General features: G+C 41.5%; 5 protein-coding genes across 5 annotated transcripts; 3 read left to right on the top strand and 2 right to left on the bottom strand.

The window, feature by feature from the left end:
* Nucleotides 1–11,568: 11,568 nt before the first annotated feature.
* casp8ap2 (caspase 8 associated protein 2) lies at nucleotides 11,569–26,650 on the bottom strand. Its single transcript, XM_061092123.1, has 10 exons — nucleotides 26,343–26,650; nucleotides 24,665–24,738; nucleotides 24,399–24,479; nucleotides 24,159–24,259; nucleotides 23,740–23,814; nucleotides 23,338–23,453; nucleotides 20,436–22,831; nucleotides 13,520–16,307; nucleotides 12,687–12,786; nucleotides 11,569–12,572 (listed from the first exon to the last, which is right to left on the bottom strand). The coding sequence occupies exons 2-10, from the start codon at nucleotides 24,696–24,698 to the stop codon at nucleotides 12,510–12,512; spliced, it is 5,754 nt and encodes a 1,917-aa protein (XP_060948106.1). The 5' UTR covers nucleotides 24,699–24,738; nucleotides 26,343–26,650; the 3' UTR covers nucleotides 11,569–12,509.
* Nucleotides 26,651–26,793: 143 nt separating this feature from the next.
* mdn1 (midasin AAA ATPase 1) lies at nucleotides 26,794–81,821 on the top strand. The gene is made up of 102 exons (XM_061091155.1): nucleotides 26,794–27,046; nucleotides 27,300–27,526; nucleotides 28,644–28,868; nucleotides 29,488–29,595; nucleotides 29,898–30,090; nucleotides 30,167–30,376; nucleotides 31,396–31,527; nucleotides 31,705–31,808; nucleotides 32,032–32,146; nucleotides 32,349–32,533; nucleotides 34,166–34,247; nucleotides 34,393–34,488; nucleotides 34,637–34,749; nucleotides 37,031–37,179; nucleotides 37,316–37,376; nucleotides 37,529–37,740; nucleotides 37,832–37,935; nucleotides 38,513–38,657; nucleotides 39,009–39,105; nucleotides 39,241–39,354; nucleotides 40,360–40,507; nucleotides 40,671–40,778; nucleotides 41,746–41,897; nucleotides 43,312–43,490; nucleotides 44,814–45,022; nucleotides 45,134–45,280; nucleotides 45,490–45,631; nucleotides 45,721–45,855; nucleotides 46,465–46,603; nucleotides 46,771–46,903; nucleotides 47,577–47,707; nucleotides 48,056–48,194; nucleotides 48,445–48,559; nucleotides 48,672–48,932; nucleotides 49,024–49,221; nucleotides 49,676–49,884; nucleotides 49,985–50,107; nucleotides 50,242–50,439; nucleotides 50,923–51,030; nucleotides 51,145–51,333; nucleotides 51,736–51,825; nucleotides 51,923–52,186; nucleotides 52,266–52,530; nucleotides 52,630–52,789; nucleotides 53,123–53,239; nucleotides 53,323–53,531; nucleotides 53,610–53,758; nucleotides 54,097–54,296; nucleotides 54,856–55,079; nucleotides 55,320–55,433; nucleotides 55,887–56,016; nucleotides 56,341–56,447; nucleotides 56,625–56,758; nucleotides 56,903–57,069; nucleotides 57,311–57,431; nucleotides 57,545–57,758; nucleotides 58,286–58,526; nucleotides 58,622–58,745; nucleotides 58,845–59,003; nucleotides 59,128–59,342; nucleotides 59,422–59,809; nucleotides 60,142–60,254; nucleotides 60,617–61,286; nucleotides 61,483–61,644; nucleotides 62,234–62,519; nucleotides 62,607–62,845; nucleotides 63,355–63,450; nucleotides 63,681–63,775; nucleotides 63,894–64,018; nucleotides 64,159–64,311; nucleotides 65,196–65,305; nucleotides 65,449–65,522; nucleotides 66,454–66,637; nucleotides 66,763–66,907; nucleotides 67,755–67,901; nucleotides 68,000–68,126; nucleotides 69,005–69,110; nucleotides 69,210–69,325; nucleotides 69,548–69,955; nucleotides 70,036–70,262; nucleotides 70,355–70,504; nucleotides 71,006–71,208; nucleotides 71,493–71,654; nucleotides 71,780–71,917; nucleotides 72,402–72,537; nucleotides 73,068–73,243; nucleotides 73,420–73,551; nucleotides 73,665–73,806; nucleotides 74,219–74,526; nucleotides 74,614–74,766; nucleotides 75,974–76,075; nucleotides 76,167–76,365; nucleotides 76,455–76,622; nucleotides 76,747–76,907; nucleotides 77,057–77,146; nucleotides 77,813–77,928; nucleotides 78,338–78,512; nucleotides 78,752–78,825; nucleotides 78,952–79,066; nucleotides 79,461–79,527; nucleotides 80,497–80,639; nucleotides 80,725–81,821. The coding sequence occupies exons 1-102, from the start codon at nucleotides 26,951–26,953 to the stop codon at nucleotides 80,908–80,910; spliced, it is 16,602 nt and encodes a 5,533-aa protein (XP_060947138.1). The 5' UTR covers nucleotides 26,794–26,950; the 3' UTR covers nucleotides 80,911–81,821.
* A 1,067-nt stretch (nucleotides 81,822–82,888) lies between these two features.
* Nucleotides 82,889–85,517, top strand: LOC133024128 (zinc-binding protein A33-like). The gene is made up of 3 exons (XM_061091099.1): nucleotides 82,889–82,956; nucleotides 83,044–84,404; nucleotides 85,494–85,517. Exons 2-3 carry the CDS (start codon nucleotides 83,061–83,063, stop codon nucleotides 85,515–85,517), a joined length of 1,368 nt encoding a protein of 455 aa, XP_060947082.1. The 5' UTR covers nucleotides 82,889–82,956; nucleotides 83,044–83,060.
* A 1,233-nt stretch (nucleotides 85,518–86,750) lies between these two features.
* lyrm2 (LYR motif containing 2) lies at nucleotides 86,751–89,493 on the top strand. Its single transcript, XM_061091922.1, has 3 exons — nucleotides 86,751–86,808; nucleotides 88,501–88,641; nucleotides 89,160–89,493. Exons 1-3 carry the CDS (start codon nucleotides 86,764–86,766, stop codon nucleotides 89,244–89,246), a joined length of 273 nt encoding a protein of 90 aa, XP_060947905.1. The 5' UTR covers nucleotides 86,751–86,763; the 3' UTR covers nucleotides 89,247–89,493.
* ankrd6b (ankyrin repeat domain 6b) lies at nucleotides 89,489–111,168 on the bottom strand. The gene is made up of 15 exons (XM_061091921.1): nucleotides 110,961–111,168; nucleotides 104,544–104,642; nucleotides 102,768–102,866; nucleotides 101,984–102,082; nucleotides 101,077–101,175; nucleotides 100,477–100,575; nucleotides 100,045–100,143; nucleotides 99,347–99,424; nucleotides 97,977–98,078; nucleotides 97,593–97,706; nucleotides 97,264–97,434; nucleotides 96,091–96,243; nucleotides 94,060–94,173; nucleotides 92,684–92,981; nucleotides 89,489–91,822 (listed from the first exon to the last, which is right to left on the bottom strand). Exons 1-15 carry the CDS (start codon nucleotides 111,084–111,086, stop codon nucleotides 91,233–91,235), a joined length of 2,340 nt encoding a protein of 779 aa, XP_060947904.1. The 5' UTR covers nucleotides 111,087–111,168; the 3' UTR covers nucleotides 89,489–91,232.
* Between the last annotated feature and the right edge of the window lie 20,191 nt (nucleotides 111,169–131,359).

The raw sequence follows: 131,359 nt of genomic DNA, 5'->3' as shown, positions 1-131,359 counted from the left end.
TTTCAACCTCATGGCTTAAGTTAATACATGCAGATATGTTTTCCCCAGTTTAGTGTGGGAGAGATCAACTGGTTTCATTTTGATCTGAACTCCACCCACCATCTCTGGGATGAACAGGAAGGCTATCATCATGCCAGGACTTGACCTCATTAATGCTTTTGTGGAGGAACTGGAGCAAATCAAGGTTAGGGCTGGATCAGGTGAGCCCTGAACCATCCTCTACTTATGTTGCTATAGGCCTACACTGCAGGGGGAGCGCCCATCATGCACTGAGCACCTCTCTCTCTCTCTCTCTCTCTCTCTCTCTCTCTCTCTCTCTCTCTCTCTCTCTCTCTCTCTCTCTCTCTCTCTCTTCAAAAGCTATACTTAAACACAAGTAGAGGCAGAGAGGGTGCACAGAGCTTACAATTGTTGGAAATAATATGCATAATATGAATATTGCACAGTTCCTGCTCAGACAGGTCTTCTGATAGAGGACTGACTGACCCGATTCTATGGAATCATTGCACTTAAATTTCTCTGTGGGGCATAAAAAAAAATATTTATAAACACCAAGGAGGTTATGTTTCCATCCTTGTCTGCTTGTTTGTTTGTTTGTTTAAAAGCAAGATTATACAAAAACAACTGGATGGATTTCAATGAAACTTAATGGAAGGATGTTGTAAACATTTTGGTGTAGATCCAGGTCAAGGGCGGATGAGGGAATTTTTCACTTTCTTTAACGTAGCGCTTTTTACCGGTTTCCCCATTTTACAGTTAATGATAAATCCGGCAAAGGTGTGTGAAACTTGGTGCAGCTTGTTTGAGTTCAGAGAGACTGTTGGGCCTAAGTGGAGGGATGAGTTCGACTGAGTGACATTCTAGTTCTCTGTTGATCAACTCAAGTAGCTTTTTTTTGAATAACAACATTTCCTTTATGCTGGATATCTGTGCCACAAATGATTCAGTCTAGTAAGGGTATTTTGCAACCAAAGATCTGTTCAACGTGGGCTTAACCTGTGTGGGCTTGACCTGTTTGGTGGGTACTTGTTTTCAAAAAGTGTAAAACAGGATCAATTTAACAAGCTTATGTAGCCGGTACAGCTACAATTTTTATTTAATTTAATAAATTTAATAAATATAATAAAGTTACTGCGACTTGTTCTTCTGCATTGATTGAGCCTCTTGGCGATGGTCTGTCCCTCCCTGAGTGTGTGCTAATCTCCCCAGCAATGGTCACTGTGACTAAGGTTCATTGTACCTGACACTGGTAAAGGTAGATGAGACAGATGTCCTTTTACATTCCAGCCACCCCTCTGACTATGACGAAGTTAGGGCCCACATATGTCAATCGTTGGACAGCCAGGTTATACGGAAAAACTGTAGCCCCTATGCCTCTCCTATTGTCTTGGTGAGGAAGAAAGATGAGAGCCTAAGAATCTATGCGGACCACAGATTGTTGTACTGCAAAACAAGTAAGGATGCCTTTCCTACCAAGGACCAAGGAGTCCTTGTACCCCCTGTCAGGAGCCTAGTAATTCTCCACCATTGATTTGGCGAGTGATTACCATCAGGGCCCAGTCACCGAGGAGAACAACATGAAAACAGCTTTTTTCATAGGATGCCGTTTGGCTTATGCAATGCTCCCAGTACATTGTTTGACCAACACTGCTGTTCCCTGCTGCTCTACCTTGATGACGTTGTGTGTTTTCCTCCACAGTGGATGAACACCTCAGTTGCCTGGACCTTATTCTGGGCCACTTCCAGAGGGAGGGATTAAAAGCTAAGCTTGAAAAGTGCCATTTCTTCCAACAACAGGTACAATACTTGGGAGATGTAGTTTCTGCAGCAGGTGTCTCTACAGTAGCCATCCCTGCTCGCCCCGGGACTCATGTGCCATAGACTATAGAAATAGTTTTTGGTGAATGTAAAGGAAATTGCCCAACAGGCAATCTCAGTTGTTCCAGAGCGATCGACTGATGACCTGATTGCCCTTCAAGGAGCTGACTCAGCCATTAGTGCTGTCCTTTTTTTTCCTATGGACCATTTGCTAGACTCCAGACTGAATGACATTTTGGCCATGGATTTCTTACTGTTAGAGTCTGCTAGAAACTACAGGTCATTCCCCCTTCTTGTTGATGTTTGGCCGCGAACCTCAGCTGCCTATAGATTTCCTGCTAGGTCGCGTGGAAGAACCAACTACAGATGTAGTCTGTATCTGGGTCCGGGAGTGTCAGCAAAGACTGCAGGTGGAAGTGGAAAATACCTGGGAAAGAATGAGGCAGGCTGCAGCCTAGCAGAAGGAGATTCCAGACCCTAAGGTTCAGAAGGAGCTGTTACAAGCAGGATAATTGTCTACCTTCGGGATAACTGCCACAACGCAAGGAATAAAATCCAGGATGTCTAACCACCTGAAGTTTTCCATGTAGTAAATCCGCCCGAGCAAGGAGGTGCAGTGTATGCTATTGCCTCACAACATAGGCTGTCCATCGTTTCATGCTTAAACCTGTATGTGTTCCTGGTGGTTATCCTGTCCCTGTATCTAGGCATGATCCAGCTATGACAAGCCCTGACACAGAGGAGCGTGATCTGTGGGTGGCAGTCGGACATGCGACTGGAGCAAACAAACCCCAGTCTGTCAGAATACAAACCCCACCTGAAGACGAACTGGTGCTCCACTCTGCAGTGCCTTTGGCAGCTTTGCCCAAAGCTTCTACTGGTGCCAGTTCCTGCCCAGCCCCCTGTCCAGAGGTGGTAAGAAGATCTACCCGTGAGACAGCCGGTAAACACTCACCATTTGCCAGGGACAGTTAGGAGTGGAGCAAATGGGGCTACAAATTCCCAGATATTTTGTTATAGTTGATCCGCCCTAGCTCTTTCAGACCTTGGGCTTAGTAAATTGTCGGGCCGCAAATTTAAGAACCCTTCGGAAGAATGCAACCAGTAGTGAAATGTCTCTCCAGGGCTACTGTAGGGATGGGTAGGCCTTAGCAGCACTTACTTACTGGTTTCTTATTTGTTTGGTTCCCTATAAGCCATGAGTTTTTGCATGCAGTCCCTTTTCGTCTGCCCCCTGGTGCAACATGTTGAGACAGCTGCGTGCAATGCTATAATCAGGAGAGAGGCTGAAGGCCACTGCTGTTTTGTTTAGTTCAAGTTTTGTATATATATGGATTTTTTACAATTTTAAGTTTTAAATATCATGTGTAAATTGTCAGTTGCTGAATATATGGGGAATTCCTAGTCTCATTCCGTCTTTTACTGTGATGTGTTATTATAGATGATCTGTGGGCCTTTAGTTGGTTTGGGTCAGTATTAAAGGGTCGGTACACTATACAACTTTAATGAAGTAAGAGCAAAATGCTATTTTTTGACACATTGCGCATTGTCATGTGAGTATGATGTCTCCATTATTTATTCTGGTGTGAAACACCGTAAGCATTACAGAAAAGTATAATACAATGATCTAATGTATACAACACATATCGGAATGAATTGCAGAAGTCAAAATTGCAATTCCAGATTGCCTTCAGGTGGTCAAAGGTAAAGTAAAGTATAAACATTTGTGTGGAAAAGATAAATGTATTTTGATCAAAATGCATCCAAATGCACAATCAGCTTAGTGTACTGCAGTAGACAAACAAAGTAAGTGTACTGCAAACACACACACATGAAGAGTGTGTTGGTAATTTCGTCAGTGAGTAATTATACGCAATTGCTATGCTGTAGCAACAGTTATGCTTAAGTGTAATATATAATAATATGACAGTGATATCCTGCCTCCACAATGATAACTTTGATACTGTGTGTACTAAATACAGTTTTAAATCCTTGCATGCAATTAATTGTTATTACTTTTTCTGGTCTGGTTTGACTTTCGATGAAATTTTTCTCTTTTTCATCCTGTCAGACTCATTTTCTAAGAATCTCTTTCTGAACAAGATCCTTGAGGTTCTGCTGAAGAAGAGGCTTATACTTTGGAACAGGCTCTTCTTCTTCCTGACGTCAGGTGACCCATCAGGCCCCATCGTCTCCACAGGCAGATAACGACTGATGGCATCTTCAACTTGATTGACAGCTTCAGCACCCTCAGCTCCAGAAGCTGCTGCTCCTTCGGGCAGATTTGTGCTGCCTTTATAGGCGCGAAGAGGAGTTGTAGACACGACCTGAACTTCCTCCTCCGCCTCATCATCAGCTGTTTCCTCCTGAGAGTTGTCTATCTTTGTCAGCAGGATTTCTCCAGGTGAGGCAGGCATGTTAGTGATGCCCTTACAGCAGAGAGGAGAGACTAGGACTTCGGAATTATCCTTTGAGTCGCCGATCTTGCAGACGATCATCTTATTAAATGCGCCAGACACACTGAGAGAAACAAGAAAAAGAAAAATCAATCAGTAAATAAACGTGTAAATTCATCCAATCATAAATCTGTCAAACTGATGCTGCTGATAGCAACACACAGTCACTCACTACGAGCTGGTGTCTGGCTCCTCCTTAATGTGTCTCATGGTCACAAACGGGTGCTGCAGAGCCTCAGCAGCAGTGATCCTCAGATCAGGGTCCATCTGCAGAAGAAGCTTCAGCAGGTTGACAAAGGCTCTCTGATCGATCATCTCAATGGGCTCCTGGATCTCTGGGTAAATCTGGATTTGAAACAAAGATTATCTGCTTCCTGTCTCTCAGCAACAGAACTCGGGGGGCATCCGCTAACAAGAAGGTCGGCGGTTTGATCCCCCTTCGTCAGTGTGTGAGTGATGTGTGATAGAGAAAGTACTGCACCTACGTGTCTGAGTGTGTGTGAAAGTAGATAGAGACCATTTACCATTTTTATGAAAAGGACCACTTACTGTTTCAAGATCATCCAGGGAACTGACAGTCCGCCACATCTTTTTAGGCTCAATCCCAGTTTGCTGCCAGAATGCCAATGGGCTCTGCAAGAACAGACTATATCAGATACTTCCTCCTAAAGATGTCAACCATTTAAAATGTTTTTTAATTAGGAGAGTAAAGTATATCAACAGCCCTGGTAAGCAAATAAATGCTAAAAATACCTTCAGCGACCATTTAGAGTTTTCCCAGGGCAGGTTCTCCTTGAAAAACCTACGGGTGTATTTGCCTGCTTTGAGGAGGTGGTCATCTGGTTTGCCCAGGACATTGACCATGCTCCTCATCTGGAGAAAAAATATAAAGACCCAATCGTTTTCACCCCTTGGCCCTACCCCTTAGGCCTTCCCCTTCATTTTGCGCACTCATGTGAAGGGCTAGGCTGTCCCAATACCTGTTGGGACGGAGGGGTAAAGCTAAGGGGTAAAGCTTTATAGCACTCGAAACAGAGATCTTTCAGCCCTTTACTTCGAACCTAGGTGTTCCCAGAATGCCTTGCAAATCAACAAATGTAGTATTTTCGCCATTTATAACGATTTAAAAATGACAATGATTGTTATATCTTAGTTTAATATCATGTCAATGTATTATGTAAAAAAATGTCAAACTACCGTGAAAACAATTGGGAGCGCACTAGCGTGATAACCCCGTGTTTTCACATAATTTCATGTCGCACCCGCTCCTCTTTGAAGACACACTATGCATTACAGACCAAAAAATGGAAAACTGGTGTGCTTTTGATTCATAAGTGGAATATTGCAGAGCACTCAAGTTTTTCAATTTCCAATGTCATTGATTCTGTCATGATTCTGCAAACATACACACACACATACAGTATTTCCTGTTTCATGTTATATGTCACTTCCTGTTTAACTTTGACACTCACGCTTGTCTTTGTTTTTTTTAGGTTACTTCACTCCTGCCCTTGTGTGTCTCACTGATTACCTTCCCTTCCCTAATGTGTTATACCTGCATCTAGTGAATCCTGCTTCAGTAAGTATAAATGGTCCACTGATGATAAAACGGCATTTTGAAGGGCTGTCCCAATTTGTAGGGGAAGATTTAAACCACGTCCTCTTGTTAGTCCGTTTAAAAGGGTAAGATAACCCTCGAAAACAAGGGATAGGGGTAGGGGTAGGGCCGAGGGGTGAAATGGGATTTGGTCAAAGAATCACCTACATCCTACAGCAAGACCCTGGTTGGGTTTGGACATTTGTCTGGTGCAATGTGTCAGAAGCTGTGCAGTCCAATCTAGATATATCACATTACTCACCATCTGATACTGGCAGTATATACTAAACAGGTGCCTCCTGAGGTACAATAATGACATAAGACACCCAAGACCCCACAGGTCAATTGCTCCGGAGATGGGGAGACCCAGGGAGACTTCAGGTGCCCTGTTTGTAGAGGACAAGACCGAGAAGAGCGCTTAAGGACATTGTCAGATTCAACATGTTTTTTAAAAACTGGCTCAACAATGATTTACAGCCGAAACACTGAACTGCAAACATGTCAAAAGATGAGCTCCCCAGATTTAACCCACCTGTAACCCATAGGCTGCATCACCATGCCATGTCTCACTTCAGAGGTCATTAACGACAAGCCGAAGTCGATGAGTTTGATCCGGAATGGCTCGTTCTGGTGGTTAACCAGCATCACATTATCTGGCTTCAAGTCGCAGTGGATGACCCCGAGTCCCCTCAGGGCTTCTAAAGTCGTCAGCAGCTGCAGGGCCAGAGGAAGAAATGTAGATTAAACATAATGAGTAAACTACTAATACTTATATATTATACACTCTTTGTGTGCGTTTACCTGGTGCAAAATCGGCCGTATCTCACTGACAGACAGTGGCGTTTTCCGTCCGTGACTGAGAAGCTGGTCCAGATTCCTGTCTAGCTTTTCAAACACCAGACAGGTTTGTCCTCTCTCCTGGAAGTTTTCATAGAAGTGCACCACGTTGGTTTTGACTGGGTCCAGAACACTCAGGACTTCCATCATGTAGATCTGTGAGAAGAAACATTAATAAGGGAGAGCACGGAATTAGCAGTTAATTTATTCAACGAGACAAAATGTAACAAAAACCTTGAACTGGCACTAAAACATTAACCTCTCTTTGCGTGATTTCTGTTGTGTCACTTTTGAAAATCTTGACGGCAACATCCTGCTTTGTGCACAAGTTCACGCCCTTGGCAACTTTGCAAAAGTTTCCTTTGCCAATAATTTCCAGGATCATGTAGTAACTCTTCCTGCTAAACAGCAGGTCGCCACTTTGGACCCCTGTCTTTCTTGGTTCTGTGAGAAAGGAGGAGAATGTGTGAATGTCACAACATGTGAGTCAATGGGTTTCATTCAGTCAATACATGATACAAACATGTAGCTGAAGCATCAATTACGTTAATCTAGAGAAATCTTTGGTTTCTGTTCTACGACCATGAAGACGAGTAACTGAATATTGCCTCACGACCATTTCAATGACTGATATTCTGAGAGATTAGAAATAGTGACATCCTCTGAACAAGAGAAAAATGTCATCGAAAGTCAAATCAGACTTCAGTTTTCAGGTTCTTCACTCAAGTAGCAAATCCATATTTTTCATGAGCAAAAAAAAAAAGTAATAACAATTCATTGCAAGCAAGCATTTGAAACTGTATTTAGTACACACAGTATCAAAGTTATCATTGTTGAGGCAGGATATCACTGTCATATTATTATATATTACACTTAAGCATTACTGTTGCTAAAGAATAGCAATTGAGGACATTAACTCACTTACGAAATTACCAACTCGTCTTCATGTGTGTGTGTTTGTAGCACACTTACGTTGTTTATCTGCTGCCGTACACTCAGCTGATTGTGCTTTTCGATGCATTTTGTTTGAAACACATTTATCTTTTCCACACAAATGTCTGCACTAAATCATCTTCAGAAATATATGTTGTTCGCAGGTGAAGTGTGTTCAGCTGAGGTCATGTGAAAAATGAACTGCTACAATTCTGTCATCCAACAAAGATCAAAGTCACTCCAACATACTATACCTTTTATCTGTAACTCGTCCCTTTAATGTTCTTTTTTGGAACTTAGTCTTTATTTGATTTTCTCTCAAAGATCTTTCAACATCAAATATGTTCCAATTTAGATTGAGAAGAGCTCAAATATGTATTAAACACACACACACACACATTTATTTTGTTGTTAATGTTTTTGTTAAAGTTTAATTCCCCCTCTTGTCTTGTGCTGTGTCATGTACGTCTTCATATTTGTCAACTAAACTGCATTACTCTGCTATTAATATTTACTTTTAAAAAGCATTAACATGTGTTTGTTTTATTTTTGCTGTTTAACATGAGGTTTGCCTTTGTTACAATAGTTTTGACATACTTTTAAACAGTTCTTTATGTGAAAGGATTTGTGTGTAGCGGTAAAGGTATTCAGAGAGGTTTATTAGTTAAGTCTTGAAGCTATTTTATTCACTGTTGCACAGGTGATACAGCATTCCGGTATCCACGTAACCCCCACATCCTCAGACTGGCTCCCTTATATACAGGTGGCTGTCAATTAGTTCAGCCGGCACATACCATCTCCAAGAACCCCACACATAATCCTGGGTATAAATATACAATAAACTCTCCTGGAAATATAAAAAAGGTATTCGTGCCCCCAGGGAAGTATTTTGCCCGTACACCCTGGGAGAGAGGACAGCAGACAGAGGTAAGTTAACAGCTGACAATACATCTTCATTTTCCAGTACTTTATTATGAGTCTCCTATACTTAGCAATTAACCATTTCACCACATTGAATACAAAATCAATGTGCGCTCTGTTTTTTACAGGCGAGCGACGCGTTACCACAACCATTGTCTCCTGCTGCAACCTGCTGTGTCCTCAGAACCCATGACGCGCAGCACGCAACCATCAAAAAAACTCTTCTAATAATTTACTGTGTGTTTTAAGTATGCATATCAAGAGAAATGTTTTAATGAAGGTAAACAATTAAAGTATTGAGTAGCGTCGAGCCTGTCGTTACATTTCCTCCTCCCCTCTCCCAAGAGTACAGTACCTCAATCTTCATGTACACGGGAGAGAGAGTCTGCCACCAGATTGTCTTTCCCTGCTCGATACTGAACTGTGAAGTAATAGGGTTTCAGGGACAGGTACCACCCTGTGATGTGTATGTTGGAGTCCTTCATCCGGTTCAGCCACTGCAAAACACGATGATCTGTCTCCAGGACGAAGTGACGTCCCAGCAAGTAGTACCTCAGTGACTAAATGGCCCACTTCATGGCCAGGCACCACTTCTTCACTGTAGAGTACCTTGTCTCCCGGTCCAGGAGCTTGTGACTCAGGGACAGCAGTGGATGCCTGTTTGCCGGTGCACTGCCCAGATGCCGACCCCAGACGCATTTGTCTGCAGTGTGAACGGTTGAGAAAAGTCAGGAGTGTGGAGCACAGACTCACTTCTGATGGCACCTTTGAGATCCTTGAAGGCTCTGTCACCCTCTTCCGTCCATAACACCTTGTGTGGGACACAAACTTCCGCAGCATTTTCTTGAGAGTCTGATTAAACCTCTTGACCAGTCCGTCCGTCTAGAGGTGGTATGGGGTGGTCTTAATACCCTTAACCCCTAACAACTGACAAACAATAGCAGTTTGGATAGGAAGTTTGTGCCACAGTCTGTAAGGATTTCCCTAGGTATGCATACCCATGAAAACAATTGAAAAAGACAGTTTGCAACCTGTCTAGCTTTAACAGATCTGAGGGGAAAGGGTGGCATAATCACAAATTAAAAGTGTCATCCAGACGCCCCCCCTTGGAATTACATGACAAGGTCAATGACATAAGATTCTGACAATATTCATTTTAAGGATATAAATCTGTCATAAATTAGACCTAACGTTTTTTTGTTTAGTTCTCCCACTTTATCAAACATGATTGATAATGTGGGACATCATGCTTTGTGTAATCTGGGACAGTTATTTAAATTCTCTACATGAGGGAAATATACATATAGTGACTCCCACATAGCTGCAGTTGTCAGACAGGAGTTAATGGTAAATAGTCTGTCCCTGTCTATTTTAAGATGCGATACACCTTTAATAGAATGTTTTTTATTGAATTAATTATATAGATTCTTTATTGAGGTTAGGGGTTCTCCTTATAAAAAATATGACTTACATGTTAATATGAATTAATGACATTTCTATAAACAATATACATTTTCTTATTCATTCTCCTAGTAATTTATTTCATAATGTTTTGTTAAAATTGGTAATATCGAGCTTGGCATGCACAGTTCAAGGTGATTAGGACTTTTTTTAAGGACTAATACAAGTGTCCCACATTACAAAGTGAGCTGTCCCAGATGAGCAACATTTTCTTTTTTGGCAAAAAGAACAGTAAAAGCTGTGTCATGTCTCCTCTGAGTATGACATCTCCGTTATTTATTCTGGTGTGGTTAGAAAACATCATAAGGATTGCAGAAAGGTATAATGTGTCCATATAATGTATAAAACGGATATCGGAATAAGTTTGCAGAAGTCCAAATTGCAAGAAATGTCAGAGATTACCCGGATTCAAGAAGATAATACCCTCTATGGTTTAACTACAAAGCATACACTGTAAAGCAATGTGAACTTGAAACTAAAAGAAAATTCCCCATAAGTTTGGCAAGATAATGTTAAAATATATAGGAAAGCCTCATTTAATGACAGAACTTCCTATTGCTCAACGCTAATAGAGGAAAAATAAAAACAATCCAAGGTTTCCTCTCTGTAGCCAAATAGTTATACGTATAAATCAATGTTTTTCATATAATGACTTCACAAGCTTCTTAAATAATAAAATTCTGGGAGAAAGAACAAAATCATCAACTCCTGCCCACAACCAGTATCTTTTATCTAAAATGCAAGAACCTTCAAAAACACTTTCAAAAAGAATCAGATACATATTCAGACTGTTTTCCTCCCATTGTCATTTCTCTCCTCTCTCTGAGTCTGATCACAAACCAACTATGGTCCTGCTCAAAACCATTTCATTATCCTTTTATAATCAGTAATATCATCATAGAATTACTACAGCTATTATTAGAGCCTGGTTCTGATCAAGGTTTCTTTCCCTTAAAAGGATGTTTTCCTCTCCTCTTTCTCCGGTCTCTCCTCTATACAGTCTCAACCTTCCCTTTAACTACTAAATACATTTAAATGATCCGTTTTATTCTCTTGTAATTTTATTGTATTGTACATTCTACTCTACCATTTAGTATAGCTGTGATACAGGTTACTTTTCAGATAAGAAATGCACGTAAAACACCATTGTTAGCAGTAAAAGTGTTCAATATTATACACAAAAGAAAATTGTGTTTTATGGCAGATGAGTCCATTAATTTTGGTTCTGTAAGTATATTTTGGTGACAATATTCCTGTCATAAGGAATTTTGATTTTACTCACTTATCAATAACTTACACAGCATGGCACATGAACAACACTGAGTAGTGTATTTAGTCAGACATTGAAAAGTGAGATAAAGATATATAAATAAATGGCACAATAATTACTGTTTGCTTCAGTCAATTGCTGGACTTTGTGGCCCACTTGATGAATATTTGTGTCATAGTGAATGCAATTTATACGCAACAGTGTCTTCTATTTCTAGTGAAACTTTTACATCTTTTATTTCCTCAATTAAAAAAAAACAATGAATGAAACAAGAACAGCATAAATAAATACAACTTTAATTTCAGTAAAGAATTATGTACAATATTCACAATATTGCATTCCATGCTGTTCATAGTAAATGGGATCAGTCAATCGAAATAGCAAGCAGGCCCACAGATAAAAGTTGTACTTCGTATTAACAGAGATAAACTTACATCATTGGGCATATAATCATTTTAATAACCTTGAAAGATGTTAAGCAGCACCACAACACACGGCACACCCCCTCCCCTCAAATACTTCAAATAAAAAAAACACATTCAAGATATCACACACAGAATTCTGTCTCATAGGTCAAGTGAGTCATCAAATATGAAAAGATAGTTTTTGCTGTTTTGAGAAACATGTAAGTTTGGAACTAGACGTAAAACTGGCTTGAGAAGTTTTGCAAAATATAGCATCTGCAAAGACCGAGGTAGCAAAGATGAACAGATGCTGTGCTGAGGACAGAGTCACATCAGTCTGAGGACCAGCAAATATCCAGAAACCAATACTGAAGAAGTCATTGTAGTGTGCAATAATAAAAAACAAAAGAACATCAAGAACAACAACACTGATGTTGATTGTTTTGTCCTTCATATGAATCTATCTTGTCGGTTGAGCTGAAAAAGTAATAATTTGTGAATTTGTCAAATATTGACCCTCTTCAAAAGGTACAATTCAGTATCCAGAGCAAAACAAGTTCACACACAGTGACTGGATTTTAAACCTATCACGGAGGAATTTCTATATTTCTGTTGAGCCGATGGTCGGAGTACGATTGCCATCAAATCCTCTTGTAGACAATGTGGATCTCCATGTGACCGCAGACCATGTAATGACTCCGCTAGACCTGCGTTCACATCTTCCAGCACTGTGTCCTGTGAACAGCAGCCTATATGCCTGCACTGGTGCTACAGGATGTGTTTGGATTGTATTAGCACAGCAGGGTGAGTAGTCAGGGGTCCATCTTCTCATGCCTCTTAAAAAGCTTCATGAGCTGATTAAACCTGTGAGCGATCTGAGAAGAGGAAAAAAGAACACAGGGTCACTGGATGTTCCTTCAGAGAGCCTGCAGTCTTAATGTATGATTCATGAAAATAACCTAAAAAACTAAAGGAACATAATAACTCACCTGTCCTGATGGCTTGCTGAGTCTTTCTGACAGGGCAGAGAAAGTGTCACGTGAAGCCCCTTTTGTCTTCAGCTCAATCAGAATCGCTCGATCTTCATCTCTGCAAGAAGCAAAACAATGAGACCTACATTAAATAGATGCAAAGCTCACCACATCCAAAATTAACACAAAAGTACAGGAACGCCTTAATTTAGCAAGCCTCAACGACCTCTATCCCATTCTGTCAAGTCACCCCCTAACATGTTGTTTAGCTTATTGTTTACATGTACACACTATACCTCTCCCAAAATGTACAAAGTTACCCAATTTTGAAAAAGGTTGACAGCAGAATATAGAAAATTGGCTGATGTATGTTTTCGAAAAAACATAACAACTTTCAACTATAAAAAATAAAGATTATAAAAATACAAAATAAAGTACGAGAACATAGTCTTAGAAGGATAGGAAGTGAGTGAATTTTAAACTACTCATTTAATTTAACGATTAGTCATTAGACAATAATGCAAAATGACTTCTTCATGGCTCACAGATGCACATTTAGCACCAAAGGCAGAACAACCATTATTTTGTACTAACTATTAATTAAAGAAAAAGCACAGGGCAGACCTTATAATCTTGTCATGACTGAAATAATCAGATTATTTACTTAAAGTAAAAACAAATCCAATTCTATCAAAACCTTGTAAAAGTGCTTTCATTGCCTCTGTGTACATCAGTGATTCAAGTGTTTTGACACTTTGGAGGAGATTTTATGCGCAAAATCAAAAGCTATTAGAAAAAATGTGGAGACTTGTTTAAGATGTATTAAAGTTCATTCAGAATCAGCTACAGACCTTGTCCATGCTATCACCACCTCGCCTTTCTTCCTCACAACATTCTTTGCTGACAGGCTGTTGGGGGACAAACTCATCGGGGAGGATATGGACTCATTGTCGTCTTTAGGCACCATCGTCTCTGTAATCTCCACCTCCTTCCTTCTGGGCCGCTTTGATTTTAATTGATCTTTGTGCTTTTTCCGTTTTCTGCCTCTTTCCCCATCTTTCTCTGGTGTCTTCTCTGGGACATTGTCAGACTCGGATGCCTCCGTTGCATTTCTCTCTGAGTCAGAAACGTGTGCTGGTGACACTTTGCTCGTTTGAAAACTACCAGTGGGGTGATGTGGTTGATCAGACATCGTACTTTTAGAGGGACTGATCATTTTTTCGGAGTCACTCAAAAGAGCTTTTGACGGACTTCTTTGAATTTGCATGTCTTCTACTCTGAGGTGCGTTTGACTCTTTGTGGCGACACCTTTTCCAGGGGCTGCCTGGCCAACCTGCACAGAGCTTTGAGCCCCACTGTGTAAACCGTTGTCTGAAGGAATGGTCATGGGATCATTTTTCTCTGGCAGTGGCTGTGACTCCTCAGAAAAACTAAAACGTGCGTTACTCTGGTGAGTTGACGCCTCTTCTTTGTTGTGGGAGGGATCTTTATTTAGTGTCTGGCTTTCATCTCGAGTGACACAGCCCTCTGAGCCTGTGGCAGCCCGGCAAATCCCAGAGCTTTCAACAAAGTTAGACAGTCTGTTCTCAGATGGCACCACATGTGACGCAGGACTTCCCTTCTGCAACTTGTCCCAAAAAAACGATTTTGTTTGACTTTCTTCACCTGCTAGGTCTCCTTCTCTATGCTGGTGATCTTCTTCTGTCAGTGTGTGACTTAAGCTTTCGTCGGCAGTGAGCGTGACGTCTGCATGTGACGCGGCCGTCTGGCGGATCTTCAGGATGAAGTGATCGTTGGACCTCTCCATCACTAACGCTTGCATGGGCATGTCAGGCTTGAACAAGAAAGATGAGGCGTGTGCCGATGAGGCCACGCTGCTGCCGGAGCCACAGCTGGAGTTGTCTGTGTCGAGGGTGAGGTGAATGTCCTGCTCCGTGGCGTCCTCGCCGTCCAGCAGGGCGTCCTCGCTGATGTGCGCGCTGATGACGCTTTCTGGAGTGGACATGGAGCGCATGCTTGAGGGCTGTAGGAAGCTGAGAGTGCTGTCAGACTTGAGGGGTGACGGTATGGTGAGCGAGACAGCCAGATCTTCAGTCAGTAGGGAATAGGACCTTTGAGAAGACAAGCTGGAGTGCAGCATTGATCTACTCTCCGTTGGCAGCTCTAACAAGCAGCTCTCGTCAAATAAAGCTGGATTCAGGGGGATCTGCTCTTTCGACTGGGGAGAAGACATCCTGCGAGGTGAAATGCTGGACCAGGTAGCGATGAGTTTGGAGGGGGTGTTATATTTGGACGGGCTAAGCAGTTTAGACGGAGAGTCAAACTTATTTGGCGTGGTGATGCTGATGAACCTCTCTCCATCCTTCCTCGGGGTACAGAGGGACCATGCGGTGCTGTCTCCTGTGATGTTGCTGTTTTCGAGCAAGTCCGATCCTTGGAGAAGACATTTGAAGATTTCTCCCATTTGAGAGTCTCTCACCAGGTTGAACGTTAAACTGGAGGCCTGCTGTTCCGTGAGCAGTTCAAAGTCGGTCTTGTCGAGCAGAGAGCCACTTTGAGAGACAACCAAAGAGGCCATGCTATTTTTCTCTGGAGTTTGAGGAAAAGTTTTACGAGGAGGGAAGTCAGCTACTGATTGTGTATTTGTCCGATGTGGGACACTACTGCAGTCTTTTTCCTCGTGCGTGATTCTGATGTCTTTGCCTCTGCTTCCAAGCCCTGTTTTGTAAGGCACTACAGTACAAGGCTTGATTTGAACCATGCTGGCTGGAGCTGACTGTGCTTCCTTCTGTTGAAAGTGAGGCTTCTTTAAAGACGGCTGTGCGGCTACTTTCTCGTTCCCAGCGGGCTTCTTCTTCTCAGCCGGAGTTCTTGCTTGTTTGCAAAGACAGCGCAGCGCCGCATGAATGTCCATGAACAAGCAGTCAACTTGGGAATCAACAAAGTCCCACAGCTTCTGCTTCAGGTCGACTGCTTGCTGTTCAAAGATCCGTTTCACAATGCCATTATTTGCCAATTTGCTAAACACGGGCACAATCAGATTCTTCAGCTTGGATTTCAGCTCGACTGCCTGACTGCATATCTCACCAAAATGAGCACCGTCCACAAACTCTAAAAAAGATTCCTGATAATTGTCCATTATGCCATTGAAGCTCTTCCTGGGAAAGGTTTTATGAAACTTCATGTACTTTTTTCGGATCTCACTGCGAACCAACCTGAATGTCTCCATTATTTCCTCCATTTTGGAAAAGGAAGCTTTGGATGCTGCAGGGCAAACCGTTTTAAAACGACTCTTTGGACTGCGTGTGGAACTACCTGGTTCTTCACTGGTTTCTTTTGAGCCAACAGACATTTCCTCAGTTATCCTCTTCAGCACAGACTTGGGACTTGGTTTATTTCTGACAGGTCGTACCAACTTCGCCTTCTTGTTTGCAGGAAGTGGGGAACCGGCAGCCGCCTCATCGCTCTCACTTAAAATCTCCCCATCCTCAAGTTCAGTTTCAGAGAGACTTGAAGGCATCTCAGACACCTTGTCCACCACGTTGTGGATGTCATGCTTCGCAGGAGAACCAGGATATTTGTTCTCTTTGTTTACATCCAACTTCTTTGAGTTGACATCAACGGGTGCGATGGAGAAATCTGCACAGGAAGATGGGAGAAAACAAACTGTAATCAACATTTGTGGTAGTTACGAATTAGCAGGTCATAATGTATCATAGCATTAAAAGGTCGGTATCTTGTAAAATATCTACATTTCTGTCTATTCGGATCATAACTCACAAATTAGAGAGGTAAAATAAAACATGATTAACAGTCGCTGCTATTTGAGATGACCGATCTATGAGTACAGTAGTAATTTTGTAATATGTAATTTGCATTCCTTATATTGTATCATTGGCATACACTTATGTCTGCTGCATAAAAAAAATTACATTGACATTTATATGTCATTGATGCTCAAGCACACACAATGCACACTCTCTGGTGTAATTAGGCATCATCTAGCAGTTAACCTTTCCCACAGTTTCATAAACGTACGTTAAAATTGGTGAGGGCGGTGTTAACAAACTGTGGCAGCAAATTCACTTGGACCTATGACGTTTCCCGGCATGGATACGTCATTCAAAAAAAATCAATAGTGATCGACAAGAGTATTGAAATAACCTGATCACATAATGACCTGAGGGGAGATGCTGCATTTTTGTTTGGAGCAGCGCTTTCATTTAAAAATGAACCTCATTCACGATTTCTAGCTAAAAGGCATAGTTCACAGAAAGGTGGATATGAATGTCGGGGCTTGTGGAAGCCACATGAGCAGTGTGGAGGCATGTTGTGTTTTTTCTGTTGTTCTATAACTTCTGAAGAAGAGGTCAATTTGGCTTCAACAATGTTTACCCAGTGAGAGTCCTAAAGTGTTTTATGGACTCAAACACTTCACCTAACCCTTCATCAGCATTCCAGTCTTAAAAAGGTAAATAAAATATTAAATATATATAATTAACAGCTATGCCTCACACCCCTCACTATGATCTACTGCTTTCCCTGTCTGAGAAATAATGAGTGGGAAGATGTTAGCCCTTGACGATATACTGTAAAGTTAACAGTAGGACCCAATATATAAAAAGAAGCATGCCAACTCTGATGTATTCAGATTTAGGTTATGTGGGTTGGGTTAATTTCTATTAAAACATATTATAGTTTAGCTTTCACTCTTTCAAACTGGATACGTGTCTATATGAGCGACCACCCTAATACAGACAGGCACCAGGTTTCAAAATTATTAGAAACAACACTCAAACATCAGAAAGTGTCTTGTTTCTTTCTGTGAACAATCTAATTCATTTATCTGATGAAATATTTCCATTTGCACTGATGAAAGTCATGTCGTGAACCATAATGGCTGTGGTTTCTGTTATTATTCAATCTTGTGACTTATTTTCTGAAACAGCACAATGGTCACATCCATAGTTTTATGTCTCCGAGTATCAAACATTGATCACAACATGTGATCACATGTGATCACAACATAAATGTCTCTTTCTCTTTGAACAACAAGCTTTCAGACTTTAGGTTTTGTTCAAGCTGGTTTCATGGTGAAAACATTCCTCCTAGCCTTTAGAGAAAAGAGGGACCCAGAAGAAAACACGCCAACAATTCAAGAAAATAAAAGGTATCCGAGTACTCTACAGTGTTGCATGGCTACATCACTTTACAACTAGGGCTGGGCAAGTAAACTCGTTTTAATCGAGTTAACTCAAGTGATGAGTTAACTCGATTAATTATTTTATCTCGCATTAACTCAGGTTTGATTATTTATTGTTTTATTGTGAAAGTCAGGCTTTTATTTTGTGAAAGTCTGTTGCTGACTGCTGCAGAACAGGAAAAAAGAAAATAATTGGCGGTTAAACAATCGAGTTAACTCATCACTTGAGTTAACTCGATTAAACGAGTTAACTTGCCCAGCCCTATTAACAACAGAGTAATGGGGCTACTTAAAGGGAAGAATTCTGAGATTTCTAGTATTAAGTCATAATATCACTTATTAATACTACAAATTTTTTATTTTAATCAATGTGATTGAAAACTGTGGCGAGCCTGAGACTTCTCTTAGCTGCTTATTCCTTAATTTTCATAATTAGGGCCCGAGCACCGAATGGTGAGAGGCCCTATTGAAATTGTAAGGATTTTTATTATTATTTTTATTTCCCTTTCGGGGGCTTTTTGAGGGTCTAGACATGCTCAAAAAGTTATGAGACTTGGCAGGAAATTCGAGGTCTGCGGATATTTTAGTATTCTGGAGTAATTTGAAATGGGCGTGGCAAATGGGCTCAACAGCGCCCCCTGGAACCAGCCCCTAGGTTTCCACATAACCGATTTTCACCAAAATCGGGCAAGAGGTGTTTCGTGACAAGTCATGAAAAAAAGTCTCAAGGGGCATTATGAAAAACACAACAGGAAGCCCGCCATTTTGGATTTAGTGGCCATTTTGGCCATTTTGGCCATTTTTGCTTTGACGTACTTGTCCCAGGGCTTTCATCAAATCAAATTTAAATTTAGATGAGTGATATCACAACAAGATGGAGATAAAAAATGATTTAGGGATTGATTTTTCGTCTCACCGTGTGACCGTGGCGTCAAAGTTTGATTAAACGCCATCAAAACACGAGCTTCTGTATCTCGCACATACATGATCCAATCAAATCCAAACTACACACATAAGACAAGAGTCCCGGCCTGATGACATCTGCACTGAAATCATGACTTAATATCACAGCGCCCCCTGGTGGCAACAGGAAATGTCTTTTTTTTTGCATGTCTTACACTTGGATGTATTTCTCCTCATCCACTGACCTCAACCATGTCAAACTCTATCTAATGGGTCTCAAGACATTGATAATGAAGATATAAGATTACTGTGACTTTTCGTCAAACACAGTATTAATGGCGTGGCATCAAAGTTCATCAGCTCGCCGTGAAACACGAAATTGCTGTAACTTCCGTGTTCATGGTTCCATCTCACTCAAACTACATGTGTGTGTTAACATCCCCCCCCTGAAGATATTCATATGGTTTTAAGAAATGGGCGTGGCAAAAAAACTGACTAGCGCCCCCTAAAGGGCAGCCCCGGCACTACGATTGGCCGACATGTACAAAAATCTATCGGGACATGTGTCTTTTCATAACAAACAAATAAGTCTCTTGGATTGATATGTTAGATCAAACAGGAAGCCCGCCATTTTGGATTTGGTGGCCATTTTGGCCATTTTCCACATTTTTACTATGACATACTTGTCCCAGGTCTTTCATCAGATCAACTTAAAATTCAAATGAGTGTCATCACAACAAGATGGACATAAAAAATGATTTAGGGATTGTTTTTTCGTCACACCGTGTGACCGTGGTGTGGCGTCAAAGTTCATCAACTCGCCGTGAAACACGAAATTGCTGTAACTTCAGTGTTCATGGTTCTATCTCACTCAAACTACATGTGTGTATCAACAGCCCCCCCCCCCTGAAGATATTCATATGGTTTTAAGGCTGTGTGACCGTGGCGTAGAAGTTTGATTAAACGCCATCAAAACACGTGATTCTGTATCTCGGACATATATTGTCCAATCAAGTCCAAACTAGACATGTAAGACTAGAGTCCCGGCCTGATGACATCTACACAGAAATCATGACTTTAAATCACAGCGCCCCCTGGTGGCTACAGGAATGAAGCGTTTATTGTCCAATTGAGTCCAAACTAGACATGTAAGACTAGAGTCCCAGCCTGATGACATCTACACAGAAATCATGACTTTAAATCACAGCGCCCCCTGGTGGCTACAGGAAGTGAAGCTTTTATCCTTGCCACAGAGAGGAAAACGCATCCAACGTGGAGACGTGCGCTTGGTCATCGACCGCTCTCTCCCCCAACTGCAACAGGCTTCAACGTGCAGGTGCTCGGGCCCGCAAGTGCTACAACGTAGCCCTAGTATTATGATTTGTCATTGAATTACGACTTTGTTATGAGCTCTATTTTGGCATCTTAAGGTAATACAAGTTTGATCAGACATCAAGATTATGACTGGACAACAATTGCCAAAGGAGGACCAACATTAAAATACGAGCACGGACAATTGATTTGTCTGCTTAAGACATTATAATGAACACACTGTATAGTTGTGATCACATGACAACAGGCCTGAAAGCCCCTAACAGACACTATAATCTCCTGCATGAATGTAAAATTCAACTTTGGCTTCATTATCAGGCTGACATTACCTTTTTGGAGGCTCTTGACATGACCAGGCTTGCCATGAACATGGATGTGACTTCTCTTGGTGATCCGGATGGGGCTCCTCAGAGGGCTTATGGCATCAGGGATTCTCTTCAGATTGCTGAGTGTGCGCATCATGGAGTCCTCGTCGTGAAGCAGTGGCACTGAACTGGAAGGCTTGACATTATTCTCTCGACTCTTTGCAGGACCGAAGCTCTTTCTTGGTGTGGAGGCGAGGCCACTGGAGTTTCCTGGCTGGACCGTCTCCTCTGTCGTGCTGCTGACTTTGTACACTGCGATACAGCCGGTGGAGGAGCTCGGCTCAGGGACGATAGTATTGCTATCGTTAGCCTCTTCGTTTGTCTGGGTTAGAACTAAAATAGCCTCGGGTAAACTCAGCCCTTCTTGTGGAACTGAGTCCAGGCTTATTGTACTGGATACAGCATCTGTGTCTTTAGGACCATTTTCCAAATGACTGGGATCTTTCTTGTTAATGGAAGTGACTGAAGCAGAAGGATGGAGTCCTTGCTGACAGACCGGTGTCAAAGCAGGGGCAGGAATCTTTTGACGTCTGGGACTGTCAGGAACATCTTCAGCCACAATGGGTTCCTTTGAGGTTGAAGCCATGGGAGCTTCTTCAACTGAATCCACAGGGATGATTTTCTCTACTGTCCTTGACTCAAGAACATCAGGCTCAGACACAGTTTCCTCAGTTGTATTTCCAGGGTTTACTTTTAGTGGGGAATTGCTTGTGTGTTGTTTGGAGACACTTCCTTGTGTGTCACTGATATTGTCTGTCACCTCCACTGGTTTAGATTTATCCACCCGTCTGTCTGAGGTCAGACTGTTTGAGATGTTTCTCTCTGTTTCCTTCAGAGAACTACTCTCTAGTGATTTTGGTGTAAGATGCACACTCTGCTGACTCTCTGCAGTATTTAGCGGTTGGCTGAATGCCGAGGTAGTTTGGACTGTAATTTCTTCAAGCAGTTTTCCAGCTGCAGCTTCACTGAGACACTTGTTCTTTTCCAGGACATCTTCTGCATCATCACACCTCTTGTGTGTCTTTTCAGAGCTTGATTCTTTGGGGATAACTGATGACTGCTCTGCCACATTTTCTGGTTTAGAGATTAATTCACTGCACTCTGCTTCGTCTATGACACACATGTCTTCAACACAAAACTGTAAATTCTCATCATCTGCCTTGTTTTCAGCCACCTTGTCCACTGTTGTGGGGACGTCCTGGCCGGCATCGAAGGACAACACTGGCTTCTTAATCGGTGAAAGGGTTAGATTCAATGTTTCCATGAAACACAGTTTCCTGTTTGGACTATTTTCTTTCACAGAACTGTTATCTGGGATACGTGGTTCTTCAGATGCTTTTTCTGAGGCATTGTGTGTCTTTTCCTGACTTTCCTTAGTGACCTCTTTACCTTTGTCTGATTGGTTTAATCTCTGTTTCTTTCTGCTCATCTCTGAAAGCTTGTTCTTTTTATGCTTTCTGCTGTCATCCTCTTCATGTCGTCTTTCTTCCTTCTTCTGATGATCCTTCAGGGGTCGCTCTCCCTCCCTCTCCTTGGGGGAATCACTGTGGCGCTCTGTGTGTTGATTCAAAGAGGATTTTGTTCGCTCCTTGGAATTTGAACTGTCACGTCCATCATCACGCTTTATTTTTCTCTGATCTCGGCTGTAGCCTTCTTTGGAACTGCGAGCTGCACTTTGCTCACAGTCCGACAGGGCCACTTTGGTTTTGTCTTTTCTCCTTTCCTGACATCTCCCTTTGGTGTCATCGTAGGGGGATGCATGGCGTATAATCTCTGCTGGGGGGCTTTTACTCCGGTCTGATCTGTGGTGTCCCTCAACATTTAAGATGTTCCTGCTTTTACATGACCTGGAGTCGTGCTTCCGTCCTGTCTCTTTGTCTGCTTTATGAGACCTGTTTTTCTCCGAGGCATGACAGTCCTTGTTGGAATGTGAATCACTTTTAGGTCGCCTGTCTGTTGATTCAGATTTATGACTGTGATATTTTTCCTCTCTCGATTTAGACTTGTGTTTGTCTGAATCACTGTGCTGGCCTGATGAGCTGATGCAGGACTTGCTGACAGAGTGCCCAGGATGTTTGTCGGGTATTTCACTTCCTCTTGAAGAACTTTTAGAACGACTACGGGAAGATGCTTTCGAAGCTTGTGTCTCTCTGCAGGAGCCAATGGGCTGATTGGCTGAACTTTCTGTCCCTGCAGAGTGAGGAGGAATCTTTGAAGGCTGGTTCTCTCTGGGAGGTGAAGTCGGCAGACGTGGAGGAGGTGGTGGAGGACCGGATGGAGGCACAGGAGTGGACAGTGGGCGAGGAGGAGGAGGGGGCCTACTGCTGTGAGGCGGATAGTGATGACGACCTTTCTCCGACCTGAAGGAAACAAAGTTTTAACAACTGATTAATGTTTGAACTAGGGCTGGGCAAGTTAACTCGTTTCAATCGAGTTAACTCAAGTGATGAGTTAACTCGATTCATTATTTTATCTCGCATTAACTCAGGTTTGATTATTTATTGTTTTATTGTGAAAGTCAGGCTTTTATTTTGTGAAAGTCTGTTGCTGACTGCTGCAGAACAGGAAAAAAGAAAATAATTGGCGGATAAACAATCGAGTTAACTCATCACTTGAGTTAACTCGATTAAAACGAGATAACTTGCCCAGCCCTAGTTTGAACAGATATCAAATCAGTAGAGAACGCTACAGATCACAGTGGTAAGGACGCTACTTGGCCTAAATGACATTCCAACATGGATTTGTCAGATTAACTCACAACGGGGTGTCTTTTGCAATGACATCAACTAACAGCCTAACACGTTATTGTAAAACAGACCATAAGGTTATGAGTCACTAGCTCACACACATATACTTTTAAACGTACCGTTGATTCAATCTCTGAATCTCTGTGTCTTTACGTGTCACCTCCTGTCTCGCTGTTTGTAGAAGTGCACAGATGTTCTTTTTGAGACGGAAGTTCTCAGTGTTCAACCCCGTGTTCTGATTAAAGAGAAAATGAGAGAGAGAGAGAAGCTTAGTGTTTATTTCACAATTGTAATAAATTCTGTAATTCAACATTATAAAGCGATTTGAATGTAGATACAATACTTTTATAGATTATCAACACTAAATTAAATCTTCTCTTTTAAGGGTTATGACATATTTTACATTTCAGCATTAGACACATTTTAGAGTTAGAAAATCTTCTGTATGAAGCTTGATTATATCGGGGGGGGGAATAATGCCACTGTTTCATCAGCAAACAAAATACAGAAAATAAACAAACCTGCACTTCCATCTGCTCCAGTCTCATGCGTAGCTCTTTGATTTGGGTTTGAGCTGCTTGGAATCTGGACGCCAGCTGCAAACACACAAAAAGAAGAGAGTGTGAGATGTTTGTTCAGCTACTGATGGCAGCCACTGCATTTTAACACAGCAGAATTATTTCAGTAAAGTAATTGTTTATTAATCCCCTTTCACCACCTCTGCTTAACTATTTGCTACAGGGTTACCGGCTTAAACCTGGCAGAAATCCAAGTTCACCTATTTACATCACAGTGATCACTGCTTTGCACTACAGAGCCAAGCAGAAATCAAAACACCAACCACAATCACATATTTATCTTCAGCCTCTCACTCAGTACAAAATGGACACTATGACAAGTAAGAAGAGAGAAAGGAATGGTGGGGCACAATGTAACTTACATCTGTGTGCAGTGTCTCTCTACTCTGCTGCTCCTCTGTGACTAGTTCTTCATATAGATCCATAGAATCCTTCAGCTGAGATGCATTTGGAGTTGGGTTATCTGTAATAAGCCAAAATAAGACAAGAAATAAAAAAAATCATCAGTCATGGAATTTGTGCTAGTCTGGTTCTGTCTATCTGTGTTAATATTGTATTGTAAGACCAAAGTGAAACTACAGTAATTCATAAAGGACTCTTACCTGCATTGCTGTGAAGACCAACATCCAGGTCATCGTAGATATCCACAGAATCTTCATTAACATTCACAACAGGCACCAACACTGTGGGAATAATACATGTTTTACATATGAATGCATTTGATTAGTTAGGTTCATAGACTGCATTTTTGTGCCTGAGAACTGGAATGAAACCACTTTTCATCTAGACAATATACTATATTGTACAATAGCTATATTACAAGCCTAATGGAATAATAGATATAATGGAATAATAGATGTGTACTTACGACCAGAAACATCGTAAGTGTTGACGTTCTCCATTGTGCCAAATGTCTCCGTGGCTCAGTTTCTTTAAGAATACCTGATAACAATACAAAAGGAAAAATCAATAACTATTCCCAGTCTACAAATATCATTCGGAACAAACATAAGGAAGCAAACTTGAGATGTTGCCACTGGAAATGATGTTCAAACTGTTGACAAATTATAACATACTAATAAACACCTACAAATCCAGTCCTTATTCATTCCTACCACTTCATTAAACTAAGTTCTTAACCAATGCTAACAATGACTGCAGAGCAAACCGCAGTTTGATAGATCTAGTCATATGATGTAATGCAAATTATACTGGTTGCATTATGGGAAATGTAGGATTAAGTGTTTCTAGCATTTTGGGTGCTGCTAATTTAATCCTTACGAGTCATCCAACTGTGTGTAGTGCAACAGCATTCATTGTCACTGGAGTAGTCTGTTCAGTCTTGTTTAAGTCGTATTTCCAGTTCACCACACTGACAAGTAGCATACTGAGAACTATGTCTTTATGAAAATCTTACATTAATGTAACAATGTAATTTGATTTGTCAGCTGCTTTATTAAAGGTTCAGTGTGTAGAATTTAGTGACATCTATTGTCGAAGTTTCATGTTGCAGCTGAATACCCCTCACCTCACCATCCCCTTCCAAACATGACAGAGAACCTGTTGCAGCCATCAGTTGTCATAAAAACTCAAAGCGTGTTTAGTTTGTCCTATTTGTGCAACTGTAAAAACATGGTGGCCTCATGGTGTAATTATTAAGTATTTAAATATAAAGGGGGCCATTCTAAGGCAAATAATTTGTACAATTTAGATGATTTCAAACTAGTGAACAAATGCCTGGGATTATTTTATATTCAATTTCGGCTAATAGTTCCATATCCACTTAATCTTACTCACTGGACCTTTAGGGTTCACCTCTACACTATAAATGCTATTATCAGTAGTGGGCAAAGAGAAGCTAACGGTGGTGTTGTTAGCATCTACAGCCCTATTGTTCACTACTGTCAGAACAAAGAAGGAAGGCATCGTTGAACAATGCGTTTCAACAGCAGGCCTGGACAGAGAAACACAGAGAGCTGCTACATTTAGTGTCTGAATGGTCATTCCCTCACTCTGAACCCACAGGTTTAATGCGATGTTTAACACCTTCAGCTCAGGCTCGGGCTAACATTAACATCACTATGGCTGCGACAGCCCTGTCTTGCACTCTTCAACCTCACAAGACCACTGGAGCTCTCCTGAAATTAGCACTTAAATCAGGTGTTAAAACTCAAAGATGGAGGACAACCCAGTGTTACAAAAGTTTCACTACAATAAAACTCCCCTGGACGTAGAAACACAACTCTTTATCAAGCCACTAGGATTTAAGAGGAATGATATATCGAAAACTGCCTTAATAACATTATTCTGAGGATGTTGTAATTTAGCTTTAGCATTACACAGTATTTTACTGATACTAAACAACAAGTTGCTGTGTGCTGCTTATTTATTTTCACCTATGACTGAAGGTGACTGTTACTGGAGCAAAGTGTTGTGTAGCTCATTGTGTAAGCTGAAGAAACTGTGAATCCTCCACAAACACATTACACGTCTGTATAAAAAGAGGGTAGCCTAACAACAAGCTAAGTATGAATTGGTTGACTTACTTGTTTGTGCGTATTGTTGTGTGTCCTCCCGTTGTTGACACCCGTAATGTCGCGCCAAGACTTTTTAGTACACAGGAAGTAACGACATTTTCCCGCGGTCTGTCACTGCTCGGGGTGGATTCTCGCAGCTGCTCGATTCCACAGAAATTCAAAAGAAACCTAAAAGTCAACCCCTGAATGAGATCGGGAATAGCGGGATTATGCCGCCTCACACTCTTAAACGACCCCCCGACACAATCGGGAGCATTAAGGGTCGGATGAGGAGGTTTAAACCTGGCGAAAGTTGTTTTTTTCTCGCAGAGAGAGTCGAGCTGTGCCGGCGCTGCTGTCTGCATACGTCATCCCCGCGCGACGTCCGGGGGTGAGAGGGGAGGGGAGGTTGAGCAGCCAAGCCGACCCGGAAGCATTTGTGTCCCAGTCACATGTGGACAGGATTTTAACACCAGTAACGGGAACGTGCTTGTGTGTGCGTGTGTTGTGATACAACCCCAGACGCACACGCGCGTGATGAACCTCACATTTGGTTGTATTTACACCAGACCTGCTGATCGGACGCGCGCACCTGTTTCCTGCTGTAGACCGCAGCTCCACATGCGACAAATGAGAGGATGGAGAATCTAGAATTGAGCCTGTCATCACTGGGCACCATATCCAGACATGTTGACAAAAGTCACAACGAACTCAGCAAGTATCTGTCAAAGCAGGTAAGACGTGTTGCCTCCTGGTTTGTGTGGAGTCAGAATTGTGTGTTTACAGTTTGTTTTAACACCCAGACTTAAAAAACGTGGCATGTGGTAGCCTTCACCTCACATGTCAGTAGTCACTGTACTGATCATATTGTTTCAAATCCGTGTTGTGTGGTTAAATCTGTAAATATCTGTGACGAAATATTGGTTCATGGTAATAAATCAATATTTGACTGGGGGATCTTGCTCATGTCACATTCTCTCCCCTCAGATATGGAGCCAGCAGGACAGACAATGTATTCTGGAATGCTTGGCTCAGCTTCTGCTGGAGAAGGATTACACCTTGCTGATAGCACGACACCTGCGGCCGCTGATCCTGGACCTGCTGGAGCGGAACGCAGAGAGGGTCAGAGGCGGTGGCCGGATCAACCATGACCTCCACGAGCGCCTGTGCGTGGCCCTCAGCAAACTCCTCAGCGTCAGTCCTGATGCACAGGCGTAAGTGGACCCTCTTCTACCTTTTCCTTTCACCCTCCAGTAAACAAAATATACATAACTATATATCTGACCAGATCATCATACCCGGGATATCTTTTTACGATCTGGCTTCACTGAGCCTAACTTTGGGCGTCAGAGATAATCTTCGCCAGGGAGCTGGTTATCAACTGTCTCAATTAACTCTGGGTTTTCCTATCTGACTATGGAAACGACACAGCCCCTTATTACAAGCAACATCATCAGAACATTACATTAATTGGCATTTAGCTGACGCTTTAATCCGAAGCGACTTCAAATTAGTGCATTCAACATCTATGAGGGGCCCAGCAGGGGTTCAGCATTTTGCCCACGGACACTTTGGCATGCAAATTGGGAAAACTGGGGATATAGCTGCCGACCTTCTAGTTGGATGTCTGGTTATTATCTGTCGATCCAATATCTATACAACTTTTCCTTTGAGGGTCACAGGCGGGTGGTGGTAAATGCTGAAATTGCAGGTAAATTTGGTTGAATCTACAGTTAAATCAGCAAGTGAAAATGTAAACAATATGAGTACATAACAATTTATTAGAATAGAAGATCAATTCTAGATATACGCTCTAGTCATGAAGGCCAGGCTATGGATATACATAGAAACACAATGGAAGTCTGGAAAGGCAAAACAGTTCTGATCTATAAAAGTATATATGGATTTTTATTATTTGTCACAGTATAAGCTCTTTTGTCCCTGCCAGGTTCCTGTAGGAATGGTGACTCTGGTTTCCCAGTGATCTTATTTGTCAGTAGTTAGACTTTTGATTTATTTATATCAAACTCAACCTGCATGGACCAGGCTAGAGGTACAGCATAAGTTACCATGGAATTTACCCTGTAAGATTTGAATCACTGTTATAATTAAAAACCTGAAGCTAACTTGCTAAAAACAAATGTTGCTTCACGGTACAGGCCTTTGCTTGAACACAAAATGAACGTAAATATTTAAGGTAGAGCAGGTCGACTTCTAACCAGGTCACTGGTATGACCCCCGGCTCCTAAATGCTCCTGTCCCCATTCTGAAGTCAACCCAGAATTGTCAGTCATTGTCATTGTAACAAATATTTTTCTTCTTCTCTGTAAGGTTTGCTGCAAAGTACTTCAACAGTGCCCCTCCAGTGTTTCAAAGGCTCTTCTTCACCAGCGAAGAGTCATCAGCTGTCCACTATGGCCCCAGGAGGATGAAGATGCGTGACCTCATGGGTGCCACTCTACGTTTCCTTCAGAGTGATTGTGCCAAGTTTCGAATGCTCTGGGACTGGAGTCCCTGTGTCTCCCAGCTGCTCACCAGCGACGTCATGGTCCGAGGGTATGTAGGGCCTTACAGTGAAAATCTTATAGGATAAGAGTTCTTTTGGTGTCTTTGTAGTGTCAATTTCAGATTTCCACACCATGATTATTGCCAAAAGAATTCAGGATAATATTAATGTGATATGTTTAAAACGTATTTAAAAAAAATCATCTTTGCTGTTGTTTATTGTGTGTTTGTCTCTTTTTGGCAAATTGATTGCACTTAAAATACTACAAAATATTACAAAATACTTAAACCTAGTATTTTTAGTGTGAAACAGATAGTTAATGTGTCACAATAGTAAGAAACAGTAATGATGGAAGAAGCACTTGATAATTGACATATTATTTCCCCTATTACCATGATCTTCCATCCATTAGCTCCACCCCTTATCCTTTGAGGCATGACATGGACAAATCATACATCTGGTTTGGAGTTTGTTTACTTCACGGAATTGCAACGTCCATATATTTAGTGGCTCATTTGCTGCCAGTATTGCAGTGAAATTGTCTTGGTGTGTCACATTTAGCTGTTAGTACAATTTCAATATTGTCTTACTTCTGTGTTACATGTTTAGCTTCATGTTTATTCCACCAACAAGTTCAACACTATATTTTTCCATTGTTTCCTCCAACAGATACACTGCCCATTGTTTAGCACAGGTCTCTCACATGACTGATAATCAGAAAACCATCTTTCTGAGAAAGGTCCTGGCTAACGAGGAGATCCTGCACATGAAAATTAAGTATGTACATTTGTTCTTGTTGTTATTCATTATTTAATTAAGGGATGAGTATTATAGAAGATGTTAATTTTGAATGCCACATATTTAATTTTAGTCATAAATTATTAGTTTTACACACATATTCCTTCTGTTGAATGATTGAATAAAATGAGTTTATAAATTTGAAAAGAGTTTGGAATTTAAACATTTTCATCTTTCAGCACCATCAGGTATTGTTGCCATGTACCCAGCTGTTATGAGAAAACTTACTCTGGAATGATGCTTTTTAAACTGCATGTCTGGACTTTTCGTTTATTTTTCAGAGCGCTGGAAGAAACTCAGCAGCAGGAGGTAGAAAAGGCGCTGGTGTTAGCCAATCAGGGCTCTGTAATGTGGCGCCAGGAGAAGGCTAATAAGTTTACCAGGGGCCAGGTGGTATCCGAGGACCTTTCCCAGAATGTGGTAGCAGTCTGTGGTGTCGTACTACCAAGGATAGTTCCTAGACAGGCCGAAAAGGTATGTAACTCTAACATAGAAGGTTTGCTGCTCTTTAAGAGAAGGAAAATATGCTAATGTTAGCCTGTGTTCATAGGTTCACCAGAAGGATCTGGTGCTGGTGGACTCGACCTGCCGTAACCTGAGAAGACTGGCATTGGCTGTAGCTTCCCAGAAGCCTGTGCTCCTCGAGGGTCCTATTGGATGCAGTAAAACTGCTTTGGTAGAGTTTATGGCTGAAATCACAGGACATACGAAATCTACAGAGATTCTCAAAGTCCAACTTGGGGATCAAACTGACAGTAAGGTGAGGATTAATGGAATCAGTCCAAACTTAAAAGCGACAATCCACCGGTTTCACACATTAAAATGATCTCATGTATTTACTGGTCAGAACTCTGTGGAGTTTTCCACAGTTTGAGGCTACATCCACACTACTACTAGTTTTTTTTGTAGATTTTATCAACTTTGCTATGGATATGCCGGGCGTCCAGACTGCTTTAAAGTTTTAGAGCTGAAACGATGAAGTAGACACTCCCCACAGCTTGGGGATTGGGTCTTTTTGGTCTTGACTTCGTTTTTGCTGATTAGTTGTTTTCGCGTATTTCCAAAAGAAAACAACTGTCATTAGCCGAGGCTACCAGTTTGGAACACAACATGGATAATCAATTACAACCGTTACTGACCTTGTTGTCTTTACTAACAGTTATTGTGCAGATAAATTCAGCATTTTACGATGATCCAGCTGTTTACATGCGATGAAGATGAGCTATTATTCAAGCAATTCCTATGTACACTAGCATGCTCTCTTGTTGCCACCGGCAAGTGCAAACCCAGTATACATGAGAAGTCATGTGATGTACGTTTTCAGGCGTGTAAGTATGGATGTGGATTGAAACTGATAAGGTGCTAAATGCTGATCGTTTTAGTTTGAAATTTAAATGGTATGGGTGTAGCCTGAAAAGTCACTGTGATGTTCTCAGTGTCATCTTAGCTCGGCCTTGAAGCATACCATTTTTAATGTCTACAGTTAACAGGAGATGAGAAGTTTGAAAGTGGAAGGCATTTAGGAGGCAGTCATGGTCTAATTGGATACTATTGAGTTGCATAGTGGGAATAGTGTGATCAAGCTCTCTATACTAGAAACTAAAGGTCAGGATATTACAGCCTATGCTGCTTTGATTTTCACAATTTTTTCATTCTTCCAATGTGAGTCACTCACCTCTATATAAGCGCAGTACTAAATAGTTGATTTGCCCCTTGAACGTTTAATGGAGATAAGGTGAAAGGCGGAAACTTTGCAAACGTGTTATGTTTGTGTCACAGATGCTGCTTGGGATGTACCGTTGTACCGATATTCCTGGGAAGTTTGTGTGGCAGCCAGGAACACTGACACAAGCTGTATCTAAAGGCCAATGGATCCTCTTGGAAGACATAGACCATGCACCTCTGGATGTGGTGAGTTAAAAGTTGTCGAGAACTGCATAGAATTCCACTGTCGTTTAAAATTTTTCAAATGCTAGTTCTGTATACCTCAAACTGAGTAGGTTTTTATTTAATTTAACAGATTTGTTGTACAAACCCTACTATAACACACCCTCAATCTAAAACTGGACCAAAATGTCAATTTTTCAGATATCTGTGCTGTTGCCTTTAATGGAGAATAAAAAGCTGATGATTCCAGGACGGGAGGATTGCATCGAGGTTGCACCTGGATTTCAGTTCTTTGCAACAAGAAGGTAAGAATATCATCCTTCTAAATCTACAGTATGTATGGACAAGCAGCTCGGCTGTCCTAGTATTACACTTGAGTGTTTACATGCACTGTTGTGATGTGATGCTTATTAGCTGAGACTGACACGATATATGAGCATGATTGGGACACTATGTTGTGAAAAATGACAGTAGAGACATTTTTCTTATCTAAGAAATTAACAACCAAGTTATTCTTGTGACCTGCAGGACGTACTACAGTGGAGGCAGCTGGCACAAGCCTCAGAACTCTCACGCAGCGCTGCTGGACAAGTACTGGACCAAGCTGCAAATGGGCAACATGACACGTGAAGAGCTGAAGAAGGTTAGTGTTTCTGGCTTTGGTATTGTATTCCAGACTGTTTATGGTCAGTTTGTTTTAAGTTGTCACCTTAATCATATTTAATTTTTCAGGAGTATCCCCATTCATTTGTAAAATATCACCGCAAAAAATGTATTTTTCTGTCTCATGTTGCTGCTTTTACTGCTGGATCTATTCTAAGTTCACCCCGTGTCTCTGCATGCAGGTGGTCATCAGCAGATTTCCCAGGCTGACCGTGGTGGCAGACCGTCTCCTGGATATCTACTGCCAGCTGACTGGGGAGCGACACTCTGACCCGGACTCAAGCAGCCTCCAAACCTCTGACAACTCCCAGCAGCAAAACTCTGAGAACAAAAGCCCACCGCTGGAGGGGAGAGCCCTGTCACTGAGGTCAGGCCCAGCACACCACTCTGTCTACTCTCTTTAAGTGTGTGTGGTAGTTCAAAATATAGATTTGACACAGTAAAGCAATTTCTTTGGAGCATTGCATTGACTTGAGAAGAAAAATATTGCGGTGTCTGAATTTACAAGACACATCTTTGCAATCAAGAATGAAGGATATATTTTAGATTTTATATCCTCTTTGCACATGCATCAACACCGTGTCTGTCCAGCAGAAGCCTCACAATTTAACTTTTTATCCAGTTTAAAGCCACATTTTCATGATTTACTTTTTAAATCTCTGTTTTAACTAGATGAATGATTTAAGTTGTCGACCTTCAGAATCATAGGAACAAGCGGAGATCACCTCGCAGCCCCTCCGGTTGTCTTGTGTCCTGTGAACAGTATCTGATTGGTTGGCAGCTGGATATTAAGTTAACAACAGACCTGTTTGAATTGCTGAGCATATCTCAGAAGTTGGGGTGGTCTAGGGTGTAAGTGGGACACCCAACTTTTTAAAATACTGTCATTATTGACAAGAAACTATTAGAAAATGTGTATTTACAAAGCTGTGAAAACCCCTCAGCTTAATTCCACATAGCTGTAATTAAAATTGAAACTATTTCGGTTGTATAACTGAATTGAATCACATTGCAGAGTGAAGTAATAAAATGAACATGTAAGCTCATACCACCCTGAGCGACCATGCAGAAACATGATGATTGGATGAATCTCAATGCTGTGACCCCCGCCTGTGATCATCAGGGCAAACATACAGAGCTTCAGCCCCCTTGGTCTTCCATCCATCAGATCTCCCCCACCCCCAACCCCAGTCAAAACTACCAGCCGACTTTAATTAGCTTTCCACTAGCTGCTGCTGCGCTCGATAGATTATTGATTGGACTGCCCTCTGGACGATGGGCTGAAACGGCCGATTCTCCAGGTCACACCGGGCAAAGTTTATTAGGTAACAGATTTATAAACACCTCCTCACTCTAAAAGAGACCACTCAGCGTATCCGGTGCTTTTTTCCACCTGTTGACATTGATGTCCACAGATGGTGTATTGATGAGCATTTGTCCATAAGTCAGTGTATCTGTAGTTTCCACGCTCCACAGGCCTTTCCTGGATCAGTGTAATTGATTGTATAGCTTGGATTGTGATGCTCATGTGTGCTGGTTGAGGTCACGTGGTTCAGGTTACAGATACATTTACATGAGGTTCACATTAATACTTATTTTTGTTTTACAATATAAGCCTGTACTGTAGCCTATAATAATATTACCATTTTAATAAAACAACTAATGATGCAGAACTATTTATTTAAAAAACCCAAGTGTGTTTTCATCATGTTGGAGAGCTACTGCCTGTGTGAAAGAAGTTGTTGGAAGGTCTCAGATGTTGAAGTCTTGTGTCTAACTCCTGCTCGCAGAACCTTGTTTCATTAGTCTGCACTCATTGTCTTTTTCTCTTCCAAACCATCACAGACAAAATGTGAAACCTGAATAACTTGAATGATGAGTTAATTATGGGATTCTAAATGACTTCTCTTTCGCTCCGCTACTCATTCATTACCCAGATATTACATACTGTCTCTTGTAGTCATCAAACATTTAGAAAAATGTTATGTTCATTCCACAGGGACTTACTGAAATGGTGCGAGCGGATCAGTGTCAACTTTGACGGTACCTCCTCTGCCACATCACATCATGTCTTCCAAGAGGTTAGTGGATTTACCTATAAGAGGACAAATACATGGATACATATCTTTCTCACTCAACCTTTTGAAAACAGTATTGAGTGATATTTGGTTTAGCTCAGTCATATTGTTCTGAAATGCCCACTCTCATGGTATTTCTCCCTCTCAGGCTCTTGACTGCTTCACAGCCATGTTGTCTCACCCTGAAAGTCGACTGCGAATGGCTGAGATCATCGGAATCAAGCTCAACATCTCCAAAGAAAAGGTTTTTATTTTGACCAGTATTAGTGTGCTCCCTTTAAAAAATGTCAGCCCCTCTTTTTTAATTGACAAAAATTGCTGTAATCAATGTTTTCTGTCAAAAGTTCTATGATAATCAACATTTCATACAAAATGGCTTCTGTTTGTTTCAGGCCCAGCACTTTTGCCAGATGTACCAGCCTGGCATCTCTGTGACTGAGCTGGACGTGTGTGTGGGCAGAGTCACTCTGAGTCGAAAGCAGACTGAAGCGGTGCAGCTGAACGTGTAAGTGGGACATCCTGCACCGCCTGCCCCCTTTGACCTCTGTTTACACCATATATTCAGCGGCTAGTTGCTGTGCCAACATTCGCCCGCTGACAGGGACCAAGCAGACCCCCTGCTGCTAAATTGAATAAACATTGAATTGATTTAAAACCACATTATGGTAAACAAAGCCCTCTAATGGTTCGACCATCAGGATATGCCCAAATATTAACATTGATTCTTCCCCGAATCAAATACGAATGGGTGTCAAACTTTAGGCTGGACACAAAGTAGGTGTTAATTATGTTCTGCAGTGCAATAACTGAGACCAATGTGTGCAGCACGTCACGTCATTGAGTAATCTGAGGGTATTCCATTTGGCTGTAACCCAATTCTGCAATAGAAATGGTGCTTACTTGATTCTTCTTTTTTTAAAACTGTACAGGTAATTCAAATAAACAATAAATTATAAAAGTACTGAAATTGTTTTATAAATTAGATTTAGTTTTAAAGATGTCATCACATTTTGCTCTCTAAACACATATTGATTCAAAAAATGTCTAAATATAGAAACATAAATACAATTTTTCTCTGCCACTCATTTCCCCTCCACTCTGTGCATTAACAACATGTGTTGCACAGCAAGTTACACAACCAAGTGACGTCTTACGAGCTTATATTGTGAAGAGGCAGAACACAGCGGCCTTGGGTGTCTGCTGCAAAAAGAATCAATATTCTAACTGTTACGATCTTAGATAAGTTTAAACAGGATCAGCTTTTAACTGGCCTGTTTTAATAACTATTTTGGTTTTGCTTTGACCATCTGCTATAGTGATGCAGGGTTTCCCCCAGTGCTGTATAGGCCTGGCGAGCCGCCAGGCCTTACTCCCCCCCCCGCCAGGCTAAGCGTCGCATGTTTTTTTTATTTAAAAAAAAAAAAATAATCTGTCACTCGCGCACATCAACAACACTTCACTTCCTCATTGAGCCCCGATCACAGACATGGCCCCGATCCCCATGCAACCATCCTATTGGTCCAAACAGTCACATTTACCACCCAGACGCCTTCACTGACCCTCGGACAACAGAATGCTCCTTTAACACAGTGTTTTACTGAACATACGTCGCCTTCACTGATCCTCAGACATCAGAACGCTCCTTCAACACAGTGTTTTACTGAACATACGTCGCCTTCACTGATCCTCGGACATCAGAACGCTCCTTCAACACAGTGTTTTACTGAACATACGTCGCCTTCACTGATCCTCAGACATCAGAACGCTCCTTCAACACAGTGTTTTACTGAACATAAGTCAAAACCGAACATAAACATAAACCTAGTCCGTTACACGATTAGGCTGCAGCTATTTGGTTTTATTTATTTAAAAATAGGGTACTTCTTATTTCATACATTTTCCACAAATATGAGGAGGACTCAAATAGCCCTACAAAGTTCTGTGTTTAATTTATTTCAAAGTAGGCCGACACTTGCCTGTGTATTTTGTTTGTTTGTTATTTTGTTGCTTGTCTGAGTAGCTGGCTGAAAGCAAAGAAGTAGTACGCTTATCTTTTATTGGTAACCAAACTGTTACGGTTCATTGTTTCTGAAATAAGAGGCCTGACTGCTATGTTCACAGCAAACTTGAATTTTTTTTAATATTAAGTAGGGCTGCCACTAACGACTATTTTTCTATTGATTAATCTGACGACTATTTTATCGATTAGTCGATTAATCTAAACGATTAATTTTCCTTCCAAAAAATCAAATTGACCATTTCAATTCAGTTAATTTTATTTTGATAACAACAAACTGTATGTCACCATATAATGCAGCACAAAACAAAATGTAAACAAAGGCTCAAATATTAAAGTGCAAAACTGTAGGTTTAAACTAGCAACTCCAACGTGATAAAAATAAATAAAAAAGAGGGCTTATAAGTTAAGTCAGCAGTGCAACTCAAAAAGATATCAAAGTATCTATTTAACCCCTTATCAAAATAAAAAAGTTAGGTGTGCATATTAAACAAAGTGCAACATGTTTAGAGTATAAGAAACAATGGTGTCCAGCTCAAAATCCGACTCAACCTGTTAACTTTAAAATAAAGTATTTGCAACACATGGCGGCTCTAGGCGTCTGTAGACAAAACACATATGTGCAGATTGATTTAAATAAAGAATAAATAGGATTCGTGCCAATAATTTATTGCATATTCGGCACTGCATATTTTCTACATACAAATGCTGTATCTACAAGCTCCTACAGCCCATTGTGTACTCACTCACTCGTTATTGTCATGAACAGGGAGAACCAGACGTTTGCTGCCACCCGACCCTCTTCTGTGCTGCTGGAACAGCTGTCGGTGTGCGTGTTCAAGGGCGAACCGGTTCTCCTGGTGGGAGAGACAGGAACTGGAAAGACGTCAACTGTACAACATCTGGCCAGAGTTACAGGTGAGCACAGTTTATAGGAGCCATGTGGGTGGGTGTGCTGGTGAGATGAGTCGTCCACCAATCAGTTAAAGTGGGTCAAACTGCAAATTATTTGTTTCACTCTTGATTCCAATATGCTCTTGTGTACGTTCATCAGGACACAGACTGCGGGTTGTGAACATGAACCAGCAGAGTGACACTGCTGACCTCCTGGGAGGGTGAGTGACCTACTAATATTGCCTTTAAACATGATTCATTTGAATTGGAAATGACACATTTTGTAGAGACTGAAAAAATCTGAATGTAAGGGATGGATTAATGTTTTGTCCTACTGCACACCTCCAGTTTGAAACGTTCCTGTCTAATGTAGGTACAAGCCAGTAGACCACAAGCAGATCCTGCTTCCTCTGCGAGAGGCCTTCGAGGACCTGTTCTCCCAGACCTACTCGAGGAAGCAGAACCTGACCTTCCTGGGTCACGTTCAGACCTGCTTCAGAGGGAAACGCTGGCAGGATCTGCTCAAACTCATGGACCACGTCTGCAAGTCTGCTCTCACCAAGGAGAAGCAGGAGAAATCCAATGGTATTGCACCAGACAGAGTAAACAGTCATAACAGTGTAGTGCCTCCTGTAGCATGATGGATGACTCATGCTTGGTGTTTGTGTTTGTGTAGCTTTGTTGCTGCAGGATGATTGGGAGGCTCTGACAGCAAAACTCAGTCAGACCCAGCAGCAGATCAGAGCCTGTGAGACCGCCATGGTCTTTGCCTTTGTGGAGGTAAGGAGCTTATAAATCTCCTCTAGGGGCGCCCTGTACCCTGCACATACCACATACTTGCAGAGTCCATTGTGTTATCCTGACCAGGGACCTCTGCTATATGTCATGCCCCTGTTTCTCTTGTAACCTAAACACAGGACGGTGTATCTCCTTAAACCCTTTTGCACACACCCACAAAGACATATTTAAGGACATTTGTGTACGAGCTGAACTTTATTCTAGGGCTGGGTAAGTTAACTCGTTTCAATGGAGTTAACTCGAGTTAACTAGAGTTAACTCAAGTGATGAGTTAACTCGATTAATTATTTTATCTCGCATTCACTCAGGTTTGATTATTTATTGTTTTATTGTGAAAGTCAGGCTTTTATTTTGTGAAAGTCTGTTGCTGACTGCTGCAGAACAGGAAAAAAGAAAATAATGCTGCAGAACAGGAAAAAAGAAAATAATTGGCGGATAAACAATCGAGTTAACTCATCACTTGAGTTAACTCGATTAAAACGAGTTAACTTGCCCAGCCCTACTTTATTCCTGAACATCCTTGGTGTAGCAGCTCTGATCCCTGTGTTTTCCTCTGTAGGGAACATTAGCTCAGGCAGTGAAGAAGGGTCAATGGGTTCTGCTGGATGAGATCAACCTAGCAGCAGCCGAGACCTTGGAGTGTCTGAGCGGACTCCTGGAGGGCAGCGCCGGATCCCTGGTGCTGCTGGACCGAGGAGACACTGGTGAGGACCGCTACCACTGAAATAGAATCTGAATCCAGCACCTTGTCTGCTTCTCTAATCCTCCAGTTTACAATTTTAATATGAACATTTAAAAACTGTTGTTTGTAACTTCATTTTTGTAGAAGACCTTCAAACGTAGGGATGTCTAAAATATTGTTGTTAAATATTTTGTCCACCATAATCGTGAGGTGAAAATCTGGAAATAGCTGCCGCATTGTAGATACCAAAGATTAAAGAGAAAGCTTTTTTAAACTAAGCCCCCTTTGTTTTTTATCTATATTTTCATCACTGTATTCAGCAATAATCCTGAAAATGTTGATAATTTTGTTTTTATGTTTCTTTAAATCGAAGAGCCCCTGGTTCGCCACCCAGACTTCCGACTGTTTGCTTGCATGAACCCAGCTACTGACGTGGGCAAGAGGAACCTGCCTCTGGGCCTCAGAAACAGGTGAGACTGAAAATGTCTATCTCATGAACTTTATGATAGATTATTTACAATGAAATAACAGACATGCAAAGCAAAAAACATCTAACACAGCAATAATGGTTGTAATAATTATAACATTTCTTCTGTGTGTCACAGGTTCACTGAGCTGTATGTGGATGAGCTGGAGAATGAGGGAGACCTGCGGATTCTGGTTTCAGACTACCTCAAGTTCCTGAATCCACATAGAAATGTCATCAGCGGCATCATAAGGTTAGACTTTAATGTAACATTACAGCAGGTAAAATCAAGTGAACACTGTTCTATTCAGTGTTCAAAGCAAACATGACTAAAGGCCGGCGCATGCTTCTGCGTTTTCACGGGCCCGGAGACGCAGGAGCCCTTCCGGGCCCCTCACTTCGTACGTCCTTACGTGCGTCAGCCAATTTTTCTAACTAGACGGCAAAGCCCCGCAAGCGTCACCCGGCCGCAAGGGCTGTGATTGGTCTGCTGACTACATCATTTCCGGAGTCGCATTTCCGGTTCATGCCCGGAAACCACGGAAGATTTAGAAGAACGAATATGGACCAAATAGAAGAGCACTTGGCAGGAGAGATCCGAAACTATTATAACCCGTCACTAACCGGCGGATTTTTCCGCCAGAAAAAGGCTCTGAGGAGCCGCCGTGGCGATGTATATAAATCGCTCCTCTTCGTGCCACACACGAAGAAGAGCCGACTTCCACAAAAAACATTACTCCGCCTAGTGTTCTGGCGGGGAATTGCATGGCAACCCGCGCAACGGTTGGAAAACCATGAATGAGAACGAGTCCTGCGTTACAGCTGCGTGCCTGCGGGCCCCTGACAACGCAGAAGCATGCTCCGGCCTTAAGTGTCTTTCTAAGTCTTTGAAAGGATGTGTACCTGATTTCATTGTGGTGAAGCTCATCATCATGTTAGGGCTTTTGGTTTCAACAAGCAATTACTTGTATTTTAAAAAATTGTTTACATGCATTATAAAAATCTACAACTAATTCACTGCATTACATTGGAAATCAAATAATGCAGTAAAGGGTCAGATCTCTATCGGGGAAATTCCCATTTTCTTTACCATTAAACATTCAACCCAAGGTCCTACTTGTGGGTGACATCAGGATCCAATCATCTTCTTACCAAACCTTAACTTTAAGCTTTTTACGCCTTAATGCTGCATTTATCAGAATACCTGAACTCAAAGTTGTCTTCATCTTTATTCTTTAATGTCTGTGTATGTGTGCAGTTTTTACTTGGCAGTACGAAAAGAGGCCACCACACATCTGGTGGACGGGACAGGGCACAGGCCCCACTACAGCCTGCGGACCCTGTGCAGGGCGCTGAAGTATGTGGCAGTAAACCCCTGCATCAGTGTGCAGCGCTCCCTCTACGAGGTAAGGACGAGAGAGAAATAATCTCTTCAAAGGTTTTTTTCACAGAAATAGAAAAAATAAATCATTATGTCCAATGTCATTTGGTTTTATGTGCTGAGCTTTTGAGACACAGCCTGTTGAATTTGAATTTGTAGTTGACAGTGTCTCTGCTCCTTGGTTTCAGGGTTTCTGCCTGAGCTTCTTGACTCAGTTGGACAGAAGCTCTCACCCTGTGGTCCAGAAACTGGTGTGTCAGCACATCCTGATGGGGAACATCAAGTGTCTCAAACAAGTAAGACATCCTTATTTCATCGCTGTTATGTTTTGTAAAGAATTCTGTGTCTGTTGCATGAGTTTGCATTATGTATTTGAAGAAAATGTTGCTTTTTAACAGTACTCAAATAGTGGCTAGAGAGTTTAGTGGAACTGCTGAAAGATGCAGAACTGTACTTGAAACAGGCTCACTGCATATTGGAGATGTGATCAATATTATTTCACAAGAAAATCTATATTTGTGTCTTATCATATTGAAGCAAGACGCCTCCATGATTTCTGACGTGTTCCTGTTTCTATTTGCTGTTCTGATACATTTTTATATATTTCTGCTACACTCATTCCATCAATCATGCATAGTCCTGACAGGCTTTTAATGTAAGAAATACACAGCAAGTGTTGATCTGTATTGACAGTAACTAAACAGGGATCAAGATTTAAAAACAGCATTTGTCTAAGAACAGTGCAACTCTCAGCAGCGGAGTTGCGTTTTACTTTTGTTTCAATGGTGAAACATGCATGATGCTAATTATTGTAGTATGAACGATTGAGAACAATATTTCCAGTGGTTTTAACTTGGCCTTAATTAACAAGACCCCCATTATTTGAAAGTGCTATTTCTATAAAATTTGTTTTGTTTTGCAATGCTTTCATTTGAGAATTTACAATGTTAGGAGAGTTGAGATCAGTATTGTTAGTAATATTAATATCCATACTAAATATGCATGTATATTTAGTGCACTTATTCTTTGTCCAAATCAGAGGTTAGGTGATAATGTTTGGTGCGTCTAACTTAAGTCACTGGTACATTTTTCAAGGCAAAAGGAACATTTATTAAAGTTGAAACTTGAAAAGGAAATTATTTTCTAGCTAATTTATTTTCTAGCATCTCAATGCCTCAATGAATCATTGTAATAAATATTTAATTAAAAAAAGTTGTATTTTTGAACATATATTAAAAATATCTCTTGTTGTGTTTCCTCCAGCCCATCCCGGCACCCCCAGGTCAGCGCTGTGTGGAGCTAGAGGGCTACTGGGTGTCCCAGGGGGAGATGGAGCCAGCTCTAGACCCCAGCTACATCCTTACCCCCTCAGTCAAGCTCAACCTTCGTGACCTCGCCCGAGTCGTATCTACAGGGTAGGAAAACTGTCCCCCCCAGTTTGACCCCGGCCCCCAGATCAATGGGTTCATTTATCAGTGTCAAAACGTTCAGGTCGACACAGCCAATTCAATCAGTTCAGTACGCATCAGAGTGCAACAGGATAAAAATGTGTCTGGACTGAGTTCCCCTGCAGTCGATTGACCTGTCGCACTCCAAACGATTACTTTTTATGGTTCTTTTTGGTTGCTGTTGAGGACAGCTGACATCCTGATCTCATAAGAGCATTAGTTAGTTCTCCTGCTGATGTTGCTGAGGACAAATGTTCATGTCACTGTTTCATTTCATCCAAATGCTGATGGTTGGATTTGAGGTTAGGGCTCTGCAGGCCAGTCAAGGTTTTCTACACCAATCTCTGAAAACTATTTCCATACAGAGCTGGCTTTGTGCAAAGTGTTTACTTTCATCTTAAAACAGAAACTAAACAAATACAAGCTGTCAGTGAAAAGATCAACCTTTAACCTTTACTGGAACCACAAGACATATGATCTGTGACATGTTGCATTATTCTGCTGGACGTAGCCATTAGAAGACAGTCAGCTGGGGCCATAAAGGGATTTCATGTTGCATGGACAGCAACAATGATAGACTGTGGCATCCAATCAATTTTTTCCATGTCCCTAAATGGAAAGTCTCCTCTCTGGTCAGCAAGGAACCAGGGCTTAGGTGGAGCCTGACCGATATGGGTTGTTAGGCACTGATGCTGATACCACATTTAGGGAGTGAAAAACATCTTATCACCACGCAAGTTTTCCTTAAATCAAACCTTTGCAAATGTAATTGAGGCTTGATGTTTTACAGACAAACCCTAAACTGTGATATAAATAACCTATAAGAAGACAACACAAATACAACCAAATATATAGAGCTTGAATCAGGAAAAAAAACAAAGATATTAATATGTCTGTGAAAGGCTCATATCAGATGATAAATCAGTTGAGCTCAAGTACCAACTAGATATATCTGGGTTCACCTCCATGTAGAGCACTGGCTCTGGAATCAAACTGGACTCTGTCCTTTAACAAAGTTTCAGTCATTAATGCAGTGTACAAAAAATGTACTTTTGATGCGAGGATTGCTAGGGATTTGGACTGCTAGCCCCCTAAAGCCCCTAAGGCTCCACCTCTGTCTGGAGTTTCAGGGATGATACGATCATTTGGTAATATATATGTAATTCTCTTATAATAAGGGAGAAATATTGACTATAAGCACTTTATCGTTTTGGCTTTTGACAACACACTCTTCCACAACACACCACTCAATAGCCGTTTAGTTTAATTTGGCACAGTCAGGTTACAACATCATTCTACACTGAGCTCATTACTAATCACTACCATGTCCTCCCATCTCTCTCTCTCTCTCTCTCTGTCTCCTAATGTGTTGGCATCACAGAAATCACCCAGTGCTGATCCAGGGAGAGACATCTGTGGGGAAGACCAGCCTGATTTGCTGGCTTGCCGCAGCCTCGGGGAACCAGTGTGTGCGAATCAACAACCACGAGCACACCGACATCCAGGAGTACATAGGCTGCTACTCATCAGATGACAAGGGCAAGCTGATGTTCAAAGAGGGTACGAGCACTCAAGCAGCCGCCAACTGTGGCAGACGTTTATGCTGTCACAGATATGCCACACGCTCACACAAGCATTTCATATCAAATGCGTTTATTCTAGACCTTTATATGTCAAACCTTTATATCCAAGTGAGATATGATTTAAATGTAGTGAAAGTGGTAATAAGAATAACTTGAATTTATTACTTGAAGAGCGGAGAGGGGGTAGACAAATTATTGAAGAAATGTAAGCATTATCTAAGTATTTAGAAAAGATTTTTCATTGGATTTGTTGACTATATAAAAAATGGTTAAGGATCTGCATTTATATATCACTTTTTTAGTCTTGATGACCACTCAAGGCTCCTCACAGAACAGTCCTGACAATTAACCATTCACACACACATTCATGTAGTGAATCTGTGTGCAACACTTTCTCTCATACACTGCTGGCACAAATGGGGGCAAGGGTTCAATATATGTTGCCCAAGGACAAGTCTGCACCATAGACTGAGTCTGCACGCAAAATGGGACTGAGCATGGGATTTAACTACCAACTGTCTGGTTTGTGGACGACCCGCTCTATCTCCTGAGCCACAGCTGCCCTCAATCGTATAGTAACACCAAACCTATCCCCTAAACATCTTGTGTAAGATGTAGGTGAAAGGGATGTATTGGCTGAAGTTGAATATTTTAAAATCTGCTGATACTTTCACTAGTGTGTTTCATCTAAATTGTAAGAATTTTTGATTTCTTTACCCTGGAATGGGCCCTTTTATTTTTAAATAAATTATATTTACATCGGAAAGGCTCCTCTGTGTGGAGGCTGCCATGTTTTTTAGAGTCGTATAAACTGACAACTGAAGGTTACCACAGGTTCTCTTTCATCTTTGGAAGGGGAGAGTGTGTTGAGGGGTATTCAGCTGCAACATGCAACTTCACCACTAGGTGTCACTACATTCTAGACACTGATCCTTTAAAACATAGATTTATCAATTACAATGACCAATATCTTTTTCATAATTAGTCTTAAATCGTGACAGAAATGATTATTTTCTCTTAATCAAAACCTTACAAAGTAATGTGTGAATAAGGGGTGCCTGCTAGCTTACCTGGTAGATCTGGTGGTCATATAGAAACACTTGAGTCCTCCTGCAGCAGCTACAAGTTTTGCTGCATGTCTTCCCCAATCCCGCCTCAATTCATGCTAACCTCGTCCTACCAATCAAGGCAAAAATAATCATACAAATATCTTTCAAAAAAACGTCCACTGTTACAAACTGTGGCAGCATGTGTCTACTGCCACCAACCCAGACTGAAATGTTGCTTGTATTTGCCTCAGGCGTTCTGCTCGATGCCATGAGAAAAGGCTACTGGATCATCCTGGATGAGCTGAACCTCGCCCCCACCGATGTCTTGGAGGCTCTCAACAGACTCCTGGACGACAACAGGGAGCTGTTTGTGGCTGAGACACAGGAAGTCATCAAGGCGCACCCCAGATTCAAGCTGTTTGCTACCCAGAATCCCCCTGGTCTCTACGGTGGTAGAAAGGTATACCATTCATTCAGCGATAGACTAGTTATCTGATCGTCTGAAAAACTGAACATAAGTTTCTTGAAAGTTGTATTAATATTAACTAACTTTTCTCCTTCCAACCTCCAGGTGCTCTCCAGGGCCTTCAGGAACCGCTTTGTGGAGCTGCACTTTGATGAGCTGCCCAGTGCAGAGCTGGAGACCATTCTCAACCAGAGGTGCGGTTTGCCTCCATCCTACTGCAGCAAGCTGGTCAAGGTCATGCTACACCTTCAGGTAACAGTACATTCCTAAATGTCATTGTTGGATTGCCTGTCTACTAGGCCTGCACGGTATTAGGAAAACTTACGATAACGTTGTTTAATATGACTGTGATTTGCGATATATCATGCAGCCATTATGTCTGCCTCTCTTATCTCTTTATATTTACTATTCTCTTTGGGGCGGTCCTTAGTGTGTGGACTAAATGCATTTCCCCCATCCAGTCTTTACGCAGGCGATCCTCTGTGTTTGCGGGGAAACATGGCTTCATCACCCTCAGAGACCTGTTCCGCTGGGCAGATCGCTACAGGCTGGAGGAGGAGACGGAGGCCTCTCAGGACTGGCTGCAGCATTTGGCTGACGATGGTGAGGTTTCTCTGACTTTTCTGTCTGATTCCCTGTCGATGCCTCTGCTCCACTCAACCGCTAAATAAAGCTGTTTTCATCACTGCCAGGGTACATGCTGCTGGCAGGGCGCGTCAGGAAGCCGGAGGAAGAAGCCATCATCCTTTCCATCCTGGAGAAGCACTTCAAGAGGACGGTGAACCCTGAAACCCTGTTCTCTCAGAAACAGGTGACCAGCCAGTTCAGTGAGTACAACTCTTCACTCCAGCATGATACTGCCCTCTCTAATGTTGATTGAAGATACCGCAACACATTGTCACTCTTATTTTACTTCTCTCTCTTTTTTTTTGCTGAATATTTAGATTTGTAAAAATAAAAGTCAAAGTCAAAGTACAATGTTCATTTTGTTGCTTTAATGCTATATATATATATATAGCAGAATTGAGCTTTTATTTTGGAAATTGGTTAACTTTGGTCTTAAGACTTTATCAATTTCTTGACGGACCTGTGCAAACGAATACAGTTTCATTTAATTAAAAACATTGACAATAAAATCTGTACAGCAGATAAACCAGATAAGATGAATGCAAACTTCACTCTGCACCATAGACTGTTTATAAAAATTAGAATAATAATAACATGGCAAGTTTAGAATGGTCACTGCACTAATACGGATAAAAAATAATTCCGTTATTAGTTAGAATTATGATTTTCCTACAGGTAATTAGCTTAGCCTAGCAGTCTTTGAAAGTAAATTGCAATAAAGGATACAACTGAAAATCAGAGCAGAGATTGGAACATGTTGATTGTCTGATAAACACAGCTTGATGTTGTCTTGATGCTCTGATCGCCAGGTCCCTTCATCGACAGCATTGCTGGAGTCCCAGAGGAGTTCCGCCACGTGGTGTGGACACACAGCATGAGGAGACTGGCTGTGCTTGTCGGACGTGCACTTCGATTCGGCGAGTCTGTCCTGCTCGTAGGAGACACCGGGTAAGAAATCATTGTGAATAATAATGTATATTATATATGGAAATCAGAAACTTGAACATGAGGTGAAAGCAAAGCAAACTGCAAGTCCAACTTCTGCAGTAAAATAAAAACATATTTGATTTCCTTTGTAATTATAATATTCAAAAATCTTTACCCCTCACTACCAGATGTGGAAAGACAACAATCTGCCAGCTGTTTGCTGCCTTGGTTGGACAGAAGTTTTATTCCGTCAATTGTCACCAGCACATGGAGACTTCGGACTTCTTGGGAGGCCTGCGACCTGTCAGACACACAAATCAGGTACTTACATGGATACAAGATAACCTTATCTCTGAAACTTACTGTCATATTTGTAGAAATATAGAAAAGGACAGCAAACCTGTAACATTTAATATTAATAAAAGTATGTAATATTAAGTTATTCACATTCTCCTGTCTTTGCTACTTGCATGTCTCTCTCACCAGAAACATGATTAATATATAAATGTAACACTCTTCATGCTCAGTTTGAAAAAATTTGAAATGAAAGGATGAATACTGCCAAGTTTCAGCTTTGATTTGAGTAGCTTCTCGTCACTATAGAAATAACTATGATATATGCAGCCCTATTAGTTTAGTTTTTAAAAGTAAGTGTACGTTGAAGGGATAGTTCACCGCAAAATGAAAACTCACTCATTCACATCACTTTAAGTCGAACAGAATCATCATATTTAATATAAAATCCTTTGCATTGAGTCTTTGACAGACGTCTCAGACACTTTGAGTCTTCCCTGGTGATTCTCTCTGAGCTTCACTGCAGCCTCTTTCAGCTCACGTTTATTATTTGGTGTCTCTGTCTTCGGTCTGGTTTTTAGTAACCAAATGTGATGTGGTGACTTACTTTGCAAGTCCTCCTCTTCACCCTGAAAAGATCCTTGGATGAATGCCTCTGTTAACCACTTACGGGAGAATAACTAAATGATTGTGTGTGTAGCAGGATGGTGAAGACTGCAGGCTGTTTCAGTGGAACGATGGCCCCTTGGTGCTGGCCATGAAGGAGGGCGGGGTGTTCCTCATGGATGAGATCTCCCTGGCTGACGACTCAGTGTTGGAAAGACTGAACAGGTACTGACTCACTCACACACACACACACACACACACACACATACAATTTGCCTTATTTGTATTCACCTATTTCTACCTTTAAACATGTTCATTAAATAAGGTAGTCTGGTTAGGATGTTTTCTTTCTATTTTTTTTTAATGCAGCCAGACACATTTGTAATCCATGAGGTGTGGTGGACCGTGTAAATGTCAGACTAGATTCCATTCAATCTGCAGTATTTTTTGAGATAATGTAAGGTCAATAAGGCTTGTAAGCAGCACAGTGCATTTGTTTAACACTTTTAATCCAAATCCCTCAATATCTTTCCAAATCTGCAAAGCCCCTGACGATGTGTTTTTTGTTTGCAGTGTTCTAGAGACCGAGAAGTCCCTGGTGTTGGCAGAGAAGGGCAGTGGGGACAATGATGACGTGGAGGTGATCAGAGCAGTTGCACAGTTCCGTCTGGTTGCCACCATGAACCCTGGAGGAGACTTTGGCAAGAAGGAGGTAAGGAGAAGAATATATTCACTTTGATGTCCAAAGTGTTTGGGAGAAGGGTGGCAGCAACAGCAGAAAAGTAAAACTGCCTTTAAAATGCTCAAATACTGAAATCCTTGTGAATGCAGTTATGATTTTGAAACGTGGATGTTTTGTTTTTTTTACTATGTTTTAAAACGTATGAATGTGTTTTAAGAGAAACCTGATAAAAATAGTCACATGCCGAGTCTGATTATTGTGCTTGTGTGTTTTCGAACAGCTGTCCCCTGCTCTAAGGAACCGTTTCACAGAGATCTGGTGTCCTCAGAGCAACAGTCGCAGCGACATGGTTCAGATCATCCAACACAACCTGCGCTCTGGCCTCTCACTGAATGGTAAAGTAGTTTGGAGATGAAATAAGTTTTACGTACAGTCAGCTGTTTTTAAAATGAAAACATGAATCACTGATGTTGTTTCCTTGGAAACGTCTGTCTGAATCAAATCTAGGCTGTGACATAGCAGAGCTGATGCTGGACTTCATCGATTGGCTGACTCAGCAGGACTTCGGCCGGCGCTGCATCCTTAGCGTCAGAGACATCCTGTCATGGGTACACTTCCTCAACGTTGTGTGTGAGCGGGATGAGGATGGCTTCATGACCATGGGGGCGCTGGAAGACGAAGAAGAAGCAGAGTGGGACCTCAGACTGGACACTGTCACTGCCTTCATCCATGCAGCATGTCTGATCTACATAGATGGCATTGGCTCTGGTAAGCCGAGGTTTTGACTTAACTTCCACTGACAGATTGTCTCTGAATGGACTTGTGTAGGGAATGTGTCTGAGTCTCTTCTCTCCTGCAGGAACCACAGTGTCCAGTGCAGACAGCGCCCTCCATGCTCGCCAGCTGTGCATGAGCTTCCTGCAGCAGCGGCTGAGTAAGATGACAAAGCTGGATCAAGAGATGCTGGACGCCCTGAGAGTCTATGACAGCAGCCTGCCACGGAAACCAGAGTGTGGAGAGGACTTCTTTGGCATTGACCCCTTCTACATTGCTTTAGGTGTGGACTTAATTTTATTCATTAGAAAGATGCTATTTTTTTCCAGGATGTGAACCATATGTCATGAAATGTTTTACTTAACATCCTAACTGGAGATTGATGTACTGGTTTCAGCCCAACAGACATCTTCAGATCTACATATATTTTTTTATTTGAAAGGAAACTGGACTAAGAAAGAAATCATTATTTTAAAAACATTCCATGTAAAGGTAACCAAGTGTCACTGGGTGTAGCATACCTGCCAACATGTGTATTTTCTTCAAATTAAATGAAAATCTCAAGTGGCAGACTTCAGAAAAATTAGATGGTTACAACAGTGAAACCACATTAAAGTGCCAATCAGACTTAACATGGAAAAACATGTTTACTTCAAGTTTCTTGTACATTATGTCTAGAGTTAATTTTCCCTTCTTGTGACTTAACTAATTCCTCATTAATCCATATGTCCACCCAGGGCCTCAGACTGAGAGTCGCTCCCTGACAGATTATGCCATAGCAGCAGGCACTACTGCGATGAACGCCCAGAGGCTTCTGCGGACGCTAAAGCTTCAGCGGCCTGTGCTGCTGGAGGGGGCTCCTGGTGTGGGAAAAACCAGCCTGGTGACAGCTCTGGCAAAGGCTTCTGGGAACCACCTGGTCCGAATCAACCTGTCAGAGCAAACAGTAAGTCTTCATATGAATATTCAGAGGCTCCTAACTGTGCTTCAAAATGAACTCTACTGATTAAAAATGTCTGAGGCTAATGATGTGTACTTTCTGGCAGGATGTCACCGATTTGTTTGGGACAGATCTCCCAGTGGAGGGAGGCAAAGGAGGAGAATTTGCATGGCGTGATGGCCCCCTTCTGGCTGCTTTGAAGGCTGGCCACTGGGTTGTCCTGGATGAGGTACCATTATTCTTTTTTATAAATTTGAACACAATCTTTTTTTGTTGCAGACGATCATGAAATAAATAATAGTCTGGTGATGATGATGTATTTTGAGGATTTATAATGACTTGCTTTGTTCCCTACTATGAAAGCTGAACCTGGCCTCTCAGTCGGTGTTGGAGGGTCTGAACGCCTGCTTTGATCACAGAGCAGAGATCTATATCCCTGAGCTTGGCATGAGCTTCCAGGTTCAGCACGAGAAGACCAAGATCTTCGGCTGCCAGAATCCCTTCACTCAAGGTGGTGGCCGTAAAGGACTGCCCAAGTCCTTCCTCAACAGATTCACACAGGTAAGAAACAGTCAACAGGACTCCACCTACTTTTATTAACTTTCTGCTTTTCTTAGGTAGTTTTACTGAATTATTATCCTATTATCCATTCATCCAATTGTGTATCTTTATAATATTTTATATAGGTTTATTACCACCATAGGGTTTGGTGACAGTTCAATTGAGGTCACAACGGAGACATGGCTTAGCCAGGATTATAAAAAAATCTATACAATACTATAGCTTCTAAAAAATACTGACATGCTGCAGTAAGACAAGAAGCAACAAAAGCAGACTATTGATGTAAGAACTTCTCAGTGTCATTTCACAGGTTTAAAACTGTATTGAGCATTATTGTAGGCCACAGAGTATATTATGAAGTTAGCCCTAATGCATCATTACTGTTCTTCCTGACGCTAATGATTTAACAGAGTAATGACAGAGGGATTAGCATTTTTCTCTTTTATCACTCTTAAGAAACCTGACTCATGTCTGTGTTCCCAGGTTTATGTTGACCAGCTCACCAGCAAAGATATGGAGTTCATAGCAGACTCCATTTTCCCCACCATCGATAAGGAAATCCTTGCTAAAATGGTGGACTTCAGTAACAGGGTATGTTTCTCTTCCCATTACTCTTTTTTTCTACGTTGATTGGACTTGGGTGGGCTCGATTGAGCTGTTCCCATTGAAGCATGAGGTTTAAAGGGCTCTTTCTTCCTCCCAAAGCTTGTCCAGGAGGTGTCTGTGGAACGACGATGGGGTCAGAAAGGAAGCCCCTGGGAGTTCAACCTGCGTGACATGTTCAGGTGGTGTCAGCTGATGCAGGCCGACCAGTCGCCGGGATTTTTCAGTCCAGGCCAACATGTGGCGTTGGTGTATGCTGATAGGATGAGAACAGAGGCTGACAAGGCTCAGGTATTCTCTTCCACCAACTAACTACCAACTTATCTAAGGGTCCACAGATAAACGCTATGTATTTTATCAATTTATTGATTAATTCAATTCGTTTTTTAAACTTTAATATGATTTCATATTAATATTTAAAAGACTAGTACCTGTTTTCTTCTGTTTTATGTTCTGTTGTTTGGGGTTTTACTGTTGTTCTTGTTCACATGCATGAGTTGGTGAATTTTTCATTGTAGTAACATAATTCCTTAAAGTCATGACGCATGTGTTAAGTTCCTGCATTCATGCACAACTCTAGCTTTGCTGCATTGGTTTGCCACCCTCTTTTTTTTCTTTTCATAGTTCTGACTCAAAATATGGAAAGCCTTTTCCACTGTTATATTATCTGAACTTTCTGTTTTCTCCTCTCAGGTACTGTGTGTGTTCAGGAAGGTGTTTGGGGAAGACTTTGAGCCTTACACCGGCTCCAGACAGTTCCACATCACTCCACTCAACCTGCAGGTGAATCCAAACACCAGAATCTGACCCCTGTTCTCAACATAAAAATGGTTAACATTTTGTGAATCATTTTTGGTACTTCCTCTCTTGTGAATTGTAGGTGGGCTTTTCAGTCCTACAGCGCAGCGGTGGAGCCCCTGTGGCCCTGGACCCCCCACTGTCCATCACGCACCAGGCCCTGCGGCCGCTGGAGTCCCTGATGAAGTGCGTGGAGATGGGCTGGATGACAATATTGGTCGGCCCCACAGCCAGCGGAAAGACCAGCCTGGTGAGACTGCTGGCCCTGCTGACAGGACACCGCCTCAGAGTTATGGCCATGAACAGCTCCATGGACACCACTGAGCTGCTGGGAGGCTTCGAACAGGTAACCAGGAAGTCAGGTTTAATACCTCTTCATTGAAGGTGAAAACCACTTTAGACCATAACTCTCTTCCCCATTCTAGGTGGATATCATGCGACCCTGGCAACAAGTGCTGGAAAGCGTGGACTACATAGTTGCCATGGTAATAAGACGTGGCCTAATGTCACTGGATGTTGGCATCCAGGACACCGAGTTCCTGCTGCAGACTTGGGGCCTGTTCTGCAACTGGCTGAATGAGAAAGAGCTGCAGAAAGCTGGGGGAACGGTCGACTCTGAGGCTCTGAACAAGCTGGAGGTCATCATCCTCCTCCTGCAGAAACTCAACACCAAACTCAAAGTGTTCACTGGTAATGACCAAGCACTGTTAAATAACAGGTTACTGCCTGATAAAAGGGAAAATGGGATACAATAATGAGTTTGTTTCCATGACTTTGTTTTTCCTCCAGACATGTCCAAGCTGCAGATGGACTTCACGCTGCTGAAGGAACGTCTGGCCCAGCTGGAGGATGGCTGGACTAACGGGGGCTTTGAGTGGTTGGACGGTATGCTCGTCCAGGCCCTGCAGGCTGGGGATTGGCTGCTCATGGACAATGTTAACTTCTGCAGGTGAGGAAAGTCAGGTTGTCTATAAAAAACGAATGTATTTGAAAATATGAAACAATTTCTGGCAGTGTTTCACAAAGTTAGCTTTTTGTCTGTCACACATTGCAGATATGCTTTAGTTTAAATAACATGTTTGTGGTCTCTTTTGAGAAACGATTTAGTGCCAAGAAAAATAATAGGACAGCATCCACAATCTGTGCATAACCTTCCTTTCATTTGGCAAATCAGGCCTTTTGATTTTGAATATAGAAATATAGAAATCTATAGTCAAGCCTGAAAAAGGGTCCGTGGCCTAAAAATAGCCATTTGAGTTCATTGTGTGTGTTCTGTCCTTAGTGCCTCTGTCCTGGATCGCCTCAACGCTCTGCTGGAGCCTGGTGGATGCCTCACAATCAACGAACGCGGCGTCATAGACGGGAAGACGCCCCAAATCACCCCACATCCCAACTTCAGGTAGTACAAAAAATGAAAGCTGGTTGACTTCCTGTTGAAGTAATTGAATAAGCCAATGCTGAGGTTATGTGTGGCTTGTGCAGATTGTTCCTGACCATGGACCCCGTGCATGGGGAGCTCTCCAGAGCCATGAGGAACAGAGGGGTGGAGGTCTACATCCCAGGGGAACATGAGGGCGTCTGCTGGGACTCACTGGACCTGAAGACCCTGCTTCACACTGCTGGGGTGTCCGGGGACTGTGTGTGCGATCTGCTGATTGAAATACATAAAAGCATCAAATCTGCCATCTGGGGTAGGTACTGAATAATGACAACAAATGACTGAACTGTCTGTCAGAGTTTAAGATAACACTGAAGCGTCTTTCTTTCAGATTCCCCTGCCTCGTCATTGGCCTCTCTCCTGCATGCGGGCACCCTGCTGTCCTGTCAGCTGCACAGAGGTGTGGATATACCCAGCGCCCTGCAGCACGCTTGTAGAGAGGCATACTCCCTGTGCCAGCGCACCACTGCCAACCAAAAGGTATCAATGCCTCATTTCCCATGCATTACCCTCTATAATATTTCTCCTGTCTCACTTTTCATAAGCCATATGGAAAAACATCTGTCACACTTGCATCCCTCATCTGTTATGTCCACCACAGTTCAATTTTGGGAACACTTTTGTTTTCTATGTATACACTCAGTTGTTAGTTTACCATTTAAACTGTAGTATATTTTTACAGGATGAAGTTTCATTAAATTGTCTGGTCAACATTTTCTTTTCCATGTTCAATTTCCATGTGTTTACGTTGTGCTGTGCATAATGGAATCGAATGAGCATGTTCATGAATAAACATTACTGCTTAATTTTCCTTCTAGCAAGCCCAGCAGGTGATTGAGCAGCACTTGGCCATCCTTGACACGGAGGACTGGGGCAGCGGGCTGCTGTGTGCCGGGGTTTGGCCTGACGGCTTCCCCTCCGCTCTCCTCTCCACAGAAGATTCCTGCTTCTCCGCCGTTCTCCGAGACGGACAGGTTCTGGCATTCTGCCTGAACACCCTCAGCCTGCAGGGCAAACGGTGAGGATGTAAACAGCAAACACATGAGTCTGCAGTGGATAAAGTGCAACACAAGCAGGGATTCACTCCAAATCCAGTCAAGTGTAAAATTAACTAGGAGGTCCAGTTGGAGTTTTAAATCCATAGAATGCATTTAAACACTGCAGAGGGGTTTATAATTCTCACAGACAGGATTGTACAACCCTGGGATGTTGTTGGAAAAATATTTTATCTTTCGTTACAATAACTGTGAGATTAATGGTATAAATCCATCAATCGTTAAAGGGAATCTACCAGTAATATGCTCTTGGTTGTATTTAATAGTACAAATCAGTGCCAGGGTCACTGTTATTTACAGATGGAACTATGTGTTTATGAGGATGTCAGTTATACAGTTGAAAATGTCACAATGACAGACATTTTTTGTTCCAAAATAAAGAGCTGGAACCTGAACAGGTTTGAGCTGATTGTAATTGTAAATACTGAAAGGAGTTATTGTGTAAGTGTAATTCCTAAAAGGGAAGATCCTACCCATCACCGCTATGGAAAAAAGGCATGAAGTCTATTACTGTCTGCACAGGAATCTACCACTGAGCCTAAGTGACCTGCAGAGGGCGATGCAGAACAGTGGTGTCCATGAAAGCCTGGTGTTCTCTGAAGGTGTGGTGGATCTGGAGGAAGGAGACGCTCTGAAGCTGATACCCACAGCAGTGAGACTGGTCACAGAGAGAGCCTCTCATGGGGACTGGATCCTCCGCAGCAGCTGGCTCTCCCATCTGGGAAAGAGCTACAAATATGCTCCTGGTTTGTGAATTACACTCCTATATTATACTTATATTCATTGCAAAGTATTCTGCACAATTTTCTTTTTAAGAATTCAAGTGACGTGTTTTTGTCAAACTGCAATGGGAGATAGACCAAATATTCTTCATTAGAGAGGGATCTCTTGTGTGACACTGCCCAAAAGAATAATAAATAGTTGAGATTGTCCAGCACTGTCTAGTATTTCGAACACTAAAACTTTGTTGTTGTTGACTCTTCCAGATGCCGCGCTCGTCCAGGTGGAGGCAGGAAATCGGTCTCTGAAAGCTGTGTTCGCATCCAAACTTGCTGCTAAGAGCAAGTCCCTCACAGAGCTGCTGCAGCCTCACAGCACAGGTAACATTTCTTCCTATGATCTTTCATCAGTGTTTTTTCTTGTTTTTTTGAAAGATAATGGAAGAAGCCATCAACCCAAGTGATCAGGAACACTAGCAGTTGAAGGCATTTTTATTTGGCTGTCTCACTCATGTATAGATATATAAGATGATTAAGGGGTTAGTTGGAAAAGTACAGTATTTAGAACAAGGAAGTTTGTAATAATTTTTATCAGAAAAAGTTTTTGATAAATCTTTCTTCCAGCTTGAATAGTATTTTCAATTCAACATTCCTGCTATCAGAAACTATGTTTACATTAATGAATTGTAGGGCATCTACAATAACACGCTAACTTAGCAAAATGCAGTCACTTACCACTGGGTAAAATGAACTAACTTTGGATTTTACAAGATGTTAGTAATTGCACTCTTTGTCTATCACCAAGTTGATAATCATTGTGTGTTTATGTTGCAGATGAATACAGGATTCTGGTGGACATGCGCTGGAACAAACAATATCTGGACATTTTAGCCAACAAGTGCAGCTTTGAGGATGAGGAGAGATACATGGAGTTTTTGGAGGCACTGAACACCGTCGCTAACAGGTAAACAAACGGCTTTAAATAGTTTTCCATGTAAACGAATCTAACTCAGCCATGTTGTCTATATACCACTCAAGGAGAAAGACAGTAAACGTACAAGGGATAGCAACAAATTTCAGTAAAGATACATTGAAACATAATTTCAGTTCAAAATTATTACTGCATATATATTGACTTATAATTTTATTCTGCTCAAATCTAGAATGGTAGACAATTAAAAATAAAAGTGTTATGGATGGTTACGCAGGTATAATTATGTGTGGAATGTGTGATGAATTAAGTATTTGCTAGACATGGTCAAGTTTGATTGGTTTGTGTGTTTCTTAGAATCGTTCTGATGATGGACAGAGAGGAGAGGTCTGTCATCTGCACCTGTGCTATCAACCTGTCTGCGCAGAACTGTGCCCTGAGGATAGCCACAGCCTTCAGTAAAGGTAAACACAGAACACACTGGTTAATTATAAACTGGTGGAATAAGGTCTTGATACCTGAAACCCACCTGCATTACTGAGTTACTGTAACGGTTTAAAACTAAATCCAAACATCTACCCAAGAGCAACAGAGGATCATCAGTGAATTTCATGTGTCTGTATCTTTCCCTCCCTTCACAGGAACTGTTGATATCGGTCACCTGCCTCATCCAGTGCTGATGCACCTCCAGGCGTTCTTCGACCTGTGGACCACCTTCACGCTGCAGGCTGTGCTGAGCGGACAGAACTACATCTCAGACCACATCACGTTTGAGGTGAGTACTGTTGCTTCATCAGTCACTTTCCACCAATTCTTTATTTTCCTGGATTAACTTAATGAAGATATGATTACTGCTGTGCTGCTGCCGGTGCTTCTACTACAGCACCTCACCTGTGCTTGTCTACTTGTCGTGTTTTAGATCATGCAGTTGCTGCAGTGGCTCGATCGTTTCTGGGATGTGTGCAGCACGATGCCAGCCGACTCGCAGGGCATCTCCGTGCTGTCTCTGCACTGGCAGTGGGTGCAGAAACACCTCATCCTTCGGCTGCCGCAGCTGCTGCTGGGAGACACCGACCCCACATTAGAGTAAATATTTACCTTCACTCTACTCATATTTCCATTTAAGTTACACAATTTAGAATTGTATTTGTTTTGTGTATATTTGCTGATAATACCAACATTGGAGAGATGGTAGCGTATTGAGATTGCAGTTGTACATATTACAGTGTTTTGATTTCACAGATTACTAATGCATTACAGCTGTGTTACAGAAACTTTATATCACACATGTCTTTACAACTAACACTTATGACTGTGCTGTGTCCAGAGGTCACCAGGAGCTGCAGGTGGTCTCCACAGCCATCCAGACTGTCCTGTCTACCCCGGTGTCTGTGGCCACAGCATTGAAAGGCATCCAGAAAAATCTGGGGAAAGCTCTGCCATTCAAGGTGAGGAAAGTCAAAATCCAACTTAAAAAAGAAAGAAAGTAAAGCTAGATTATCTGTTTTTATGTTTATTTATTTACATCTGTTTACTTCATAAACCGTCTCATCTTCCTCAGTTGGAGTCAGTGGGTAAGTGTGCGTCTCGGCTGCAGCTCCTGAGTAAAGCCTTAGATGTGAGTGATCTGAGGCTGGATGGCAACACTGGGCCTTGGAGAAACGATCTGCTCCGACTTCAGGGTGCCGCGCTCCAACTGGACATTAAAGAGAGTCTGCTGGAAGCCTGGGGCCTTGTTCTGCTGGCAAACAACCAGCTGGATCCTCAGAAGTCTGGTGAGCTTGTGATACAGAAAGATTTTTTCTACCCCCGAGAGAGGTGAAGTTCGTCTGTTGTTTCAGCACGAAATGTCTCAACAGATGCATTACCTACTTTACTTTACTTATAAACAATAATAAAACTTTATTTCTCTAGCCGTTTTCTAAAAGAGTTACAAAGTACTTTACAAAATACATTGAAATATAACAACTTACAAAAAAAGATAAATAACAAGAGAAAATATTTAAAACAAACATCTGAAAAGACTAGTTAAAAAACCCACATTAAAAGGCTTTCCTATAAATATAGGTTTTAGGCAATGATTTAAAAAACGTATGTAATGTAAACTAATGTAAATTTAAACAGATTTTTACAAAAATTATTTTAAGATAAACAAATATTGATTATTTTGCATGTTTCTTCTAGCACTTTCACATTTTTGTTTTAGATGCTAATGAGGCATCAAACATTTAGCTCTGAACGACTTGTAATATCAAGTTGTATTTGGTTAATTAACTTAAAAATCCCATTTCCATCCCATCAGGAGTGCTGGAGAGGTTGGTGTCCAGTGTCGAGCAGCAGCAGTGTCAAATGACCTCCAGGGGTCTCTTAGATTTCCGCTCCATGTCTGACGAGGAGGAGCCAGAGGTCGGAATCCAGTTGCCCAGAAAAGAGCTGCAGCAGCTCAGCCGCAGAGCCCAGCTCTGGCCCCTGATGGAAGAACTGGCTGTGCTCAACCAGCTGCGACTCAGCACTGACCTGCTGCACCTGGCTCTCTCTCCTGGGTAAGAATCTGCCTCTCACTCAACAACACAACATTTATGGAGACTGACTGTGAACCAGTTGGCAGTTCCATTAACTCTTCTTCTTGATTCTGCAGTGATCAGGAGGCAGAAGACAGCATACGCAGAGAACTCTCCAGGCATCTTCGTTACTGCCTCCAGTCCACACCGATGAATGTCAGTCAGCTGCAGCCCCTCTGGTTCCTGCTCAGCAGTGACAGGGTCAGTAGAATGAGCATTTTCAGAAACCCACAACAAATAGGAAACTCATTCGAACCCACAAACTTAATCAACAGTGCTAATGCTTATTCTCCCCTCCAGCCGGCTGACGAGCTGCAGTTTGTGTGGTGTGACCTCTTGTCAGAGGCTCTGTCTGCCTTGTGGACCAGCTACGTGACCTCCAGCCCAGACCGCTGGTTGAAATGGGACCCACTTAATCCGGAGTCCAAGCCGGGTCCAAAGCTGCCCCATGATAATATGGTAGAGGCCTTTTAACGACGACGTCTAACTGTGATGTTTTAGTCAGCCTGCCGATTCTCAGAGTGAACAGATTTTCCAGCTGGTTTTGATATAATTTACTGAAGAGTGTCCATGTTGTTTTTAGGGTCCAGCTTTGTTGAGCAAAGCAGTGTGGTCGCACTGCATGTTGGGAGTGCTGATGAGCAGTGAGACAAGAGATCGTTGGGAGCCGTCGGCAGCCGTCCTGCTCTCCCTCTCCCATGTCACCCTGGGGGAGTGGAAGGAGAGGATCCAGCAGCTGCAGGATGTGTCTGCAGTGTTGTGGGAAAATATGGCCATCCCTGCACTTACAGAGTTCAGGTATATAAGAAGAAACGTATATTCCTAGTCCTCTCAGTTCTCTTAAAACACGTTTTTAATCACCACCACATCTTTTCAGGGGCACCGACTTCAGACTGCAGGGCGTGGTCCTGCGTCGGCAGCTTCAGAGCATGGCCGACCTGCTGCCTCCCAGTCTGCAGGAGGGCTACATGGAGAGCTGCGAGAGCCTGGTGGAGGATGCTGACCCCCTGATAGCTGCCCAGGAGATCCAGACTGTCTTCAGAGACTTCCTCCCCCCCAATCTGCTCCCTGACAGCCTGTTGCAGTCCTGCATCACCTGCTTGCAGCAGTACGTCCAAAGCAAGGTCCAAGGCACCAACTCGCTGGCCCGCGCTGGAGTGTTCTGGGTCAACATGGGCCTGTTGCAGATTAAAGTGTGGACACCACAGACCATCTTTGACCCAGCTGTGAAGAGGGCCTACAAACTCAACTACGCTCAGCAAGAGGTCAGCAGCCAACTGGTTTTAGTGCTTAGTATCCTATTGTCTGTAAAAACTAGTGTTGATTACCTTTGATTCATTTGATCATAATCCATAACCTTTATCCACATGGATCTTAGCTGATACAGCCTTGGAATTATACTTTAACAGCAGAATAACAAATATACTGTGATATTTGAAGAAATGTGACAAATAAAAAGTAAATTGTGTTGTCTGACGCAACGAGTCAAAAAGAATGTTCCATTCTGCTTTCAGAAAATGGTTGTGGTTAGTGGTAGATAATGCGGTGGTTAATGCTGGAAATACTTTAAACTGACACTTCCATCGTTTTCTTGCAGCTGGCTCTGCTGCAGGAGGAGTGGAGAGGTCGCAGTCTGTCATCTCAGCTGATGACTGGAGCAGAGCTGGAGGAGAGTAGCACCACTGATGGCTTCCAGCATCCTCGGATCAGGTCAGAACCAGTCTCACCCTGTGACCTTCAATATGTATTCAAATATTCACATTTTACCAAGTGTCCATTTTCACAGTTCTGTATCTTATTTTGGTGGTTGTAATTTGTTATTAAGCACAAATGAGAACCATTGTGAATCTACAAAAAATCAGCTCAGCAGTATTCTGTAGCATAAGCGTCACATTACAACGGCAAATATAACAACTGACTTAAACTGAATATATAAGGTTTTGTTGAAAATCCTGATAAATTCAGATAACTGGATGAAATTATATAATTTAAAATGTCACTTTTATGATTATGGTCTGTGTGTTGGAGGCTGTCCTCCCTGCTAAAACTTCATGATCACCTACTGGATGCAGGTACCTGTGGATCCGTATGCAGCAGGTGAAGGATCAGATAGCTGAGCTCTCCAGGAAACAGGCCTGTCGCCCTCATGAGCCTCAGTATGGTCGACTCTTCCAGGAGCTCCAGCACTACCTCTGCAGCATCGGCCAGACCTCCAGAATCGAGGACCTGCTGGCTCACCTGCTGAAGGCCCTTCAGGGCTCCTCCTCCAAATCCAGGTCTTTTGTTCAGAGTCTGCTAAAGGAGGAGGCTGTGTGGCAGAACTCCCAGAAGCGCTTCTCCCAGAGGCTGCCCGAGGAATACCCCTTGTACCCTGACGTGGTCGGGCCAGTGCGGACTGGCATCCTCCAGCTCCGGCACGGCATGAGGCTGGTGGCCTCCCAGGTGGCTGCCTCGCTCACGCCTGTGCCAGGTCTGCACAAGCTGGTGTCCTGCCTGCTGGCCTTCCCCTCCCTGTCCTCCAGTCTTCCCTCTTACCTGGCCCGGGCTGACTTCCTCTGCTCCAACACTTGTATGGATGTTCTGCGCTGCCTGGGGAAGCTCCTGCCCCAACAGGACCCCGAGCATGTGGTCCCCAAGTCCTTAACGATGCTTCTGCATGCTCTGCTGCTCGTGCAGTGCCATACCCTGTCCACAGGAGAGTTCAGCTCCAAGGCACACAGCCTCTTCAGACACATCTGCCAGGTCAGAGCCTTAATTTATGTGTGAAACATCTGTCTCCCCTTTCTCACTGTGTGTAATGTTATTTATAATAATGGTTGTATGTTATCATCTTTATATAACCAAAATAAGTTTATATTCTGCACGTTTTTTTAGTCAAACATTTGTTTTACAAGCTAAACGCTTGCTGCTGTACTGACTGTAACATGATGCTTCCCAGGCTATGGTGAACGAGTGGGACGACCAGGAGAGACAGAAGAGAGAGAGAGAGCAGCTGGAGGCCAGTCTGTACCGCAACCGCTCTCGACTGCACGGCTCAGGACTGACTGAGGAGGAGCAGGAGGAGAGGGACTTCAGACACCAGTTCCCACAGTTCAACAAGGTATTGACAGATATGCTCACACATGTCTTAATATGTGTGGAGATCAGCCACTGGCTGGTGCTGGCACAGAGGCCATATGTTTTCAGGTTGTCCGTACATCCATCAATATTGTCCGTCCCATTCTCGTGAGCATGATATCTCATGAATGCCTTGAGGCAAAATTGGTTAGAATATTCACTTGGACTCAAGGATGAACTGATTACATTTTGGTGTTTTGAGGTCTAAAGCTCAAGGTCACATAACCTTGCTTTGTTTTGAAGACAATATGTTAGTTCTACATAAAGGGAATATGATAACATGTGGCACAAACATTCACTTGGACTCAAGGATGACCTAAATAAAATTTCGTGGTCAAAGGTCAAGGTCACTGTGACCTCACAGATCACATATCTTGCCTTGTGAATGCAATATCTCCAAACTCCTTGAAGTAATTCGTCTGGTTAGCAGTCTAGATATATAGGGCCAAAGAGCTGGAAGGACAAACTCAGAGATGGCAATCACTGACACATTGCCATTAGTTAATTTTACATAAAGGAAATGGATTCATACTTCCTCTCAGCTCATTCTTTGTGTCCATGCTCTTAATCAGGATTTTGCAGACATCATATCCCAGCCAACCCTGGAGGGCCCAACAGACTCTGAGATTGCCGAAGAGGAGGAGAGAGACCAGGAGGAGTCAATTGAGAGCGCCTCCCTGTCTCTGGCTGCCATGAACATGGTGGTCCAGGTCCACCAGCGGCTGTGTCTGGGATACGCCCGATCTCTGTGGTATCAGAGCACAGTAACAGCCAATCACAGCAAAGAATCCATCAAAGTTCTGGTATCCTCCTACCAGATCGCTGCCCCTGTGATGTCACGCTTCTATCATCTGATGGGTCAGTATCTTTTGTTTGCTAGCAGTACAGCAGAAATGCAGTGATGTAAATGGAAAGTGATTCATGGCTTCCCCTGGTCCCCCTCAGATGCTGAACTGGACCAGCAGTTGACAGGAAGTGAGCTGCTGCTCTCTGCCCTCCTCCAGAACACGGTGCAGGGCTCAGGGGGTCCCGATGGTCTGATCGTCGCCTCAGATGGACCCTATGACTTTTATCAGCAGCCCAACATGAGCGAGGCCGGCCAGTGTCTCCCTGTTCTGGAGCAGCTGAGTGTGGCAGTGAAGCAGAGACTGGAAGACTGGCCAGACCACCCCGCACTCGTACAGGTCAGTTCGGTTTTTACTTAGAGGTTTACAGGGAGTGAGCAAGAAGGGATTCAATATCTCCAACCTAGGAATGTAACTGGAAGCAAGACCTCTTGATGTGCATGTGTTGGTTTATTCATTTCTAATATGTCTGGGTGTTTTTGTAAGAGATAGCAGCTGCAGAAGAAACAGTTTGCCCCAAAATGTTTGATTAACATTTGATCTGGAGTAATTTACACTCATCTCCTTTAGTAAGATGACTGTAAATTAATCTGTAGAATCTATAGAAAGTAAAACAGAACATAATTCACTGGTTGGAGAAACGGTATTAGTGTCCACATCTACTAACTGTACTATCTAACTTTACATAGGATTAATAGTTACACAGTAAAAGTACCAGAGTGCTAGAATGACCATTTCTGTGGCCTGTAGGTAACCTTGTGCTTTACATGCAGCTGCTATTGTCATACAGAGTTATTAAACTTTGGGCTATAAAATGTAACCCTGTGTTTGTGTGTGTTGTTTTTCAGCTGATTGTGGTGGTGGAGAGGATCATGATTTTCAGTCTGGCCAGTCCACTCGCCAAATTCCTTAACGGTCTGGAGATTCTGCTCAGTAAAGCACAGGTGAGCTCAGTTTGCAAGCTGCCTCACAGGATATATATTTTTAACTATAATGTAGTTAAGAGTTGCAGGAAATGTTGATACATTTGGAAAATATGATCTGTGACAATTTTAATAGCCAACATGTAGAAAACTAAAAATCTGCTTGTTACAGTTTCTGAAATGTTAGTTTGTTGTTCAGAGGAGAGCTCTGTGCTTCTTGTCATCCCATCTGTTCTTTCTGCTTTCCTCAGGACTGGGAGAATAACGCCAGCCGTTTGGTCTCTCTGCGGAAAGAACTGGAACCAGTCACCCAGCTCATTATCCAGTGGCGCAAACTGGAGCTCAAGTGAGTCACAGAAGGATTCTATCAAGACAGTTTTTTTTTTTTGTGAGGTACATAGTGTAGAGAGAGATTCAAATTCCTAGTTTTAATGGAAATGTGTCCTGTCACTTTTGTCTGGTAGTTGTTGGTCGAGCAGTCTGGACAACGCAATGAAGCGGCACAATGAGAAATCAACCAAGCACTGGTTCTCTATATACCAGCTGGTGGAGAGGTATCTGGAGGAACAGAAGAACGAGGCTAATAAAGGTAATTCTTTTATTTCTACAAACAAAACATTTGGTTTTAACAAAGTTGAATTAGCGATTCAATTTTTTCCACATGACGTGCTTGAATTTGTGAATTTGTTCAAAACACCAATCCTGGCTCTTGTCTCACTCTCCTCTCAGGTGAGGAGGTGGAGCGCCTCTCCCTGTCCTCGATGTCCTCCACTCTCCAGGCCTTCATGGAGGGCTCCACCCTGGGAGAGTTCCACACCCGTCTGACCATGCTGCTCAGCTTCCACTGCCACCTCCTTCTGGTCCCCAACCAGCCTGGACAAGGTCAGCCATCACTACTCTGTCCTACACGAGGCCTATACCATACATGTCCGACTTATTACAGTATTCATATGTCCCACATATGAGTTATTAATCACCATGACCAATCATATGGACTGTGAAACAAAAACCACAGTATCTTTAGATTAGCTTTCTGGTCAGTGCATCATGACAGGAACCCTCATCTTTAATTACAGTGGAGTCAGAGTGCATATGTCATCATTTTATGATATTTTAAAATTATCAGCTCAAAATATAAAAATATGGGTAGCATTCCTGCTCAGAATCGTTGAATTTCCTCAAATAGTGACTGGGCCTGTTATTCACCTCAACTGCAGAATGTAACACATCTTCACTTGAAGGAGGTTTGTATAAGAGAAAGGATTTGATGAGTGTAATTCATCATTTGTTAGTATAAAGCTTAATTTTGATCTGCTCCTTTTGCCCTGTTTTGTTTTGCCGTTACGACAAACTCAACACTTCCTCTAACCTTTTCAACAGCTTATTTAATAACAACTTTTCATTTCTTAAGAGCTTTTGTTGTGAAATATGAGTAGTTATGCCTTATGCAATGGTCATCTTATGGTTTTCTCAGGCTGGCCTTTATTTGTTCATTTGGTCATTATTCAAGACCAACCTTTTAATCAACTGACATGTATTGAGTCCATTGACCAGACAGGGTCATCCCTATGAGCTTCACCAACAGGTCCAAATGTAGTGCATGATGCTGTCAGATGTCACTGAATAATGTGGTGGAAGTTACTTTTTCATCACTGAAGTTTCGAAATGCATTTGACTTGACTTTGACTTGACTTTGACTTAGCTGAGAGAGAGAGAGACTCCCCTCTTCAAGAGAGACAACGTGTTAACTGCTTCCTGTTTTACAGAGTCTTTGTCCAGTCTTCTGTGGAACCTGCATAAATACTACAGTCAGTTCTCTGACTGCATCCAGACCAAAGTCAGTCAACTCAGGCAGCCCATCGAGAAGGAGCTCAAGGTAAATAAGTGTTTATTAGTGTCCTTGTTCATTGCATGGTCCTTCGAAACCTTGTCCCTGCATGTCAGATAAACGCCTTTTTGAATAAATCTTTGAATATACGGAGCATGGATATTAAAAAGTTCCCCTGTTGTTGCTTTCAGGACTTTGTCAAGATCTCCAAGTGGAACGATGTCAGCTTTTGGTCCATCAAAGTGTCAGTGGAGAAGACACACCGGTAAGATATATTCTGGATTTGACCCTGTTAAAGGGCCCAGTCTCCCACATTCCCCAAGATAAAGTGTCTTTGGACAAGTTACTGAACTCGAAATTGTATGATAGAGAAAGTGCTGCACATTGTTCGGTGAACGGGTGAATGGCAAAACTGTAATGTTAAGTGCTTTGAGTGGTTGATTGAACTGGGAAAGACCTTCAGACCCTTACTACTCAGGCAACCAAATTCACTTCAGCTGACATCATGGGGGCGCTACAAATTTCTTACATGAAAATCTGCATTAAGCGGCACGGCATAAATTTTGTTCTATTTATATTCATGTTAGATTTAGGATTTACTTTAAAACTGCCATCAAGGTCAGATTTAAATAAACTTTCATAAATCAAAATCGGTTCAAGGTTTTATGAACATATTTAGTCTTTGGATCCTGTTTGGAACATACCACCTCTAGTGGGCGCTGGAACTTAAATCATTAAAAAATATATATCTTAAACTGACAGCACATTATTTTCTAAATAATAATATGACAGTCTAAGATCAGTTCAGTCAACAACGAACAGTCTGCTTTTTATCAGCAAAACTCACATTTAGTTGAATATTTAAACTTAAACACTACATAATTTCTCTTTTGTATTTAATGTTAACTTCCCAGTCTAGTCATAAGTGTAGGGATAAAGGTAATAATGTCCCAGGTTTCATCCCATAGTTAAACTTGCACTGTGAGTCTCTCTTCTCTCCATCCCTTGACTCCCACTGCTGTTTACTCTGCAAGTTGAAGGTGTAAGAGGCGAATTAAATAATTCATCCTTGCCCAAACTCACCATGTTGTTCAGATTTTCAGTTCTTTTTTCTGATGTGTTGACTTTGTGTCAGACAATCCACTTGGACTTTACCACCACAGGCACTTACATTCTGCTCATATCATCTCCCTCAGGACTCTCTTCAAGTTTGTCAGGAAGTATGGGGAGGCTCTGAGTGGTCCAAGTGCTCCTGCTCTGGTGGAACAGGGAACCAGCGCAAGCTTAGACAGTGTAGACACCAACCCTGAGGAAACCCCCATCCATCGTGTTCACAAGGCTCTGAAGAGCACTCTGCCTGGGAAGGGCAGAGATCTGCAGGTACAAGTCTCAACAGAGTTATTTCTCACCATCACAAACTAACAATCCATTCATTTTATTTCATATTGTTTTTGTTTTGAATCTGAATAATGAATAAACAACCAGAGATAAACTGTGTATTTCAGGATGAGGAGCCGAAGGAAGGAGTTGAAGCTTCATCTCTACAGGGACGTCTGCCTGTTCTCACCAGGAAGATGAAGAAACTATGTAACCAGCATGTGAAGAAAAACCCAGTACCTGAACTAGCTGAAGACCTGGACTTCTTCACAGGTAGACATAACACTCCTAGAAAACAACTGTTTAAAGTCTACATTTACTTATCAGTTATGCTGCTGAAGCAATGCACCAGGTTAACCACAGGAAGGAGAACATAGTGTATAGGGACGGTGTGTCCAGATGTTGGAAATAAATTTCGACATGACTGTGATTACAGTACAGCTCCACATGGTGCTCTCACTGGATTTGTCGGTACAAGGTGTTAGAGTCAAGCACAGGTCCAAAACTCTGTTACACTATTATCTCCAAGTCAAATCCAGACCCGTCCGGACCAGCTAACATGTGACCAGCGACCTGATTAAACCATGGATTAAACACATTTCTTGAATACACAGCCACTCACATCAAATGGGTTATTTCCTCCCTGTCCTCCCGTTTTGGTTGTTGATAAGTGGATCAGCACCTGAGGTCCTGCAGCTCTCAATATGATTCCTCAGCGACAACGTGCCAAGCTCGCGACAATAACAACAAATACATTGTGACACTTTCTACAAGCAGCAAAGCCGATCAGAACATATTCACCACTGGCTAATCATGTGTTCATATGATCCATTTAAGAAACTTGCTAATTCCCGGTCAGTAGTGACAGTCATTTTTCAAAAGTGATTTTATGAGATTTTACAAATAAATGAATCCTTGCAGCTGACTAGGTTTTATATAACCTGATTTAGATTTAAATTTTTATCAAGCATGAAATCATATGAATATATATATTTTTACCATTACCCATTACATAACTTTTTTTTTTTTACACAACCCATGGGTACCTGATTCTGTGCAGGACTCTAGAACAAGGGGCCACAAGGAAGGTTTTAAACTTTCAGACTGATCTTTTGTCCAGGCGAGGTCATCAGCAACCTGCGAGACTTGCAAAGTCTCACCATCAACATGTCGGCAGAGAAGGAGAAACAGAAGTCTGAGGTCAAGCACATCCTTCAACAGAAACAGAGAGCTCTGTCTGACCTGTTCAAGATGCTCGCAGATATCGGTGGTTTTCCCTTTTCTGTCTCAGACATGTCACTTAATATTCTGACTTAAAAGAAACAACAAAAATGCAACCTTTCTGTCTTTGCCCTTTGAACCCAGGTCTCTCGTACCGTAAAGGCCTGGTATGGAACAGGACAGTTGACCCAGAGAAAACACTCTGTATGCAGCCGCTGGAGATGAGCACTGCTCTTTCTGCTAACAGCACCCAGGAGCAGGCTGAGAACACGTAAATAGATCCTGTTCACACTCACACCGAGCACCAACAGCTGAATGAGACTGTTTTTCTTTTGCTGAATCTCTGCCAAACGATGCAATATTATGTTGAGTCTGCCTGCCGTGTTGTATGTTGGAAGAAATATGTGTGGGCAGGCGACTCAGGAGTTAGAGCCGGTCGTCCACTAACCAGAACTGTAAGTGGTTCAAATGGCCCTGGGCTCTGCATACATTGTGTGCTTGGCATGTAATAGAGAAAGTACTGTGTATAGAAGTGCTGTTTGACATCCTGACTTTATCACTTGTGCAACTATTATTTATCACACTATATGTTCTCACCATCCAACAACTGTATGTCCCAAACAGTGACCTGTTTAATTCATGGTTAAGCAAAAGTACTTAAGTTTATTGTCGCCTGTAATCAGCACACTCTTATTTACATCGTTACCTACAATAGATTTGTAGAAAATAATGCATAGGTTTTGTAGCGGAGGAGAAAATGGGAAAGCTTTAGCTTTCATTGGGGGGCAAATTCTCTTTTCCAGGGTTTTACTGTTAAAGCCTTGGAATGTTATGTTGGTTACGCAAATGTTAATTCATTTTAGCACATTTCAGATAATTAGTTGCTGTGTAAGTGACCTTGTAAGTCAGTTTGGTTCTCTAATTGTGCTACTGTTAAACTTTACAATTTACCATTATCCCATGATATGGCTGCAGTGGCTGCTGTCCAGCAAAATCTATGAAGGCTCACATCAAGTTTTCGAGAGACAATTTATAAAATTAATTTTGATTATGAATTGTAGTTTTAATTCTATATAAGACCTCCTAAGTAGTGGACAACTCTATATATTGTGTACTCCCTCCAAACTATTTTCCTTCTTGATGTTGCAGGTTATTCACAGAGCTGTTGGCAGCGTGGGATGGATGTCAGAAGTACTTCTATCGTTCATGGGCCAGGAAAACGGTCATGCTGACTGCTCTTCAGCAACCGGCAAAGGTAACACACAGAGTACTCTTAGTAAGATGATCCACAATAAGTGTTGTTTTTGTGTTGTGTGTATTTATCCTTGAAGTGTGTGTTATTGTTTGGTTGTAGGAGCTGGGTCTGGGAAACATCGAGCGCTGCAGAGGCTTCACCTCTCACATGTTCAAGCTGCTTCTCAGACAGAGGCGACGTCTGGCCACACTCACAGAGCAGTGGGTCCATCTCAGGTCAGTGTGCGGCCACAGGAACAGATTTCTCAAATTATTTATTTTATAATACTGTTGGTGTCACACTGGACGAATACTGCTTTCATTTACCGCTGTAATTATTTTGTTTAATTATTTATTTAAATGTTATTATAATAATCTTTGATTTAGATTAAGTTGAAATGACTGTTTTTTTATTACTGGAATATGACCTTTTGTCTTTTTCCATCCTGCCACCTCCAGGAGGCTGACTAACAGTATACAGGACATCAAGACCCACCTCCAGAGCCAGAATAAGGACCCAGGCTGCACCATCCCGCCCCAGGCCTCTCTCCAGGGCTGGGTCAGCAGAGGCCAGGAGCTGGCTGCTCAGTGCACCATGCTCCTCCAGCAGCTGGCCTGGCTGCTACAGTGCTGCCCTGAGGACCTTCAGCAGAAAGAGGAGACGAGCAGCTGGGGGCAGCAAACCCTAAGGTGCCCGTCCCCGCTGGCTGTACACCGCCAGCCTCCCGGCTGTCTGATGAGGAGGGGAGACGCCACGTGGTGCCAGCTACACCAGCACGTGACCGCAATGATGAAGCAGAGCGAGAGCCTGAAGGTGGAGCTGGACACTGTGGCCAAGCAGAACTCTGAGAGAGTACTCCACACATGGTAAAACAGTCCCACAAGTTTATTTTTATTGTTTCAGATATCTAATGTACAGTCCTGATTACACTTCTATTTTTCCACAGGGACCACTTTGTAATGTGCTGTTCAAGCTTCGACCAGCTGGGGGCTGTAGCGGCTCAGATGCCTAGCGTGGAGCAGCTCTTCACTCCGGCCACGTGCGTCGGGAGCGCAGAGAGTCAGCCAGCCATCACCACGAGCCTGCAGTATGTCAGAGCCGAGGTGGAGACAAACATCACTGAGTTCACCACCTGGAAGACTCAGCTGCTCTCCCTGGGACCCCAGCACCCGGGTGAGTTCACTGACCAGTCTCCCTGATGCTGCCATTCCTTCAGGGGTCACTGACAGACACACACTCACTCTCCTCCTCCCCTTGTTTGACAGATCTCCAGTCTGCCTTCAGTACTGAGTACTCTGCTGAGCTGGAGACAAACATCAACACGGTGCTGTGCGCTGTCCAGGCACTTGTGAAGAGGAGGGAGAAAGAGACACAGAAAGAGCAACAGAAAGAGCAGCAAGGAGACGACAAGAAGGGTGAGGGGGATGCTGAGGGTTCAAGCAGTACTGTCTGCACAGCTGCTAGATGGAATATTCAAAATCACATGCATGAGGAAATTACATGAAACAAATTTAAGAGTTTATTTATATTATTATTAGAGGTGTGAAAATTATTTCAGTTCTTTATGGAATGTCAGTCCCGCTTGGATTTAGGGAGGCTACTACAGTTTAGGTAATTAATGGAGAACTTCAATAACAATTTGCACAATTACTATGTATTCACAGCTGTTTTCATCCACGCTATCTATTACAGATCTTTGCGTTTCAGATCATCTTAGTAAACCTCTTGAAACAGTTGTGTGTGAACAATTAGGGACACAGCAATTTGATTAAGAGATGCTAATAGTCACTAAGAAAACATGCACCATCAGCAAAGGGAAATCACTTCTGAAAACATTTCTTTGAAGCTGCCTTGATCATGTTGTTAAACAGCACTGACAGCAGTTATGGGTGTCCTTAACTATCCAATGTCATTAGATGTTTCAGAGGGAGCTGAGAAGCAGGAGGAGGAAGAGCCTGTGGAGGACCTGCTGAAGCCCGGTCACCTGGCCCGTCTCATGGAGGAGGAGCTGGAAGCCGAGGTGGAGACTCTGTGTGTGGGAGACGTTAACGTCAGACTGGAGAAGCTGCTCGGCACGCTGAGAACACACAGAGACGCCTGTCAACCTCCACAGCTCCAGGTATAAACAGCTGCACATAGAATATCTGGAAAACATCTTATCTGTACCGCATTGTGACATTGTATTTATCCCAGTAAATTGAAAGGGCCAGAGACTAGAAGATGTATTCATTTGTGTCATAAAATCACAATAATGTCTCTTCAAATTGATAATGTTGACAATTAACCCCCAACCTCTCAAGCCTGTTCTGCCATATAGTTTACATCATGCATAATGTTTAGCAATATCAGTATCCATGTTGCTCTGTTTTTAATGTGTCTCTTTTGGCCATTGTGTGTTTTCAGGAGGTGAACAGGGCGTGCAGCATGCTGGTGCGTCTGGAGCCTCTGCTGGGGATTTACTCCGACCTGGTGCGATACTACGTGGCTGTGTCCCTGGGAGCACACAGGAGCACGGGCAAACTGCTGACTGTACTGGCCAGCATCTTCACGGAGCTTGCCCAGAAGGTACAGACACAACAAACATTTCTCCTTTTCACTGTTAAATTGTTCTTAAATAAGTTATGCAGGTATTTTTGGGTGATTAAGTTCAACTGAAAGCAGTGATTAAATGATTGTTCTGTCGTCCTCAGGGTTTCTGCCTGCCCGAAGAGCTGATGGCCGGTGGAGATGGAGAAGGTGCCACAGAGTTCCACGACTACGAGGGTGGTGGTATTGGAGAGGGAGAGGGCACCAAAGACGTCAGTGACAAGATTGAGAATGAAGATCAGGTAATGAAAGGAATTTTTACAAATAAATTGATCTCACCTCTAACTAGCTTTATTCTGGAGCTCTCAGCTGCCGTGATTTTGAATGAACTCCCCTGGCTGTAAAACAAATGTGACAAATTATAGTTTTCGAAGGGAAAATACCAAGCTGCCTTTTTCTGTTTTAAACAGTCAAAATATTATGTGAAAATACTTAAGTGCAGGTTGTCCAAACAACCTGTGGACCAGCCAAAAATATCCAGTTTCCAGTGGTATAAAACTGCCAGCAAGAGGTTTTCTGTGCATCTGCAATCAAATCAACAAAATATGGAACATAACAAAGACATGAAGTTACCATAACAAAATCCTGTAATTAAGAGAGTGGAAATCCAGTCAAATAAGCCGAAGCCTTAAAGACCTTGAATAAGGCTTTTAGTAAGTCGCGTTACTGCTGAATCTCTAAAGAGGACTTTTAGTCTGGTCAACATTTCTCCTCTTCTTCCTCCAGGTGGAGGACACACTTCAGGAGGGCCAGGAGAAGGAAGAACAACAGGATAAAGAGAAAATCAAGGCGGAAGATAACGCTATTGAAATGTCAGAGGACTTCGATGGCCAGATGCATGATGGGGATGAGAACGAACCAGGTGATGGGGCCCACCCATTTTTGCTTTTGTTCCATTTCTTGGTTTTGTCTATTGCTTTCTAGTCCCTATTAGTGGCTACTGGGAAACTGGAGTAAAAAAAATCTCAGTCCTGATTTGTTCACACAGACTTCAGTGGGTTCCTCAACCCAGGTCATGGGACCTGACACTACGGCACCCACTGCAGATTAAATGCACCATATACAGTATTGCAAAAAGTGACAGTCTGTGTTAATTAGCTCTCAGCTAATTAAGTTTGTGTTGAAGAATTGAAGGAAGGGCTTCTCTTAGATTTCTCACGTCCTTCATGCTGTTTCAATCCTGGTCAGAAATGTACTCTGATGCAGGCACAACTTTCTTGTTGCTGTGTAAGATCAGGCTAGGAAATCTTCCTTTTTATAAGAAGATTGCCAGAAATTAACTCATTTTTTATCTCGTGCTGGTGACCTACGACAAAAAAACATTTCAGAAAGTAAAAACGCCTCTTCCAAGATAACTGCTCATAAGAACCTTCTTCCATTCATCATTCTCAGGTGAAGATGAAGACTCTGATAAAGAGGACCAGGATGAGCTGGACAAAAAGATGGGGAACCTGGGTGAAGGCGAGACTGACACTCTGGATGAGAGGATGTGGGGAGATGATGAGGATGATGAGGAGGAGGAAGAGGAAAGTGACCAGGAGGAAGAGTCTGGCCAGGGCATGGACCAGGTAAAGGACACTACATTACCATCAGGGTTCTAGAGAAAATATAAAACAATATTTAACATACATCGTTAATGTCTCCACTAAGTATTGCATTGGCTGTTTTTCACAATCAATATTAAAAACCAGTGAAGTGTTGTTGGTGTGGCCTAATTTCCTGTCAACACTGGATTCTGTGTCAGGGTGAATCCGAGCTGGTTGCCAAAGACGACAACTTGGACGCTGAAGAGCCAAACAAGGACAAGAAAAACCAGGATAAAGATGAACAGATGGTTGAGGATGAGAAAGAAAAGATCCACGAGCAAGGAGATGAGGTAATATTCATTAAGAACTGAAGAAGTTCAGAGGTACTCCTCCCTGCGTACGCTGATCTCCTCTTACTTCTGTGGTTGAGCTGTGTCTGATCTGTGCTGTTGCTGTGTCTCAGAGGGAGTTTGATGAGAATGAAGTGGATCCGTACCACGGTCAGCAGGACAAGAGGCCTGAGGCTGAGGCCATGGATCTGCCCGAGGATCTCAATCTGGACCAGGATGAAGAACCTGGAGATGATGGAGAGGGCGAGGGTGACGGTGAGACCTGCTGCTGAACTTACAGCTGCTGCTTTTTTAACTATATTTATATATTTTTTGACAAACAAGCCTTTTATATTTTGACAAAATAGTCTCAGAGTATTCAGACCTTCTGCACACTTAACTGTGTGGTAGATTTAATTCGAGTGGGAAAAAAACTCCCTGAATTTTGGTTAAAATACAGTTTAAATACATTCAGTTCAATGTCATCTACAGGAAGTCATATAACAGCACCAAAGCTGTGTCAGCAACACATAACTTTGAGAAGTTATTGTGCTAAAAACAGAATAAAAATATTTGTAATGTATAAAAAGGCATCTTTTGGTAATTAAACATACACAGAATGTGCAACAGTATCTGTGAAATACATTACCATACCTTTGAGCCTCTGAAACATGTTTCCCCTCTTCAGAAGAGAATCCCTTAGACATCGATGAAAAAGCCATGGACCTGGATGAGAAGGAGGATGGAGGGAAAGATGGAGGAGAGGATGAAGGAGCAGAAGCGATGGAGGAGGAACAGACAGACCTACCAGGAGAGGAGAAAGAGAAGGAGCAAGAGCCCAAGACTGAAGAGGAGGAGGGAGAAGGGGAGAAAAAAGGAGTTGACGAGGTGTCTGCTGCACAAGATGAAGAGGAGGAGGAGAAGGAGAAGAGTGGACAAGAGGCAGGAAAAGATGAAGATAAGACTGTTCCCGACGACAAAGGAAACAAACCAAAAGTGTGTATTTAAAGGAGCTTCTGCAACTTCTCTCCAAACGCATACTTTTGTTCTCCGTTTCACTATAATGATTTGTCATGCGTGCAGGATGAAGAGGAGGAGGGTGGGGATGAGGAGCAGCCAGAGTCAGCAGAGAGGAAGGAGCATGACCGAGACGGTCAGACTGGAGAGGAGAACGTCCAGAGTGACCAGGCTGTGGAGCTGGGAGGAGAGGCGTCGGAGAAAGACCAAGCTAAAGAGGTACACTTCACTCTCACTCTGAACTAAATCAAGAGCTTCCCCTGTCTGAGGTGTGTTACTCTAGAAAACCAGTGAAACCAGGCAAACTGTGGGACACGGTATAAGGCCTGAAGAGGTTTAATCTTCTGATTGTTCAGACATGGTTTCAGCAGCGGGAACAGAGTGGTCTTCAAATATCTCCATATCACAGACTGCTCGGATAAATAAATGAAACAATGGCCTTAGATCTACAGATGTGTTTAAAGATGCATGCAAGATAAAAGATGGCAAACATCCAGTATCCACAAAAAAAGAGAATCCTTTAAAGATTGTAAATTAAGGTAAAAAATTAATAAATACATTAAGAATTTAACATATCATTAGTAAATAGGCTTAGAGACACTAATTGTGTCTCTGTCATCTCAAAGCTCTTCAGCTTATTGATAAATCTCTGAGCGTTTGAAATGTTTCAATTACACAACATATTGTTTAGCTGTGTCAGAGAAGTGAAAAGAGCACACACCACTCTGCTGTGTTCACACCTTCAAGTCTCTCTCTTGAATTGTTGCATGTGAGCTTCAGTCATTATTGTAGCATTATTATCCTTGACTTTGAATAAATTGGGCCTCGAAATTCATTGAAAAGTCTCAAAGGGTAAGTTCACTGAAAAATGAAATCATAATTATTAAATAAATTATCATCATCTACTCATCACTATGCTCTTGGAGGGGTGGGTGAAGTGTCAGAATCCACAAAACACTTCTGGAATCTCAGAAGTAAACTTTGTAGCAGCAGAATCAGATACAATTGAAAACAATCAATCAATCAAATTTTATTTGTATAGCCAATATTCACAAATCACAATTTGTCTCATAGGGCTTTAATAATAAAACATCTGACTTATAAAACCGTCTGTGCAGTTAAACAGAAAAAGATCAGATGTCCTGAAGCTTTGCAGTCAGTGGTAAACAACAGTGGCTAATGGAAAACTGCAGACATCCTTATCTAAAATGTTTGTTGCTTATTTATGCATGATATCAGGGAAAGTTGGGATCGTCTCAGAAATAAGTCATGTCATGAGTTTAGCGGCTTCTACCACTGATCGACTCAGCACAGACCCGGCTCAGTTCAGTGGAGCCAGATCTGGATCAATTATTCATCCACTGTCAAGTTGTCCCTTTACAGACGATTGAATCTAAAATATTAAACCTTTTTTTGTCTTCAATAGGAACATGGGAGCGGAGCAGCTGATGCCAGCCAAGCAGATGGTCACCAGTCAAAGCTGACGGCTAGAATGGCTGCACAGACACAGACTCAGAGCAAGACTCAGGTATGACCCTCAGGGATCATGCTCCGTTTCTACCTGCCTTTTGTTTTTCAATCCATCTCATCTCAGCTTTCTTTTTATTCTACTGCTCCAGAGCTTCAAGAGAAAGCCTGGTCATGCAGACAACGAGCGATCGACAGGTGACTACAACGAGCAAATAAACAAGCGCCTGCGTACAGTGGAGAGCAGCAAGGACAGAAGTGCAGACAACAGGCCGAGCGACGCCCAGCAGGATTCTGAGCTGTACGAGCACATCAAACAGGGAGAGACGGCCTACGACACGCAGACATACGGTCAGTGATCACACAAACACACAGATAGCCCATGAGAACCTCAGATCAGGTGTTTTTAGGCGGATGAATGATGAATGTTGTGTTTCCAGATGTGGCGAGTGCAGACCAGCAGAAAGCAGCAGGGCCTCAGCAGGACCAGGATCAGAAGGATGAGGATGTTGCCATGGAAACAGAGGACCAGGACGAGGACCTCAAGGCTGCTGATGTCAAGGAGCTGAAGCCTGAGCAGCTGGATTCAACCAAGGCCTCCCAGAAAGGTGCCAGCATATCTTCTTCTCCGGCCTCAGCAACTCATTGTGTTTATGTTGGTTATGAATTTCTAGTTTTTTTTAAAGAAAGCTGAACATCATCTCACTTCTTCCTCCTTTTGTCCATGTGCAGGTGTAGACAGTGGGGAGATGGACGTGCAGAGGCAGGGAGAGGAGGAGGAGGACCAGGACAGATGGAAGGACCGACAGCGTCTCGCAGAAGAGAAGCGAGCAGAGAGAAGCACAGAATCCACAATTCACACGATTCCTGAGCTGCTAATGGACACCATGGAGGTAAACAACCGCTGTAACATCGACACTCAGCTTTGTTTTCCTTCCTCTTTCTACACAAACATTCTCAGGGCTTTTGTTTCGCCGTAGGCCAAAAACTAAGAGAATTTATTATCAAAGTCGTGTCCCTGTGTTTGTGTTTGTGTTTGCAGAAAGCAGAGAGAGACCCAGAGGAGATCAGGAGGGAGATGGAGCTGCAGCTGGAGGGCTGGCACAAACTGGCTCCAGGAGCTCAGGAGGAGGTGAGGCTGCAACAGGAGGTTTAACTTGTGTTTAACTTTGCCATCCACACACATTCAAACAGTTGTATCATACATCACTCACACACTGCTGGCACTGCCCGCGGGGGCAATTTTGGGCTCAGTAGCTCACCCAGGAACACTTTGGCATGTGGGATAGGGAGACTCGAACAGACCGCTAACCTTCTGGTCAGTGACCCGCTCTGCCTCCTGAACTACAGACGCCATGTGTGACTAGATCATGGTTTATCTATCAGTACTTTATATTCTTAAGGAGGTTTTGGCTTTTTTCTGCAATGTATCTTCCGTTCTGAGCACACAGTCTGTGGGTCTGACTGAATGGCCACGAGACATTTAAAGGGGTTTAAAGTTTCTGCTGACATGCACTATTTCACAGTAAAACTGTTTGACTTTTGACTGTGATTGTGCACCTTGTCACTCACTTGCATTAACATCCATATGTGATACACAGAAAATGAGGAGCCACTCATATGCACATTGCTCAATAGTCCCACCAGTTGTCCAAAACTCCACAGGCTACATTTCACATTTGTAGTGTTGTTTAATCTCCGGCTGTGTCTGAGATCTATTCCCTTTGATTTCAGTGGTTTACATTTGCTAGATATCAGGTTGTAACTCGTGGCCGACGTGTTCTTGTCTGTGTTTCAGGAGAGTGCAGCTGCTTCCATGTGGCATCAGTACCAGACTCTGACCTCCGCTCTGTCCCAGCAGCTGTGTGAGCAGCTCCGCCTCATCCTGGAGCCCACACAGGCCGCCAAGCTCAAGTCAGTACAAACACAACACAACACACACCATGAGTGCTGCAGGGTACAGATGGCAAATTGATTTAGAACGTTTTAAGACAACTTCACCTTTGCTCACTTTATTATGTTGTATGCTAATTTGGATCAATCTACACTCAGTATCCATAAGGCTAAATGTAAACATAACAGTTTGTCTTTATGGGATAAGGCGTAAAATTGTTGTCTCACCAGACCAGACAATCTTTTTCCTCATGCTCTCAGATTATTTTATTTCAATTAATGATTATAGCCCATATTCCCACATCCTCTGCCCTTAACACTTGACAGGAGGGAAGAAAAAGTTCTTAGCTAAAAAAAAAGCCCATAGTAGCCTGGTAAGCCTCTATATTTAATCAGTGGTGTTGACCTGGGCTGCACTGTCCCTTCACAGAGGAGATTACCGCACAGGGAAGCGTCTGAACATGAGGAAGGTCATCCCCTACATCGCCAGTCAGTTCCGCAAAGACAAGATCTGGCTGAGGAGGACCAAGCCCAGTAAGAGGGAGTACCACGTCTGTCTGGCTGTGGATGACTCCTCCAGTATGGTGGACAACCACTCCAAACAGGTGGGAGAGCCCAGTCATGTGACCTTGTATACTCGCTTTATAGCTCCTCCAGAAAGCTGTTACATAGATTAAAAATCCATTATTGATGATTAAAGCTGTGTTGGTATAGGACAGGACAGGTCTGTTCACTCTTTGAGCAGAAATATCAGTTTTATAGAATCATAATGAATATATATGAATAAGTAATTGCAGTAAATATCTGACAAACAACCTGTTGTGTGTGTGTGTGTGTGGTGCAGCTGGCGTTTGAATCCCTGTCAGTGATCATCAACGCTCTCACTCTACTGGAGGTCGGACAGGTGTCTGTGTGCAGGTAAGGACCTTTTTTCTTTAATTCTTGTTCTTAGTTTATTTGCACAGTGAAGATAGAAAGTGATAAAATGATGCTAGAGAAGAAAAACGTAATCAAAGTAACAAACCTGATCCCAAATGTGTTCAGCTTTGGCGAGCAGGTGCAGCTGCTCCACCCCTTCCAGCAGCAGTTCAATGACGAGTCCGGGGCTCGGATCCTCCGACTGTGTCAGTTCCAGCAGAAGAAGACCAGAATAGCTCAGGTGGGGGGGTCCACCATCCTCTGTTCTTAAATTTGACCTAAAGTCGCTGCTCGTGTTTGTCTTTAAAAATAATGACTGAATCATGCGCAGCAGACTTACTGAATCAGAACGATCCATTAGAATCATCCTTTTACACCTTGAACAGCAAATCCTGCTTTAATCCTGAAGTCTGTAAGAAACACTACACCTGTTTTTTAAAAGCGTTGTGATTCTTGCCTCAATAAGAAACATCCTGTGTGTTCCCATGCCGAGAGACCCACCTCGTATAATGGATACATGTTTGACAAGCTTTTAAACAAGTTAACATGCCTTTTCATATGATCGAATACACACTGTGAGCAAACCAGCTCCTTCCCGTCAGACTCACTCTCTCATCCCTCTCTCTCCTCTGTAGTTTATGGAGACTTCCACCAAAATGTTTCTCGCAGCTCGGCAGCAGATTCCAGGATCTGTGAACTCAGGTAATGACTCGCGCTACGTGCTGACTGTACCAGCTCAGTCAACTGATGTAACTGTGTAGTTACATCAGTTTAGTGTGTAGTGTGGGACTTTTGAGATGTGTGTGTATGTGTGTGTCATGGAAATGTCAAAGTTTAAGCAGCAATATCACATCTGTTTTCAAATCTTACTTTGCTGAGAATCACCACAACTATCAGTTTGCACCAAAACATTTTGATGATCAGCACATCTTAAGATCATTAAACATCTCTTGTTGGTTCATAAACGGTTTTATTGGTTGTAAAAGTTTTTAAAGTGAGGGACTGCTTGTATCTTTCTTCCTGCTGAACCTGTGTGAGTAAATGGAGTCAGATTGTGTCTGATATCCATGTCCATAAACAAACCTGTCATGTGACACAGAGGAAGAACCAGAGACGGTTGCTCTGAGGAGAAAACGAGTAACTGCCACAGACCTGAAAACCTCAGAGGGAGCGTTTCCCTTCATGTCACTGTGATACAGGCATAATTATGAATTATGAAGAAGCTCAACAAGCAGCTAAGCCTGTAAACACTGAACAACAATAACAAGACTTGTACCGAATAAAATATTCATTCATGTATGTCACATTGCTCAGTCCCACAATGCAACATTTCCAAGTATACCACATGTATTTTCAACATAAAAATGTCTTTTTAAAGATTCTCTCTTGATTTAAAATATCACAATTAGACTGGGAAATGGAAATCGTTTGGTCCTTTCCTAGAGGAATTAAGAGAGTTGGATGTTGCGTTGGACTCAAGCTGATTCAATTCGTGTAAATATCACTGATATAAATAAGAATATAAGCTGTTCTACATCAGATTTTAACTGTACATGTACTTTATCACCTCACAGTCACTTGCCTCATGCAAACAAAACTTAGTTATCAGCACGAGTTGTTTCATTGACCCTTTAATAGTCTCGACCGTTCCCCTCTGACCTCCCTCCACAGACACGGCCCAGCTGCTGGTCATCGTCTCTGACGGCAGGGGCCTCTTCCTGGAGGGGAAGGAGCGGGTGACGGCAGCAGTGCGAGCAGCTCGCAGCGCAAATGTGTTTGTCATCTTCGTGGTTCTCGACAACCCCAACTCACGGGTGAGAAAAGGAGAATTTGACTTCACCTGTTTTTACTTTTCCGTCCACAAACTGTTACTAAGAGTTTTTCTGTGCTGCTCTGCAGGACTCCATCCTCGACATCAAGGTCCCCATATTCAAAGGGCCGGGGGAACTCCCAGAGATCCGCACCTACATGGAGGAGTTCCCCTTCCCCTTCTACGTCATCCTGCGAGACGTCAACGCCCTGCCAGAGACGCTGAGCGACGCTCTCAGGCAGTGGTTTGAACTCGTCACGGCAGCCGACCAATGAGAAGCCATCTTTCACACAAAGGGAGAAGTGTGTGGTGACCCACTGCACAACGCCCCTCTGCTGCTAAGCTTCTCAGCCAGAACTAAAAATCAACAGAACAAAAAAAATAAAACAGAAGACGGATTTACCGCTGTACATGTGCCTTTATTTTCTTATTTTTACTGTAGATTTTAGTAGAGTTTAATAGCAACCTTTGCTGTTTTATCTTTGTTATCAGAAGAATTGTGTTTCTTTTGTAATGTAACGAGGATTGCTTTAACTTGCACGTCTCAGATGAAACGATAGAAGTAAAATTGTGATTTCATTGCGTGTGAACCACCTCAGTGAAGGGTCAGTAAATACCTCTGTCCACCTTGTACAATTCCCCCAGACCATGTGTTTGTTTGTGTGGACGGGACAGTCAGTGCTGCAGAGATCATCCAGTCATTCATCTGTGAACACGACACACGTGCAGAGCTGTGCTTTGTGTAAAAGGACGTCACGACCTACAGTAGCATGTCGTCGTGGTCGTGACGCTCGGAGGAACTCCTACATGTGCCTTGGAGAGGAGAACAGTGTTGCATCTCCCTCCACAGCTGGATCAGCTGCTGGTTGAGGAGTCGGAGGCACAGACACAGCTCTGTCCCGGATTTTTTAGAAACTCCGATCTCATACACTTTGAAGCACAACGACGGTCCCGCAGATTCCAGTTTTGAGTGAATGCCCCAGGATTAACCAGCGTTTGTGGTTTGAAGACGACACATCTGCTGAGTGACGGCTCATCAACGTGTCTGTTAGCAGTAGATGAAATGTGCATTGAAATGTTTATCATCACCTCTGTGTTTCGTAGCGTACATGTAAGTGTCAGCAGACACTGGCCATCTGTTAAATCATGACACGAATGATCCTGACAATAAACTGTTTAAAAAGCAGCTCTGTCTCTTATAACATTACTGCTCCAACCACAACAACAATAGACATTCTGATATCAGCATGTTTTATGCATGTAGATACAAATGTTCAGTTGATAGTCAAATAATATCACCGTCTCATAAAGAGTGGCTGTTATGTGAGACATATCTTAATGTGCACAATTACATTCAATAACTTTAGCCCTGGAGCCTGGCAGGTTTAATGCAACTCCAGAAGAACACATTCCATTCTATATGTGAGCCTGAGGAAATTGGGAATAAGTCGTTTAATTTGAATGTCCTGAGGAAGTGAGGGATGTTCTTTTTCGTAAGTTGTCCTCCGTTTGTGCTGATATCTCTTGGTCAGGTGGGAGAGGAGCGAGAGAGATGAGGGGGAGAGAGAGAGACCAGAAGCTGTTGTGCACCATCAGATTTCATTTCTGACAGACTAGTTGTTATAATGAAAACAATGAGTGATAATTATGGATGTAAAGATATTATTAATGCTTGCGGCAACAATTCATATGATAATCATTATAATAATAATTGTTGATTCCTGAATCTCTACTCTAGAGGATCTAACACAAACCTCTTCTTGACTAAGTAAGTATTTTATCATAACTTATCTTTAGTTTTGCAGAACTTCTTCTGAACATTGAACCCTGAGCAGATAACAAGCATATTCAAGCAGCTATTTTAAAGCCAAGTCTCTTGACTGTGTGACTGGGCTTGGTCTTGACTGCCGAGTTATAAAAAAATTTACAATTTTAAAATTACAATTCTACAATCATGTCCATGTTATAACTGGTAAACTGGATTTTATAACTCGGCAGTCAAGACCAAGCCCAGTTTACCAGTTATGAAATGGACATGATTGACTGGATTTTATAACTCGGCAGTCAAGACCAAGCCCAGTCACACAGTCAAGAGACTGGCTTTAAAATTACTTTTTACAATCATGTCCTGACCTATATATACAGTCTATGGTCCTGACCCAGGAAACCAGGACACATCTGTTCCTCCCTGAAGAGACGCAGGCTGAAAACCAGACGATCACATTCACCTTCCAAACCAAACTAGACTAAACGTCCTGAGTGAGTCCAGCTACAGGAGAGAAGAGTCAAACTACAACCTGCCGACGCTCCACACACTGACCGTGAGTTTAACAAACACCTCGACTCAGAGGGGAAGTAAACCTCAGTGAAGTTCATGTAGCTGTGACTGACTGACTGTCTTTTTTCAGCTTCACCTGGAGACTCAATGGCTTCCAGATTAGAAGAGGATCTCTGCTGTCCCGTCTGCCGTGATGTCTTCAGAGATCCTGTTCTTCTGTCATGTAGCCACAGCTTCTGTAAAGACTGTTTGAACAGCTGGTGGAAAGACAAAGAAGTAATAGAGTGTCCACTTTGTAAGAGAAGACATTCAAAGTCTCAACCACCTAACCTGGTGTTAAAGAACCTGTGTGAGGCCTTTTTACAGGAGAGAGATCAGAGTTCTTCACATGCTCTCTGCAGTCTGCACTCAGAGAGACTCAGACTCTTCTGTCTGGACCATCAGCAGCCAGTGTGTGTCATCTGCAGAGATTCAAAAAATCACACCGGCCACAGATTCAGCCCCATCGATGAAGCTGCACAACAACACAAGAAGCAGCTTCAGGAAACTCTAAAGCCCTTGAAGAAGAAGTTACAGCGTTTTGAACGTGTTAAAGTAGAGTTTGAACAAATAGCAGAACACATTAAGGTCCAGGCCGGACTCACAGAGACGCAGATCAAGGAGCAGTTTAAAAAGCTTCATCAGTTTCTGGAGGAGGAAGAGGAGGCCAGGATGGCTGCACTGGGGGAGGAAGAGGAGCAGAAGAGTTGGGTGATGAAGAAGAAGATTGAGTCTCTGAGCAGAGACATAACGGCTCTTTCAGACACGATCAGAACCACAGAGGACGAGCTTAGAGCTGAAGACGTATCGTTCCTGCTCAACTACAAGGCTGCAGTGGAACAAGTCCAGCAGCACTCCCTGCTTTATGATCCACAGCTGGCCTCAGGAGCTCTGATGGACGAGGCCAAACATCTGGGCAACCTGAGCTTCAACATCTGGAACAAGATGAAGGAGGTGGTCTCCTACAGTCCTGTGGTTCTGGACCCAAACTCTGCTCATCCACTACTCATCCTGTCTGAAGATCTGACCAGTTTGAGAGAAGGAGAGAAACAGAAGCTTCCTGACAATCCCGAGAGGTTTGATCATTATCCATTAGTTCTGGGATCTGAGGGTTTTAAGTCAGGGACTCACAGCTGGGACGTCCTGGTTGGAAATAGTACAAGCTGGTCACTGGGTGTAAGAGCAGAGCCTGTCCAGAGGAAGGGAGACAAACTGTCTGGATCATGGAGAATAAAGTTCCGTGAAGGTAAATACTCAGCAGTGTCACCATCAGCATTATCTGTTCTCTCTGTGCAGAAGATCAAGAGGATCCGAGTGAAACTGAACTGGAACCGAGGAAAACTGTCGTTCTCTGATCTTGATGCTAACACACACATTCACACCTTCAGACACAATTTCACTCAGAAGATGTTTCCATTCTTTAGCGCTAGAGATCCCTTGAGGCTGTTACCTGTGAATGTCTCTGTGACGCTGGATCCGAGCAGTTAGAGATAAAGATTTTATTCATCATGTTTATTTCTTCAAGAGAAATCTGCTGAATTTAAAGTTAAACTTGTTATTCTAAAGCTTTGTTTATTTCATCTTTTACTGCTCAGTGCTCACTCATTTTTATTTCTCCTGCCGACTTTTCCACGTGTATAAAAAGATTTCATTGTTTTCTGATCTGCATCTTTGGTTTGTTTTTTACTTTCATCGAAAATGTTTTCTATCAATTTGATTTTGTGTGAATCCATGAAGTCTAGCAAACTGATGAAGATCCACATAAAAACACATTTATCCATAACAGCTGATCATTGTTCACATTCAACAAACTTTATTAAAACTCACACATGAGACATGATTCATGTTTAATCACATAAAGTCTGTTCACATATGAAATAATCCAACACACATGAACATTTGTCTGTTTGATGTGGTGAAGCCAAAATGATTCTGTCTGTAAAAGTGTTTATTCAACAGCAGCCTAGTGATGTTTTTTTAATATTGTGATAAAAATAAAAATAAACTATGAAGCAGAATATATGTCTATGGGCGGGCGGGCTAAAAACCTCCAGGCTGCCTGCGCGCGTTTTAATGACGTCATGTGGAGGCACTCACGTGATTGGCTGTAAAGGAGTGAGACATCTGATTGGCTACAGACGATCCCCTCTTAGAAAAAACGCATTTGTGGATCAGGCTCACGTGGGGTGAGTCTCAAAAGTCTCACGCACAAATGCAGCGAGGTTTACAAATTTTAAAGCACTTTGTAAATGCAGGTCCAACAGTTTATGAATGTAACAAGCTCCAAATATGTATTTGATGAAGATTGCAAGTACTTTTTTATTTGTGGGTGCATCGGAAACATGTTTATGAATCTTATGTTTTACATGTGAATTTTTTTTACTTATATATGGAATGAAACATATTTGTGTGTGCATTGAAAATTTATTTGTGTTTTGAGTCACATATATATAAATCCCCAAATACATTTGTGGATCTTTTTTGCGCATGTATTCATTTTTGTGTGCATTTATTACTTTTAAGACTGTTCTGGCTCCATAGATGATAGCAGAGTTAACGAACTGAGCCTCAGCACCAATTAAACAACAAGCTGCAGACGTTGACCGAGGACCTCTATGCCGAGGACAGGTGCTGCAATAAAACACACACAAACACACGCACACAGACACACACACACACACAAACAAACATGGGCTTTGTGGATACAGAGGTGGATAATCAGCGTGCAAAAACAAAGACGCTGGCAAGAACAACAACATGCAGAATCTCATGCAAACATGCTGTAATATGTGTACACAAACAAACAACATGTGTGTGCGTGTGTGTGTGTGCATGTGTGCGTATAGCAGGTCAAGTAAATCACATGCTCACAAATTGAAACATGCACATAAACCATCGAAATAAAAGCAAACACCCACACCCACCCACACACACACACACAAACACACAATCTCTCTCACACAAGCATACACAAACAACTTTAATTGGCTGCGTGTGAACGTGTGTGTGTTTCTCTCTCTGTTTGTGTGTGTGTGTACATAAAGTTTGACAGGATGCTCATGTATCAAATCAAACATGGCCATTGTGCTCTCATCACAAGCGCTGGTGGGGTCGTTTGACCCTGATTGGCTTCTTTGCTCACTTGGTTTTCAGATGAATGTTCGACTCGCCGGTGTAAATCCCCCCCGACTTAGTTCAGATATTTTTACTTGAGTGAGTAAAGAGACACACATTTCACATCTGTTGCATCTTTTGTGCTGTTAAAAAGTCACCTGTTTGTCTCCACCCTGTTTGAGCCTCAAGCTTTTGTGCATTGATATAAAATGTGTGGTTGTTTGTAAATGATAAATGCTTCACAGCGGGGGGGTGGGGGATCATCAGTCCATGCGTCTACATGAATCATACAGTTTATATGAATATGTCTATATGAAGATACAGTGTAGTGGTCAGAGGCCTCAGGCTTCACATGAGGCTCTGACAGCAGGATGCTGCTGTTTTGTGTTAATATTGATGTGTTTACATTGTGTAAGTGTAGTTTTTAGTTTAGTTAGTAGTTTCTATTATTCATCATTATAACAAACAGCTTCCTTATAAAATTTGATTAGATCCAGCTTGTAATTATTACCAAATATACTCTGAGAAATTATCTAAAGATTTACATTACATTTCTGTGGTCACCTCTGTTGTTATTACTGGGCCTGTCGAAAACTGCTGCTGCTGTTGTTCTCCGCTCCGCTAGAGGGCGCTGAACATTGAGTTAGCCTGTAGGTTACCGTCATCACAACATCCGCTTGTGTCCACACAGTCAAAGATGGCGACTCCCAGGTTACCTCTTGCTGCTCTCTCTCTGAAACAGGTGAATATTAACGCCGAGCATGTTCACACTGGTTGTAGTTAAAATGGAGGCTCTGGTCGTGTTTACAGTGCAAGTTAAAAAAAAAGATTAGGACGTTGACAGGATTCTTTCAGAGAAGAAGATGAATGTTCAACCTTCAGTGACACATTCACTGTTCATCACTTTACCGGAACTACTCTGTCTGTGGCAGGTTTCTGTGGAGATGAAGAAACTAAACACACATCAGATCAAATGGTGTCACATCGTAATTGGACTGTTTAATATTAACAGTGTCTATTTCACACATGTAACATTAACCTGAGAAAACAGATATCAACACAGCTCCTGTTGACATGTTAACCATCAAATTATTCTAACTTTCGTCCAATGTAGCTTGAGAGTGTCAATTTCAAACATCTAACACTCTGTAATCTGCTAAAGGATTGATCCTGCTTCCATGTAGTCACAAACCGAGTGGTTGACAACACATTTAATTATAACAACTGAAGCAGCTCTGACCAGAAGCCGCCCTCTGAATCCAAACAGGGACAATTATCTCACCTCTCTTCACGTTTCATTGTGTGATCTGACATGCTTCTGTAAGGTTGTAATCAATCAGCTGCCACGGCCGAGGTGGCAGCTGATGGTGGAACCTGATGGCGGCAGTGGCTGCTGACCATAGACTATGATTAGCCTACAAGACTACTTGATATACAATATTTCTCCTCAGATACCTTTACCATTACTGACAATAATCCATCAATTCATTGACCTTTAGTAATGCTACAAAGTGTTTATTCTAATCAATGCTGCTAAAACCCTTATCTAGCTTACGTTTTCCTCTACACGTGACATCTATTGCACATATGTCCGTACTGGAAGATGGATCCCTCACATGTGGCTCTCTCTGAGGTTTCTGTGTTATTTTTACCCTGTTAAAAGTTTTTTTGTGAAGTTTATCCTTACTCTTGTTGAGGGTTAAGGACAGAGGATGTCTCACAATGTTAAAGCCCTATGAGACAAATTGGGATTTGTGAATATGGACTATATAACCACCCATACAAATACACTAACTACATATATATTCATATTATTTAATCTAGTATCCCCCCCGCTTCCCCCGGTAAACTGCTGCTTCATTGTTATATGTTATATGTTAGAGGTTAGAGGTTAGAGGTTATATGTTATTTGGTATGTTATTTTTTTTAAATTATTTTGTAAAGCCCTTGCCTGCCAGGTCACAATCTCACAGGTCCCACTTACTACGTACTTACTACATATATATTCATATTTTTTTATTTAATATTCCCCACTCCTTCACCCGATAAACTGCTGCTTCATTTTGCTATGTTATATGTTATATGGTATGTTCTTTTTTTATTTTGTAAAGCCTGTCTACTAAGTAGATTTTGCCTTCCAGATCACAAGATCACAGGTCACACTTAATAGGTACTTACTTCACATATATTCATATTATTTAATTTCATAGTCCCCACTCCTTCATCCTGTAAACTGCTGCTTCATTTTATTATGTTATACGTTATATGTTATATGGTATGTCATTTTTTTGTAAAGCCCGTCTACTGTGTAGATGCTGTCCCAAGAATTTTTGATTGAATTTGATTGATTGCAATATCCCGGTTATTCCTGGGGAGTGTCTGTAGTGTCTGTTCACTTCACTTTAAAGCTGATACCTCATAACGTGTCTGTCAGTTCCTCCAGAGGCAGAAGGTGTTGGGGATCTACAGAAACATGCTGAGGACCATCAAGCGGGTCCCAGATGAGTCGGACAGGAAGTACCTGAGAGACTGGGCGAGAGATGAGTTCAAGAGGAACAGGAACGCCACAGAACAGGTAGAGGGACCAGTCACCTGCTGCAACACTGGGCTGTGTGTTAGTTACTGAGAAGAGTTCACTCAGAGCAGGAGAGGGCTCAATCACACTTTACTGTAGATGTGTTGAAACCCAGAAAGGTATTTCAGTTGTGTTGGTGGAGGATTGATGCACATTAAGAGATTCTTTAAAAATTTTAGGTAAACTTACAGATTTTCTTGGTTTGAACATTTTGGGAAAATATAAAAAAAATGCTTAAACAGTTCCTGCCATTACATTCCCACTTATTGTTGTAATGACTAGTAGTTTCCCTCAACTGAGCTAAAACTCAGTTATTTTCAATCAAGGCTTTTAGGATAAGATAAAATAAGATAATCCAATATCAGTCCCACAAAGGGGGAATTTGCTAAATTGAGGCAGCAAGAGTCAAAAATAGACATCAATAAGTAATAATAAGTAACATGCAATACTTAAGCTTAAGGATAATAATACTTAAGTGTAAGGAAATATAAAAAATATGAATGGTATTTCCTCTCCAGGACGCCATCCGGATGATGATCACGCAGGCGAACAAACACCTGGAGGAGCTGCAGGGGTCTCTGGCGTTGGCGACCCTGATCCGCTAGGAGTCCCTGCTGTGGACTTACTGAAGACACTGTGTGTGTGTGCTGGGGTAACCATGGAAACGGGGAACCCCCTCCCCACTGTAGACTCATCTTTAACTGGTTCTCAAGAACAGATGAATGGACGTTATGGACTCTGTTTCCATCATGAACTGTGACCCACCAGGGAGCCAGACTCTTCTTCATGTGTTTCACTGTGTTATATTTGTTATGTAATAAACAAGGAAACAGAAGGCAGATTAAGAACAAACTTTTTCTTTTTAATACAAAATATGTTTTTCTGGCTTCATCAAACAGAGTGCATCAAGGTCATATAAAAACAGTCACTACATCAAATGTACAGCAGACAGTAATACTGCAACACAACTGGGTGCGTTCTTCATGCAACTGGTTCGGACCAAGTTCAGCTTCAGGATTGTGCTTTACAGGGAAACATGATTGGCAGGGCAGAGGGCATTCTGGGAGGAACGATTGTAGGTAGTTACAGGACGAGAACTCAGCTTGATGTTAAGCTCTTCAGGCAGGTTTCAATGTTTCTTCGTGTTTGTGTCATAAATGATTTTTCTTTTTTCTGTTGACTGCCCATTTCAGTGGATTGAACACTTTGTTCCCCGCTCACTCTTTACTAAGACACTTACAGTTAAATATCTTTCTACTATCTAGGACACAGTTGAACTGTAGAATGGCGATAATGTGGGTGGCAGCGGGATTGATAGGTTTTTTTTTGTGACAGCAAGTTTTGAGGTTGAATTTAAGGTAGTTGACAGGTTTAGTGGAGTTCACTGTGACACCTGAATATTAATACACTTTTACAGTTTTAAGTTAGAATCAAAGTCGTCCCTTCTTTTAGTCTAAATACAGACTCCTAAAGAAATGTATGTATTCTGTTCATAACTAAAACAAAGGTACAAACTTGTGAGGGGCAAATCGTTAAACTGTCCATGTTTAAACGGAACAAATTAAGTGTCAGACGCACAAATTAAAATTATTCTATTTAATATTTGAGTTTGACTCAGGGAAACATTTTTATACATGTATATTGAAATAGAAATGTTGAATAACCAATTCAGTTTGAAAATGCAATAAATATATTGATTAATCACTTAATTATGAAAAATGTATGTTTCAACCAACATTTCAATGTTTCATTCAGATGAATATTTATTGCTTATCGGTTTATGATTTAATTACTGTTTTAGAAATTGTATCTAACACTGTAAAAGTCACATTCTTCCATTGTCCCACTCCAGCCACCACACAAATCACCATGCAGCAGAATCAGGGATCGATGCAGTTAAAACAAACCTTCACTATGTACAGTATCACTTCAACTACATTCTCATAAATAAACAGTGGGTCGTTCTTTTAAAGTCACAAGACTGATTCCAGTAAATAGACACCAACAAAAAGCTTATTCCACTGTGATTCCCTCCATGCAGACGGCGGTCATTGTGATCTAAAGATACCACCGTGCACACACTGATCCCGGCTCATGATAATGTGGAGTCACATGACTCAGTATTTAATGTGTGGTCAGGCAAATGCATGAAGATGTCCGTGTGCACGCTGCACAGTGTTCATCATGTATCTATTCTACAAATGGCACATTAGTTCAACGTCTTGACAACTAGCTTTACATTTACTGGTTTATTTACAACACAGTGCACAAGAGCTGCCCCTGTTTCTAAAGAACTGTTCATACACACCTCAGCATACCAGGCCACTGCTGCCATGACAACCAGCATGAGAGGGTTTTCAATGTGGAACAGTTGTAGTTAATGTAAAAATGGGTTGACTGGATTCCAGGACGTGATTTACAGCACTGGTTGTGAACAAGAACTCTCTCTCAGTGCTTGATATCCTGACTCATCTCAGTTTTGCAAGGAGAAAACATGACAGTTCAGATTCTTGTCATAAATCTCTGCTGCTGCAAGAGGCTGGAATCCAACCTGGGGGGGGTCTGTTCAGTGTCATGGTGACAGGTGGTCGTCAGCACCCATCGTGTTTGTCAGTCCTCAGCATGCGCAGCTCGTCCTCCAGGTAAGAGATCCTCTCGACCAGGGCGGCTCGGTCGGCCTCGGCCCTCTGGGTGGCCTGCCAGCCGGCCTCCTGCACCTTCCTCTCGTACCAGCGCTCCATCTGCGTGGACACCGCCTCGAAGAAGTACTGCGTCACCTCCAGGGCGTGCATGTTGTCCTTCTCCTGAGCGAAGGAGGGCTCGCTGGGCTGCTCCCCGAAGACCTCCAGGACCTTGGTCCCCGTGGCCCCGCTGGAATTAGTCCTTCCCTGGGAATGCTTTTTACGCAGCTTCCCTCTGTCGCGGCCTCGCTCCCTGTCCCTGAGCACGGCGTCAGTCCTGCAGCGCCGCCCTGTGGCCGGGGACAGACTGCTCGATCTGTGGACTGTGCCCCCGATGGCACCGTACTCCACTACGTCCACGTCCAGCACGTCCTTGTTCTTCCTCTGGGTGTCGGCGCAGATCACCGAGCGCTCCTTGGGCCGGACCACCTGCACAGATGACAGCGGCTTCTTGGCTCCTGCAGGAGAGGCGGCTTCAGCCTTATGTGCCTTTTCCCCATCTGGTAAAAGTTCAGAAGACAGTCAGTCAGCACATTCAGTTACACAAACATTAGTTGTTAGTTTCTATTTATCATGCAGCTTAACTGAGTTGTGTCTCTGGCAGCAATGTTATTCCTTCAGGAAAGGTCATGAGAAAGGAATAGTGCACTTTCCTTTGTGCAATGTCATTTTGATAAGCCACTGAGGAGAATTCATCCTGAAGGACAAATGTGCTCTTCATAGCTTAATGCATAGTTTTCTAGTGAGAAGTCTCTTTTGGCAACAGAGCAGAGTTCTGCCTTGATTCATCAACGAATTACATAAGAACTCTTACACTGAATTACAGTCAGAACAAGAAACTACTTACAAAAAAAGGCTTTATTTTTCCTGAATAATAAGTCAAATCTTAATAATCACTGTCGACACACATACAGCCATTTATTGCTTCACTGCACAAATTGAGATGATTCTCTTTTCAATTTATTTGTGTATCCCAGTGTGAATGCCACTATAAACTTGTGTTATGCTAACACAAGGTCATAAAATCTGGTGAAAGTTTTTATTAATTTGTCAACTTGTATTTTGTATTTTTTAAACATGACATACAGCCGAATAGCTGATGTGCTTGGCCTGTGATAGTGTGACAACATTTAAATGACAGTGAAAAATGTCCAGTAATTAACTAAGTGCTAAGGCTGTTTCTTATTTATAACCAAAAAGCAATTGTGATTAGACAAGGAAGAAATCAATTATGAATACAATTTGTTGTCAGGTATGGAATGAATGATTGCAGGTTAATCCCTGCAGCTTCTTGGCTCACACTTTGATTTCCAGCCTTTAGTTTAGGGTTAACAGTTATGACAAATCCGGATTAATAGTACCTGGAGAGCTCTCCACATGAACCACAAAGTAGTGGCTGGCTGATCCACCCTCTGCCGCACGGGGATCCCTGTGGTCGGACTCCAGGAGTGTGGGGCTGCTGTGCAGCTCTGGACAATGGGAGCCAGCTTCATCTCCAGCAGGAAGCTTAGTGAGCTCAGCTCCCTCTGCTGAGTCCAGGCCCTCGGTCATGGAGGAGGAGCGCCGCAGCCTGCTCCTGCTGGGGTCTCCTGTGAAGAGAACCTCCATGTTCTGCAGTTTGGACAGACACCAGCTCTTCAAGTCACTGATCAGAGACGCCTGCTTAAAAAGAGACATGCAGCAAAACAGAAGAGATGATGTTACATGCATGAGAAAGAAAGATAAGAAAAATTAAACGTGAAAGAGGCTGAATATAGAGCTCACTGTTGTGGTTTAACAACATTTCCTGTTTTAGTCTCCAGCAGCATGCAGATATTTATATGTTTTAATACACTGATTAACCCATTACTCACTCCCTGACCAGCACCACAACAGCACAGTTACAGACGTGGTGAACATGTTGGAGCTTTCAGCAGTTAAAGAGACAGATATTTCTCTCAGGAGTCTGTGGAGACACAACCAGAGCTAAAAGGAATGTGAATGTACGACTGAGATTCATCAGAAGACTGCCTCAAAACAAATATGAATGTGGCTTTAACTAACTAACTGGGTGTGTAAATATTCAACTGCTTACATGTAAGCCATGAGATATGTACACACTGATAATCTGTGAAATGTTGTGTTCTGCTGCCCCCTAGGTGGCAATCTATTATTTAATGAATTTTTTTTGCATTGATTAATTGTTAACATAAGTTTGGACCAAACTAATATGAATAACATTTTGGTCCTGCTGACCCTGTTTTCAGTCAGCATGGAATCTGCACTATCACTTTTTTCACAATGATCAGAGATATGTTGATTCAGGAGGATGTCATTCTCCTTAACCCCAGTTCCAGAGAATTTGTAATATTAGTTTTGTAGGGTGATCTTAATGTTGTTAAACAAATAAATACATGCAACTTTAAAGTTTGAATATAAACTAATTGATGACTTCAACAATAGTGCTGTCTCCTTTACGTTAGCCAGGCGTAATAAATTTGACACACCAATTTTCATATTGAGGTAGATGCTGCCCACTGGTTCTAAAGGATTCTTTCTGTTAAAGGGGAGTTTTCTCTCCATGGTCACAGCAGCGTTTGCTTGTGATGGAAACTGTTGGGTTTCGCAATAATATATCAAGGTCTCGACCTTAGTGAGAATCTGTCTTATGATTTGGCACTATACAGCATCATATAATAACTTCCGTGCGATACAGAGTCACTGATCAATATGAGGGTAACGCTCCACGGAACATTACCTGTCTCTTCTCTGCCTCCAGTCGCTCCTGCAGGGCCCGCTGCTCCATCCTCTTCAGACACTCGCTCCTCTCTGCCGACACGCGCTCCACTGTCATCTTATCCAGAGCACAGATCTGACGGCAACAAAACACTTATCAGGAAGGATATGAGGAAAAGATACAAACATTTCTAAATACAAGCTGTCTTACACTTTCTGTTTGTTAACAAACACATTATATATAATAGTATTTATATATATATATATGGTCACTTCAGAAAGTATTTATTAAACTCCACTGTACTGTATGAGCACCAACATGAGCAAGTTTTAACAGGGAGTACTAAAGCTGATCCTCTCCTTCGTGTATTTGCTGCATGTGTATCACAGAGTCCTTCCAGCACACTTGTTGACCTGACACTTGTTTTGTCAGGTTCAGTGTAAACATCTTTTTATTTGTCGCCCCTCGATCGAAGATCTGCTGAATTTCCCATGTTCCTCGTTTGTGTTTGCCAGCATATAATCTAATGTTGTTCTGATCTCAATGATTATACCTCCCTCCCTAGATTCACCGCTGTGTTTTCTCAAGCAGCAGTGATGCTCAGAGTACATGCATGAACGACTGCCTGCAATCTAACAGAAGCTTTTATTTATAGCTCCTTACAGTATGTTATGGGAGAATGTGTAATGTATTATGAATAAAGAGTCTTCAGGGGAGATGGATCCAAGCCCCTCTACTGTTACTGTAATGTGTTCACCCGGTTAACTACTCAGGGGATATAATCTCTAACCTGTGCAGTGTTAGAGCTGCGTGGTTTCTGTTCAGCATCCAAGGGCCAGGATGAAAACTCTCCATCAGCCACAACTTCACCTCATACTAAAACAAGTTTAACAGAGTTATCTACTGTAGGTTAGTGGACACTATGACTTGTGATGCTTCACAGAGGCACAGGTGAAGAAGAGTCAGCTACACAGTATTATATATTTAAAGACTTTGTAGCAATAGCAACCATAAGCTACTTGTCTTAATTGGCCTATGTACAGATCATAGACTAGTTATTCACAACCAAGGGTGTTGTATTTAAGGCTTTAGATAAAGATCATTTTCAATATTTACAATTTGTGGTTTATTTTGATCGAATTTTTTTTTATTTAAGTAAAGAGTAAGTAAAAGATGACTAATATAATTAAAGCAAAACAGTAAAAAAAAAGGGCAACGGGTATTTTTGGTTTTGATACATTTTACAGTAAAGGTTTGTGTATTTTGACAATAATATTTGACAAAATGTTTTATATTTTTTACTACATGCTGCCCTCTTCTGTTGATGCATGAATAATATTTACATGATAAGTGATATTTGTCTACTAAAACCTTGCAAACTGAGTTAATGCAAATACAGAATCAGTTCAGGACAAACATGATTATGCAATTATACAGGTAATAAAATATGAAATACAATACACAAACTTAAAACAGTGTTGTGTTTGCAGGCAGCTCGGTCACTGCTCTGGGTGTCATAACCGGGGTGTGTCTGTTGCAAGTTGTTTTATATGTTTTAGAGTCATATTGTTTTGTATATTATGTTGTCGTAGTAACCCTAACCCTAGTGTTATCAAGACTTTATCTTTAATAGCAACATCTCTCATCTACTGATTTTCTCTGGCTGAATGTTGTCTCTAAACAGGTCAGGACACATCTGGAGTATTCATCCATATTAATGCAGATCAGTAATTTCTTTGAATTAAACAGTTCCTGGAAAGTGTATACTCATGCTACAAATATGCAGTAGAGCAGTGGAACCCACTCAATATAAACACAGCTGTTTTTACCACAATATTCTGTGTGGTGATGAAAAATCATAAGGAGTGAGATTTAATTTAACAGAGAAAAGGTTTGTGTATACACACAAAAATGAGGATGAAGAGTTACAAATTAAATTATGTATTTTTAAGAAAGATAAACTCCAGTTCATAGGGAGATTCAGACTAAATACCTACTCTCCTCTGTGAAGCCACTAAAATGATCTGCTGTGTGTTAGCGTGTGTGTGCTACCTGGTGCTTGTTCTTGCGGTCCAGCTGGCCCATCTTGGTGTTCATCAGGTCTTGGACCGTGTTGATCTCAGTCTTCATCTCCTCTTTAGTGGCCTCCAGCTGGTTCTCCAGTTTAGTGATGAGAGGTTCACAGCGGCAGCCATTCAGAGGAGCCTGCAACACAGTCAGCAGTGTTTGTTCATATTTGCTGTGGGGCAGCACCGAGAGGGGTCTGGGCACAAAATGACAGTGAAACGACAAAGCTAAAAACTGCATGTTTGGATTAATGCACTAAGTATTTTAAAGTGTATCCTTGTTATACTGCAAATGATGAGTGTGATGAGACTATACTGTATATACTTTATATAACGGTAACTGCCTCTGAGCAGGACTGCATTTAATAATATTTATTTCTTGACCATCAATTTCATGAAGTAAATTGACTTGACATTTCTGTAGGTTTCCTTATCTATAATCAGTTTCTTAGATGTTCCAGATAATGAACTATAACACAATATATTGATATATAAAGATCTGATCTATAATACCCACTCCTGTAGGAGGAATTGGAAACTAATACAACAAGCTGCTGACACAGATGAAACTGGGTTTGCGATTTAAGTCTGGAGTCTGTTTAGAAATCAGACACACATTATGGAGTAGTTTCGTGTGAGAAGAAAGCAGACTCAGTCCAGAGCAATGAAATAACATATCTTTCACACAATTACTCTTAACGTTTCTCCCGGAAAACCTTCTGCTTGCATTTGTATTAATCCCAGACTATAAAATGGCTCATCTGCAGGTCTGTATGTATGTTTTTTTCTTGTATGCATCCATATAGTGAAGCCTATCATATATTACACTGTATGCAAGGTTTTCTTTTAGAGGAATTCCTCATGCCATGGTGTTACATGAAGTCCTAACACGATGCCTTTGGAGGCCTGCTATTGGCTGACAGTGTTAGCAAGACATCAATCCAAATACACATTTTTCTTGCCCTTTGGTAACTGATACAAGGTTTAGTATTTGATATTCCCATTAATCTCTGTAGTGCTGCTCTTCCGTTATGGATGACACTCCTCTACACATAAGGACAAGGCATGAAAAATTAATTTACAGAACACAACAGAGGAACTAAAGGAAAAATGATCCTTCCTCCTACTCAACTGGGGAGTATTCGTGCTCATTCAGTACCTGCATGACCTTGCCATCCTTGCCGCGGTACAGTGTGTAAAGCTGATAGGCTTTAAAGTTGTGTGGTGGGATGGCTGCATGAGGGGAGACTCCTCGCAGCTTACCCTTCCTCCTATGAAAGGCTTCGGTGGTCCTGGTCTCTCTGCGGCGAAGTGGGTCAGACAGAAACGGCTGCAACGTCAAAAGCAGCTCAGATTAATAGTTACTCCATGTCTTATATGAGGAGATAATATACCTTTATTAGGAGAAGCAGGAGCAGGAGACTCATGGTCCTCCCCTGTCCATCTCTTCTGAGCAGACACGTCTCCAACTTAAATGCAGGGACCTACCTTTTCCTTCTGCTTCCTGTTCTTGCCCCTCCTGGTGTTAGTATCAGTCACCTCAGTGTGTTTGCAGGCAGCTCGGTCACTGCTCTGGGTGTCATCTGCAGCTGAGGCACTGTCCTGCAGGGAACACGAAGAAGGTAATTCAGGGCAGTGAGTCAAAAAGCTGCATCTGCTCAAAAATGGATTGGACTGTGGTTGAGAAAACTCAAACATCCAATTACTTTCTTCGACTTTAGAACATCTTTCTTAAGGACTCCTTGACTCTCTCTGCTCTACTCTCCTCACTGATGCTTCCTACCGACTTAGTTTTTCTTACTTTTCCCCCTATCCTTTTTAAATTCATAGTTCTAATTTACAACAGCTTTGACACAATGGTCCAGTTTTTACCTTACAGGGCAGCATCTCCCTGGGCACCGACTGAGCTCTGCCCTCTGCCTTCAGCTTTTCTCTCCTCTTCCTCGCACTCCTGCCACGCACATAGCTCTGCACCTGAACACACCCAGAGGAGATAACTCATGATTAGTAAATACAATAAGACAGCTCACTCTTAATTTCTAAATACACAAAACACATACATACACATAACAAAGGCTTAACGTTGATGGTTTCACAGAAAAGAGGCTGGAATGTTCTTTAAAGGAGATGACTTGTTGAAACAGATTTCTTTCTGTGAAGATCTCTTTCTGTCTGTGTATTTTCCACAGCAGACATGTTGGATTGTCATAAGTAGGAAACGGATGAAAGTGATAACGTCAATAAATTCCATTAAAGTGAACAACTGTACTTCCTGGTTATATGGTCCTGCTATTGTGCACCCTGGCTGACTGGGACACACTGGACTGATCGGATAAACCTGATGTACACAACCTGAAAAATACCAGGTCCAGGTGGCGTATATTTGTTATTTTAATATGTCGATAAATGACTACAAACAGCCGTTCCCCATATAGCTTTTTTCTTCTATATTCTCAATGCCAATATTTCTAAATGGATATTGTGTTTGGACATTTTTTATAAATACATTTTAAGTAAATTTATTCAGATTTTGGGTCTATATACTTCAGTCTATGTACAGTTATCATCATCAACTAAATTGTGGTTGCACTCTCATCAAGACGGAGTTAAACTTTCTCCAATGGAATGAGTGATGAGTCCAAGAGATTGAGATTGAGGTGACCAACCCTATCCTGATTGACTTATCTATCATATTTGTTGAAATCCTCCTTATGTCCTCATAGCCATCAATAAATAAAATTATCTGGGGGAAAAACACAAAACAGCCAGTGTCTGTGGCCCTTGCAGGACTATAATAAATAGGACCAATCATTTCATTCGATCTGAATGAAATGATTGGCTGGGGTACCCGTCTGTCACTAACCAACCTGCCTGCCTGTGCGCACCCTGCCCGTGCTCTCACTGCGCATGACCAGAGTCTTCAGCCGGGGAGGCATAAATCGCTGAAGCAGAGATGATAGCCAGGAGTTAGCGAGTGAGTCATTGTAAAATCCGCTTCTAGAAGTTATCAGTTAGTGCAGTTAGTTAGAGTGTTTTGGGGTGAGCTTTGATGAGAGGGCTGATGGGAGGGAGTGGGATGTATCGGTTGCATTGAAGTGTAGCCTGCTCTTGCTGTCACTTCCAGGATTACCAACCCTAGCTTTACACTTGTATGTTAAAGTAGCTGCGTATTCACAACAAAAGCATTATCAGTTTTGTTCACAGCTGCCTGTACTGGTCAGACTGGGAGTTACTGGTTTCACCTGTGGAGCTCTGGTCAGGAGAAGAGCCACTTCTAGGTTGTTATGTTCTCTGGCCTTATCCAAAGCTGTTTCACCAGCCTGTGGAAACACACACAAGACAAATCAGACAAAACCCAAATTAAAGGAATGACCCTGAATTTTAAAACAGCCTCATATTGGAGACAGCTTCTTATTACTATTGCCAGGTAGAGCAACATTTGTTTCCATCTACTTTATCATATTTTGCTTTTATAAAAGTAGTTTTATTAGTAAAATATATTGTCAATTTGCTACAGTAATGCATAAAGACTTTTGGGCAATATTTAAACATTTCCAATGTTTCCACTCCAGTTAATGTGCAAATTGGAAATCTGCACTAAAGCATGTGGATGGAAACCCATCTGAGGTAAAATCTCTAAAAAGACAAGTAAACAAAACTTCTAGGACACAAATTTGTAACTCTGAAAAGCAATATCTCAGACATTCATGGTCTTCAAAATGCACTGTCATTCCCTCACAAATTATTTTTATGTTATGAATGTGATCATGAATTCACCTAATTCCAATAGAGCTTCAAACAGGAGACTGGAAGCTGAGTCAGTCAGCTGAGATAAGAATAACAACAGAGATGACTTGACTTGAAGTTGAAGAAAGGTAGTGAGCCCCCAAAGACTTTCTTCTCAGCATTAATGATTCAGAAAGAGACCGCGGGCACTCACTTTGTTGCAGATGCGGCTGTCCCCCCCCGCCTCCAGCAGCAGACGTACTGTTTTCTTATGATTCAAAGCAGCTGCCACATGTAGCGAAGTGTCCCCAGCCTGCACAAACACACACACACACACACACACACACACACACACACACACACACAAAACAGATCTTTTATATACTGAACTCCATAAACATCTGTTGTTTGTATAACATTGTTACATTTTAACCGGAGGCTTTCCGGCATAGTAAATAACACAGATTTGTTTGAGGATTTGTCATGTTTACAAGTGAAATTCTGCTGAAATACGGCAGGACCCTGATCATTTTCTCCCTCGGTTCATAAAAAAGAAAGCAACAGCTACATTTACTAACCATTTATGATGAAATATGTTCACGGTGGTTAGGGTTAGTCTTCAGAATGTGTCCAGGTAGTAACTCACCAGGTTCTTCTCTGAAACCGAGCAAAATGCTCCCAGGAGGATGCGAATCATTGATATGTGGTTGTAGCGGGCTGCCACATGCAGACACGTATCCCCCAACTAGAAAAGAAAATGTCAGCAAATTATTCAAAGGTTTAGTTTAAAATTTAGGCATTCATTTAAATTGAATTTAAAGACGTGCTGCAGTCTTAGGTAAAACCATGGTGGGAATTCCATCCTTTTAACAAGGTGGATTCTGTCAATTTGTAAAGGCACTGGAAATTAATTAAGTGGAGAACAACCAAGTCCTGAGTTCCTATGTAGAGATGGGAGAAACGTCTTAGGGACTGGTTGACGAGAAGCTGAAATGTCGGAAACCTGGGCCAGAGGCTCAGGACTGAGCCACCTGTAAATCACTATCCATCTAGTTTGCTGAAGCCAGTCAGGTGAAGAGCAAAAACATATTTTCTAATCAAGAAAAGCCTCTAATGTGCTGATACCACTTGACATAACCTGTATCTCCTTTGATCAAGGTGCTAACACTGAAGAGAAACACTTGTGAAAAAGATGACATGATGTTTAAATGTGTTGCATTTAAGACCAAGAGGAGGAAGAACGTACGTGGTTCTTGCTGTCCGGCCTGGAGCCTCCCAGGAGCAGAACCTTGGAACTCTGAGCGTGACCATTCTGACACGAAAGGTGTAGAGCTGTGTTCCCTGCCTGAGAGAGGAGGAGGGATCTAATTCAGGTTTGCTGTGCATTGATGTGTTGGCAACGCTGTTCATGTCTAATTTACTGCTGTTATACTTTCATCATGTGCTTTTATAGACATACAGTATTTAAAGAATAAGCAAGATACAGGGAAACAAAAAAACGGCTAATCCTGAAAAGAGACTGTGAATAAAGCTGAACTTTTTCATCTCTATAATTTTGCAGTGTAACTAACAACGAGTTCTCACACTTAAAAAAAATCCTGCTAAGTAATGTATAGTTGTTGATCCCAGTTTATATTCAACAATTCTACTGGTTTATGTTAATCATTGTTCATAAAATTTCCTCCAAACAAGAAAGTAATATGTTTTCCATTCAGCTCCATGTCCAGGTCTTTATCAATGCATGGAAATTGTTAATGAGTGGGCTATGATGAAACAACGATGAACCCTGAGTTAGGAGTTTGGAGAGGAACAAAAGGTCAAGAATGAACTTTCACACTCATTTAAGTACAAAATATCTGATGAACAGTGGCCACTATGGCAGCTGCAGGATGATGACCTTATCTGAAGTTGACAAGATTTATTTAGTCAGCTCCTTCAATCACCAACTTCAAATTAATAACAGACTACCTAGAACTATTTTCATTTCAAGAGGAAGACATTTCTACAAGTCACAAGGTTTTGTTGTAAATGATTCAATCTGGATCGTTTGGAACAATTACGTTATTGTGTTGAACATCTCTTCTATAAGAAGCACTGAGTGAGACCCGGATATTAAAACTGATCTAATTCTGACCACTCCACAAAAAAATCACCTTGTTTTTTGCATGAACGTTGGCTCCAGCTTTCACCAGCAGTTTGACCGACTGGCTGAAGCCGTGCCAGGACACTTCATGGAGAGCAGTGTTTCCATCCTGAGAGGACACAAAACAAAAGTCACATTTACAACATCAAACTGAAAACACAAGCAATTCTGATGACTCTATTCCTTCAAAACACTTTGAAGCTACTGTCAATGAACACTACACTTCTGTGGTTGAGCTCATTTTAAAGGATACATTCTGTGAATAAACGTAGCTGAACTGCCCTTTATGTCTTACGGTGGTGAGGAGGATATCATTTAGAATGTTAATTAGTAATTCAATCACAAACTTTTTAACAAATAATAGTCTAAATAGTATTGTTGTCACTATTGAGGATTTCTAAAACTAAAGAGCTGCTTTTGTCTGGACTGATTTTTACTGTAAATATGAATAAACAAGTACTGGTTTTTATTGAAAAACTTACTCATCGGTTGGCTGTTTTGAGAGCAAAGGGAAAAACTATTTTATAGTGTTACTCATAAAGTGAGTGCTCTGCTTAATGAAAGTTTAAAAAAATAAAAATAAAGTATTTGTTGTTAAAGAATAACTCCTTTCTATTCTCACTGCGACACTAAATACTCTACTTTCCATAGGGGGAAGAAGGTGAAGCAGATGACAGATAGACTGATTGCTCTACGATCACCAAATGTCTTATAATGACTGTGTTCTTCTGACCGACTGCGGCAGAGGTAACATTAGCTTCTCTGTGTGTTTGTTTCTGTCTTTTCAGCTGCACCTTGTCCTGTCTGTCCAGTGCACACCCTTCCTGGATGAGAGCGCTGATGACGTCACTGTTTCCCACCACGGCAGCCCGATGTAACGCCGTCTGCTCCCCCTGCCAGCAGAGAAACACGCCACACTGACTAACTATACACGACTACATGGCAACAGAACAAGAGAACAATCCACAGATAAAGCAATTTCCCCATGTAAAACTCTTGGGGCGCCTACGTGATATTTTTAGTATAATGTTATTTTACAAGTGCTCTTGCAGGATACAAACATTCAGAAATCTCTAAATCTTTTTACTTACAAAAATGATTTATTTTTATTTTTAAATGATTCATAATAGTTGGAAATGCAATTTCTAAAAAAATAGTATGATTATTGGGGATTTTGGTTAAATGTCTGCTTCCTCTGAGTCGAACAAACACATACGTGCATGTTCAGCTGAATAAATGCATTTTTATGGGACAGGTACTGCTCAAAAGAAATACACCTTTCAACTTTTACACAGAAGAACGGCTGGACCACATGCCCTAATGCAGTGGTTCTCAAATGGGGGACCGGGACACACTACCATGACAGGGGGGTCTGTGAAAAGCTTTCAGTCATTGTGGGAACTTTAAGATCACAGAACCTTTCACGGTTAGCTAGAAAGTATAGCAGTAAGAAATATTAAATCCTCAGGTGGGTTTTCCCAAAACTGAGCGGAGAAGCTAGTTCATCCAAGTAACAGGATTTAATTAAGCTAATATTACTGTTTATTTTATATTCAAAACAAAATAAAAATCCCCCAAAACAAATTATGCCTTTACATGCTGAAAGTTTTGTTATAAGCACAATATGTCCCACACCTCTGCAAAGTTAGTATTACTTATGCAATAACAATGTTAAGAAGATCCCGATATAACAGTTATATAAACCACAGCAGCTAATGTCAAACAGCTATATTTGCAGTCTGTTTGCTGGAGTGTACTGTGGTCCATATAACCATGAGTAAGCAGGGAGTGTACAGTCCAAGGAAAAAGGTTCAGTTCACAGTTATACCCAGTTGTATATGGAATTCCTGCACACAGAGCAGATTAGTGGTGAATGAGATTTAGCCAGTCAGGTTTGAGAGTGCTGGAAGAGCAATAAGCAACAACTTCCATGAGAGAGAGGGAGAAACGGGAGTAAGAGGAGGAGGGGAGGATCATTCCGGGCCAGATAAGAAGTGAGCCGAGCGCAGCAGCAGCAGCAGAGGCATTAGATGAGCGGCATTTTTTCAGGGGAAGGAAGGATGGGGGGGACAGATTTCCACTGGCTCAGTAGGAGCAGGTTTGTCTAACCTCCTTCACTCTCCCTGATCCTCTAGGCTCTTTCCCAGCCCTCCTCCTGTGTCTTCTTCCCTCCTGCTCCTCCTCCTGCCTCAGTGTGCACTTCCCGCTCCCTCCAGTCCTGGAGGATGCACCGCAGCCTGTTGTGGAGCTCACTGACCACAGAGAGTGAATTTGGCAGCCTAATAGATCTGGATTATCTCTTTCTTTAGGGAAGGAGGACTTGCATCCTGAGGGCAATCCCACAAGTGGGAAGTCCAAAGGGTCCCACTCAAGGCCACTAGATGTCATTAGACTACAGTTGTGTTAAAATAAAGAAATAAAAGTCTAAAAAAAATAAATATTCCAACATAAACAGCGCTAAAAGCAAAAAGAGAAACGGCTGCTGGTAACCACTGATCAGGACTGCAGAGTGAGGTGGATGAAAGTAGGATGATGGCAGACGCAGCAATCACACAGATGATTCTACTCACGTCGTCTTGGATGTCCAAGTCGCATCCAGCTTTGAGCAGGATACGCACGACCTCGATGTGGCCTTTGTAGGCAGCCAAGTGCAGCGGGCCTCTGCCATACTGTGAACACAGAACATAAACAACTCAAGACCAGGAAAAAAGACAGCACAGTGCACCCAACATAAGCACACACACTCCGCAGAGAAGCAGTCAGGGAACCCACCGCTGCTTTCCCACACACCAAGTCACAGTGTAGGGGTGAGATACTGCTGCAGTGTCATAGCTGATGGTACAACTGAAGACAGAGTACAATATATCTCAGTAATGAGTCGACTGAAAGCAAACAAATCCTTAATCCATGGTTTAAGAGAATAGTGCACAATCTGCACAGCTGTTCATGTTAGCTGGGTGGAGGATAAACTCTGCATCCTGTCAACAGAAGGATCTTTTCGTTGAAAGCAAAAAGGTCCCTTAACTTAGGGGAGGTTTAAAGGAGCTGTTCACCTAAATGACAAAAACCTTAAAGCATGTTTTACTTTCCCCTGGAAGATTTATTTTGTTTTATTCACCAATGCCTAAGATTTCTGCTTCTATCCCAATGTAATGGAATTTCAAAACAGCTTAATGTTTTTTTTTCTATTCAAGAATAATCAAATTCTTAATGGACAATACAAAGTGTTTTTCTGTTAAATGTTTGAATCGAATTTTCCAAATTTGTCTTATAGATGGATCAGGTCAGTCAGTGCTTAATTACGCTGGTACCGGCATAAGTAATAAAAAGAATTTCATAATAAATGTCTGTGATTTAAAATAAGGACAGCAATTATGTATATAGCTGAAACAATATGCTGAAAAATTAAAGTCAACAGAAAATGAATAAGTAAGTGTTTTGGTAATTCTTCATGTAGCGACACATACTAAACAATTCCTTCTGTTTTTATACATTATCGTAAACTGAATATCCGTAAACATTTTTTCACTATTATCTGAAATTTTTTAGACAACATGAATAAATGATGAAAAAATAAAATAAATTACAGTTTATTCATAATAAAAATATCTGTTAGCTGCAGTCTTAATCCATCCCACCCAAAACGTGCTCCCTTAAGCACTGGATCAGCCAATGGGAGCCGTCCAAAGGTTTTGTGCCATGCATTACATCAATCATCACAGCTCCATGCACACGATGATTAATCCCTGTGAATGACAACCCATCATTTATTGTATCCAACATTATATGTCCCTTGAAATGCTGTTCAAGTTAGTCAGATATCCATTTTTGGGAATTGATCATGTATTTAAAACATAGTTGAACGACAAATCACATTATATTGTATTGTGATTGTCTGTGGTTATTTCAGATTTTCTGAAAACACAGGGTCGACTTAAAAAAGTTTACAAGAAAAAGTTTGTCTATAAGGAATCAACAGTATTTGTCATGTGTTTCTTATTTATGGTTGCTTTTTCAATCTCATCATACATGATTTTATAGATCTTTCTTTAAGTAGCTAGAGCTAGAATAGATGAGCCACCTTACCTGAAACAAGAAAGACCTTTGCATACATCATAAATATGAATAGAAAACAATTATCATCAGGGAAAAACACACCATATGGCTATATACCATATTTAACAAGCATGTTATTTAGCATTAAATATATATTAAAGTTTTATATTAAAGTGGATTGTCTGGGAGTCTTAACACCTAGGCTTAACAATTTACTGCTGAAGCCCTTGCCGAGGTAAATAAAAGCCAAACTACAACATCACTCAGTGAGTTCATATCACAGCCAAGGCCTAACAGTCCCTTTATACTGAATCAAAATGCACCAAATTGAACACACTCCTAGAAATCAGTTCCCTAACTGTGCCTAGTTTTTTTCATCAAGAGACATCAATTATTCCCTGGGAAAACAGGCCTATTTCACCAAGTTAAAGAAACTGAAAAAAGGTGGTAGAAGACTCTTGAATTAAATAAATCTGAAAAAAATCTTATTTTTGTTTTGAAATTGATCCTATAATGGAAGACATAGAAAATAGAGATCCAAGAATGCTTTGTGTGTTACCATGGAGGCTGAGCTGACATAAGGGAATTAGTAGCAGGAAATCTCTTTCCAGCTCTCAACACATCCTGAAATTCCAAACATTACATCCAAAATAATGAGCGCTGCTTAACTGCATGGAGACGAATGACAGAGCAGGAAGTCAGTGAGTAGATAAACAGTCAAACTTCAAACACAACATTTACACAATGTCTTTTAATCTGTAATTACCCTGAGTAAATACAGTTTAATTACAGATCAAGTGTTTTTCCCACACAGAAGCACAAACGACATCACACCCCAGGTATTATCTCAGCGTTTGGAGGTGTGCGCTTTATTTGGGAGCGGCTCAGCTCGGCTCTGCATTCATGTGGCCCCCGGATCGAGTTACACTGGGCCCGACTTGGAGGGAAGCCACCAAGGGAGCTCAGGTAAACACAGCAAGCCTCAAGCTATCAGGGCGACTGTGTCGTCTCTACACTGACTTTGTCAGGGGCAGGCTCACATCTTCAACATAAGTTCAGAGTCCTCACACTTTTCTCTGCTAACCTACATTTCAAGTGTAAATATACAGTTTGTTTTTACAATAAAAATATACTTCATATTCCACAACATAAAGAAACATGAGATAATGGATATTGTGACAATGCAAAAGGTTTATGTTGAATGTCGCTGTTTACCCCTTAAATTCAAATTCATCATTCACTGAAAGTTAAGTGACTTTAACCTGACTTTGGTGGTGCCTGTAAAATAACTTTACAAAGAGTGACTGATGTTTCTCCTAGCTTACTTCTATCCTACTAACCCTGTCAGCTTATCTCGAATATACAGACAGTGATCGGGCCTGTTTTTTCAGGAACCATCGATTCAGAAAAAGCAGTAGTTTATTTTCAAACTATAAAATGTCCCAGGCACAACACAACTCTTATTAAGATTTTATAGGTGTTTTCACCAACTGTTTATTTGTAGATTATGTCTTTTCTTCCATTTGTGTTGGTGTGTATATATAGATTGTGTTTAACTAACATCTCTCTTATTCTCTTGACAGTCGCGTTACATTTTTAGGGAAGTTTCATAAACTGTCTACATGTAGGTTTGATTACAAAAAGTCTAGGGTCACTAACTACCTTTTTCTGGACTGAACTATTTACTTTGTTAGTAAGCGGACTTTGTGTTATTTCTTTTTGGGTCACGCTATTGAGAATTCCACTACACAACTTGTGTATGAATGCAATTGAAAATAATTGTTTAAATACTCTCCTGAATTGTTTACACTCAGTGTGTTCCATTTGTTGTCACTAGTTTCAAATTCAAAGGAAAATCCGGCCTTGCCTCAATGGTTGAACAGATGTCTTCTGAAGTCTCCCAATTGTAAACCCAGCGTTGATCAGGCAAAAACATCATCTCCTCTCTTTTTTTTAACTCCAATATCCTTGATTGTAAACCTCATCTAACGCCTTAATGCCTAATCCTTTCTGCCTCCCTCTTCATCTGATTTATGATTTTCTATCTCAGTCCCATTCATCATATTAGCCGTCAAAAAAACATCCCTACATTCCTTTTCTTGAGCAGAGGAATGTTTCGTACGAACTCTGCCCCCTTTATCCTGGATTAAGCTTCTACAATGGCGCCTTGCCAAAACACCCAAATGCAGCCGGTTGCAACACAATCGTGCGAGCAAGCATCAGCTCATGTAATTTTGTTTTAGCTGTTGCAGTTTGATGCCATGTGTTCATGTTCCCATGGAAAACGGGTTTAGCAGTGCGAGAACAGAAAATGCAAAGCACACGATGGACAACAAAAACATTCAGTATGAAGCATTAACATATGAAAAGAACTCAGCGCTCTGAATATTAACGGCATTTGACAAAGAGCTTTTTTTTTTAAACGTCACTAAATCATTGATTCTACATGTGTGTCAGAAACATCTTAACTCCTTTTAAATTCCAGGAAACATGCAGCATGAACACACCTGTCATTTTTCGTGTCTAGGGAAACAAATTTATGATGGCCACCTAGAGAAAAAAGGCCAGGTTCTCATGTGTAAGATCATACTGCAGACTGATATACTTTACGTGGAGATGTACCAGCTTGATCCTGAGTCTCTCCACTCCAGATACAGGCTCTTCATCTTCTGTTAAATGAAACCGCCTGCTAGGTAGCTGCGGAAAACTATGTGCTGTTACAGCTCTGAAAATATTGTAAATTTAAACCATCTAAGAGGGTGATGCAGTGGTTCTGTAGCATTTTTCCAGACAGGATGCTGGCAAACTACAAAAATCACCCCACATGGCTAAAGTACAATCAAACATAATGTACTGTAGATTAAAGCCTGACCTCAACCGATTTTGGGGGGCGATGCAACTGGCTTTAGTAGGGTTTAAAACTTTTCTGATATTGATATATCAGCCAATTCTTATATATCTAAAAAATTGGACGTTGTTGTGGAAACCTATATGACGTAATTAAGTCCCTCTGGCAGACTGACACACATTCACAGACGCGCACATATAGTCTCACACAAATCTACTGAATACCTAATTCTCACTCTATTCCTACTCCCTTTTGTCCCTGACGCACCAGATGGCTCATACACAGAACTATCTGGGACACCTTCGTTAGTACCTGTTTAGAAGAGGGCAGGTGCTTTCAAAATAAAACGTGGCAGCTGATTGAATGAACCATCTGTCTCTCAGTGTGTCAGTTGCTGAAGCCAGTCGGGAGATGAGTGAAAGCACCTTTCCTGTTGAGGAAAGCCTTCAGTGTCGTTCTTTGCTCTTCTTTCAATGAATTACAGTTCTGATATAACTGATGCTACAGCAGCATCTACACTGATAATAAAGTACTGTAATACAAGTGTTGTTGCCTGTGGTTTTCAGCACAAAATCAAGTACACCTTTTCTATTGAAATTGCAAACCTGACACCATCATTACTTTTAAACACCATATGTGCACCTAGAAGCTTGACAGGCGTGCTGACATTAACTACTGGGGATTGGGAAAGGGTCAGAGACAGACATAAGCTTTTCTCCCCTCATACAACCACCTGTTATCACATAACTCAAGTTACATCATTGATGAACCCAATAAGATGTAATTAAAAACTCTGGAAACAGCTAGTAACTGGAGCTTGAGATAACGTTGTTGTGTCAAACTACCTTCATGGTCTAGAAAGCTTAATTTTTTGTTTAATAGGTCAAAGTTTTAAGACAAAACCAGAGAATCTGTCAAATCTTTTTGGTAAATTATGGTTTGAATGATTAAATATCTATGAATAGCAGATTCAGACAAAGAATTTAGAATCAAAGAATAAGTAAATACGATAATAATCAATGACAGCTTTCAGTACTAAAGTAGAGCACAGTTTTGTATTCTCTGCTGTTGAGACCATCCTGATTGGGTTTGATATCCAGCACTGATTGACTACTCATGTGAGAAGTCCTGAGCCTGTTCTCACTGTGCATCATCTAACATCCAGGCTATTATTCTACATGCAGATAAGAACAGGCACAGGCCAGGGTTACATCACATCTTGGTAAAACAACCTCTGACCTTTGCTATGTTTACAGGAGATATTAGATCTGGGATGAAAGAATAAAGCAATGCCTCAAAGTGTGTGTGTGTGTTTGTGTGTGTGTGTGTGTGTGTGTGTGTTCCATCTGATCTTGTTAAATCTCTGTGTGCATAAAAGTCAATGCCTACTCCTTGTAGGGGTTGATCAGCATGGAAAATAGATGCTGGGTCAACTAATCAGATTAAACTAAATTAAAGTTTAATTCACTTTCAGCTGATTTAGCTGGTTGAACTCTTTGTATTACGACACACATGGACAATGGAAATGATCAGTGCAAAGATCTGAAAGCTGCCAATTTCTGATATGCAGGTGACTTTGTTTTTAAGGGATTTGTGCTTTTCTAATATTTTCTGGTGTTGCAGTGTCAAAATGCCTAAAATGAAATATCAGAGAGATAAGAAATAGGGTTGAAAGCTTTAGAAAAACTTAGAAATACAAACTGAGTCAAAGGTTAATATCACTTTCTAGTAAGCAACTGAAAAAAGTGTTAACGTTGAGGTACATAATTAGGTGTCAAATTGGCACTTGGAAGAACAGATGTTTATACAAGGAAGGCAACTGATTCCTCTCCAAAAGCGGATCTGTTTACACACCACAAACAAATTGAGGCTGAGATCCAACTTTTACAGCTGCCTCTGTCCCGTCATTTTACCTGCGCCAGACAGCTTCATTGACAGATTTACACCAGCAAAAACATTGCAGACTTTGTTGGAACCAACCCAAATGGTTCAGCTGTGGAAGCTCTTATCATATCCAGTCATGGACCAAAGAGTGGCTCAAATGGAAATTTAGATCTGACTGCAGCACAGCACATTCACTCACCTTGGTGACAGCTACTTTTGCACCCTTGTTGATAAGCTGGACCACATTGTCGGCCTGTCCCTTGTGTGACGCTATGAGGAGGCGCTCGGAGAGTGCGAGGACCTCAGCCGCATCCTGCTGGCTCATGAAGCAGGGTGAATGATGCTGCTGGCTCCAGATGCTGAGGACGGCAGCTTTGGCAATGCTCGCCGATGCCCTCTAACTCATGGTGAGCTCTTTGACAGACAGAGGTGTCAAACAGGAGCTGGAGAGGCTGCTAGGTTGTCTGATTCTTCTGCTGCTAAAAACCGCACAAAGCGCCAGGATTCCTCTCCTTCATCCTCTTAGCTGCAGGGAAGAGAACAGGAAACACATGAATGGAGTGAAAACAAATCAGCATGTGCTCCGCTCATAGTAATCTGGCAAACAGGAAGACAAGGGAATGGGTAGAGCGGACCGACATCACTACTGTCCAGCCCTTGTGTGATCATGTGAGCTGGACTGAAGTAATCTGCAATGAGAGCCACAAAGAGGGGTCATATTTGGTCACTGCTGTACAACAAAGCAAGCTCTTCACACACAGAGAGACCGAAAAAAACAACAAGCAAGAACATGGTCCTAATCACTGCACACTTCACACACACACACTTCTGTGGTTTGATGATTTTTTTATGTGACACACTTCTGTGGTTTTGGTCTAACCACAGGAAAGAGAGCGATAAAAAGGGAAAAGGATGCCGCACCTCAAGAGACTCCTCTTATTTCTCATTATCATTCAAATCCAACAACTGACAGACATTGAGCTGTCATACAGTATCTCCGACTTTGCAAGCTCAGTGGAAGGCATTGTAATTATTTAAGTTCCATATCTTTGGATATTAATTCTATCAGTTATGATTACAAACATGTTGTTCTTTCAATTTAACTACACACAATGTTTAAATTTTCTTATGGTCTCAATCGTTCTCTTAAAAGGGCAGCCATACAACACAACATTACTGTCTTCATTAGTAGTTGTGATAAGCACGCACCTTAGTGGTCTGACCCAGTTACAACAGCAAGACCAGTCTACTGTAGCTCAAGATACTCAGGTCTTAAAAATGCTCTATCATTAGCCGTAAGTGCAGGTGCTTTCAAAATAAAATGTGTGCTGAGTAGTACTATTTACCAGATTTTTCCTGAGAACATCTTCTGCATGTATCAAAATGGATACAGTTATCAGAGCCCGTCTCTGTTAGAGTTGAAGATACTGTTACGTTTCTTCCTGAGATGCCTTCCCAGCAGTGGCTCTGCGACCTTTCAAAAAACCTCTTATCAAATCATGATGACATTGATAGTAATGTAAATAAGCCTAAGCCTAAGATATTATGTTGCATTTCAATACAACTTATCTAGAGATGGGTGGTTCGTTTTTTACAGAATAACACTAAAACAGCATGGTGAAAAGTATTAGCACCCTGGAACAGGTAATTTACACAGGAACATGACAAGGTCATAAACGAACAAACTGGTAACCGGAGACGGACACAGGATGTGAGAGATGGTGAAAACAACGTTTTCAACTCAACAGTGATTATACAGCTCTACCCTGCAGAGGAAGAGGCACGTCCCATCTGATCCCTCGAGTCTAATCTGCGATGACAGTTCCTCTAATGACTGTATTTTTCATTACTGGAAACACAGCAGAGAATGAGACAACATGGTGCAGATGACATCAACAAGACTGATTCACAGCACCGCAGGCATACATGGCTACATCCAGAGAGAGAAATGGATTATTTCCAAAACATTAACCTTTCATTTCAACTGAACCATGAACCCTTGCTGTGCAATTCAGTTTGACTGCCAAATAATTGTGTGTGCACAAGCCCAAGAATTTTAAACCCAAAATTGAATGGGTACCTTCCTCAAACAATTTAAATAGAAACAATATCTTGACCTCTTTTGAAAAGTAACTCCAGGATATTACTATCAAAAAGTCACAACTAGCCTTGGAAATACAATGGAGCCCCAGCCACACATGAGCACACATCCTGTTCCAAATGAGGTGAAGACAATACTAAAACCGACCGTTCTTCTATATTCTACATGCAGCTGCCTGCCCATATTCTCCTGTGAGGGTGGGTGCACTGTGTCCGTAAATCAATGTGTCCATACTTACACAAACTGTGCATTCAATGGGAGTTGTAATTGCAGTGGGCTCTGCTGACCAGTATACAACAAACACAGATGAAGGCTGATGAAGAAGGAGGAAGCTGGTAAAGACAAACGTGAATTTTCTTTGTTAGTGTCTGTATGTCTGTGTTGAACAGCACATGTTTTGAGTTCCACTTGTTGCTACAGGTCTTCATGAAGGCACTCATTATCTTTTTACCATTGTGTTTAGGAGGGAGGGGGGAAAGGAAAGTGATCGGGTCAAGACTCTGTGTGGAATGTGCATTGAAACTCCATAAGTACTACTAAAAACACAAATTTTTATCTGTTTAAGGTTTGAACTGAACTTTATACAATACAAATCAAAAGGGCACTTCCTCTGTAAAAGCCTGGCCTGCTATATATTGTTGAACCGGGAATGTTATTGGCTGCTATGTGTTCCAATTACCCCTATAACCCTATAACTGACCTGGGGCCTGTACTACGAAGGAAGTTCAACATATCCCGGATATCATCCGGGTGAGTTGACCTCACAATCAAAATCAGGCTAAGCAGTGACACTCCTTATCAATTAAATCAACCCAGGTTTAGATGAAAAAAAGGGGCGGGGTTAACAACGTATGACCAATCACAAATCACTGGCAGCAGCACCACATATTGAGCCAAGGGGAGGAAACTGTTCTATCATAAAAATACAAGTAGAACAAACACATTATCTTAAGAGAAAGTAAAAGATACACAGTTACAGCTGGTAAATGCAGGATGGACAGCTGGTAAAAAGATTGGTTACGGAGCCCCCTGGTGACAAAAGACTGGACAGGATGTGCCTGACGCATCTGGAAAGAGACTGAGATTTGCTGGGTGTGTAAGTGGTGGGGATCAACTTAACCAATCAGACATTTATCATTCCCTATAAGGATACTCATCAGAATAGGTAAAATTATTTTGTCGGTGTCTGAGGTCCCTTGTCCTCTTCAGAGACTCTCTAACAATCCACCCCAGCTCCACGGGATCCTCTAAGAACAGTGATGTCATGTTCCAAAGGAATCGATTGGCCAGTGGGCTTTGATTTTATACTGCTTGATCTTTTATCTCCAACGTAAACTAGCCCTTCAGCATAAGTAACCATGGTGAATTACCCCGATACAAAGTGAATGAGACTGAAAACCCTCAAGTAAATCTGAAGTGACCCCAATAACCGCAAATCCTGCTTCGTAGTACAGGCCCCTGTTATGCAAAAGAAGAAAGGTGAGTTGTTTGTATTGATCCCCGACTTGGTGGCATTGTTTGGACTCACTGAAGTAGGATGGTAGTGACAGAATACAAGGATGGATGAGCTCTTGTGGTGAAAATATTCTGGAGCATATAGTGATTCAATCTTCCCTTAAAGGAATCATATAGAGCTTTCACATCAGTGCAAGTTATAAATTGTTTGTGTTTTAAGAAGTTGTACAGTATATCTAAATAAAATTATAAAAAAATTCAAGTTGCTGTTTAAAAGGGTGATTGTGATTTAAAGTTTTAAACTCTATTTGCTCCCCATATAATTGTGTTACTGCTCACAATAAATCAACAACATGTTTTTACAGCACAATGACATGTCGTCATTGAGATTGACATGCAGAAGTGACCAGAGGTTTGTGTCTGACAAATTTCATAGTTTAAACGTTACCAAATTGTTTTAATCGGACCACACAAAGTGATGAGTGCACTGACATGCATGAAAAAGTTCTTTGCAAGAAGCGTTTGAATTGCTCCTTCCTGCCAGCAGAAAATGAACGAGATTAAGAAAAGGGAGGGGGGGATTCTCTACCCGGCTGCATTCCAGTTGATTCTAAAGAAGATCTTTTTCACTGAGAGACCCACACAAACAAAAGCAGGCCTCGCCGTCACAGTGAGGGTTCTCACACGCCGCTAGGCAACAAGGCTTTTGTGTAAACTTTTAGGAACTCAGGACTCGGTTCAAAAACAAGAAATGCCAAGCCCTTGCTTTTCACATGGCTCAGGGAGGAGGCCCGGGAGAATACTTATTAACCTGCTCGCTCCTGAAAACAACCTCCCTGTCATACTGACACACTGCTTTGTAACCGTGTTGGTTCCCACTTTCAACTCAGAAGTGGAGTTGGAAAGTATTCCGTCGTAAATGAGTTACAATCAAAATTACAGGGACCAAGGTTAAAAAAAGAACAAAAGAATATGGCAGCAATAGGTTGTAGGGTTCTATTAGAACTTGTCAAAGTAGGTGTAATCAGGGTATTCAGATGAGTCAAAATTTTGAAATTTTAATCATTGAAATTAACAGCATAGCATTTAAATGTATTTATTATTATAATAACAGCACGGACAATTTAAGCTCATTCATCAGATCATATAGTATAACCATATAGCCAATACTGTTTACTATTCAAACATAAAGAAACGAAGACAAGAAATCATGCTAGACTGGTCAGAGTAAATAAGACCTGCTTAAAGGTTAAGGATAGAGTTGGTTTAAGATAAAGTAGGGCTGGGTGATAATATAAATAATTATTGCAATGTAATTTTCATCAATAGTAATATAACAAAGGCTCAATATATGTTGCTATAGTGCTTATGGATTGTGAAAGCACAGTGTGGAGGTATAAACTAAAATTGATAAAAATTGATTTGTATGTATGTTTAAAATCACAACCTTCACTCAGGACCTACAATCAGTTTTTAAACTTAAAAGAAATAATAATGTGACTATTGACAATTATCGACTATAACGAACATTTTTTATATTTATAGCGAACATGTTACACCTGTCTAAGACAGACTCAACCAATAAACAAAATGTTAATGCGACAGTGGGAATCAAACTTTCTCTAAAGTCTTTTGAACCCAACCTAACCACTGAACCACTCAGGTTTTCCACCCACACGGAGCATCTGTAAATCGAAGAGAGAGGTCAGGAAGACGTCAGCCTGAATGTTATATGACAGTGAAATGACAGCTTAGCAGTGCCATTCCTATCAATTAAGGCTTGGATGTCAAAAGCTACAATTGCTGAAGATAACTCACAAGCCTTTCAAAGCTGTAATCAGTGTCATGATAAGTGCTGAAGTATTGGAGCAATTTAAGTCAAAAGGGACTGGTTTTACAGCTGTTATAAAGAGTACATCAGTGTGCCATGTGACCCTGTGACCGGAGAATACAGCTGTGGTTATTCTACAACAGAAAAATTCAAAAAACTGTCCTCGGCCCCACAGTTTTAAGTCCAAGCACAAACAGTGGTGAAAAAAAGATATTGGAACCCTTTGAAATTACTAGATTTTCTACATTAATTGGAGGTAAATTGTGATGAGGGGCCACATTCACTTAACAGCCAGAGGCCAAAAGTAAGTTAGGGGAAGCTCCTGAAAGTAAAGTAAGGATGGTGTCAGCTCTTACATTGTGTCTCCTAAAATTGATGTGCTGACTGTTTTCAGCTTTGATGAACTTGGAATATCTCAGCAATATGTTTGATTTATTCACTAAACTAAAAATGCTCTTCAGACTTTGCTCATTAAAAACAGCATAAATCAATCTGAGCTTTGCGGCAGAGAAGCCAGACAGACGCCTATCATCAATGAAAGACACACGAAAGCACCTAAGGAGTCCGAAGAACTCTTGGACTGTGAGAAACTAGATTGTTTGGTCTGATGAAATCAAGACTGAACTGTTTGGCCTCAAGTCTGAATGTCACGTCAGGAAATCAGGCATCCAACTCAGGACCTCACACTGAACCAAAAGGCCACCTTCGAGAATGACAACCATTCTAAGGACAAAGATAAGACAATGCAAAAGTGGCCAAGGAAAAACTCAGTGAATGTCCCTGAGAGACCCAACCAGAGCCCTGCATTGAATCCATTCACATATCTCTCAAGGGACCTGAAAGTAACTGTCCACCAATGGTAACGATCCAACCTGATAAAGCTGTGGGGGGAAAATCCCCAAATCCTGATATGCAAAGCTTCTTGCATCATCCCCAAGAAGACTGGAGGCTGTAATCTCTGCCAAAGGTGCTACACTTAGTACTGAGTAAAATACTGAGTTTTTCCTTTTTAATAAATGTGCAACATTTCTAAAGCTCTGTTTTTCTTTTTTATTATGGGGTATTGGCTGGTTTACTATTTAACACTAAAATTAACTCCTAGGTTTTCCAAATTTTAACAATTGTCAGTTGACATTATGAAATAAATGGAGTGATATAGCGACACAGACTCTGGTGAGATGTAGTTTCAGAAGTGTAAGTGTGCCACTTAAATCAAATTACCATGACAGCCCTGAATAGCACCTCTCGAAACTGACAACATTGTTACCAGGGACAGACCCTGAACAGCAATTAATATCTAAAGTATGCCAGGAATTTAACCGCTACTGCCCATCTGTCAACATCAGCATCCGTGTTCAAAACGTCAATCTAGAAACTCTTAATTTAAATTGTTGTGGGTGTGAGATTAAGATCTGACAAACAAGACATTAATGTGACTCACTGAGGGACCCCAAAAATACCAATGTTCTTTAAAAAGTCAGGGTAGGAATCCATTGTGGAAATGGAAATATCAAGAGATGACATTTATTAATACAGATCGATGGACAAACTGAGTTCAAAGAATTGTATGCTGGGGTGATAAAAATAGAGGGTAACTAATGATTTTTAGGGGGAGTTAAAAAAATATCCAATACGATATATTGGTCATATTGGCAAAAAATGCAGATATGGATTTGTCTGTGAAAGCCTCATATCAACCAATATTATCAGGCAACTAACATATTGGTCAGGCTCTTGGTAAAAACAAGGCCCTAATTTTAAATTTGTCTTCAAGGAACCAGTAGTGCTTCAAAGGCTCCATCATATGTTTTTCACTGATCAGAAAAAATGTGCTATAGTATGCACACTTCAAACAGAGTAGTTTATTTTCTATATCGGAGTGTAAAAGATTCCCTCAAGCGGGGGTCATTAAACTTTAAATGCTCTCAGATGACTGCAGAAATACATTTTGCAGGAGATAACAGCACTGAAAATAAAAAAATATATCCTTCACTGCAGTGCGTACCTCTTATCTGGGATGAAAACATTAAAAACTAAATTTGTATTACCTTTGTGCAATGAGGCAGGGTATGAATGCACTATAATTAACTTCAGCGCTTTGAGCTACAACCCTAACTGCTGTACATTCTCTGTTATGTGGGTCAGCTCTTGTATGTGCTCTCACAGCCCCATAAAGAACACCTTCATGACTTTTCAGTTCCATGGTTCACTGCATGAGCTTTTAACACACTGATACACTGTAAATTCCCTGAACTAGCCACAACATTTCATCTCTTAGACATGAAGAAGTTTATAAGTGTTCATCTTCCAACATTTCACGGCAAGATTTATAGCTTTGTACCCTGGATTTCTATGTCCAATTTCTGTCCGTCTTTTAATGAAAATACTTCAAGCGTTAAATGAAACACAAACACAGCAGCAGTTTTAGAAGAGCCAGTAATGATTAACTAGATTACTATGGAGCAGTCTCCATCTTCTAAAATCCCTTTTCTATGTTACTTTACGTGAGGAAAAAGGTGGAACTACATTACAAGGGCAGTTTAGCGCCCAAACTATTTACAGCACTCGATTGCCAGGGAGCACTTTCTTCTTGATTATAAAGAGTATAAAGTATAACTCACTAAGGTAACCAAGACAAATCCCACTGCAGACTTCACACCAACGCTGACAATATGAACAATTATTATGTCAAGAATGTGTCTCCTGATGCTGAGGTTGATTTGCCAATCTTGCCACACGTCCACCCTTGACTGTCCTGGAGGGGAACCCCTCTGAGTAGACCCTCCCAAGCTTTCTCCCTTTAGAAAGTATTTTCCTTGTTCTCATGAGGGTGTAAGGTTTTCATGGGTGTCATTTTCATCTAATGAGGACAGGAGAGCCTTTCAGTCCCCAAAAACAAGATAAAACTTAATTTGAGATAAAAAAAAAAAAAAAATATGCAGGAGAGGTTGTACCCTTATATGTGTGACCCACAGAATTAGATTTATACTGTGGCAGTAGAGCACGCTCTCATGTTACTTGTAAGAGCACACAGTTTGCGCCAGTGCACAACAGAGCCCCAGTGACAGTACACAGAGAATGCAGGTGTAAAAATCTAGATCTGCTTTTCTGCTTAGAACTGCCCATCTCAGAAATACAACTGGAACCAAGACAAGGTCTCCCTGCCTGAGAATGAAGCTTAAAACCTCCATGGAATTTGAATGGATGTTTTGACTGCCAACAAACTTGAAAGGATGATGCCAATGGTCAGTCCAATTATTACTGATGGGTAAATGTGTTTGTGAAAGAAGGAGAATGAGAGAAAAGAAAGAAAGAAAAGTGTTCAAAGCACTATAAAGGAACTCTACAAATACAAAAAGAATATATCATTCATTTATTTTGGGCCAGCATTAAATCTTACTGTAAAAAAAGAACGACACACAGTAACAGATATATTACATGCAGCTTCCCATCAAGGGCTATTACCAGTGCAGCTTTCACTCAGCAGGAGGGCTTTTCCCATCACAAACATGATTATATGATTTACAAGTGGCCAGAATGGAAGGTCCCCCTCAACCCTTTCCTCTATCCCTGGATTTCACTCAAATCTCAGCCATCTGTCTTTCCTTTCACCAGTCAGGGACAGAGTGCCGAAACCAGGTTAAAACAATCCTTTGACCCATTAACTAATCCCGAGATTTGTTTCAGTGATAGCTAGCTCACAGCGGCAGTGAGATCTGTGCTGACTGGAGCGTTTATGATGGACAAAATGGACCATAAATTCTCCAGAGAATGCTGGACAGATATTTACGACTACATCATCAGTTTAATCACTGTAAAGTACTTTTGCATTTTGTGCAGAGACATAGGAGGCTGACGTGCTGCTGGCTTATCCTAAGATCAATGCTGGAAATAAACCTTCTGTCGTCCATGTGACAGCTGAGCCAGATGTGATAGCCATCTAAATAACTAGTACAGAGGTCAACTTATACAAGATAGGACTAAAAATAACATTAAGAGCATGTAATGAATTTTAGTACAACTCTAGTATAAATCACAAGACATTTTAATTACCATTAAATGTGCTCTTGGGGTCACACATTTTTAGATTAGACTTTTGATATTTTCAGAGTAAAAAATATCTAAATAAATAGACACACAGACATTTCTTACCCTGGTAACTGAACAGGTTTGAACTTTGCATTACTATCTTTTCTTTCTCTTCTTTATTGTCATTGTATAATACCTAATTGTGTAAAAATGCTGGGAAACTGACCTTGTAAAACAAAACACTCCCAGTGGAAGTCAGACAATGGTTTGCTCCTGTGGTCAAAGTGACTTCACTAACAGGTCTTTTTGCACATGCACACATACGCATAAAAGATACATATACAGACCCCCAAAATTGAGACAAAGACGGTGTAGCTGCTCGCAATGCCACATCTCCTGCTGAGTGTCAGCTGAGGGGGGGCAGATTTTTCTGCACTCCCTCCCTTGGAACACAGACTATTCACTAATTCATCTGCACATTGTGATATCAGCTTCATATCCGCAGGCAGCTGGTGGCTAGCATTAGCTCAAATGGAATTAATTAGAAACCACACCCTGTTTGCTTGATTCTATGGCCTTACATACAACAAACCTCAACAAACACAAACCAACAGTTTAAATCAATCTGTTTTCAGTCCATTCCTCTCACAGATACAATCTCTAGATTCACAACCGGACAGCCACAGCCAGCTAACCATCCTGTCGCAACAGTCCCATAAACTGCAGCACAGGACAGTAAATTGTTGGAACTGTTGCCAGTCATCATCTATGTTTCTTTTCAACGTAAAATAAAAAATGTGCATAATGATTATAATTAACTTACGACAAATGAGACACTTTGGAACTAATCCAGACCTGAATGAACCACTTACATCGAAAAAGTACTGCACACACTTGCAAATAACGTGATAAAGACGAAAATTCATTGTGGGCATTTGGTCACTCAAATAAATATTTTGATTACTCTAAAAACCTTTTTTATCCAGCCCTAGCGTGCATACACCAATGGTTCCCTCCATTTCTTTAATCCTCTGCACACACATAGAACTCCCTGAAAGCAGGTGCAGTGTCTGAGGGAGGGCGAGGGGCTGTGCACGGCTATAGAGTTCATTGTTTCAAGTCATAAAGACCTTAAGTGATATTTAGAGCTCCTGCAAGGCAAAGGACGGGATAAAGCTCTTTTTCTTATGCCTCAGAGATATTCACTTGCAGTGCCTCACTAAGGAAGCAGTACTATGAAAAACTGTTTGCTAATCCCATGATTTGTCCTATTACACTACCACCTGAGGTTGGGCTTAAAATTGTAATGTGTAAATCTGATTACAAAGTGATATTATCTCCTTAGAAAGCATTTCAGAATCAGTACATTTACCTTACTATAGAGGCATAGTAAAACATATGTGATGCTTCAACATTGATTTTCACTCACAAAGCAATATTGGAATTGGCTGCTCTCATCATCTGTATTTGCGCTAGGCACCATCTCACCATCTGACAAATCTAATAATCACATCTCTTACAGTGTCTAGTTTCTGGATCCTGTACAACCAGCCACCCCCGCCCTGTGACCCATTAAACTTATTATGTTCCCATTATACACATGGTGACCTCTGACCTCGACAGCACTGTGCCATGCTCATTAGCTCCCCCGGGACAAGAGCAGATGGACACATGGTTGAGGTTGTTGTTGTTACTCTAACTGTGTGGATGCACTCATCAGCCTCACACAGACCTCACACTGAGAGGCTGCATTACATGTCACTGTATTCGGGTGGAAATCTCACCCTCTGAGGAACTAAGGGGGAAAAAAGCAATTTAGGAAATAGGACATTTTAATTAAATTCTCCTTTTTTAAACAAAGATTTGAAAATACCAGATGAGTATTTGAGTAATATGAGTTAACATGCAAGTCAATTTACTCAGCATGAGTTCCTCTCAGCCTCTGAGAAAAGCTGTATAATAAGAGGATAATATTTAGGACAGTATCTCCCCGTCCTTGTGCTGTGGTTTCCAAACAACCCTAAAATGTTATATTGTTGTTATTGTTTCCCTTTTTTGTCAGGATATATAAGCCAAGTACTCCTGCTTTATCGTACAATTATCCAATCAGCTAATCATATATAACTAAAACCATGCAGATACAGGTCAGAATTCAGTTAATGTTCATGTCAAACATGAGAATGGAGAATAAAAATGGGATCTCTGTGACTTTGACCATGACATCATTGTTGGTTTGAGTATGTCAGAATCTGCTGATTTGCTGGGATTTCACACACATACAGTATGTCTGTAGATTTGTTGACTCAGAATGGAGCGAGAAACATCCAGTGAGCAGCAGTTCTGGGAATGGAAACAATTTGCTGATGTGAGCGGTCAGAAGAGAATGGACTGACTGGTTGGAACTGACTGAAGTGTTAAGGTAACTCGGATGAGCACTGTTTATAAGTATTGTGAGTAGAAAAGCATCTCAGAATAAACAACATATCAGAAACCAAGCATTGTTGCTGACCATGTTTCTTTCTGGCCACAGTTTACCATCTTTCTAATGGATATTTCAAGCAGAATAATGCTCAATGTCTCTGAGCCAAAGACTTCTCAAACTGGTTCCATTAACATGCTGTGAGTTCAGTGAACGTCCATGCCCAAAGTGAATCTAGTAGAACATCTTTGGGATGTGGTAGAACATGAGATCGGCAGCATGAATGTGCAGCTGCACAAACGATGATGTAGTCATGTCAACCTGGAGCAGAACCTCAAAGGAATGTTTCCAACATATTATGGAATCCATGCCCTGCCCAGTTTGAGTCGGGCATTCCTGATAATGTGAGTGTATAGTATAGGTGTGAGGAAACCGAAAGTAAACACTCAAGCTGTCAGATGTGAACTCTAGAGAACATCCACACAACTAGGTCAGGGTTTTCTCTAGGGTTTGTCTTTAACATAAGAACGACGCAGCCACATTCCCAAACAACACAGACATCTCCAGTCAACCTCTGAAGAGAAGTTCACCCAAAAAGGAAACTATTCCCTCCAGGCTCCCTGGACCCTGACTTCACCCTTACAGCACTAACAACCCATTGGAATCCTACACACTACTAGGTGACAACAACCAGTCCTGCCCTGTGGGTGTAAGTTGCTGTACTTAGCATATGATCATTATAGCACATTACTGACCAGCCTTTCTTAATAAGCTCATATCCTCAACGGCTAAATACCCTCAATGTGAACCCTTGTAGTCTTAAATATTTAGGTTAAGCCTGAGGGCAAGTTCCACGCTGCAGAGAGGATTTCACTTAAGCCTACTTTATTTCACATTTTCCTGGTATTATTTTCTAGGGGCTGTAGCCTAATTTGCATCAGATACAGCGCTGGCTAATTTGCACCCATTGTCATAATCATTTTTTTTTTACTGCTTAATATTCTGTTGTTTTCAGATACTTCTCTCACACACATGGTTATAATATATTCACCCGAGTGCAGGGCAAATCCTTCTGTTTCAATAGTGACACATTTTTGCAGGAATAATAACTGAATAATATGTGTGCAACAGCAGAAACTAAAGTTATGGGGGAATACAGTGAATATAATGAGAACACTGAATATCTTGGTATTCAATAGCAAGTTGCACACACACATGAGTAAGGTAGCTTTCTTAATGTTTGTCAGAGAGGAATTTTTACTTAAATATTAATTTATTTTAAAGTAGCATATTTTACAAACAATGGGATTATAAAATGTGATTTATATTCAAAGTAAAACTTATGAATTGCAAGACTTATAGACAAGGTTGATTTATAATAATTGACTGTTTATTAAATACCTACCATGTGTTAAAACTTAAAGATTTAGTTGACCTAAAAATATTATGTGTAAAGCCAGAGATGGTTCCTGCTACCTGAAAACAGAAGCTGTTTACATTAACATCGACCAACATGGATCATAGAAGGAAGGAGAGGTAGAATTTCAAAAATCCATATGCACACACAACGTTTAAACTGATGTTTAAACCGATGTGTATTTCTGTTTATGGAGTGTAACTTGGGAATTCTCAGCAAAATGGTTTAAGATCTTGCTCAAATATTATTTGACTAATGAAACAGTAAGATATTGATAATATTGATGTTGGCAATTGATTGATATAAAATGATTATGGAATCTACACTGTACACGTGAAATTATATTCCATAAAAACAATGTATTTCCTTGCGCTTATATTGGATGTTTACTTATTATTACTATTACTGGTGTCTATTTTCTGAGAATATCTAATTCTATTTTATCTTAATTTATTTGTTACGTTGTGTGTGGAAAGAAAGGACACCCAAAAAAGTGGTGGTCAATTTGTATTTAGGTTATATATAAGAAAGGGTCAGGTAATATAAGCTGTTTCTTCTTCCTGCACTCTGTCCTTCATGGATTGGGTTAAATTGCATTGTTTTATTTTAAGTCAATATTACTTCAAAACAAGTTAATGACTAATATTGGAGGTGTATTAACGAGAAAGGAGAGAGAAAGTAAATAATAGATGAGTGATAATGACTCACATGAAACCACAGAAAAGGTTGCATTAAAGTCGCTGTGTTAGCTGCGACTAAGCTAACACGACCTGGAATTAGCTGAGGTTTGTTTTCGGGTCGTGGCGCAGAGTCTCAGCCACCATCCAGGGAACAGGGGCGAGAAGCACATACATGCACACAGATACGGGATGTTTTCAAACACACACACACACACACACACACACACACACACACAGGAGGAGAACACACACACACACAGACTCACCAAGTGTCGAGTGGAGTGACGGCGGTGAGTTAGCTGTAGTCCCTCAGCCCCGCGCAGGAAATGTTTGTTAGTTTCAGAGAGAGGAAACTACAAAGTGAACACACACACCAACTCACTCACTCTCTCTCACACACACAGTCCCTGCTGCTGTCTTCCACCCTCCTCCTCTCCCTCTTCCTCCTCCTCGCCCTCCTCCTCCTCCTCCCTGTGTAATTTGCATGTCAACAGACTGTGTCGCCACTTGGAAATGAAGGAAGAAGAAGAAGGAGCCGCACGGGGCAGCTGCGGTCTGTCCAACTTTCTAATCTAATCTAATGCATCGTCCCCCACTTTCTCCCTTGGCTGCTCAACTCCAACAAAACCATGCTAACGGAGCGTGTCATCTATAATGGCAAGAGAGCTGCTGCTTAACCCAGAGGTGTTGAGCTGACGATCATGAGCATTTAAATGAAATAACAAGCTCAGGTTTTATTACAGCACCTCGGATAGCATACTTCAAAGGGACATTTCAGGAATTCACTAGTCTCTTTGCCCATGACTCCACGTTACGTAATAACTACACACAGCACGTAACATAGATATATGAGGCTCCTTCGTTCTCACACTGATTAACCCAAAGTATCTGAAGGAGAGGTGTCGCAGGTCTCTTCTGTGAGACTGTACAATCAGCACGTTCTTCCATGTGGTGCCCCTTATACAGTGGGTACGGAAAGTATTCAGACCCCTTAACATTTTTCATTCTTTGTTTCATTGAAGCCATTTGCTAAAATCAAAAAAGTTCATTTTATTTCTCATTAATGTACATTCAGCACCCCATCTTGACAGAAAAAAACAGAAATGTAGAAATTTATTAAAAAAGAAAAACTGAAATATCACATGAACTAAAATTAACTTTTTTGATTTTAGCAAATGGCTGCAATGAAACAAAGAGTGAAACATTTAAAGGGGTCTGAATACTTTCAGTACCCACTGTACATCTCAGTCAGGTTTTTCAACTAACTTCACATTAAATTTAATTTAATTTACACCTAACTGTGTTATAATCATTTTCCTTGCAATCTCAATATCATACGTGCAACACTGGTTTATATTTTGTTTACGTTGTGTATATATTGCACATATACTGTGCATATACACATTTGCCTTTTATCTTGTGTGTATTTTATTATTTCCTTTTTGCTGCTGTAACACTGCAAAGATCTTATGCTTTGCAGTTGTACACAAAAAGCAGGGTGTTGGTTTCACTCCACTACAAGAAAACGATGTAATACATGCACCAACATGTGTCAACAACAATATAAGAACTTCATACTTTTGTATATATCCTTTTTTTTATAGTTTGAATGAGTATATTTCAAATTGTAGAAAATCTCAACACAGAGTCCACAGAGTAAATTTGTAAAAATGTAAGTGTACAGTTCAGACTCACAACCTCAGATTTAGTATAGTTGGGAATTTGGGCACAGCTCTTTAAAACGTCACATGCTTTCTATTACAAATTTGCACTCAGCTCTGATAACCCCAGATGAGCCGATGACATCATCCGGTTTAAAGCTCCTTGGAGGCTGAGGAGGACCTCATACATGCTGAGAAGCCATTTTAATGTGTAGTGGCTCCCTAAATAGGCCTTGGGGACTCCCAGAAGGAGGTCCTTGAAAAGAGAGAAAGGGCGGCACAAGTAAATCTAGGTTTGTGAAATGCAAGATAATGAAAGCCCTTGACAGACATTGATAAAGGTTCTGACTATTTACTAATTTACTAATAAACAATAGACTCAGCCAGACCACTGTTCGACGGTGGTCTCCATGACTGATGACAACAAATTGCTGTGACCTCTATATGCCTGCGATAGAAAGCACAGGTATACATCTGTTCTACATCCTGCTCTTTAACAAACTGCCATAGCTTCAACTCACTGCTGGTCTCAAGTTTTTTTAAATTATGGAGAGATCTCATTTCAAGTCTTTTTTGAATAAAACAATGGTGACATCTGAGTAAGTGCCTGCTCTGTGACCACTCTCTGCATCTTAAGTAGAGACCCCCAAGCCACGGAGACCAGTGTGGGCCCCTGTCCTGAAGAAGAAGAAGGGTGTGTCTGCAGCTGTCAGCCTAAGACAATCGCTCCCTGAAAGAATGGAAGCAGATATTGGAGAAGTGAGGAATATCTGCAGTGAAACTGTTGCTTCATGATTTTGCCGGGACCCTCCTGCCAACACCAAGACACTTTCTTCTTCAGCTGTATAGATCATTGTCCCGTACTGTGAGTCAGTGGAAGGAGAGCAGATTGAAATTGTGTTGCGCTCACCGTAGGGCTTGTTCTGATCCATCCACAAAGCAAAGAGCCACGGCCTGACCCGTACAATATACTTAGCAGGATTGATTTCAGCATGAGAGGATAAAGCAGAAACTGGAGGATAAGTATATCAAACATGAAGGGAACAGGGAAGTGAAGATTGTGAGAATACATGAAGATTAGGATTATGTGGCAACATTAAATAAAAGGTCTGTTACAACAATTAAATTCTTACTTAGTTGTTATTGTGTTTAGTTGGTGAAACTAAGTCGGGAATGTGCCATAATTATAGACCTTTAACTTCTTGTAGTTCTTAACAAGGAATTAATATTTCCATACAGACGCCCACACATATTAGCTGGCCGGGAAGAGTGTCTCTGAGGTGTCTCTTAAATGCAGTTTTATGTGTTTGATTGCATCTATAGATTTGAAAGAGCTGTCCTCATATTACAGAAATACATATGTGGATATGATAGGCCAAAATAGAAAATAAGATAATTTGGCACACAGGGCGGATCCAAGGGTGCACTGGGAACAGAAGTGTCCCCATCCTGCAGAGCTAGACATATACTTTAAGATAATAAATAATTAATTAGACTACTAGTTAATTCACAAGTAGTTCAAGTTATTATTGTACAGCATTCTTTTGGAAACACAAAACCAGAGCAGGAAGAAATTGCACCTCCAACGAAAGGAGGAGGACCCTGTGTTAGGAAGCGAACGGTCTGTTAGCTGCACTCCCACAGATTTCAGAGCAAAGACCTCCGAAACCTGATCGGCGACATCTTTTGGGCCGGCGCTTGCAGATAAAGCCCCGAGTCATTTGTCAGCTGATGTTCGCGGCTTCAGTTCAGTCACAGTAACCTTGATGAGGTAAATCCCCCCCCCCTTCACCGCCTGTGACCTCTGATGGTCAGGAGACATTGTTTTCATTTCTCTTGTCTCACTCTGCAGGGCAGAAATCTGACTCCCCACTATTCTACAATTGTCAGGTTTACAGGCTCCTGAGTCATGCTAGGGGGAAAAGGTTTTTTGTTTTGCCATTGAGGGTAAATCACGTCACCCTCTCTCTGGAATGTGATCCGTGGTGTGTTTACTGCTTGTCAACAACTCTCTAAAGCTTGAAACTGAAGGAAGATAAACAGCCATGTGTCACTGTTTCATTCTCTGACTGACCAAATAGGAACACCTCCCTCACTTTGCTCTCAGCCTCATCGCCTCTCGCCATCAATTCCACAATCTGTTGATAAAATTCTACTTATGTCGACTCACCTCATTTCTGCAGATTTGTCAGGTGAACATTCATGCTGCCAATCTCCTGTTGCACCACATCACACAGGAGTTGGAACCTGATGTGGTCTCTGCTGTTCTAGAACCACCCACCACGAGGTTTAACGTGGTGTTGTTCATTCTGAGATGCTTGTCTTTTAACCACAATTGTAAAAAATTGTTCATCGGAGTTATTGTAGCATTTCTGTCAGCTCCAACCATTCTCCTTTGATCTCTCTCATCAATATGGAACTGCGGCTCTCTGGATGAGTTTTGTTTTTTGTTTGTTTGATATGAACATTAACTGAAGCTTCTGATCTGTGTCTGCAGGGTTTTATTCATTGCATCATAACCACATGATTGGCTGATCGGAATGACAAAATAGCAAGAAACAAAACAAAATCTTCTGCACAGATTTTGGTGAAAAATTGCTGAATTTATAATTGGTGTTCAAAGTGGTGAATCAACTTAATAACTCAATAAGCCTCAGTTTCCCTCACCTAGTTGTCCTTAGCAGATTTTTTACACGCGAATAGTCAAAGCAAAAAACTTGAAATACCATAGAAACCAAAGGGGCGGGAGCAGATAATAAATCTGGGTCACTCGAAGTCAAAACTGTTATTATTTTCTATGGAATGGAGACAGTCTCAAGGTTCGTCTTATCCCAATGCCAGACACAGGATGACAACTCCTCCCACAAACACATTCACATCTTATGCATTCCAATGATTGAAGGTTCCCCATACACGATATCAAAGATTTAAAAAGATGAATAGTCACAAATTCTCTGACAAAACCTTGAACAAGGCCTAGAGATGGAAATATGCATAAAGTCCTCTATCTATTATATATTGTATTGTTATATTATATATATATTGTTATATTATATAATATATCATAGTCCTCTCTTTTCTGTTATTTGATGTGACCATTAACTGAAGCTCCTGACCTGGATCTATAGTTTTATAAATCGCACTGTTGCCACATGATTGGCTGATGTAAAGGTGTTCCTAATAAAGTGCTCAGTGACTGTATAAGCAGGTTTCCCCCACTACTAACTTAACAAACAAGGTTGATGTTGACTGTTACAATTGTGTTAACAGCTTTAGTTATCCCTAAAGGACAGTGGCTGTGTGTTTAGGTGTTAGGTGTTTTGTTAGTTTTGGGTTTAAAGCCTATAACACTCAGGAAAGAACCAAATCAGTGAGCAAACAAGGCTTAAAAAACTATGGTAGAGATAAGGGATCTGCAGAGTTGGGTGATAATTGTGTTTTGGTTTTCTCACTTTGAGCAAGAGCTTCACTGCTACATGTTTTCATGATTATGGTCCGTTGTTGATATAGAAACATTGATGCTACTGAAACATCTGTTGTCCAAGATACGATTAAGATTAAGATACATTTATTTGTCCCAAACACATGCACAGACATGCACAAGCACACTCATGCAAGGAGGGAAATTTAACCTCTGCTTTTAACCCATCTGGTGCAGGACACACAGACGCCCGGGGATGTTGGGGGAGTAAGGTGCCTTGCTCAGGGGCACTAGACAGGGTAGGGAGAATCCTGTTGGATTTTTGGACAGATCAATCCAGGTTCGTCTTTTTGTTGTTTCTCCGTGGAGTTAAACCAGAGACGAACCAGAGACCTTTTCTGCCCATAGTCCAAGTTTCTGCCACTAGCCCACCGCATCTCCTCTCTTTCTCCTTTACTTCTACCATGACGATCTAATAGGGGCATAAAAATACCCCCAAATAAAATGAAAGTATAAGGCTGGAGGCTACATTAGAATTCAATGTGAGACAAGTTTGAAAACAGCTGAAAAAGACAAATCCCATCGCTGGTTTGGTGGCTGCAGGGCCTCAATCGGCCACCTAGTTTGCCTCTGCCCGGGGGGCCAGCTCCTGCCTGCATGGTGAGGTGCTGTATACCTGACAGAGCTGCATTTTCTCTTTGAGCAGTGGAATGTTCAGATGATGAGTTCACGGGAGATGTGATAGGCATACTTCTAACTCCTTCGGCGCTTGTCACCAAGTGATTTAGTCTTTATTGTTAATTAGTTTGTTAGCAGGCAAAGACATATCCTCCTGAGCCCAAAGACCTTTTGAAAAGTTTATATTAGTGAAACATTCGTGAGAAACAATATCATTCTAAGATTCCTTAGGATGCATTAAAATGAAATGAATAATTACCATGCAGTGCCACCATGTGGTGAGATGAGGACATAGCACCATGGAAACAACCTTACAGTTACAGTTTAGACTTTCGTTCCCCTCTGAAATACAGAGGACTTGAAGTATAAAGTACCAACAACACCGAAACTAAAACTAAACTAAACTTCAAGTGTCTTAAAACTTTACCAATACAATTCATATTTAATGCCACTTTGAATAACCTTTAGCATTTCCATTATTTCCCCCAGTTTTGTTTTCCACCTCTTTAACTTTTATATATTCAGATCAATACATTATGCAGTTGTGAGGTGTGAAGGGAGGGAAAGACTCACATTTGGATCCAAACCAGCATCTTCTGATGTTTCAGAAAACAACCTGAAAATAACACTCCAACGCTCTGAATCCTGTAAAAGCGTCTCTGACAGAAACACTGATGCTTTTTTTTTATCATATCACTCAGCGGTAGATTCCCTTGCCAGCCTTTCTCAATGCACTGCAACAGTAAATGATTGGATGCTTGATTCAGAGTGACTGTTTTATTTCACTATCATGCATTGTGTGTCACACATCAGCAAACACTCAGGGACAGAGGATGTTTGCAAAGCGTCACCGGGATGCACTTGTGCTTTCAGCCATGACATTCCACTTAAAAACCTCTTCTTTCA

Source organism: Limanda limanda, chromosome 18, assembly GCF_963576545.1.
Source record: "Limanda limanda chromosome 18, fLimLim1.1, whole genome shotgun sequence".
NCBI classification, from domain to species: Eukaryota; Metazoa; Chordata; class Actinopteri; order Pleuronectiformes; family Pleuronectidae; genus Limanda; species Limanda limanda.
Note: the sequence above shows the minus strand (reverse complement) of the source record. Positions and strands in the feature narration are given on the sequence as shown.

What these genes read in the sequence shown, in the direction of transcription:
- casp8ap2 (XM_061092123.1), bottom strand. Translation starts at nt 24,698, where the DNA reads ATGGAGAACGTCAACACTTACGATGTTTCTGGTC. An exon ending in TGGTCTTCACAGCAATGCAG is followed by an intron (nt 24,260 to 24,398) that starts GTAAGAGTCCTT and finishes GGCTTATTACAG; the next exon opens with ATAACCCAACTCCAAATGCA. An exon ending in TCAGCAAGCCATCAGGACAG is followed by an intron (nt 12,573 to 12,686) that starts GTGAGTTATTAT and finishes TCCTCTTCTCAG; the next exon opens with ATCGCTCACAGGTTTAATCA.
- mdn1 (XM_061091155.1), top strand. Translation starts at nt 26,951, where the DNA reads ATGGAGAATCTAGAATTGAGCCTGTCATCACTGGGCACCATATCCAGA. An exon ending in ATCCTGCACATGAAAATTAA is followed by an intron (nt 29,596 to 29,897) that starts GTATGTACATTT and finishes TTTATTTTTCAG; the next exon opens with AGCGCTGGAAGAAACTCAGC. An exon ending in GACACCGACCCCACATTAGA is followed by an intron (nt 57,070 to 57,310) that starts GTAAATATTTAC and finishes TGCTGTGTCCAG; the next exon opens with AGGTCACCAGGAGCTGCAGG.
- LOC133024128 (XM_061091099.1), top strand. Translation starts at nt 83,061, where the DNA reads ATGGCTTCCAGATTAGAAGAGGATCTCTGCTGTCCCGTCTGCCGTGAT. An exon ending in ATCCCTTGAGGCTGTTACCT is followed by an intron (nt 84,405 to 85,493) that starts GTGAATGTCTCT and finishes CTGGCTCCATAG; the next exon opens with ATGATAGCAGAGTTAACGAA.
- lyrm2 (XM_061091922.1), top strand. Translation starts at nt 86,764, where the DNA reads ATGGCGACTCCCAGGTTACCTCTTGCTGCTCTCTCTCTGAAACAG. An exon ending in CTGCTCTCTCTCTGAAACAG is followed by an intron (nt 86,809 to 88,500) that starts GTGAATATTAAC and finishes CGTGTCTGTCAG; the next exon opens with TTCCTCCAGAGGCAGAAGGT. An exon ending in ACAGGAACGCCACAGAACAG is followed by an intron (nt 88,642 to 89,159) that starts GTAGAGGGACCA and finishes TTTCCTCTCCAG; the next exon opens with GACGCCATCCGGATGATGAT.
- ankrd6b (XM_061091921.1), bottom strand. Translation starts at nt 111,086, where the DNA reads ATGAGCCAGCAGGATGCGGCTGAGGTCCTCGCACTCTCCGAGCGCCTC. An exon ending in ACAGCCGCATCTGCAACAAA is followed by an intron (nt 99,425 to 100,044) that starts GTGAGTGCCCGC and finishes GTGTTTCCACAG; the next exon opens with GCTGGTGAAACAGCTTTGGA. An exon ending in TCATGTGGAGAGCTCTCCAG is followed by an intron (nt 91,823 to 92,683) that starts GTACTATTAATC and finishes AACTTTTACCAG; the next exon opens with ATGGGGAAAAGGCACATAAG.